Source organism: Myotis daubentonii, chromosome 6 (genome assembly GCF_963259705.1).
Source record: "Myotis daubentonii chromosome 6, mMyoDau2.1, whole genome shotgun sequence".
NCBI lineage: Eukaryota > Metazoa > Chordata > Mammalia > Chiroptera > Vespertilionidae > Myotis > Myotis daubentonii.
This window is the reverse complement of record NC_081845.1, coordinates 48,467,903-48,612,081: the sequence shown is the minus strand read 5'-3', so window position 1 is coordinate 48,612,081 and position 144,179 is coordinate 48,467,903.

Sequence of the window (144,179 nt, the reverse complement as noted above, 5' to 3'; positions counted from 1 at the left end):
TTGACTTCCAAAACCCTTAAGCAATCTACTTAAAACCCAAATCAAAGGTTTATTGAATGTCTTTTGAACCATCTGGGTGAGTTAAGGGTAAAGGAATCTAAAATGTATGTATTCATTTTATTTAAAAAACACATGGGCTTATAAACCAATTGAAAATTACTTGGCATGAATATAGAGGAACTTGGCAGAAAATATTTCCCCAAACCCAACACTTTCGAAAAAGCCCAAATGTAATAAAAACTCACCCAGGTTTTTAGCTATGATTAGGCGAAATAGTCAAATAATAATTAAAAGAAAATAAAACATTAAAATGAATTTGAAATAGAGATTTTTTTTAATGAAATGTAGCTTATAGACAGGCTAATGTGTCTTTTTCTGCAATAATGGACCTTCATCTTTTCAGGGAATAATCTCTTATCATCTGGCTATATCTGGGTTGTTTTTTTCTACTTCTGTGAATCAGACATTTCTTCCTGTGGGCATTCTGGGAGCATGCTATAGGACCTGAAAGTAGTGCATGTGCACACCTACATGTGTACAGACACATCTACACTAGTAAAAGAGAAACATGGTAATTGGCATACAACCGCTACCCTTTTCATTGGCTAATCAGCGAGATATGCAAATTAACTGTCAGCCAAGATGGCGGCCGGCAGCCAGGCAGCTTGAAACTAACATGAGGCTTGCTTGCCTCAGTGACGGAGGACACCAACGTTCCCTGCCTGCGGCTGCAGGCCTCTGAGCTGGCAGTTTCAAACATTATAACAAATACCTTCGGACTTCAGCCAGCGGATTTGCAACATTGTAAGCAAAGGCCAGAAACCTACTTTCAGGAGCTGAGGCCTAAGAGCTGGAGCCAAGCCTCAAGCTAAAGCTGGCCCAGAATAAAAAAAAAAAAAAGGAAAAAAAGAGCGTTTGGGAGTTCAGTCACCCCCAGCCTGAAAACAGCCATCATACCCTCATCAAGGCTGGCCAGGCACCCCAGTGGGGACCCCCACCCTGATCCAGGACACCCTTCAGGGCAAACGAGCTGGCACCCACCCATGCACCAGGCCTCTACCCTATATAGTAAAAGGGTAATGTGCCTCCCGGCACTGGGATCAGCGGAGCCACGAGGCCTCCTGGCACTGGGATCAGCATGACATGGGGCAGCACCCAAACACCCTGATCGGCCCTGCTCTGTGTGTGACGGGGTAGAGCCATAACCTCCCCATCGGCCCTGCCCTGAGTGTGAGAGTGGCAGCGCCCCAACCCCCTGATCTGACCTGCTCTGTGGATGATAGAGGGTGGTGACCCGCCCCCCCCCCACGGGCCCTGCTCTGTGTGTGACGGGGTACAGCCATAACCTCCCCATCGGCCCTGCCCTGAGTGTGAGAGTGGCGGCGCCCCAACCCCCTGATCGGCCCTGCTCTGTGGGTGATAGAGGGCGGCGCCCCAACCCACTGATCCACCCTGCTCTGTGTGTGACAGGGGACGGTGCCCCAACTCCCCTATCAGACCTACTCTGTGAGTGACAGGGGGGAGCTCCTCAACCCCTGATGGGCCCTGCTTTGTGCATGACAGGGTACAGAGCCCCAACCACCCTGATGGGCCCTGCTCTGTGCGTGACAGGGGGTCGTGCCGCAACCTCCCCATCGACCCTGCCTTGAGTGTGACAGGGCGTGGTGCCCCAACCCCCCAATCGGCCCTCCTCTGAGCCCGACCAGGGGCTGCACCTAGGGATTGGGCCTGCCCTCTGCCACCTGGGAGCAGGCCTAAACCAGCAGGTCGTTATCTCCCGAGGGGTCCCAGACTGCGAGAGGGCACAGGCCAGGCTAAGGGACCCCCCCTTCCCCCCGAGTGCACAAATTTTTGTGCACCGGGCCTCTAGTATACATATAAATATACAGAGAAGTGCATACACATTCCAAAATAGAAAAAATACCCTTTCTGTAAAAGATAAAAATTAATCTTAGTATTTATCCTTTTGAAGATTATGACTATGTATATGCACTGTATTTCAAGTCTACTGACAGAAGCAGTTATTAAAAAATTTTCTTTCCAATGAAGATTGCTAGATAAAACACATGATGCATGGCTGAATTTGAATTTAAGATAAACAGCATATAATTTCTTTTAGTGTAAGTATGCCTCGTGTAATATTTGGGACTAGCTTATATGCAAAAAAGAATCATTCTTTATCTGAAAGTCAAATTTAATTGAATGTTGTGATTTTCTTTGTATATATGAAACCTCTACTATGTAGTCACACTCTCTTTGGTACTATAAGAACACAAGGATCTTCTTTCTCTCCAGGTGATTACATTCTATTCAGGGGCATAAGACTGACATGTGAAGAAGACAATATAAGTTGACTGCTAATTTATGTTGACAACTTGTAAATGATTTTTTTTATAAATGAAAAATTTAATTAGACCTATTGAACCTAAGGACAGTTTCATGACTGAAATGCACGTTGAAAATACTGAAGGATTTTTCTGTCTGGAAAAGATCTAAAGGGACCTTCCAGAGAAGAGGAATAAAGTTGAAAGCTTAGAAGAGAATAAATATAGTATGCATGTGCCCTGTTGCAGGTGCTCAAAATGGAAACAATATCAGTCAAAAGTGCTTGAAAATAAATCTGAAATTATATATATATATATATATATATATATATATATATATATATATATATATATTATGTCATATATATTTTTAATATGTCCTTACAATATTTATAGAAGATATTGCTTTACCTCAAAAACACAGAACCACAGACCTCCAAGCCTTGCAATATTTGACTCTCAGCAATCCTTTCCTACAATTGGATTTGAGGTAAGCAAGAGCATGGACTGTGTTTATTCTCATTTTAGCTCAGGTGCTTAGCACAATGCCTGGGCACAATGCTGAATAAATGTTGCAGAGAGAAATAGGACAAAATACTGAGGTGAGAGAAAGGAAGAAAGGGAGAAATAATTAATTCCTCAAGGCCAGGAGATTATTATAGGAGTTCTAAAATTAAATTATTGTTTTAATTAATATTTTTTTATTTTTAAGGAATGAAAAATGAGAATAGAATTTCAAAGATGCCAGTGTCATGCTAGCAGGAATTTGCTACCCCTTTTCATTGGCTTATTTAGGAGAATGCCACCTTAAATACAAAAAAAATAAATTCAGGCATTAAAAAACATTTAATAAGGTTCCAGGAAGGCCATTCTCTTAAAATCATTCTTCAGAAATCACTCTTCCACCAAAAACAAGTAAAATTTAAATAAATGTATTTAGGCATTAGTTATAATGAAGTTTTTAGAAGTGCAGTTTCTAGGCATTTTAAAAGATAAGGATCATTTTTAAATGACTTCTGCATTCACTGAGGATTCTTGAAGTACAGATGGATCTGTGTTTGTTTTCTAACAGACAGCTTGCATGGTGTATTGATGTCAGTATCAAGTCTAAAGGTCACTGCTGTAGCCGACAAGATATAACATCTCACTGTCAGTCCGTGAATTCTTCCATTAGGTTGAAGGAAATTTAAATATTTGCTCTGTTTTGCAGGTTTTCAATCTCAAAATTATATATGTATATATATTATATATATATATTATATATATATATATGTATATATAATATATTATATATATATAATATATTATATATATATTTTTCCAGTCCTCACCAAAGGATATGCTTTTGTTGATTCTAGAGAGGAAGGGGGAGAGAAAGAAAGTGAAACATTGATGAAGAGAAACATAGATTGATGTCCCCCCATATGAGCCATGACTGGTGATCAAGCCCACAACCTATGTACCCTGATTGGGAATCAAACCCAAAACCTTTTGGTGTACGGGATGATGCTCCAACCAGCTGAACCACGTGGCCAGGTTATGATGACCACCTGACGTTTGTAGGCAAATTAGCTATAATTTCCTGCTGAAGTTGCTAGAGGGCCAAATCATTATAAACATCTGAATAGCGCAACATACCTAAGTATCCTTGCTGATCAAGTTCATCCTATCATGTTGATGGCGTATCCCAATGGAGATGGCTTCTTCCAACAAGTCAATGCGCCATGCCACGGTGCTCGTATTGTGCAGGAGTGGTTTCAAGAACATGAGGGAGACTTTACCGTACTTAGGTGGCCCCCACAATTACCAGATCTCAATCCAATGGAGCATTTGTGGGACAAAGTTAAAAGAGCCATCAGGCAGCTGGTTCCACAACAGTCAAATCTCACAGAACTGGACAGTGCTATTCATCAGGCATGGTGTCAGATTCCTCGCATCACCTTTCAACATCTCGTGGAGTCAATGCCGAGAAGAATCGCCGCAGTATTGAAGGCAAAAGGTGGCCCAACTAAGTACTGATGGGGTGGTCATAATAATCTGGCCACTCAATATATGTGTGTGTGTGTGTGTGTGTGTGTGTGTGTGTGTGTGTGTGTGTGTATATATATATATATATATATATATATATATATATATATATCTTCTTTCTTTCCCTCTATTTCTGTATTTCTGTCAGGATATTAATGACTCCCTTCTTCAGTATTGGTACCAGTTAGGTAAAGCCAGGAGATATACCCATGCCACTGATGTACCACGTGGCTTTTTAATATATAGAGAAGAATTAGGAAATGGCATGTGAATACTCTGTAAATCTTGGCAGAGTCGAAAGGGTCCAGGCCATGGCTTCCAAACATAGAGATTGACGCTTGTGCCCTATGTTAAAAATCCAAAAAAAGCGCCTTGCTAGGCATTTCTACCAGTTAAGACTCAGGAAGTACAGGATATCCCACAGAATATCCCACAATATCTGAACTTGAAAATCCTAAGGGGAAAAAAGAGGCTTCACTCTTTTTTCTTACCCAGGCCAATGTCTACCAGTTTCACTATCTGGAGGCACAAACCTAAATCCATGTTACACAAACGTAAGTACAAAACATATAAGAATAATTTTTTTAAAAAATATATTTTATTGATTTTTTACAGAGAGGAAGGGAGAGAGATAGAGAGTTAGAAACATCGATGAGAGAGAAACATCGATCAGCTGCCTCCTGCATACTCCCCACTGGGGATGTGCCCGCAACCCAGGTACATGCCCTTGACCGGAATCGAACCTGGGACCTTTCAATCCGCAAGCCGATGCTCTATCCACTGAGCCAAACCGGTTTCGGCAAGAATAATTTTTTTTTTTTAATCCACTAGAATATTATCATCAAAAAAGAAAATGAGACAGCACCATTTCAGGTTTTTCTTAGCCTGTGAACTAAAAAGTTAATTTATAGAACAATAAAATTGTTTTCTTAAAATGAAGTTATATTCATGCATTTTATTAAAAGTGATTATATTTAATATTTCTTGAATTGTTAGGCTAAAAATAAATTGAAAAGAAAATCAAGTTTCAGGCAAATGCTGTCCATTTTTTTAAAAAGGCCTCATTGTCAAAAATATTCTTTTTAAATTAAGAAGAAAAGATCATGCTATAAAAATAGGGCTTTAGTCATTGTGTTTTATCCTCCAAATTTTATTTTTATAATATCAAAATGACTCCCTACCACATAGGATGAGAAATCAGCACTCACATGTTACTTTTTTTCTCTCTTTCCTTCCACCACTTTCTGCTTTAATATGATGCATTTTTATTTTTGATTAATGAAAGTTTGTAACACTTGCATTCTTTTCTGTAGGCATAGGCCCTCAATTGTAAATGATTGTTTATAGTTATAAGCTGTTTTCTATTTGAATGAGGAATCATTGCTTCATATTAGTTTATTTTTCCATTTCTATACTCTATTCCTGATGCTTAAAATTAAAAAAAAAAAAGTACATTTTATTGATTTCAGAGAGGAAGGGAGAGGGAGAATGAGAAACATCAGTGATGAGAGGGAATCATTGATCGGCAGCCTCCTGCACACCCCCCACTGGGGACTGAGTCCACACCCTGGGCATGTGACCTTGACCGGAATCCAACCCTGACCTTCTGGTTCATAGGTGCCGGGGTCCAACCCCAGCAGGTCCAGGGGTCCCCAAAGGTATGGACGGAGTCGGTGAAGAAGGAATGATACGGAGACAGCATTCAGTTGATCAGCAGCCTAGCCAGGATCTCTAGCCCGGATCTCCAGAGAGGCTCTGCTTCGGATCTCCAGTGAGGTTCTGTAGCCATGTTCCCTCGCTAGGTTCTCCAGCCAGGTTCTGTCCAGGCTCTCCAGTCAGGTTCAGTGTCCAGGTTCCAGTCAGGTTCTCCTGCCAATCTCTGTAGTCAGGTTCAGTCCAGGATCCCTTGCCATGTTCTCCCGCTAGGCTCTGTCTCTAGGCTCCGAGGCCAGTCCCTCTCCAGGATCCTCTGGCATGCTCTCGCCAGCGAAGTTCTTCTGTCTCTAGGCTCCGTGTAGGTTCTGTCTTCTGAATTCTGTCTCCTGAGTTCTGAGTCTTTCTGTCTTGTTACAACTGTATTTATACCAGTTGATTCAATCCTATCAATCTCTATTACAAAGGTTAGGGCGTTTCTTATCTCCATTCCAGGGAGAAAAGATTATGTAGTTTAAGCATGATTGTTCGTAGTTAAAGGGATTAATTACCCGCCTGGCACTTAGTTGAGGGGTTTTATTCCCTCCCTAACTTCAGGGGAAAATCCCTACCTGGGGATTCAACCTTTCTCGGAGAGGTGACTTTGGTTAAAACACAGCGCCAAGAAGGTGAGCAAACATATTAAGAACCGTATGCCAAATATGCCAGGTCCCTTGAAACAGCAAGGATGGACCGGCTCCCGGCAAATTCCCCCTTTTTTATTTTTTAAAAGCAAGCATTAAAAAGAAAAACCTGAAACACTCTCTTGTATCCATTTTAAGAGTAGGATTGGCGCTTTCTGCTATTACCTGAGTCCTGATCTATCACCCCAGGGAGAGCTTGCCAATCCTGCACTTTCCCGGGGTGGAAAGGCTGCAGTGGGGTTAAGGATAAGGCTCCTTGGGCCTACCTTCTCCCATGCCTCTACATTTACCTTTCCGGCACCTTTCCTTCCTCAGAAAAGCATGGACGTATTTCTTGTATAAAATCTTCTGTCTGACTGGGAGTAACCTTAATTCCTCTGCTAATAAGCATATATGTTAAAAGATCAATACGGAGTCTTTTTTCTTTAGACTCAGTATGGCACATCTTCTTAATCTAAAGATCAATACAGAGTCTTCTTTCTTTGGACTCAGTATGGCACATCTTCTCAATCTAAGAATCAATACAGAGTCTTCTTTCTTTGGACTCAGTATGGCACATCTTCTCAATCTAAGTTCTGTACTATCCACCTTCTTACCCTACTTATCCTCTATAGGGGGGTCTGTAGCACCCTGGTGGAGTCCTATCCGTCCCGAGTGTGGGGTTCTCAATGGGGGGGGCTTACCTAAGGGAATCCTGTTCCAGGGGTTCCCAAAGGTGTGGACGGATTCGGCGAAGACTATCCACCCTCTTCCTACGGTGGAGTCTGATCCGTCCCGAGTGTGGGGGTTCACAATGGGGGAGAGGGGCTTACCTAGGGGAATCCTGTTCCAGGGGTTCCCAAAGGTGTGGACGGAGTCGGCGAAGACTATCCACCCTTTTCCTATGGTGGAGTCCTATCCATCCCGAGAGTGGGGCTTACCTAGGGGTCCCTGTTCGGGCGCCATATGCCGGGGTCCATCCCCAGCGGGTCCAGGGGTCCCCAAAGGCGTGGACGGAGTCGGCGAAGAAGGAAGGACACGGAGACAGCGTTCAGTTGATCAGCAGCTTTGCCAGGATCTCTAGCCCGGATCTCCAGCCAAGTTCTGGTCTGGATCTCCAGAGAGGTTCTGCTTCGGATCTCCAGCGAGATTCTGTAGCCATGTTCCTCGCTAGGTTCTCCAGCCAGGTTCTGTCCAGGCTCTCCAGTCAGGTTCAGTGTCCAGGTTCCAGTCAGGTTCTCCTGCCAATCTTTGTAGTCAGATTCAGTCCAGGATCCCTTGCCATGTTCTCCCGCTAGGCTCTGTCTCTAGGCTCCGAGGCCAGTCCCTCTCCAGGATCCTCCGGCATGCTCTCTCCAGCAAAGTTCTTCTGTCTCTAGGCTCCGTGTAGATTCTGTCTTCTTGATTCTGTTCTAAGTTCTGAGTGTTTCTGTCTTGTTACAACTGTATTTATACCAGTTGATTCAATCCTATCAATCTCTATTACAAAGGTTAGGGCGTTTCTTATCTCCATTCCAGGGAGAAAAGATTATGTAGTTTAAGCATGATTGTTTGTAGTTAAAGGGATTAATTACCCGCCTGGCACTTAGTTGAGGGGTTTTATTCCCTCCCTAACTTCAGGGGAAAATCCCTACCTGGGGATTCAACCTTTCTCGGAGAGGTGACCTTGGTTAAAACACAGCACCAAGAAGGTGAGTAAACATATTAAGAACCATATGCCATATATGCCAGGTCCCTTGAAACAGCAAGGATGGACCGGCTCCCGGCACATAGGTTGATGTCCAACCACCAAGCCACATTGGCCCAGTCTGTGCTTAAATTTTGATTCACCTCCTAGTTTACTGGATTGGTACAGTATGTAGTTTTTCAAGAGGAATTTAAGAGTTTTCCCTGGGCTCATTTGTGTCTCATATTAACTGCCTACTGCCTTTATAAATATAAATTACGTTTAAAATTGAATTACAAATTGACTAGATTTTTAAATAACTTTTCCTTGCAATTCAGCAGATATTGCTCCATTTTCTTCTGATATTAGATCACATTGTTGAAACTTTTAGGCAAACTTTATTTTTCCTCTTTTACTAACCTGTTCATTTGCTCTTATGCATGAAAATGTGTTACCTTTGGAGTTAAATAACTAAACTAGAACATTTCTTAGTGTATGACACTTTATACAAATTTTCATAAAACATGGTGTGAACATTTACCTTATCAAAATATATCTGAATATATTTTTACTGTTTTATTTGTAGAACATTTAAGTGCAAAAATAGCATCTATACCTATGATGGAATATACTCTTTCTGTCCTCTCTTTCCAATTGCTTTAATACCTGTCCTCTCCAGCCCCCTACATTCCAAATAATAATCTCATGACTTTGTCCTATGGTAGTTGACATCATCATAAACTTTTTTCCCCCTCCACTTCATTTTTTTTCAGTTAGCAGTGTTGATTTGTTTCACAATTTTGTTTCCATAGCTCAATTCTCATTCTCTATTTTTTAATGTACATTTAAATTATTATCCACTCAAATAACTCATTGATAAAGTCTTCTAAGGTGAGAGGTACTCCCAAGGAGCTATTTTTTTTTCATACTTGAGTTTTCTATAAACCAATATGATTCTGAGTCTTTTGCCTGTTGTATTTCCTCCCTCCCTCCCTCCCTCCCTCCTTCCCTCCCTCCCTTCCTTCCTTCCTTCCTTCCTTCCTTCCTTCCTTCCTTCCTTCTATTTTATTTCATAATATGTTTCCATAGTTGTCACAATTATTAACACAACTAGGGCTGGAAATAATTTATGCTAGAGAATAAAATATTTACTGACTAGTTATATTTTTAAAAATCTACCTCTATTAGGATGTCATTTTATTAGTAGGTGACTGTGTCCTTTCGCCAAGAGGTAGGGTGACATACTCAAATTCCACATCACTTCTGATTTTTCCATGGGTCTATTGAAAATGTGAAACCCAGCCCTATCCGGTTTGGCTTAGTGGATAGAGCGTCGGCCTTTGGATTCAAGGGTTCCAGGTACGATTCCGGTCAAGGGCATGTACCCTGGTTGCGGGCACATCCCCAGTAGGGGGTGTGCAGGAGGCAGCTGATTGATGTTTCTCTCTGATCAGTGTTTCTAACTCTCTATCCCTCTCCCCTCCTCTCTGTAAAAAAATCAAATATATATATATATAAAAGAAAATGTGAAACCCAGTCTGCATTCCCATCAGCAGTACAAGAGAGTTCCTTTTTCTCCGCATCCTCTCCAGCACTTGTTGTTTGTTGATGATCGCCATTCTAAAAGGTGTGAGATGGTACCTCATTGTTCTTTTGCATCTCTCAGATGATTAGGGACTTTGAGCATGTTTTTATATGTCCTCTTTTGAAAGGTGTCTATTAAGTTCCTTTGCCCATTTTTTGATGGGATTGTTTATCTTCCTTTCATTAAATTGTAGGAGTTCCCTATACATTTTGGAGATTAAACCCTTACTAGATTACAGCCACTGTGGAAAACAGTATGACATTGTCTCAAAAATTAAAAATGGAACTCCCATTTGACCCAGTGATCCCACTTCCAGGAATATATCCCAAGAAAACAGAAACACCAATCAGAAAGGATATATGCACCCCAATGTTCATAGCAGCACAATATACAATAGCTAAGATTTGGAAACAGCCTAAGTGCCCATCAGCAGATGAGTGGATTAAAAAACTGTGGTACATCTACACAATGGAATATTATGCTGCTGTAAAAAAGAAGGAATTCTTCCCATTTGCAACAGCATGGATGGAACTGGAGAGCATTATGCTAAGTGAAATAAGTCAGTCAGAGAAAGCTAAGTACCACATGATCTCACTCATTTGTGAAATATAATGAACAACATAAATTGATGAACAAAAACGGAACCAGAGTCATAGAAGCATTGAATAGACTGTCCAACCTATAAGGGAAGGTCGGGGGTGAGGAGATAACAGATCAACCAAAGGACTTGTATGCATGCTTATGAGCATAACCAATGGACACAGATTGTGGGGGAGGGTTGGGGTGGTGAGAGCATGTGCTGGGGGTTGGGGGCAGCCAAGGAGAGGTCAATGGGGGGAAAAGAGACTTATGTAATACATTAAACAGTAGAGAACTTAATTTTTTAAAAAATGTGAAACCCCTGGTGTTTTTATACCATCTCTACTAGGATATTTAGATTCTACTGTATTTTATAGACTTTGATATTCATATTGTCTGTCTCTGTCTCTCCTTCTACCTCCCTCTATCTCTAACTATCTACATCTATCTATCTGTATCTGTGTCTCTATATCTCTATTTCTCTATCTATCTATCTATCTATCTATCTATCTATCTATCTATCATCTATCTATCTAATCTCCATCATTTCACTTTCCCCAGCTGATGCCTATCTACATATTTATTCACCTTAAAAGTTGGCATGTGAGGGATTATTTATGAGATTTTTTTAAAAACTCATTATGTTTTCCTCTACTATTTTGAAGTTGAATGGAAAGGTTAGACACTCTCTAGGCCTTCCAGAATGCTATGAGATTTTCTTTGACTCTCATATTTCTAGAGTTTGTGTTTTGAGTTTGAAGCCTTTTTCTTGTTTGGTTGTTGTCAATGAATTTGTGTGTGTGTGTGTGTACTCTAGTTTTCTCTCTCTCTCTCTGTGTGTGTGTGTGTGTGTGTGTGTGAGTGAGTGTTTACCCTAGTTTCCTGTATGTGTGTGTTTCATTGCTTTTAACAAATTATCTTCATTATCATGTTCCCTAAATAGGATAAAATTAGCACACTAATAATTTCTGTGAGTCTTGAAAATCTATAAATTAAAAATTTTAAATTTACAAATTCAACAAAATTAAAATTAAGAATAACAAAATGCTATGGCCAATGTTTTATTCTGAAATAATATTGTTGGCCAAACATGACTTTTTTTAAAATATATTTTTATTGATTTCAGAGAGGAAAGAAGAGGGAGAGAGAGATAGAAACATCCATGATGAGAGAGAATGATGGATCAGCTGCCTCCTGCAAGTCCTCCATTGGGGATCAAACCCACAATGCTGGCATGTGCCCTTGACCGGAATCGAACCTGGGCCCTTTCAGTTCACAGGCCGACACTCTATCCACTGAGCCAAACTGGCTAGGGCTCAAGTGTGACTATTATGCTGACTCCTCATCATAGGTTTTTGATTTGAATTTTGGTAAACTGATACTGTCTAGGTCCAGAGATGGCTCATTTCTTCTACATTGGTTTTCTATTTAAACTTCCTTTCATATGATTACACTGAGTGGCCAGTGATTGTGACCACCTGACGTTTGTAGGCAAATTAGTTATCATTTCACGCTGAAGTTGCTAGAGGGCCAGACCATTATTAATAGGGAAGCAGGTTGTTTACCACGACAGTAGAACTGATTTTTTTCTGAAGATATGGGTAAACAACACAATTTAACAGCCTTTGAACGTGGGAGATCTCTCTCTCTCTCTCTCTCTCTCTCTCTCTCTATATATATATATATATATATATATATATATATACATATATATATATATATATATATATATATATATATATAAATGTGAAACCCCTGGTGTTTTTATCCCATCTCTAGATGGGATATATCCCTATATCCCATCTCTAGATGGGATATCTCTCTCTCTCTCTCTCTCTCTATATATATATATACATATATATATATATATATATATATAGAGAGAGAGAGAGAGAGAGAGAGAGAGATAATATTATATATGAAGTATCTGGATCCTTATTTATTCATTATTTTAGAAGTTTGCTGTTGCAGCCAATGTGAACATGGAACTCACTTGGCAGTACTTGATTGTAATGCCTTCTAGGGGTAAGAATTTAAGGATCACTTAATTTTCTTGAAGTTGAAACAGCACTCCAAAGTCTGTTTCTCCCATACTACAGGAAATATGTGCATCCATAATTTTTTTAGTCTTTGTACACGTAGAGCTGTGTAAGTAAAGGCTCCAAGGCAGGTTGATCGGCAGACAGTTCATCTGCAGTGGGATGCACGGTTTAGTGCTTCAGTGACTTCATAGTTTCCATTTGCAAGTATGTGCTATATAAGTCACATGCTGATGAGAAAAAGAAAAGAAAATTAGCAATAAATTGAAACTCAGTCCCACATAGGAGTTTAAGAATTTCACATTCTAAAGCGTATTCTAAGGCACTACAATTTATGGCTTGAATACTTTCTTTTTAAACTCCTGGATCAGTTAAATGTGTTATCTAGGTGTTTTCATTTTCAGATCTGAATAATCAGCAACATCTTTGCTCTGTAAGGGGAAAGGAAAATCCCACTGCACTAGTGTCATTTTTGATGTAGTTCTTTAAAAAAAAAGAGAGAGAGAGAGCAAGCAATCAAGGATGAAATCATGCTGTTGTTGAGCCTCTAATTTTTCTGTGAATGATTTGTAAAGTAAGCAAAGGATGAGGGGAAAGTGCCAGATGCTCGTTTTCCAGAGGAGTGTGTCTTAACAGATCAGAAGTCACCTTTCAATGCTGACTACAAAGAAACCTCCAGTTGCTTATTCTGCAGAGGCAATTTTTGTTTATTTTTGCTGAGCTGCCAAAAGGAAAATATCTAAAAATAATTATTTCTGTCAGCTGAGTAATTAATGATGGCCTTACCAAATGACAATTTTATTGAATGGCATCAGACAAGATGAATTTTGTTTAATTAAATGGTATTTCAATGTTCCTAGGACTCCGTGAATACCTCATGAAGAGTGTTCATGCTAAGTTAGGGTAAACAGTTTTTACTTTCCATGTTGACAACAGATGTACGATAAACACCATTATTTTTCTATCAAAATTAACAAGTTAGGATATATTACCTTGCTTTGCTATTACTTATGCAAGCCTAAAATGATTACAGACTGAAAATTAATGGATATTTATTCTTGCTCAGAGACCTGAACCAGTGGGGTTAAACTCTGTGTATTAGTATAACTCTTCTAGGGATCTCTGCCCTTCCCCTTCTCACCACTTCCCTTGCTTTCAGGAGACTTGCACCAAAAACCAAAAACATAAGCGTTTTGTTTCTCAGCCCACTGATCGACCTGGTTCCCTACTTCTACCACTCTTCCCTTTTCACATGAAAAAGAATGAAATGAACACTGGAATCAGTCCATGTCCTTAAAGGGGACTAAGAGAAAGTAGCTAAATATATCCATAGCATTAATAAACTGCTGCTATTTTAGTGAAATGTGCCAAGTTCTAGGAATCAGCCAGCTTCCGCCGTTTTCTCTCTGATCTCACATCAACTCCCCCTAGAACTGGCTCCCCAGCTGGCTCACCTAGTAATCTATTAATGCTGAAGTGCGGCAGGACTACGTGCTGGACACTTGGCTTGTTCCCCTAGCGATCTCACCGAGTTCTGTGTCTTTAAAATACCATCAATATGGTCACACCTCAAGTTGTATAACTACAGTCCAGAGCTCTATCCAAACTCTTCTATTTATATACCCGACAGGCTGCTTAACATCTCCACTTGGATGTCTAATAGACCTGTAAAAACTTTAAATCTCTAAAAATGAACTCCGTGTTTTGTCTGACAAATCTGCACCACTTGCTGATTTTAACATCTCAGTTAATGGCAAATGATAATAATAATTAAAATAATAATAATTAAAAGAAAATTTGAATGCCTTAGTTGGTTCTTTTCTTTCTCTTATACCACACATTTGCTATGTAAGGAAATCATGCCAGTTCTATCTTCATAATATATACATACAACCCAAGGCATCCATTAATACTACGCTGGTTTGGGTCAATGTCATATTTCACCTGGGAAACTGCAATTATTTCACAATTGATTTATTTTTTTCAGCCTATGCCCTCCCTAGTTACTACAATCTCTTCTCAGTACACTGGCCGGAATGATCTATTTGAAATGTAAGCCAGATAATGTCACTCAACTACTTAATATCCTGTGATAGCGCAACATTTTGCTCAGAATGAGTTATTAAAATCCAATTTAATTGACTATTTTCTGTGACCATCTTATATATCAAAATCTCACTCAATCTACATCAGTCACACTGAATTCTTACTTTTTCTTAAACCCAGAAAAGAATAGTTTCATCTTGCTGTGCTTCCTTTACCTGGAATACTGTCTCCCTCCCTGTGACTTTTAAATCCTTTATCATCATGTCCATGAAGCCTACCATGACCTCTCAGTGTAAAACTACACTCTCTTCCCATTTCCGCCCACAGCACCTGTTCTCCTTTATTCTGGTCTACTTTGTGTGTTTTTTAATCCTCCTAATATACATTACAGTTTACTTCTGATACTTGCTATGTATTTTCTACTATACTGCTAGAATGTAAGCTCCTTGATGGCAATGAAATGTGTTTGTTTTGGTTGCTAATATTAGTCATTTTTCATCAATCAGCATATTCTTTATATACAGCATTCTAACGAGCTAGATTTCCTTCTCTCTCCTGAAACTGAATTTTCTTACTAGTGCACATTCAACTGACCCAATTAATAGGACAAATTATCTCATGAGAATCTTGGCTGGACTGGACTTTCTCATAACCCACTGACCCCCAAATGTTCACTCCACTTCTCAACACATCCAAGTGTCATTAAGAGTAGTAAGGAAGTTTGGATATCTAAAGTCATTAATTATATCATTACATTTTTTAATGTGTGAATGCCCCTTTGGTAATGGTGTATGTTTTCAACATGCAGTTGTATTTTATGTTAATTTCATACTTAGAATTTTACAGTGATATTCATTACTCATATAAAAAGGTCTTATTCTTGAAGCTTTTAATTTTAACTGTAATATCGTTATTTTTAATAATATGAGTACGTTTATGTTTTGAAAAAATGTTTAAAAAATTAATGATGAACTCAGGTTGCCTATACAAAGAGGTAGTTAATGAAATGAGTAGCAGCTGAAAATCATATCTGATTCCAGAGTACACTAATGATGAACTTAAAAAAAAAGTGTTCCTTGAAAATGTGGAGTTTCAAAACACAGTTCAGTTTACAATATTGCATAAACCTATCTGGCAGTAGAATTTCCACAGAATTGGAAAATTCAGAATTTCTAAAAAGGCACTAATTTTAGTATTTAAGTGTGAAAATTAATGTTTATGCTTTACTAAGAATTAGAAGCCTTATCTATTTATATAAAAACCCTGGGTGTAACACCCGACACGTCCGAGGCTCGACCAACCAGAAGGAAGTCAGTCCTGCAGGGGTTGCCTTGGCAATGGCTGCACCCTCCCTGAGCTGTTTCCCTGGAGGGCAAGGTTTGAGGCAGGAACCGGCCCTTGGAGCATGGAGGCATGTCTTATAAAGTTTTAATACATTATATTAGAGGTTGTGTTGGTACTGTTTTACCCACAGCCTCTACAGGAATTGCTGCAAATTTACTTCTCGGTGGAAGCATCTTTCATTCCCAATATAAATTACCAATTCCATTAAATGAAACTTCAATTTCTAGACTTGATATAAACAGTGAAGTTGCTAAAACTATTAAAAAGGCCCAACTTCTCATTATTGATGAATGCACCATGGCATCCAGTCATGCTATAAACGCCATAGACAGATTACTAAGAGAAATTATTAATTTGAATGTTGTATTTGGTGGGAAAGTTCTCCTTCTTGGAGGGGATTTTTGACAATGTCTCAGTATTGTACCGCATGCTGTGCGATCGGCCATAGTACAAAGGAGTTTAAAGTACTGCAATGTTTGGGGATGTTTCAGAAAGTTGTCTCTTACAACAAATATGAGATCAGAGGATTCTGCTTATAGTGAATGGTTAGTAAAACATGGAGATGGCAACTTGATAGCAGTTTACATTTAGGAATGGATATTATTGAAATCCCCTGTGAAAGAATTTGTAACGGATCTATTATTGAAGCTACCTTTGGAAATAGTATATCTATAAGTAATATTAAAAAATATCTAAACATGCAATTCTTTGTCCAAAAAATGAGCACATTCAAAAATTAAATGAAGAAATTATGGATATACTTGATGGAGATTTTCACACATATTTGAGTGATTATTTCATTGATTCCACAGATGATACAGAAAAGGAAAATTTTGCCATAGAATTTCTTAATAGTGTTACTCCTTCGGGAATGCCGTGTCATAAATTAAAATTGAAAGTGGGTGCAATCATCATGCTATTGAGAAATCTTAATAGTAAATGGAGTCTTTTTAATGGTACCAGATTTATTATCAAAAGATTACAACCTAACATTATCGAAGCATAAGTATTAACAGGATCTACAGAGGGAGAGGTTGTTCTGATTCCAAGAATTGATTTGTCCCCGTCTGACACTGGCCTCTCATTTAAATTAATTCAAGGACAGTTTCCCGTGATGCCAGCATTTGCAGTGACTATTAATAAATCACAAGGACAAACTCTAGACAGAGTAGGAATGTTCCTACCTGAACCCGTTTTCCCACATGGTCAGCTATATGTTGCTTTCTCTCAAGTTCGGAGAGCATGTGACATTAAAGTTCTAAATACTTCATCACAAGGGAAATTAGTCAAGCACTCTGAAAGTGTTTTCACTCTTAATGTGATGTACAGGGAGATATTAGAATAAATTTAATCACTTTATCAGTTATTGTTTGCATCACTGTTGTTTTCATATCATGTTTTTGTTGTTTTTATATCATGCCTCTGTTGTTGTTATATCATTTTGCTACTGTTTATTTATTAATAAATTTATATATTATTTTCATATACATTTTACTAATTTCCTTTCATCTCTCACCTAGAAAAAAGGCAAATTGCAATATTAAAATATTTCCTCTACTTAATTCCCTTTTAATATGCACGAATTTCATGCACCTGGCCACTAGTCCTAATATATAAAAGTCCAGGGTTTGTAACGACTGATCATGACCTAAGGCTGACCAACCCAGAAGTCCTTCAGTCAGCTCTGGGTTGCCGTGGCGACCCAGCACTGACTGCCCCATTGCAGCCTGGTGATCCAGCACTGACTACCCAAGGAGCTGAGACCCAGAGAGAGAGGCAGGTGGCAGCTATTGATCAGGACTTGCCTATCTCTTTCTCTCCCTCTTTCTTTATGGGATTCACCAGCAGCAGGGACTTTCTTTCTCTCTTAGCCTCCCTGGGGGCTGCTTTTCAGGCTGCCCCTCTGATCAGGCCCAGAGATGCTGACTGGCAAAGGAACTGACCAATTAGAACCAAATCTGGGTCTGTGAAGAACCAATGGCTGCCTAGGAGGCTGAGCTTCTGACGCTGACTGGCATAGAAACTGACCAATCAAAGCCAAATTGGCCAGCAGAGGAAGGCCATTGGAGGCAAGATCAAGCCTGCAGGGGAGGGCAGTTGGGGGCAAGATCAGGCAGGTAGGGGAGGGCTGTTGGGGGCAACCAGGCTGGGAGGGGAGGGCAGTTGGGGAAAATCAGGTTGGCAGGGGAGGGCAGTTAGGTGCGATTAGGCAGGCAGGCGAGCAGTTCGGAGCCAGCAGTCCCAGATTGTGAGAGGGATGTCAGACATCCCCCAAAGGGTCCCCAATTGGAGATGGTGCAGGCTGGGCTGAGGGAACACCCCCACTCCGTGCACAAATTTCATGCACCAGGCCTGTAGTTTCGCTATACAATTGTATCCCTGAACTATAAGAAGTAAATAAGGAATTGTGTTTGAAGTCAATCTGTGGCCCATTTACAAGGAACCTAAAAACATGATAATCAATGTTATGGTGCAACAGGTACCAACTTCTTCCTACTGATATGTCACTGGGTGCCAGTCACACCATAACAAATCGCATTAGCTGGGATAAATGAAAAGATAGGCTGAATGTTTGTTCATATTTTCCTCTTCTGACTGTAACTATACCCCTTCAACTTACGTCAGAATTTGAGTCCTCTGTAACAGCCTAACAGTTGAGAACTAAGGCTGTAGAATTTGGAGGAAGAAAACATAAAAGTGGACTGATGAGAGTAACTTTATATCCCTTACCTACTCTGATGGGAAATATAGCCCAATTAAAAAGGAAGAGAGAAACAGTCCCATTCTACAGGGGAGGGACTATATTTGAAAATAGTACATGGCCCAGGGTTGCTGAACTGGAAATAAGTGGAGCCATGACATGAAACTGACATCCAATTCTCTTGACTTACAATCCAAGGCTCTCTCTACTCTGCCACAAAATTTAAAGGTTAGACTAAATGATTTCTCAAGTCTCCCTGTGCTGAAAAGCCACGTTTCTCTCATTCTCATCATAGAGATATGGAGGAGGCCATTGATGGGTAAATACTGAAACTGGCATAAAGAGGAGGGCATTTTACATGTTTATATGACCCAAATCATGTAGTTTCTACTAAAAGAGAGTTGTTTGGAATTCTATATCTATCACACCTGCCATTTAATCATATATTCTTTGCATCTACAGATACCACTAGATGCAACTAAATAAAAAAACTTTTCATTCATTTCGCTTCTCTTTTGGAAGTACTAAATCTAAAGGACAGATACTTTTTAAGGAATCATAAAAATATGTCAGACAATTTCTGAATGATAGCCCAATTAATTGTTTTAGTAGAATATTCAGTAACGATTGAACTTATCCTGTCCCTTGAGACTGATTTTCTTTCTTCAGTAGGCTAACTGTCATAAATGTGTATCACTAGCTACAGGAGGAATGAGAATAAAACCAAGGTCACACAAAAGAAATTTTGTGCTCATGTTTTTCCAAAATATCCACCTATTTTGAAAAAGAAATCAAGGTGAGGGTAAATCCATTGTCTATGCTCCCAAAATGATACTAATATTTTCTGAGTGGTACATTTGTAGAAGCAATGAAACCTTAAAGCTCAGATAATTGAATTCATCATATTATAAATAAATGACAAAAAAACAACAACAACTGGTCAGTGAGTTTTTGGTTTTCTGGTTCCCAGATGAATTTTCATTATAGATTATCATTGTGATTGCTATTCTTTTGTTTGTTTGTTTGTTTTGTTTTTTTTAAATATATTTTATTGACTTTTTACAGAGAGGAAGGGAGAGAGATAGAGAGTTAGAAACATCGATGAGAGAGAAACATCGATCAGCTGCCTCCTGCACATCTCCTACTGGGGATATGCCCGCAACCCAGGTACATGCCCCCGACCGGAATCGAACCTGGGACCCTTCAGTCCGCAGGCCGACGCTCTATCCACTGAGCCAAACCGGTTTCAGCGTGATTGCTATTCTTAACATGGGAAAATAATACTTAAATATTCAGAGTTATCCATTTGCCAAGTAACTATAATATACTCCTTTTTAAGAAAGCTTATCAACAACATTGGAAATATTATACCCCTTTGAGCTTATTAAGAAATCTACAGCTCAGTCAGTTGGCTTACAACTAAGGGGATACAAAAAGACAACTAAGCACCATGTATTTTTCATTTTTTTCTCTGGAACTTGCTCACTTAATGAAAATATTTAACTTAGTTAAAAAGCTAAACAAAACAAAACAAAATAAAAAAATCTTCATGGCAATAAGTTAAATAAGCATGTACTTTCTTTGAACCCAAGCAGAATGTTGTATTCATTGTATCAGAGGTCTAAGTATGTGCCAACTGCATTAGGGTAGCACTAGACTATTTCATGGCTATTAGCCAAACACTGTACAACTTAATGTACACATGCCTGCTTTATATTTCCAAGATTGAGTTCACACGAGGTTGAGGTTTTATTTGGATTCGATATTTTCAAATCTTTATTTCTAGCAATATTAAGTACTCTTTCCATTTTATATTTTAAATTCTTAATTGCTTTTAGCATCCCCACATGTCAAAAGAAAGTTAATGTGTCCCCACTGTATTTCTAGGATTTTTTAATCTATTAAAACTCAATAAAATTCAAAATGGTTTTGGTTAAATAATCTTGTAATAATATTTATGATAAAAAATTTGATGGAAAGATTATATATATATATATATATATATATATATATATATATATATATATATATATATCACAATTTTGTATACTCCAAAGCATGGTACAGGAAATAGATTGTTTATTTAAAATATACTAGTAATTAAAAAATATCATTATTAGGATGCAGCCTCCCATACAGTAAACACTCAACAAAATATTAACTATTGTAAGTATTTGCATTTCCAAACAGCCAACTTTCCAAACCCATTAGTTTATTAGGAATTATATTCAATAGATTTCAGTTTCATTTTCCTCATTTCCTGTGATTACTGTAAAAGGTAGAGTTAAAGAGACACAAAATTCTTAGGTTCACTAAAAGGTTTAGAAGTTTCATTATGTAGACAATTGACAGATATTGCTTATTCCCAAATAATTTTTGACACTACCCAGTCAGATTAATAGTTTCAGCTTTCAGTTTCTTTCATCTTATGGCTAGTAGTATAGCTAGTGTTTGTTTCCTTAATATTATTTAACCTTCCTGAGATCAATGTGTATATGTTATATCTTTGCCTACCTCAAAATGCAGTACAACTCTGATAGAATTTTTGGCATGCAAAATAATGAGTTTCATTCAATGTTATTTTTTAAGATATGCTTTTTATTGATTTTAGACAGAGAGGAAGGGAGAAGATGAGAGAGATAGAAACATCAATGAGAGAGAAACATTGATTGGCTCCCCAGTGGGGATGGAGCCTGAAACCTAGGATGGGCCCGACCCAGAATCAAACCAGATGCCTCCTGGTGCGTGGGACGATATTCAATCCATTGAGTCACATGGCCAGGCTCACTTAGTGGCTTTTAAATGAAACTATAAAACTAATTGTTTTCTAAATAGAAAATTAGTATAGACTTGTTCAGTTTGTTTTGTTTGTTCTTTCCTTCAGAGTGACAAAATATCCTGCAGCACATACAAATATTAGCTAGCAAAGTGTTAGTTGTTCTGGGCTTTGGGTAGAAATAGGGATCTTATTATCTTTGGGCGTTTTTATTTAATTAGCAATAGCAACTGCCATTTCATAAGTGCCTTCAATATACAGTGTCCTTCCTCAGTGAAGTGGCTAAGCTGGTTATAGTGCACAATTTCAAATCCTACCAGTCATAATACCAAATATAAACACCAGATAAAATAATAAAAAAAATAAGTACTTAACAGAAGTTTAGAAAACAAACACAAGTTCTATTTAGGTCCTTTGCACATGTTTTTATTGAATTGTTTGTCTTCCTTTTGTTAAATTGTATGAGTTCCTTAAATATTTTGCATATTAACCCCTTATCAGATGTATCATTGGCAAATACGCTCTTCCATTTCATTATGTTGGTGGTTTCTTTTGCTGTGCAGAAGCTTTTATTTTGGTGTACTTCTACTTGTTTATTTTCCTCTTTGTTTTCCTTGCCCTAGGAGATGTATTGGCAAACATATCGCTACAAGGGGTGTCTGACATTTGGTGCTTATGTTTTCTTCTAGGATTTTTATGGTTTCACGATTTACATTTAAGTTTTTTATCCATTTTGAGTTTATTCTTATGTATGGTATAAGTTGGTGGTCTAGTTTCATTTTTTTAATTTACCTCTACAATTTTCCCAACACCATTTATTGAAGAGACTGTCTACTACACTATATGCTCTTGCCTCCTTTTGTCAAATATTAATTGAGCATAATGCTTGGGTCAATTTCTGGGGCCTCTTTTCTGTTCCATTGATTATATGTTTGTTGTTGTGCCAGCACCTGGCTGCTTTGAGTACAGTGGCTTTGTAGTATAGCTTGATATCTGGTATTGTGATCCCACCATTTGACCCAGTGATCCCACTTCTAGAATTATATTGTAAGAAACCGAAACCACCAATCAGAAAGAATGTATGAATGCTTATATTCATAATAGCACAGTTTACAATGGCTAAGATCTAGAAACAGCCCAAGTGCTCATCAGTAGATGAGTGGATAAAAAAAGCTGTAGTATATTTACACCATGGAATACTATGCAGCAGTAAGAAAAAAGAAGGATCTCTTAACTTTGAGACAGCATGGAGTGACCTGGAAAGTATTATGCTAATTGAAATAAGCCAGTCAGAGAAAGACAAATATAACATGATCTCACTCATATGTGGAATCTAATGAAAAAAATAAACTGATGACCAAAATGAATCCAGAGATATAGAAGCATGGTACAGACTGACTAATCAGAGGGAAATAGGGGGTGTGAGGGTGGGAGAGTAGAGATCAACCAGGAAATTATATAAATTTTTGCATAGCATATGGTCATACAGATGTATCCCTTTTTCCCCCATCCTCAGACAGTAGTGTGGAGAAGGCCTGAGGCAGGGGGTGAGGTAGGCTAGAAGGAGTCAATGGGGGAAAAAATGGTACATCTGTATAACTTTCAACAATAAAGATAAATTAAAAATAAAATAAACACAAGAAAAAATACTTAAATTACCAACTATCAAAACTGGAGACATCAATTTAGAGCTGGTACCACCCATGAGAAAAGGGACCATGAACAAAGAATGTCAAAAGCAAATTTAGTGGTTGGGAACAGGTCTTTAATTATCAAGGACAAAAGGCAGAGCCTTGAAGGAAATTAGAGTTAGTATACTATAATTGAGCTTCTGTACAAAAAAAACAGATCCTTGAAAAATTTCTCAATAATTAGATGATTAAACAATCTTCATCTTTCAACCTACGGAAGCCACTCAAAACCAATTCTTGCAGGGAAGGCTGGGGTTGAGGATTAAAGACCATAGAACTATATCATGAGCTGAGGTTATGTTTAAATTCATACTCCAAACAAAATATAAGAACCAAATAAAAAAGATAATATTAATTTAGATAATATTTAAATACCTATTATTATTAAATAATACTATTAGAAAGTTATCAGTATGGTCCCATTAAAAGCATACAATCCAAAACCCCCAGATTCTCTCTCTTCCACTGACAGACACACATAAAACAAACTGGGGAAAAGTCCACAATAAAAAAGTATATACCACCTGAGGAAACACCACTTGATTATTCAATTAGATGTTTTATCTTTTGAATGTTCACCACTTATTTTGCTTCTTGTAATCAAAACTCCTCAAGGATTGTCCTTAATGGTGGACAAATTTAAATAAATTAAATGAGGTAAATGTAATCATCCCTCTAGTATTGTTATCATTACCAAAGACTAAAGAATTTAAAAGGATTTTTACAATCAGTACATGACTATATTTGAAACACTGTAGTTTTTAACTAAATAAACAATCCTTTGATATTGATCTTCTCTAGTGAAATGATGTCATTAAGAATATGTGTATTTAGATTAGACATATAAGTGTATTTAGCATAATGCTTTCCAGGTTCATCCATGTTGTTGCAAATGGCAGGATTTCTTTATTTTTTAAAGCTGAGTAATATTTCATTATGTATACATTATATATATTTTTTCTTTATCCATTCATCTATCAATGGATACTTAGGTTATTTCTATACCTTGGCTATTGTGAATAGTGCTTTAATAAATATGGGACTAGAGATATCTCTTTGAGACAATGGTTTCATTTCATTTAGATATATACATAGAAGTGGGATTTTTGGTCATATACTAGTATTTTAAATTTCTTGAGAAACCTCCATAAGTTTTCCATAATGGCTGTACCAGTTTACATTCCCAACAACAGTGGAGAAAGGCTTACTTTTCTCAACATTCTCTGCAGCATTTGTTTATCTCTTTCCTTTGTGATAATAGAGTGCCTAACAGGTATGAAAAGGTGTGAATAGAGATCTCATTGTGGTTTTGATTTGCATTTCCATGATGATTGTGTTGTGGAGCACCTTTTCATATACCTATTGGACATTTGTGTCTTCTTTGGAAAAATGTCTGTCTAGGCCCTTTGCCTATATTTTAATTGTTGTTTTTATTTTGTTTCTTTCAATTGAGTTGTAAGAGTTATATATCTGTATTTATCCTGGCAATGCTACCATTGTTCCACGTATTTTGGAATCCTTTTTTACAATTGACTTCAGAAAATCCACCACCTTACTTTAGAATATCTATTATATAATGACTAGAGGCCCAGTGCACGAAATTCATGCACAGGTAGAGTCCCTAAGCCTGGTTGGTGATCAGGGCCGATCAGGTTCCTGCCTCCCTGCTCCCCACTTCCTCCTTCCTCCACCTCCCCACTTCCCCACCTCCTCCTTCCCTCGCTCCCTCAGCCCCTACCCCCTCTCACTGCCCTTGGTTGCCTGCCATATTCTTCACCGCCCCCTGGTGGTCAGCGCAAACTTCCAGTCACCCCGTCAAACTCTGGAGGGAACACTTTGCATATTAGCCTTTTATAAATATATAAAAGGACAAGATTTATTTTTCAATGCCTTCTTATTTTATTCAGTTTAGGGTTTTTATTGTTGATGTTGTTTACTTGTTTCCCCTCCATATCTGCTTAGCATTATTTGTGTCTATTTTAGAGTTGGTTATTTTTATTAAAGCCACAACATTCAGCATATCAGGAAGATCATGTATTTGCTATGATTTAAATTAAGAATCTCCTTCAAATCAATTGTAAGTCTGTCTCAGTCTCATTTGTATGTTTTCTGCCTACTCAAGGGCAACATGTGAAGCAAGGCAACATCATGCGTGTAATTGACTGATTGCTGTTAATTTGAAATGTGTGAATTTGAGAACTGCCTTTATATATATTCATTAACATACCATCCTTCACTCCCAATGTTCAAGCTGCTGGCACATCACTAATAGGATATTTGCTTTGTGTTGTTTTTAGTGGTCATGATGAATTTGGGATCATCTATTCCACACACTGCTGTCTAGATTTTCCTGTGACTAATGGGCTATCTCTCTCATGACAATTTTAGATGTTATCGTCCATCTTAATGGAAGGAAAAAAACGAAAACAAAATATATAATGTTGCCTTCATTTACTAGAGCCAGATAAACATGGATTTATGATAAACTGTCAGTGGAGGGGAGCCTGCCTCCTCTCCTCCAGCTGCTAGTGGGAGTTGGGTTCCTGTGGTGCTGCTGGAAGAAGCGTTTTTGGAGGCCCCCACAGGAGGATGAGGTATAGTAGAAAGCTTTATTTCCTTGGAATTACACCCCTGGGCTTCCAAAGTCCCATTTCCCTTGGTCCTGTCATAGAAGTGTTGCTGGGATTCAGTGGAGCTAAAGTCAGAGCCAGTGTCCAGAGTTTTCTTTTCATGTTGAGGCCCGGTCCAATTGAAATATCAGGCTAGATTAGCTTGTGTTTCCCACTGCAGTCCATCAGCCCATTGTATGTGGGGTCTGCGCGGCCGTAGGCCATAGGAGTAACACCAGGAATCCAAGAGCCAGCCAGGACCACACTCGCAACAGGAGTCCCAAAAGCACAAGTGAGTGAGCGTCTTTATTTAGGGGACTATGTATTCCAAACCTTTGCACACTTTCAGTGGCCACACCCATTCTGGCTAACCATCGCTGTGTCTAGGTTAGCCAGTTAGCCATACTGATCTGTGTCTAGGAGGGCTCTCCCCTGGATTCTGTCTGTCCCCAGGTGTGATTAACAGGCAAGTATCTTCCCTACATCACCCCAACTTTACTGTGCATGTGTTTATCTTTTCTATGTGGTTCCATCCCCCAGTGTTTTGCAGGGAACATGCCTATAATATCTGGTCTTCCCTTTGCTCTTTCCCATTATTAATAACTAGTTAATTACAATGGTATAAAAACTGTCACCTAATCGAAAAGTTAGTAATTCTCTGCATAACTTTTTAGCAAAGCAAAAAATTAAATTCATATATACTTTACTGGCATTCTATACATACTATCAGTATTACACAAAGTAACATGTAATTCATTATGTCAAATTTAAATGCCAATACAGTGAGGGCTAATGTAGAAAAAATGTTAGCTTCACACAATGTAATTTTTTTTTGTACTGGTTATAAAGCTCTTGTCTCAGCTTCAATACCTTACCTCTCATTCTTCCAAACCTTTTTTGTAAGGTGGGGCTTCAATTTCCTTTTATCAGGAGAAATATATGAGAGAGAATGTATGACAGGAAAAGAGGCCAAGGGACTTTCTCTTGTCCTTGGCTTGTCGGCCTTCCAGCACAGGATTGTTCTTTACCCTGCACCTGTTCACTGCAGTCCCCCGTTCTTTGGGTTCTCCAAAAACCAATTTCAGTCAACTCTCATAGGCAGAGAGAACCTGCTTCCTGAGGACCAGATACTGATCTGTGCCTGCGAGGGCTCTCCCCTGGATTCTAATACCTCCTTTGCTTCTCCAACTGAATGGATAGTTTTTCCTTCTCAATTATTACTACTTTATTCTTTCAATATTTCTCTTTTTTTAAACCCCTAAACATCTTTTAAACCAATCTTCTATAAAATAGTAAATTCTGTCTGTTTACACAGATAATAATGAGTATCTTTCTGATGGACTATCATAAAAGAAAGTTACTTTTCTGGAGATTAGATAATTTCAGTAGAACAAAAAATGGGTAGAGGTTTTCAATTTACAGTCTACCCTTGAAATATGAACCAAAGTTAGCTGTATTGTCTGTTTATACCAGTTACTTTCTTCTTTTGTTACAAGATTTAAAAATATATATATATTTGAGACATATATAAAGTGTGAGAGCTTAAATGACTATGGTGGGCATCTGTTTTTGGTTTTGACATTGTTATTCTTTTTGGTCTGATCTTTGATCTTTGTGCAAATTAAAAATATGGCTTAAACTTCTCTTTATTGATACACAGAGAAATTACTAGTGTCCCACTAACTTTATTCATTTGTTTATACATTCTTTCAACAGATATTTATTGAATTTGTTCCATATGCTAGGCCCTGTGGTATATATTAGGAGAGAAGAGTTAAAAGGAAATCTGTCATCAAGGAGTTTTCATTTTAGTAGGAGAAATGGACAGCTACAACAATGCCATGCAGCATGCTAAAATTTATATCTTTATTGTAATGACAGGCAAGGGATGTTACAGGGATATACATTAATGGCATCTAGTCAGCCTAAGAAGAAAAGATTATATAAGAATATGTACAAAATATGATTAAAATAATAAAAGGCCATCTCGATTTATTTTCCCCATTGTGATGCCAAGTGACTTAGAATAATTCATCCTTTGATTAAAAAATATTCAAGAATTAACAATAATTTACACATTATAAATGCAGTACTAACTAACTTTTCCCCTAAAGTTTTACTAAGCTTATGACCCTTTAATATAATTTTTTTTGGCAACCAGTAGTAATTCTTCATGTATGTAAAACAACTGATAACCAATTGGGGATATATATATGAATAAGATTTTATATTTGAAATGTGGTAAGATGTGGTAAGTAGTCACAACTCAGTTATGTATAATATGGGAGATTTATTTTATCTTGTTCTAATAACAGCTACCAACATTATTTTATTGAGTGTCAAAAGCATGGAGCAGTGGGAAATTTGCTAATAATAAAATCTTGCCAATAATAATATCCCAGTTTAACCCAATAATCATTGAAATATTTCTAGTTTAAAAATAGTTTTAAATGTTAAAGTTTGTAATAATTTTTGTTCTTGTTAAAAGTTGCCTTTACTGTAATCCTTGCTCCTCCCACTAAGCATTCTGAGTGGGCTTAGAGGGTGCCATCTAAACCCATGAATCATCCTAATCAATATTTACTATGTTTGATCTTTGATAACAAGAACTAGTCCTTTTTAGTAATTTTAAAATGCCAATTCTAAGTGCCCCCCCCCCAATATATCTCTATATCTTTTATTGCTCTCTTCGTATCTCTATCTCTTGTATATTTACTTTGCTGGACAAGTGTAGGCTTCATCCAATTGTTAGTTTTTAGCAATAAAGGAGGAAGATGGATCTTTCCTTGTTCTTATCAGGTAAGACTAGGGAATGGTTGCTTATTTTTACCAGAATCCTGGAGAAATGTTTCCCTTGTTTCTTATCAGTCCAAATAGTTTAAAACTTGTCAAATCAGGACTCAATCTCTGGGAAAGATAATGGATTTGTGCTATAACAATGGATTTAGGCTAATCACCTCAGGGAGAATGAATAGTGGGTGTCAATCACAATATTCACTACAAACAAATATTTTAAGTAATTGAAACTCAAGTGCTCAGAATTTGAGTAATCATAACTCTTTGTTTATTTCCCACTGTCATCATTAGTCCATGAATTATTCAGTTCTGTTGTATATATATGGATGTATATATAGATGGATGGATGGATGGATGGATGGAGAGAAGGAGGGAGGGAGGGAGGGAGGGAGAGAGAGAGAGAGAGAGAGAGAGAGAGAGAGAGAGAGAGAGAGAGATGGTGGTGGTAAGGGGAAAAGGGAAAGAGACACAGAGAGAATAGTATTACTCTGAAAATATAAAAGAAATGTTTCAACAACAAGAAAGCCCACTGCATGGAAGAACATATTTGCCAACATTATCACCGATAAGGGTTTAATTTCCAACATTTACATGGAACTCATACAACTTAACAAAAGGAAGATAACCCAATCAAAAAATGGGCAACGGACCTAAATAGATACTTTTCAAAAGAGGACATAAGGAAGGCCAAGAGACATATGAAAACATGCTCAGAGTCACTAATCATCCAAGAGATGCAAACAACAATGAGGTACCATCTCACACCTGTCAGAATGGCTATCATCAACAAATCAACAAATGACAAGTGCTGGTGAGAATGTGGAGAAAAAGGAACCCTCATGCACTGCTGGTGGGAATGCAGACTGGTGTAGCCACTGTGGAGAACAGTATGGAGTTTCCTCAAAAAACTGAAAATGGAACTCCCATTTGACCCCAGTGTTCCCATTTCTAGGAATATATCCCAAGAAAACAGAAACACCAATCAGAAAGGATATATGCACCCCTATGTTCATAGCAGCACAATTTACCATAGCTAAGGTTTGGAAACAGCCTAAGTGCCCATCAGCAGATGAGTGGATTAGAAAACTGGTACATCTACACAATGGAATACTACGCTGCGGTAAAAAAGAAGGAATTCTTACCATTTGCAACAGCATGGATGGAACTGGAGAGCATTATGTTAAGTGAAATAAGCTGGTCAGAGAAAGATAAATATCACATGATCTCACTCATTTGTGCAATATAATGAACAACATAAACTGATGAACAAAAACAGATCCAAAGACAGAGAAGCATCGATCAGACTGTCAAACCTCAGAAGGAAGGTAGAGGAGGGTGGGGGTAAGGAGAAGAGATCAACCAAAGTACTTGTATGCATGCATATAAGCCTAACCAATGGACACAGACACCAGTGGGGTGAGGGCATGGGTGGGGGTGGGAGGGCAATGAGGGGATAAGGACACATATGTAATACCTTAATCAATAAAGAAAAAAAGAGAAAAATTTCATGGATTTAGAATAACTTGGAACTCAAAAGTTGAGGCTTGTAGCTTTGGGACCTAGAGCAAGATACTTACATACTAATGATAGAAGCTAATTCAAAGAATTCTTGTGAGAATTGAATGAGATTATTTATTTAAAACCATAATTCATTATCTCATCAACCAGACATAATCATGGTGTATTATTGTGGTCTTCTGCTTTCTCTCCTCCCAGACATATAGTGAAAAACAAGTTTACTTTTGGTATTATAGTTCTCAGAGCACACTGTCAGAAAAGGATCAAAATGTAATCAGTGATTTGAGGCATATGTGAAAACCCAATGCCCATCTCAGTTCTTGGCTAGTGTACTAGTGCCCTGTGCCTTTCCTTTTGCATCTGTCTTTGTACCCTTCCTGTTATCCTCCTCTTTCAGTCTTCAGCAACTTTCTAACCAAGGCCCCATTTATACAGAGTATTCTACTCACAGAAAGTGCCCTTATCTATTTTACATCATATCTTTACCCTATTTCTATTAGCCTTGGGGGGGTGTGGAGGGGGGGGGGATAGGAGAGAGAGAGAGAGAGAGAGAGAGAGAGAGAGAGAGAGAGAGAGAGAGAGGAATGAATATGAGTGGGAATGATAATAAATGTGTTTGAGTTTTGGGGTGGAAAGCTACATTTCCAAATGTTGGTTAGGGCACAATTGAAAGGGTGCCTTCAAACATTATTGGTGATAGTTAACCAATTCAAAATTGAAGAAAGCTGTTTGCTAATGTGCATCAAAATCTTCACATATTAATTCAATTAATATTTAAAGAACCCTTTTCATGTGCCAAGAACTGTTCTAAATGTGGTGAAACCGGTAATAACCTAAGTAACAAAGTCCTTCCCTCAGCAACTAACATCATATTGAGGGTAGAAAAAATAAAAATAATAAAAGAGTCTCATGGAGTTGTGATAAATGTTATAAAGAAAAATAAAACAAAATGAAAGCGAATGTGAGGGTAGAAAGTTCCATGTTACAAATGGCGGTCGCTCAGAGAAAAATAAATATCACATGATCCCACTCATTTGTGCAATATAAGGAACAATGTAAGACACCACGGATAAGTGTCACCTGAAGGAAATGAGGGAATGAGCCTCATTGCCATGTGGGGGAAGAGCAATCCAGATAGGTGGAGTAGTGTTTAAGAAGTAGCTAAGGAAGGACCATGTTTGACATGTTTGAAGTAAAACAAGTGACCAATGTTGATGGCACGAAGTGGGTCGAGAGAGAAAGGATAAGCAGAGAGGTAGAAAAGCCAGATCAAGGAGGGCTTTAGAACACATGGTAAGGACTTTTATTCAGTGCAATGGACAGTCATTAGTACTGGTATATTGTGAACAGGGGAGATATGACATAACTTTGACATAACAGCATCCTCTGCTTGTGCATAATGTAAGAGGGAAAGGATGAAGTGATCCATGTAAGACATATTGGTGCAATGGAATATGGTTGCTAAGTGCAAGTATTAAGAAGTAGGTGTGTTGGGCACATTTCACAGGAAGATCAGTAGGAAGTGCTAGTGTAATGGATGCACATTTTCAGGGAATATACGAATCCTAAAATGTCTCAAGTTTTATTGTACTCAGCAACTGGAAGAATAGAGGTGCCCCTGATTGAAATGAAGATAAAACTTGGAAGACAAGTAAAATTGTGTATTTTTTCTCTCTTAGACATTTCAAGTTTTAGATACTTACTACTGTTGGAGACATCATTTAGTTAGATTTATAACTTCAAATTTTAAAGGAGCAGATGGATTAAACTTCACAGTCAAGAGTATTCTATGTATAGTATTTAAAGCCATAGAAGGAGGATATTACCTAAGGAGTGAATCTAGAGAGTTCCTGAAAACTATTCATGCTCTTTGAACTAGGAATTGTGCTATTAAGGTATTATTCAAGGGTTATAACCATAAGATTTCCCTACTAGGATATCATGTTTAGTTTACTAAAAGGGTAAGAAATATTTTTTAAAATATATCTTTATTGATTTCAGAGAGGAAGGGAGAGGGGAAGAGAGATAGAAACATCAATGATGAGAGAGAATCATTGATAGCTGCCTCCTGCACACCCCCCAGTATGGATAGAGCCTGCAACCCGGGCATGTGCCCTTGGCTGAAATCGAACCTGGGACCCTTCAGTCCACAGGCTGACGCTCTATCCACTGAGCGAAACCAGCTAGGGCAAGAAACAAATTTTTATGAATCAATTTTGGTGAAGCTGTGAAGTTAAATAAAAAGACTTGTTTACTATTAGTACATAATGACATACGTATATCAGTATGTACATATATGTATTAGAAACACATAATTGCTCTTACATTTCTAAGAAGAAACTGGAAAAGTATTACACAGAATTATTGAGTTTGAAACATTGTTGATTTAAATAGTTTATGTTCATTTTTACATTGGATAATTGCTCTGTTTTATATTAAGCTGATACTCAATATAAATATGCTTAAAGCTGTACTCAAAGGACTTAGGCTTGTGTATATATGTACACATATGAATGGGACATAGTAGGTTCACAGTTGTGAGTACACAAAAAGTTTCTTCTTGTATTATTATTTATTAATTATTGTATTTTTTGCTGAAATGCCATTACCTCACTTCACAGGAGAACTCACATATTTTTATGGTATAAACCACTACATTTTAAACAAAGAAAAGTCACTTTGAAACTGACACTCCTTAAGTATTTACAGAGGTGGACAACTTTTCAAACATTTTATGAGATATTATTAGCAAAAATTGTATTATTGTGAGGACGAGTCTGTTGATAACTTGTAATATGATTATAAAAGTGAAGCATATTATTTTTTTTGATCTTTTAATTGTGCAACTTAAAGCTAGGCATAAAAAAATTATCATAGAAGAGGCACAGTAAGCCTGAAGATTAGCAATGAATATTTGGTAACTAAATGTTACACATACTAATGCAGACTTGATTTTCTCTATTTCTAGTTGATGGGCCAAATTGTGATCTCAAATGTAAGCTAGACATATTTTTTTATGATGATACTGAGCAAAATGGTGACTTTTGGCGATTCATGTAAATAAACTTATCTAATACACATACCATATTAATTCTAAAAGAATTTATAACTCTTGTCAGCAAGTATTTTACTTTGATACTGCACTTCTCCTAGAGAGCTCAGGAAGCCTCCTGTGTATAGTTTAACTTATGAAAGCAATAATACATATTCTTGTGGATAAAAAAGTGAAGACCACATGGATTAAAAGACTAATGCTTTATTATCCTGAATTACACATTTGTTCTACCTTGCTTTACCCTCATACACAAATTTACAGGTAGAGAAGAATATAATTTTGTCTTTAATAAAATCTAGGAGCACTTCAGAATGTAGACTATTACTGGCTAATTACCAGAATCTACTCTGGGACTGAAATTTTATCTTTTATATCTTAGAAAAGTGAAACTTTTGAAAGGCTTATAGTTTATTTCTTACTACCTGTAAAATAAATGTGGAAAAATCCTACTCTACCCACATATAAGTGCTTTCTATAATCTGACAGTTTAGAAAACTGCTTCAAAAAGTGAGATTTTACAATATACTACTTTGATAACTTTTATGCCATTTTCCAAATTTGTTTAGCCTTGCACCTTTATTCTTACAAAGCTGTTGCACAAAGATATCCCTTGTATAAATCTAAATAATGAATATAAATTCATATAGGCAACTTCAAAACAACTTTCTTTTAAAAGTTACAGGATTTCTCTGCATAATCTCCCCAAACCGTCTAGCACTATTGCCAAGTTATTCTGCAAATAAGAAGGAAATAGTTTTTTAAGTCTTCACAATAATGAAACAATCCATGACACACTATAATGATTTAAATTGTTTAAATCTATATGCATGCTCACTCTTCTACTCTTTAGTGAGTATATATTTTTTGTTTCTTCTGCTAATAGCTCATTAGAAAGAAGTACAAAGTTGATTTTTAATTTGAAATTACTTGTCTCTTTTATAATACTTGAAGTGATAACATATATCCACATGCCCACAAGACCAATAAGTAAAATCACTGCAATAGGAAGACTCTAGAATACACCAACTTCTGTCTTTATAAAAGCAGATATCAGGATAAAGAACTGAACAGGTAATGAGCCAACAAAATAAACCATCCTCATAGACCTTGCCTCAACAAGTCAATTCCTTTCACACTCTGATCCATTGAAATTAAAATTAGCAAGTGGAGTATTGAAGAAACTCCCCAGGAAAACGTTGGTATGAAAACATCAAATTGTATACTTTAATTAGACTATAATTTTTCTTTGAGGGGGAATACTGTCATCTTTGCCAAAGAAGAAAGCATTTTGTATGCCAAAGTTAATATGACAATCCTGAAATTTGAACTTCTCCATTTGGTGGAAAGCTTGCAGGAAGTGACAGACTCAAACATCTTGCTGCTTAACTTTGATATGTCTATAATATTTGGGCAAAATTCTCATTATTTCTCTTATGAATTTGAAAAAGCACTTATTTATTTTTATGTTTTGGAAGTTGAAATGTGTTCCTGAATGTGAGAAATCCCTTTTTCTTCACCATATGCCATCTTGTCTTTTTGACACTCTGAGCCTGGAAATATCTCAAGTGTGCAGACTTCTGATTTCCAAAATATCGACTGCCAAGAAGGGAAGTGGGTATCTGAAACTGAGCCATAGACCTTGGCAGATTTTGAATTCAGAATAAAACTTTTGCTTTAAAATTGTGCTCAAAAGTTGAAAGGGATTTTTTAATGTCTAATTTGTGTTCTACTGCTATTATAGGATTGAGTAGAAATGATTACAACCAACTTTAAAAGGCTTCCCCTCCCTTCCCTACTTGGGCAGTTTTAAAGGATTAAGAACTGGATTAAAGTTTCTATCCTTTTTCTTTTAAATTTGACAATTTGAAAAGTGACAAATGCCTGCTAATTGAGTAGAAATATAGCTGAAGAATGCACATCTTTTGCGACTTGTAACAGTGGTTATCACTACATTGTCAGAGATATCTGAACAAATTCCTAATGCATAAAGACTGGCTTGTCTAGCAGAAGATTGTGAAATATTTGTGAAGAGTATTACATATGCACCTCTATACTGAAAAGCAAATGGTAGATTTGCCATGTTGTTTATTAAATTTTTGTTGTGACTGAAAAGTGCTCAAATTAAAACCCAAAGAAATAAAATCATGTAAAGTATTTCTCTGCTAACAAGTCTAGTTTATCAGTTATAAATAACATTGTATCGCAGAATCAGGGAGTTTATAATTGAATGGAAGTAATGTGATGTTCAGATTGCAGATTCTAAAAGCCCCACAAGTTTATCTAGTTGCATTCATTCAAGAGACTATGTGTCATTTATTATATATTGTTTAACTTTAAAAGTTTTTAAAAATAAAAACTAAAAATCTTTGACTTCCAGAAATGACAGGTCATGATCATCTAAATTCCTCTTGTTATAAAACATAGCTGAGCTTATTGAAAAGAAAGAGAAATCTTTATGTGTAAAAACAAAAGCCAGAGTGATAATTCATACCTGTTGGGGTGTGCGAGGGTGCTCTTCTCAGCGATGTGGGGATTGAAAAAATGTAATGTCCACAGGGAGACAAGGAGGGAAGCCTTTGTACAGAATGATGTGAAAGTTGCAATTGAGATCTAGTACATGAAGCTACACCTTGAAACAACTACTATGTCAGTGGAAATATAGAAAAGTCAAGCCTGTCTTTAAGCACCAAATAACAATAAATATGTATGTATATATCAACCTTATTAACAGGAGGTGGAGGATGAAGAGTTCATTGAAATAATTTTAATCTCATAAACATATAGTACCTAGTTTAGGAAATACCTTAAGAAAAAGCTACTCTCCCCCAAAAAATATATGAATATTAATATCACTGGAGTTTTTGGCAAAAACAAGCATGAAACCATTTTGGAAGCACATTCATACATAGGTTGATGCTCAACCACTGAGCCACACAGGTTGGCCCTTTATTATTATTCTAAAAAGAGGGAGATCTCCTAAACATAAACAAAAAATCTCAAAGCCATAAAAATTTACATATAAATTAAAATATAAAAATTGTTAATGATGCCATAAGTAGTTGTAAGAGACTATAAAACAGAAAAATCTATATAGTACAAATTTAATCACTTAGATTTATAAAGTGTTCCTAAAAATCAGCAAAAGAAAAAATATCAGCAAAAGTAAAACAACAAATGTATAAAATGGTATAATTTTTCATTATATTTACTTATATAATAAATATGTAATTATAATATAAATAATATATAATCAGATAAATGAATATAACAACAAGGAATTACTGTTTTATTCCAAGATATTGGGAAATAACTTAAAATAAACATTTTTCCTTATTGGTAAGGTGTAAATAAAGATACTTTCAAATGGTCTATCCCTAGTCAGTTTGGTTCAGTGGATAGAGCATTGGCCTGTGGATTGAAGGATCCTAGGGTTCAATTCTGGTCTAAGGCACACACCTCGGTTGAGACTTGATCCCCAGACCCAGTTGGGGCCATTGGATTGCAGGAGGCAACTAATCAATGTGTCTCTCCCTCTCCTTTCCACTCTCTCAAAAGAAAACAAAATCAATGGAAAGATATCCTTGGTGAGGATTAACAAAAAACAAACAAACAAAAAAAACGCACAAATGGTCTTGGTCAGAGGGTACATTGGAATCCCATTTTGGAGATGATTTCTCAGGACTGTATATATCAAAATGTAATATTCACATCAGTTAACCCCATCTACTTAAATAGTTGACATAGGAAGAACGTCTTCGCTAAAAGTAAAAATGTGCCCAGCTGGTGTGGTTCAGTGCTTGAGCATCGACCTATGAACCAGGAGGTCACAGTTTCATACTTGGTCATGCATGGCACATGCCCTGGTTGTGGGCTTAATCTCTAGTTGGGGGTGGGGGGTGTGCAGGAGGCAGCCAATCAATTATTTTCGCTCATCATTGATGTTTCTCTCTCTTCCTCTCCCTTTGTCTCTGAAATCAATAAAAAAATATTATTTTTAAAAAGTAAAAATGTGAAAGTATCCTAAATATCTATAGGGAACTTGTCAATGCTCTCTGAATGGCACTATTAAAATGTGAGAGGTGCATGTCTCTTATTTAAAAATGTTTATTTACTCCGTGGGAAAGACTCTTCTACAATGTATACATATATGAAATAATTATGTTGTGTACTTTAAATAGCTCACAATTACTATTTTATTTGTCAATTATACCTCAATTAGCTGAAAAAATAGAATAACATAGTAACATAAATAAAATAAAATGTTGAAATTAATCAACTAAAGGTGAAAATAACTTCTGTTTACACATGATAGAAACTAAGTTCAGGGAGATGGAGGAAGGGAGGCTGACGGAGCTGTGACTACAGGAAAAAGTGACAAACAGGTGCCACATTGCCAGCTTTGAAGATGGAGAAAGGAAGCCATGAGCAAAGGAATCTTGGTGATCTCTAGAAGTTGGTAAAGGCAGGGACATCCTTTCTGCCCTGGAGATAGCAGAAAGGAACACAGCTTCCACCTGCTGACACCCTTATGTTGGCCCAATGAGAGCTGTGTCAGACTCAGACCTCCAAAATTGTAATATTAAAATTCATGCTGTTTGAAGCAACTTAGCTTGTGGTAATTAGATATGGCAGCAAATTGGAAACTAATACAATTTATGTCTAAATGGACAGAGATGAAGTATAAACAGTTGCTTTTAAAATAAATGAAAGATGTTTCGAGAGAGAGAGAGAGAGAGAGAGAGAGAGAGAGAGAGAGAGAGAGAGAGAAGTAGAAGTGAATTCTAGCTAGCTTAGACAAATAAAAAGGAATATTTTTAAGAGAACAAGTCAGGAGTCTATTCGAAGAAGTACAACCTAGCTCATCAAGCACATGACCAAAGGCCAAAAACTAGAAAGACATCAAGCACAAAGTTCCTTTTTTATTTCTGTCTCCCTGCTTTCCTATATAGTCCTCCCTTGGTGCTTGGGGAGGATCAATAATTCTCATAATTATGGTAAACAATATAAAACTCAAAATAATAAAATTTCAAGTATCTCTGAAGTCTATTTGAGGGGAAAGAGAAATAGAAGTGCATAGAGCAATATTCAAGAACATCTCTAATAGACCATATCAATTATATTTAAATCTCCAAAAACCACTTAGGCTCCATTTCTACCCATAAACTCTGAAATCTTTGAGTACATATACCAATTCACATATATCTTTTACTTTCACTATGGTCAAATCAAAGGTATTATCTTTAACTTTCATTTATAACTTTATTTTACATAAGGTAAAAATAGCCCCTATAAGTTAAAAAACAAAAACAAAAAACACTTCATTTTGTAAAGCAAGCTTAGCTCTGTGCTTATCTATTAGTGAAAAGAACAGTTATTAGATATGAAACAGTGGAAATGATGATAACAGTTTATGCTCAAAGAGAGGGAAGACATAAAATATTTTCCTGTATAACAGGGTACCTCAGAATGAACCCATGAGGTACGCTGTTGTGCAGGAAAAAATATGTTTTTCTCTGTTTTTAGTTATAACCTCTCTTAAGTAGCCTTAAAAGATTTACCAAACTTCCTAACAACCAGTGTTTTAGTGATAGCTGGTGTATTGAAATATTCTGGTAAACTTTAAGCATCATTTTGGTAACCTTAAAATTCCTGTGAAATAATTTTATGTCCTTTGTCAGTGTAATTCCTTTTCAGTACATATAAACTATAGCTTGCTCTAATATTTTGTCTGTCAGCTTTATTTTTATTATATGATAATGAGACCAGCCTCACTGGTTATACCTCCTCATCTTCATTTAACATATGCCATCATATTGTTGGCCATCTTGATGGAATATTCATTCGGCTTCTTTCCAATCTCAAAAATATCTAACTCTGCACATTAAAATTATATGGTCTAGTTATTCATATGTATTTATTCTCACTTTCTTACCCTATCAGAAACTGCCATTTTATTATACTCAATCTCTTTCTACCTACTCTGGACTATGTTTTGGTTTCTCCTGCCACATATCAAAGAGCCCAAAACAACAAATGGCTTAATATATCAGATCTTTTTAAAATAATTCTATAAGTTAACCTTCAACTCTTTTGCTTCATGCTGTGTTGGCTGGGGCAATGGGATTGCTGGAGGGTCCAAAGTGACTTTACTTACTGGCATTTGCTGGCTGCTAGGTGGGAGTTTAGCCAGGGCTGTTGTCAGAATCCTTAGTTCTCAGATTCAAAAGCTGGAGAAATGCACTTTACTCCTCTGAAGGTAAGATTTTATTGAGAAAGAGCACATGGAATGAGAGATTGCTATGTTGTTCATTGGGAATATAATTGTCCAGGACCTGCTTATTAATTACTGTGGTAGGCAGAATTCTAAGATCACCTTAAAACTCATGCCCCCCCAGTGTGTACATGCTCTGTATGACCCTCGCTCCCAAGTGTTGGTGGGACTTGTGATTAAGATGCTATAGCCCCTTCTTTGCTTAGGCTGCATTAAAAGTCCAAGGGAATATGACAGCTATCCCTGCGATTATGTGGTGCCGTATAGCATTGTGCTGTGGCTGGCTGGAGAGGGATTCTCCCTCGGACTCTGCAGAAGTAAGCTGCTCTATTGGGGGAGGACACACAACTCATGCACACCTCATGGCCGGCTCTAGTAGTGACCTCAGATTGAGACCCAGCAATAAAATGGGGACTCAGTCCTACAACAAAAAGAAACCGAATTCTGCCAACAATCCGGATGACCTTGGAAAAGCACTTCAAGACTCATATGAGATTGTAGGCTGGACCAGTACCTTAATTTCAGCCAGGTAGGACCTAGACCAGATGACCCAGCTCATCCATGGAAATACTTGACCGATTTAAGCTGAGATAGAAAATTTGTGTTGTTTTTATACTTCTGAGTGTATACTATTTTTTTTACACAATAATATAAAAGGTATACAATAAATGCATTAATCTGCTCAGATTTTCTAACAAAATGTCATGGACTAGATATAGCTTAAACAAAAGAAATTCATTTATCTCAGTTCTGGAGGTTACTTGTCATATCAAGGTTATTAAGAAGTTTAGAGATAGCATATAAATTGCCCATTGGCATAGGGAAGACACTAAATAGTGAATACTATTATTAATATTTTATGTCTTCCCTCTCTCTGAGCATAAACTTTTATCATCATTTCCACTGTTTTATATCTAATAATTGTTCTTTTTGCTAAGACCTCTAAAAATACAATCTCAACTTGACTAATACAAAATTATTTACAAAAAAACCCCAAAAAATATAGACTTTTTTTTCTAATATTATGCTCTGGTAAAAAACTGAAGTTGCTTAACTAGTACCACTTGATACCTGGTTTGTTTTCAGTGATACTATGGCAGCTTTCTTCAGTTAAACTACCATTAGATGTCTCTCTCAAACCAAACCCTGCATTTACTTCTGTCTGTATCCCATTCACAATTCTATCAATTGCAAAAGATGACCTCACTTTAGAAAGGGAAATACCCAAGTCAAACATGAATTTCCACATAAATTACAGTATAAAAACAAATGATCAAATAGAATTCTTTCTTCCTCGCCAACTGGAGATGCCATACCTATCCTGAGAAACATGAAGTATTCTGAGGTTTGATCTTATTTAAAGGCATATCTTATTGTGAGAGAAATAAATAGCAGTACCTAATGCCTAAATATGTTTTGCCTCTCATTAACAGGGTCTACCTTTAAGAAAAACTAACCTTTACATTTTAATAAAAATATATTCTGCTATGAAGAAAAGCAAATATATTAAGGTTAGATTCCATAGGATTGTTAATTCCAATATGATTTTTAATAAGAAAAAAAATAATATTACCATTATCACATAAAAATACAAGATAACAGAGTATAACCCAGATTTAAAATATCTGGGAAGTCAACTTTCTTAAATAATAACTTTTATATGATTTAGTCACCTAAGTAACTACACCCAGAATAAAGAGACAAATTGATTTTTAAGGTTAATAATATTTCTTTGTAGCTTTATCTTCCAGATAATAGAAAGCACATAACATTGATAATATTAGCTAATATTTTTTTAAACTCAGGGAAATAAAATATACACATTGTTATTCATCAAATAATAAAAAAAGATTAATCTGAGAAACTTTATTGAAGCTCTGTTTGAGAGAGCAGTTAAGATACACAAAATTTGAAACATAACTTTAATGATTTTTTTTAACTATAAAAAAGACCAGTGAAAATTGAAAACTTTGGAAGAATTTTATCAAGGTTTTGTACTATAAAGTTCAGCGAGTTAAGCAAATTAAAGTCATCTACATTTGAAATTTTACTTCTCTAATAAGTTTATTAGCATGCAGTCCTTTGTGTGTCCTGAAGATTAGTTGGACATCATTCCTCTGATATGGAAATTGAATATCCATGAATATTCTCTCACCTGTTTTCAGACCTTAAGTATAAGTGTTTGGGAAGTGAAGGGTGAGGGAGAAATGGATCAATTTCGTGTATGAATTACTTCTGCTGAGTTAAAGTAATCAAGTTATTAATAAGCATGTGATATTAACAAATATTCTATATCATTTCAACTCCATAGAAGTATGGATACACTGATTTTTATGGCATGTTTCACTATGAATTCTGGTAATCATCTTGCCATAATCTGAACAGAATAATTTAAATGATTAATCTTATTTAGAACATGCAACACCCCCCTCGGATATTAATTAGCCTTTTGAGATCAGAGTTTGAATAACATACTTTCAGTTCTCTTTTATATGTTAGAGAACTGATCTGTTAACTCAATATTAAGAGAAGCAGTTGTTTACCATGCTGCAATTTATTAGGCAAGGATGAAAACACCTGACATAAAAGTGATAGCATTAATTATACCATTGATGACACATTTATTAAGTGATAATTCTATTGATTCATCTCTGCAAGGAAATGTAAAATCCCTTAATGAATACCGATTATGATTGAAACTGATTATGATTATGAATTAAATGATCAAATATCAGATAACTATTTTTAAAAGAATAAATGACTTTTTTCACCTAAATATTATTCATCTTAAGTTTTCATGTTAAGAGTAAAACCAGTTTTTAAAAATTGTTTTTAAAATATCGCCCTTTATTCATGGCCAATTATCAATGATCTGGCCAAATCCACTTGTTTTTGTTTTGTTTATTCTTTTAGTTTTTATCCTTTTTTCTGTAATTGACCCTTTTGACTATTCTCTTTTCTTGCAACTCTTCCACTCCTGGCTTCTGTTACCATGGTTACTTGTTATTCTTCTTGTGCCTCTGGGCTACTTGTTAGGCTCTGGCCAGCCATGCACCTTCTTTTTGCCCATTTCTCAACATTGTCATCAACAATAGACCACCCAGTGTTCTCTTTCTTCTCACCTGACTTACTCTTTCTGGGCAACCTCCATGATTTTTGTCTCATGAAGTCACCCCACATCTGATGATGGGCCCCAAATCTAGTCCTCTAGTTCTGAGATATCTCCTAAACTTCAGAGTCTATTGCCAGTTGTTCATCTTTCTATAAACAAACCTCAAGTATTTAATACTAAATAATTCAACAATTTAGCTAATTTTAACCTTCTTCATCACAGATCTGCTTTTTATACAAATACTAGAGGCCTGGTGCATGAAAATCTGTGCACTCAGGGGTTCCCTCAGCCTGATCTGTGCTCTCTCACAGTCTGGGAACCCTCAGGGGATGTCCAACTGACGGCTTAGGCCTGCCACCACCACTGCGCTTGCCAGACGTGAGCCCAGGTTCTGTGTTGAGCATCTTCCCCCTAGTGGTCAGTGTGCGTCATAGCAATCAGTCATTCCATTGATTGCTCAATTTGCATATTAGGCCTTTTATTATATAGGATATTGCTGTGTCTCTTTTCAACATCATGAATTCGGTGCTGTAGTGATACCAGACAATTCATTCTATCATGAAACTATGGTTTATACATCTTTACAAGCATAGTAATCATGGGGGGTCTGGGGGGTCTTGATGTAAGTATAATTATTTGACTCTGTCCAGAGATACTGTATTAGATGTCTGGGGAGAAACCCAGGAACCAATGCTATCAATATATAGTGTATCACCCAAAAATATATACACACTTTGATGTTTCTTTCTTTTCACATTTTAATAAACACCGCCTTTGTAATTATTCAAAGTATGTATACATTTTTGGGACACCCTGTATATGGCTAATATTGTGCAGGTGATCTATGGATAGTAATTTTAAAAAGTTTGCTTGATGTATTATGCCATGGCATTTTTGCCCTAGCTGGCTCTTTCTGCCTAGAAATTCCTTTCTCATTTTTGTCCTACATTAATGCCTACTCACTCTTCCAGAACCATCTGTGTGAACATTCACTTCTCACTTCAGTTTAGTCAGTTATTCTCAATTCTGGGCTTCTGTAGATTTGTACATATTTTTATTTTTAAATTTGCTATATTTGCAGGCCATGGCATGCATGACTAACCAACTATATTGACAATTCTAATGACATCTCTATTTCCATTCTAGTCTAAAATAGAATTTTAATAGCTGTTTACTCTATTTAACTGAATATACTCTACTCTGTGGATATGATTTCTAAAGGAAAATACTATGCATCAAAGAAAATAAGACTCAAAAACACCAACTACATGCCCTTTGTTACAATAAGATTAGCTATATTATAAGATTTGCAGATGACAATTTATTTAACAGATAAAAGAAGAGGACTCAAATTGATCTCAGCTGGCTGGAGTAACTGAAATAAAATGTATATGGATAAATATATAGTATAATATTTATTTTTAAAAATTAGTTACACAAAAATTAGATGTGGGAGTATTATCAAATAACAGTTCCTATGAAAAATAAGAGGTTATATCTAATGACAAAAGCAATACTCAATAGTGTTATTTTACTAAAGCTAAAGCAATTTTAGCCTGTATTCATTAAAGTTTGTTGGCCCCGTCACAAGGATAAAATGGTCCTTCTCCAGGCTACACTGATGAATACAAATATTAAATGTTATGTTGATTCTGTGCCATCATACAGAGATATTTGTAAACTAGAATTCTGTCTAGAGTATCAGCAAAATAACATGAAAATAGTTTGGGAATGGTCACTTGATAAATTGTTGGAAGGACTGATTAGAAAGAAGAGAAGAATAAGTGGAGAGTGGCATCTGTCCAGAAATGTATGAAACAGTATTATTAAGAGAGAGATGCATTCTGGAATTGCTTCAAATATAACTGGAATCAAAGTCCTATTATTAGGAGGCAAAAGTTATCTAAGGATAAATAATTTTCAGTTGAATTTGTACATTGGAATAAAGCCTGTCCTGAATTTAAAAAATCCCATTCCTGAGATTTTAAGCACACCTGTCATGGAAGGTCACCTGTCCTTGCCTGGGTGAGCCTTGTACTAGATGATCTGTAAACAGCCATTCATAACATTCCTCTTTCAGGAATGTTAATGTGTTTGTTTGCTGTTGTTTGTTGCATCTTTTTCAAAAACTTTTCAAGTTCTTACTCAAATTTTAATGTGTTAATTTTAAATAAAACACCTCATTATAAACTCTGTGTGTATATGTAAAAAAGACTGCTGCTCTCTAGCCAAATGAACTTATATGGAACTACTCCTGTTCCAACCTAATACAAGTTCACATCCCATGTGTGTGCACAAATTATACACACACACGCACACACATTCACATTCACACATTACTGCTATAAATGCTGCTTTTATTGCCATCTACAGATGTGGGATTCTTTCTCCCTGTGATTTATCAGGCTTTCTTTGTTGGTTTGATACACAGTGAGTGAGATACAGAGAATGAATGGCCATGAGGGACACAGGAAGCTTTTTCAATCCACTGACCTAATGATGCCATTGGGTTTAGTCATTTCATAGAGCAGGCCTTCTTTCATTGTAGCCATTATATTAAGGGACTGATAATTATTATTAGATTGGAATATGTATATAATTTTGAGAGACAAGACATTTTTGGAAGGCCAGATATGGGATGCCTGGGACCTCAGAAGAGCAGGGAAGGATGACTTGAGGGACACGATCAATAAACAAGTAACAGTAGTTAAAGATCCTTCTGTTTTCTAGAATATTTTGTGAATATTATGTCACTGAATCTTTATAGCCACCTATAAAGTGATCATTATTAAGCCTTTCTGCAGTGGAAGAAAGAAAGAGCACTTAAAGTGCTACCTCATAACATAGTGAGACTTGAAATCAGAATTCTTGACTCTGAATTATTCATTCATTCTATTTATTGAGCCAATCTATGCCTATGTAATTTTCTCACTAATTTTGTGAATTTTGTTTGAAGGATCAGGAGACTAGGCTCTGAGTAGTAAGAACTTTCCTATGGATAAATAGTTTAAGAAATGGTAGAGGTGGAATTTTAGTCCAGGTTAAATTATCAAAGAGTTTTATATCCCTTCATACTTCCATTGGTAGAGGGTAGCACTCTATATTTTGTCTGTTACATTTAATTTACCTTTCTGTCACTGTTTGAATTTTAAGATAATTCCTAAAATAAGAGGGTAATCAATATTTCTGGCACTGAGGACAACCAAGATGGCAGCATAAGTAAGCACCTGTACTTGCTGACTCTCACAACCACATCAAAACTCCAACTAAAAGACAAAACAAATATCATCCAGAACCACAGGAAAGCTGGTTGAGTTGAAGTTATACAACTAGGAAAGAAAAAAGGAAAGAAAAAAGCGCATTGAAACTGGTAGGTGTGGAAGTGCGGAGGTACGGAGGTGAGCAAAACGGGCTGGCAACTGGGTGCGCTGTGGAGGTAGATACAATTTCCCGATTGCTCTGAACTCCAGTTCCAGGCGAGACGCTGAGGACCCAGACTCATACGGAGAGAAACTGGATTGTCTGGTGTCTGGCCAGAACACAAGGGCGGCTTTCTCCAGAGATGCTCACAGCGATCATTGTTCCTGCACAGGGCGACGGGACACAGAGACCCAGGGACCTCTCCAAGGAAGGGCCAACTAGCAGCCATTGCTATTTGCTCCATCCTGGTGACTCCCTGAGACCCTGCCCCACCCAATTTACAACCCCACCCAAGCTGTGTGCAGCAACTTTTGCATATGAATGGCTTGTCATTTTGCAACCTAAAACCTAAAAAACTCAAGCTGGGTCAGAGAATTCCAAAGCTTCCAAAAGGCCTAAGACCCTGCAACAATAGCCTGCATTGCTTCACAGCTGGGCCTCATCTGGGCACTTCCAAACCCCAAATAAAGAGGAGGAATTTGCAGATCTCTCTGTAGCTTCTGCTGGGTGGTCTCAGGCAGTGGCTGACTTTGCACCTCCTTGGGGATCCAAGAGACAGTGTACCCAGTGGTCAGTGTGAACCATATAGATTACAACTCTTCACATCCATAAGCAATACACTCAAGGGGCAGACTCAGTGAGCACCAAGGCCCCAATGAAGCAAGTCCTGCCCTATAAGGGTGTCTCCAGCACAGCAGTTCTCCCATTGTAGGCACAGCTGGTCCTCACAGCCAGTTGGCCTGGAGGTAAATTCCTCCCAGTGATACCAACAGCAATCAAGCTTAACTACAACAAGACTGTGCACACAGCACACAAAGGGGTGCACCAAGAGTGTCCACCTCAGGTAATTGGGGAAGCTGAGCCACTGGGCCCTATACTACACCTAACACACAAGGCCACTCTATCAACACAGGGAAGCAGCCAAAATGTGGAGACAAAGAAACATGTCACAAATGAAAGAAATGGAGGAACGCAAACTACTGGATATAGATTTCAAAACCACGGTTATAGGGTTACTCAAGAATCTTCTAGAAACCTCTGAGAAATATAATGAGACCCTCAAGGATATGAAAAAGGACCAATCTACACTAATAAAAGACAAAGATGCTAATTGACCTTACCTTTGCTCTGCCCCAAGCCACGCCCACCAGCCAATCAGAGCTACTATATACAAATGAACCGAACCAAGATGGCGGCCGGCAGCCACAGAGCTGAAGCAAGCAGGAGGCTTGGTTGCCCGGGCGATGGAGGAAGCCAAGCTTCCAGCCTGCCCTGAGCCAGCTGTGGCCTCTGCTTATGGCAACAAAGTTTTAATTATAGAAGACAAATAAATCCCAGATACCTGCTTCTAGCCATCCTACAATGGGAGCTTTGGTGGCTGGGGGCTGTGGCCAGCCTGCAAACAGCCATCAGACCCTCACCCAGACTGGCCAGGCACCCCAGCAGGACCCACACCACCCTGAAGGGACTGTGGCCAGCCTGCAAAAGGCCCTCATCCCCTCACCCAGGATGGCCAGGCACCTAGCAGGGACTCCCACCCTAAAGGGGCTGTGGCCAGCCTGCAAATTGCCATCAGCCACTAACCCAGACTGGCCAGGCACTCCTATATAATAAAAGGGTAATATGCAAATTGACCCTCACAGCAGAACAACTGGGAATGACTGGTCACTATGACACACACTGACCACCAGGGGGCAGATGCTCGATGCAGGAGCTGCCCACTGGTAGTCAGTGCGCTCCTACAGGGGGAGCTCTGCTCAGCCACAAGCAAGGCTGCCAGCTGCCAGTACAGCGCTAAGAATGTCCGACTGCAGCTTAGGCCTGCTCCCCGCTGGCAAGTGGACATCCCCCGAGGGCTCCTGGGCTGCCAGGGGGATGTCTGACTGCCAACTTAGGCCCAATTCCCCCGGGGAGCAGTCCTAAGCCAGCAGGTGGTCATCCTCCGAGGGGTCCCAGACTGCGAGAGGGCACAGGCCGTGCTGAGGGACACCCCGAGTGCACAAATTTTTGTGCACCAGGCCTCTAGTTAGAAATTAAGCATACACTGACTGAAATAAAGAATAATATACAGAGATCCAACAGCAGACTAGAGGATTCCAAGAATCAAGTCAAAGATTTGAAATATGAAAAAGCAAAAAACACCCAACTGGAAAAGCAAAAGGGAAAAAGAATCCAAAAATACAAAGATAGTATAAGGAGCCTATGAGACAACTTCAAGCGTACCAACATCCGAATTATGGGGATGCCAGAACAAGAGAGAGAGCAGGATATTGAAAACCTATTTGAAGAAATAATGTCAGAAAACTTCCCCTACCTGGTGAAAGAAATGGACTTACAAGTCCAGGAAGCCCAGAGCACTCCAAACAAGAGGAATCCAAAGAGGACCACACCAAGACACATCATAATTAAAATGCCAAGGGCAAAAGACAAAGAGAGAATCTTACAAGAGCAAGAGAAATTCAGTTAGTTACCTACAAGGGAGTACCCATACGACTATCAGCTGATTTCTCAACAGAAACTATGCAGGCCAGAAGGGAATGACAAGAAATATTCAAAGTGATGAGTGCCAAGAACCTACAACCAAGATTACTCTACCCAGCAAAGCTATCATTTAGAATTGAAGGTCAGATAAAAGCTTCACAGATAAGAAAAAGCTATAAGAGTTCATCACCACCAAACCAGTATTATATGAAATGCTGAAGGGTATCCTTTAAGAAGAGGTAGAAGAAAAAGGTAAAGATAAAAATTATGAACAACAAAGTGACAAGAAATACATATCTATCAACAAGTGAATCTAAAATTCACATGAATAAAATATCTGATGAACAGAATAAACTGGTGAATATAATAGAGTCAGGGGCATAGAAAGGGAGGAGACTGACAATTCTCAGGGGGAAGGGAGTGTGGGGGGTGTGGGAAGAGATTGGACAAAAATATTACACCTATGGATGAGGACAGTGAATGGGGGTAAGGGCATGGGACTGCGGGGAGGGGAGCTATGGGGAGAAAAACAAGGAACAACTGTAATCTGAACAATAAAAATTTATTTAAAAAAAAGATTTCTGGCACTACTTTGGAGAGTTGTAGTTGTCCACTTTAACTTCTTCTACTGTTCTTTATTGTCTGTTCAATCATGTTTTGTTCCCCCCTTGCTACCCGTGAGTTATTTTTTCTTTATATCCAAGCAGTTTTCTTGTTGTGATTTAAAAACTCACTAAAATATTAACATGTACGTAAAGTCAAGACTAATGGGAAAGTAACATATTACATTCAGTAGTTATTGACGGAAGAACTTGGTATCAGCCAGTGTTCGATCTGCCTGCAGTTCTTGTCACTGTGCTCTTAACAAGCTGGGAAACCCAGACTATGCTTCCAAACTCCTAACCCACGTACTCTCACCTGAATACTAAAGATATTAATACCTTCCTTCTAGTAAGGCGGCATGGCAATTAAGTCTGCAAGAAATGATGCATGTAAGAGTGTCGGGCACGTGGTGTCTGTTCAATAAATGTAAAATACAGTAAAATTTCATAGGAGATGCTATTAGATTGTGTGTTATATCAAACGATGTCTGGCAATTTATAGAAAAAGCGATAAAAGAAATATTTTGAACATAATTTTTATTCACTTTAGAAAAGGAAAGTTCAAGAAAGTATGGTGACAGAAATCTCACAATGGCATAATAGCAAATGTGGACATTAAATTCAGAATCTTGAGCCTTTGTTTTGCTTCCAAATGTAGACATCCAAGAGAAACCCAGGAGCAACAGAAATCTAGCCCTGTAACCTAATAATGCACCGCTGAACCCCTCTGGCACTGCTAATATATTTTTAGTTTCAGATGGCTTTGAAACAAATTTTTCAAATGCACTTCAATCTGGTTAGATACACAGCATGACAATAGCTATGTACAAAAATCAGCCTTTATGGTTCATGAGAACTCTATTTTAGTTAAGTGCAGAATGTCTGCTCTACTCACTCATGGCTCTGCTTAAAGGCTTGGCTGTTCGACATTTACACATCCATTAATTAGCAGCTAGGCATGATTTAAAGGATAATGTTCCTGGCGTTCAGTGTATGTGAAGCAGTAAACAGCTTTTGTGGAAGATTAAACGCTATAGCAAATCAGAGACATTTGGTGACCCCAGAAACCATTTGTTGCCAGAAAACTGCAATGCTACAATTATTGTGCTGGGAAAAACATATTCAAACGATCACACAACAAACAGAAGAATACATTTGAATTTGTCTTCTCCACATTTAGAAATACGGCTTCTTTCTTGTTTTCTTTTTTATTTGAATTTCATTTGAAATAAAGTTGAGATGAGTCATTAAATACTATGTAGTATTTTAAAATACCATGGATTGAAGGGAAGTAATAGTTCTAGAGATCAATTTGCAATTGAGAAGGTAGGATTATGTGGCTAACATGAAAAATTATGAAAATTATTTTATTAAAATTGAATTTAAATCTAAAAGCGGTTTACTTATTCCTGTTTATACACTGTCAATTAAAATGTGGATTTTATACTATGATAATTCATGTATTTCTAAATACAGTATCTTTAATAAGACTTTATCAAATATATTTTAACTTGCTATAATAAATTAATTGTAATTATTTTTGGATAAAATCTCAACAGTTTTATTAACATGCTGACTTGGAAATTTATATATATGTGAGTATGTATATATTAATTTTGCAATTTTTGATCCATCTAAATATATTCTAAATGAAATATAATTGAAAATTTAAGACAGTAATAACTAGCAAATATTCAACAAGAATAAAAAAGATGTTTGATAACATGTAGCAGTCAATACATAGAGGAAAGTCCTTTTATTACATGTTTATGTTCCCGGCTTACTGAAAAAAAAATTACATGGTTTAGTAAGCTACTTTAGCTCTCAATAAGCAAAGAATTTCCACCGTAATTGGATTTGTGATGCATTGTAAAAGAAACAGGGCCTTTCACTGAACAGTGTTAGTAACCCATTTCATAATAATACAAAAGGTTTCTCACACCACGTGTTGATCACCATAAATGCTTGTCTGACTCACTTCTCTCTTCCTTACAGAAGCCTTTTTCTCCAGGCCTGTGTGGTTGTGGGTGGGGGTAGGGGTGGTAAAACCTCTTACAGAAATCTGGGATCCTCATTTTCAGTGTTCCTGTTTGATTTTTCTAAAGCACAATTTCTGAAGTGCCATCAAAACTTTTCTAAGTTTCAAAATTGGTTTAACGCTGAGGGTGCATTTTGTGTGAAGAAGGCGGGTGCTGCTGCACCCTGCTCTCTCTCTCTCCCGTGAATGGCTGCTGGGGAAGAGACATTCCAGTGCGAGCACTTCAGTACCTACAGAAAAGGCTGAGGGTGCACCGAGGCATCGCTGGCACTGTGACTAAAATGTTTACTTTAGCAAACACTGCTCTATTAAATTTCAAAGTGGCGCTCTGTATTCTATATTGTAAAGAAAACCTGGCCTCTATTCTTGAAAGCTTTGGTTTAAACATAAAAAGGAGAAAATAGCTTTGAAGTTTGAATGAGATGCATGAATTCTCCTTTTCTTCGTTGAGTTTGAAGAACGTTTAGGGCAAGCATGTGTGCTATTTATTTTTCTAAATTATAACTTGAGTGATATTCTAATTTTTTTTTTTTTTACCCATGACCACTTCTCCTATTAAAAAAAAAAAAAGAGATTTGGATGTTAATTTGAGGTTTCATTTACTATTCTCTAATCAAGGAATGTATCTAACAAGATAATTATTTGCATTTTTTCTAAACAAACCCATTTTATTGCTCTTTAATGGCCATCTAATTTTTCACATTATAGTTAAATTCCAGGGTTTTTATTGCTGCTCTTCATCTATTTCTCTGGAGTTTACCATGAACAGACACAGTAAAAATACAGAAAATTTGTATTTTTGGCATAGATGCTCACCTTAATGAGTATTTATTTGGGCACATGAGTGCTTGCATAATTGAACAATTCATGGACCAGAGATAATTGAGCATTACAATAAGTTATGTCACCAATTTACAAATGGGAGCCATTAACTCCCTACTTTGCTTATTGGAATGAACTTTTTAAACCAAATGATTACAAATGCGCATTCATAAAATAAACCATTTCAGGGTCAGTTCATTTTATCTACTTTGGTAAATAAGAATCCTGATAGTGTTTAGTTTCTATTTAAAAATGAAATAAGCATTTTATCATAAAATCTGTTACAGTATTACTCTTAGAAAGTAAATACTTAAAATAATTATAAGGATCATAGAATATTGAGTAAAAACTATTTAGTTCACTTCATATTTTCTCTCTAGAAATGCCACCAAACATTTATTAAAGTAAAAAAAATCATAGTTATTTTCATACCATATGTTATTCCATTTGTGTATTAAATCAATAATAGCTCCCACCAATAAACTCTTTTATTTTTTAATAAAATATTTTCTAAGCAGAACATATTCTTATTAAATAAAGTCATGGTTAACTTGTTTCTGAATGTGGCAAGAGAGGAAAAGAGCCTTTACCGATCTTTTTTTGTTCCTCCAAATTCCTATATCTCTTTTATTCTCCTTCCTTATTTCTATCTTGTATATTTGTGTTAAGACACCAGGATATTCATACAAAGTTGAAAATATTTAAGAACTAGTAAGGTATGGCAATGCCTTTTTCAAACAGCCAACCAGAATAATCTACTGCCAGTTGACACTGCTGCTGCTGATAGCCTGCACAGCCACCGCCCCAGACATAGCCGTACTGGCCACAATGTGTCTCTAATCTTAGAGGAACAAGAGAGGGGCTCAAGAAACTAAGCAGCCCTATTTTCTGGTATTTCCCAATTGGCTATTTTATAGAGGAAGATCTATTAGCAGTGACTTTTGGCAAGACAAATTATAATAAATGCTGCATGTCATTTTCCTCTTTGGGAGATTTCACTTGCACATTAGAACATTAGGTCCTGCAGTAAAGAAATCAGGGAATTGTCAAAGACCCATACTCTCTACATTGGCCGTTTTGTAATTATTTGATCTGGTGCCTGGAACTTAAGAGTACTAATGTTAAGAAGAAGTAATGTAACTAATTTTTATAGCCAAGTAACCTTTGCATAAAAATGTCTTTGCAATAGTAGTTTAAAATAAAGAGTATCTTATGATATTAGCACTATATAATAATAGAGTGGAATGTCATATGAGGTAGTAAGCGCTCTGTTATTTGGTGGTATTCCAGTCAAGACTGGTTATCTGTTTAGCAGGCCGATGTGTTGAAAAGATCTCTGCACTATTATTTTTATACTAACAAACTCCCAAAGAAAGTTCAAAAGTCTAAGCATATTTTTCTATGCCTTGTTTAAAATTTTGTTTTTCATACTCATCACTTTGCATGTTAAAAAATTAAATAACTTCACAGATGAGGGAGCCATATCAGATACTTAAAATCATAATTATATATGCATGCAAATGACTGTATTACTAATACATATTTAAGCCATTGTACTATTTTTGTTCAAGGGTACTGATTGGAAATGAATTCAAATGATTTAACTTAAATTATGTATAAACTTTATAAACTACAGATTGAACATCTTTTGATATAACTGACATGGATAAATACCAAACCACTAAAAAGACGGTCTTGAGTTAAAGCCAAATAGTTAGAAAACACTAACAGGTTTTTAAATGCTTTTGTTCTACCATGCTTTTTAATAGCATGTCAACTATAATGTTTAAAACAGTAAACACTTGTTTAATATAAATGGAAATCTTCATGTCAATTTCTGCCAGATATTTAGGAAAGACTTTAGATATGAATCGCATGTTGACCTTCTCTGAGGAATCTCAACATATGAATCAAGTTACCTCAAACACGTCTGCTTGTGACCGACCAGATGGCTCTCAATGTTATCAGTATTATTCTTTGGAATATTTAAGAACTATTGTAATGACGTCATATGAATAATGAAGTAGGTTAAAAATCCCTGAACTTCAGAGAAACAGACATGGATGTTTTCAAAAAGGCACCTAAGGGATTCTAATATCTCATTCTAATAAATACAAACTCTTAAATGTACTCACGTTTGTGACATAAAGTGAATAGTAAAGTTTAACATCCACAACGTACAACTTGTAAAGTTTCTGTCAAAACATAGCATTATTTCTAACTACACTAAGAATTTTTAAGTTTCCAGACTTCATTAAAAATATACTAATATTGTCATTGAAACAAAAGGATATATTTGAAACCTGGAAAACACTTTGAATTAATATAATGCAATATCTAATGTGTTATACTTGAAATCATTTTAGATTTTTAGAGGAATGTTTGACTTTGCTTAAGACCAATAATTTCTCTGATTTACATGATTTAAATGAGACAAGATTACTATGTAATGCTATAACTCAATCATTATGCAGTCATCCAGGGCAAAAGTGAAATGTTCAGAAACAGTTTCACATATGTAATTTGTATAAACCATAAGGTAATGATTAAGAAATCTTAGGAATATGTATGACTCTGGCAGAAGCAGTAGTATCAGCCCCTTTATCTTTTTGCTATAGACAGGAATATCCTCAAGGATAGAAGATGGCTTGTTTATTATGTTGTAAGTCAAGAAAGTTAGCATATCTACTTTAAAAGTACTGAATTTTTAAAAATAACTCCCAAAGCATCAGTAAATGTAACATTATGCTACTTTATCCTAAAGTCTCATCAATGAAAGTGTCTAAATCAGGAAGATTTGGTACTGGTTTTAGCATGTTGTTTTGCCCTAAAAGTGCTCAGCATGAGGGTTTCTACTCATTCTAAAATTTTAACGGAATAAACACATCACAGGAATATTTCTATTCGTTGTAGTCTTCACAAATAAAGCTGCCCAACCCTACAAAATGTACCACCTCACGTCACCCACTGCATAAGTGAAATGTAAATTTTCATTCTGGCCTTTAATACGGATTTAAATAAGACTCTTTCATTGATTTTTTTATAACTGTTTAACTTATATCCTCCCCAAACTTCCTTCTGTTTGGATACTTGCTTATTTGCAGAGCTGTAAGAGAAACTAGTAAAGAATGTATTACTAAATTTCTGATAGTGCCTTGATGTTTTGCTGTGTTTGTTTTATCCAAGTTCTCACATTAGTGTTTTTTTCCTTAAAATTTTTTAAAATCATAGGGACATTTTATTAAGTAAACAAATACACATTAAGTGATACAATTGAAAAACAATTTGTCAGATGTTGTGAAAGGCAAAATATAAATCAGTCCTAGTCTTGGTCCCGTACTTCACAGCCTAGGGAAAACATGCATATGCGTCATTCTTAATTCCCAGGGAGGAAGACAAAAATCTCCCTGATGAAAGAATTCTGTGGGGAAAGGAGAGATTATTTCTGGAAGTAGAATTTTAGAGGAAAGCTACTGTTCCCATAGGTGACAAAAACATTCTGGGGGCAAGAAGGCCCAGTATTGCCAAGAAGAATCTCTTCACTGGGATCCCTGGTAACCATGGCCTGTTAAAGTACCCGGTGCAGTTTCTTCAATCACAAATCATGACAACACGTTTATAAGAGCACTGCGTTTATTTTGGAAAACCATTCTCCTCTGATTTTTCAATCTCTTTCTTTGTAAAGAACATCTTTTCTAATCTATATTCATGAGAAGTTCTATAAGTTTGAGCAACAAATGGATTAATGTACAAAAAAGCACTTTGAAAATTACTATTCAAAATAGCAGACTTTTTTGTCAAGCTTCTCATGTATATTTCAGATATTGATATGGAGTGTTGAGTGAAAGTTCTTGAGAAATATAAGATGTAACTGTATTACTGATGCATTGCTACCTTTTATAAGAAGAGAACCCCAATTCCAAGGAGATGCTAGAGAACGGACAGACTATGAAAGTCACAGAGTTACCTTCAGAATTCAGGCCCTAACTAGTTAGAAAGAGGCAAGGGATCCCCTTATATTATTCATTTTTAATTCAGAAAACAGAGTACTACAAAAGCAAATGTAAAAATAAGAAAAGTACTTATAAGGCAAGTTTAATTAATTTCCTCCTCAGTCTGTGGGAGGTAAGGTATAAAGAAATTTTGCCCTTTGATGCCCCCAAAAGTAGTCAACCTATTTTTAACAGCAAAATATGAAGCCTGATGTGAAAGAACATAGACATAAATCAGAGTCCAAGGAGACTCAGGCTTTTTGATGTTCAGTTCATTCTCTTGAACCCTGTGACACTCCATGTTCCATAGTTGACATTTTCCTAGGACTGCTTACCTGTTATAGAACATCTACCTATTCAACATAAAACAATTTAAATTTCTCTTACATTTTCCTGTTAAAACTCTAATTCTTTCCTAAAAATTATGGTCTATATTGCCCAGCCTGCATGGCCCAGGAGGTCATGGTTTGATTCCTGGTCAGGGCACATGACTGGGTTGTGGGTTCGATCTGGCGTGCAAGAGGCAGCCCATCAGTGATTCTCATCATTGATGTTTCTATCTCTCTCTCCTTCTTCCTTCCTCTCTGAAATAAAAAAAGAGAGATAGAAAGAAAATGAATTATGGACTATTTAAATGAGTTACTGAGAGTCACCACCTTGATAATTAAGTAAATGGAATCCAGATAAATTAAAATATTAAATTAATCATATATATATAGCTCATAAGTAGTTTCCTACTATTAAAAATACAATAAAATGAAATCTCTACAAGATAATTAAAATACAATACAAAATCACATTCAAAAGGAAAACATGAAGATTAGAAACTTATTCAAATGAACATCAATCATATTTGTGAACGCCTGAAAAATCTAAATTCCCCGAAATGGTAAAGTGCAGCTGATCCAAGGGAAGCACAGTTGAAGCTTCTCTTTATTCACTCAAAGATGCTCATATGACTTGCACCAGTTTTCAGTTGAAACTATTTCATTAGGCAAACTACTTAAACATTAACATGTTTTCATTAAATATTAACTTCAGACAAATTAGAGAGCATTTAGATCTAAGGAATACAATAACTTAAAATAATACAGTTATGGTAGCATATAATTAGTGGCACTTTCTAATAAGCAATTTCACTCCACATTATATATATATTCTAAAGGGAATACGTGTGAAAAGGAGTGAAAAGAAAAAGTGACAGTTACCTAAAGACTATATATATATATATATATATATATATATATATATATATATACACTGATTGATGATTTGGAACTTTACTCAGACCTCACAGCATATGTTCTCATTCAGGCAACACTAAATGTACTAAAAATTCAAATGCTGCTTTTACAAATTTCAAGAGAGAAAAAAAGGAAAAAATGCAGCAATAATTGTCACTTGCAGTTTAGGTTAAAAGAGTTATACACTTGTCAATGTTGTTTCCATGTAATCCTGAAGGAGACAGATGTGGGCGTATTCACTGAAAATAAGTGAGCAATAATAATTATTTTCACTTATCATTGCCTTCCACTATACAGGATTGTAAAGTTCATTTGCAAGCTGTTTGACAAAATGTGGGACTCTCACATCAACTACTGTCAGAAGAAATACAGCCATATTTCTGTTAACACTTTAGTATACAAATATAGACAACAAGACACCTAAATTCTCAAAGAAATATAACCTCATGTTAACAACATAAAATTTGACCAGGGTTCTTATGTTTTGTATGGACTTACTTTTTTTTTTTTAAATATATTTTATTGTTTTTTTACAGAGAGAAAGGGAGAGGGATAGAGAGCCAGAAACATCGATGAGAGAGAAACATCAACCAGCCGCCTCTTGCACACCTCCCACTGGGGATGTGCCCGCAACCAAGGTACATGCCCTCGACCGGAATCGAACCCGGGACCCTTCAGTCCACAGGCCGACGCTCTATTCACTGAGCCAAACCGGTTTGGCTGGACTTACTTTTATAAAGCTTCATCTTTAGTAATAAAGAACCCCGTCTCATTGCCAGAGCTTTGACTCTGCATTAATTAAATAGTTGTTTCCTTTTTACCCTTAATCTAATTTCTAACCTATAGCGTAAGTTTCATGTATTTCCTTTTGTAAACTTTAAACCAATGCTGCTAATTACAAATGCATACTATATCGACTGAGTTACCCTAAAAATCTAAAATATTTGAGATCCACCTCATCTTGCCTCATTATAGGTAGAATATGGGTCAAAACAAACATTTTATTGTAGGAATACAAATATTTGGTTCTTCACTTTACTGACACTATTTATTTGCAATAGGAATTTTTTCCTCAGAATTGTCTGGGGACGTGTGCATGACTTGTGTTTTATGTTAACATAGTAAGAAGGAATGCTAACATAAAACTCAAGATACCTGCAACGCTAAATCATCATAATATTGCAAGGCTCAGCTTACTTCCACATTTTAAGCATTTTAAATCCAGTAGTTGAATATTAAACATATTTAATGGAAACAACATTACCATGAAGCGAGAAGATTCATAATTAGCAGACATACATTTCCAAGATATGCTTTTACATTCTAAGTTTATTTTCATTAACATTTGAAAATGTATATTAGTCAAAAGAATAAACATGAATTCAAGATCCTGTGGGACTTATAATTTCCATTGATCATGAGTGATCATTGTTTACTGTAATAAATAATGACTGAATCCACATCAGTGAGCAGCCTTGTTCTTCCTTACTGCATCTGCACTTAGGAAGTTTATATTTTCCCATTTATATAACTGAGATGTCTCAATAGCTCCTTCACATTTGTAAATCAATAACGTATCTCAAATAATACTGCACTTTTTTTTCAAAATTTGACTATATCCTTCCTTGGTTGACAGTTATATGTAATACTTATTCTCGGTAAGAAGGTTTTTTAGGTTTATTATATATATGGTACACAACTAATAAAACACATAGACAAGTAACTGTGATCCACTAGAAATATTTACCTTGGCATTTAAGTCATCATTAATTCTGATGCCTATTAACCCTGCCCATAACAACAGCTTCCCTCTCTTCTAACCTGCTAGGTAATATAATTTCGATGCCATACAATTTAAAGTTGCTACTTTGCATGAACACTTCAGTATCCTGTAGACAACAAGGCTGATTTTAAGATTTTTGATAGCATGTTGTGCCTAGTCCTGAGCCCAATTGCTCCCAATCTGTTCTCTCTCTGCCTGTTCCATTCTTTGTGGGAGTTGTTCACCATTTCCGGTGAATTTCCCAGGATCCACCTGTTGGTTGACTTCTGCCGGCATTGGCAGTGCCGACACTCGAGGGATTTTGGAGATCAGCAGGAAGGAAAAAGGCATTCTCCACATCATCTTTGCTGGGAAGTTTATTTAACTTTGACTTTTCTGTTTCAAGCTTGCATCTGTCTGGCATATTGTGGTTCCAGGTTTGAAATGATGACTCTTGTCTTTTAGTAGCACCATCTGAGGGCGGCAGTAGCTTCCTGCTATTGCTAATTTCTGGGTCATTTCACATGCCCTTTATGGATTCCCAAAATCCACATACCTTTTTCAACTAATTCCCAGAATTAAATGTCCTCTATAAATACTTTTTATTTAGTTTCATTGCTTAAAGTATTACAAAGAGTAGTACATATGTCTCCTCTTCCCCGCCCCCCTTGACCTTCCTCCAGCCTCTGCTACCCCCCAGTGTCTTGTGTCCATTGATTATGTTTATAAGCATGCATACAAGTCCTTCGGTTTATCTCTTAACCCTCCCTGGCCTTCTATTTTAAGTGGTTCTTTTTTCTAGGTTAGACTATGATATGCCAATCTTACAAATTATCACAGTCATATAAAATAGTATGGCATTGTTTTGACTGCATTTTATGTAACAGAATATGGATTTTTGAAGAAATTCATGAAATTTCTTAAATCAAGTTGATGACAATAGACGGTGAAAATTGATTTAAAGTCAGATTGGTCTATCTCTTCAGCCCGTGCTTTTAAGTACAGAGTGTGTGTAGTGTGTGGTTATCTGTATATTTATTAGATAAATATCTAAGCTTTTTCTTACCTGAGTAAAGCTTTTACTGATCATAATATAAAGTGAAAAGAGCTAGTATTCATTTACTTTGTGAGAGGGCCTTCTGAGTGACACAATGTAACTTATGTTTTAGAATATAACAGTGCTGTGCACAGAGAAACCCTTAGGGGAAGAGGAGGAGCAGGGAAACAAGATCAGAGGTAATAATCCAGGCAAGTGCTCAAACTGCCCTGGCCTAGGGTGGTGGTATTGGGTGATGATAAGTGGTCAGATTCTTACTATAATTTGAAAGTAAAGCCAACAGAATTTTTGGGCAAATTAAATGTAATATTGGAGAGAAAGACCTTATTGCCATCAGTGAGATGTAGAAGATTGTGGGGAAAAACATTTTTATGGGGTCCCATATAGTAAGTTATGTTTTTACCAAGTACATATGTCATCATGAAAACTAGCTCTCAGGTGGTGCAAACGTGGCTATCATGTACGCACCCAAATGTATAATTGTAATCTGAAGAATTCAAAGACAATTTAACCCAATTTAGCAAACCACTGGAGCCTAAATAATGTCCTTTGAAACAGTCAAATTCATAAAGGGAGCAAAATGCTCAAGGATGCATGACACATCGTGTGTAGTGTCACTGCGAAGGTTTCTGAAGGAAGACCCAGTCCTTCCCCAGAATCAGGCAAGCACAGCATGCCTTGCCTCACAGCCTTCAAAGCTCAAGAAAACCTGCGGTTCGATGCAAATGAAAGATTTACAGAGTTTATAATTAAGCACAACTTATTTTAGATACTCAGCCTAACTTGTGTACCAGTCTATTTTCTGCTCATTGGCTGTTAATCTACAAAGCAGATTTTTGCCATCTTTATACCATTTGCCCCTTTGTTGTTGTAAGCCAAGTTCTCAAATAAACAGGCAATTCCTTAAATACTGAGGTGAGATTGCCAAAAGGTTTAGTGTAAAAATGAGTTCATATACAGTATATGACAGTCTATAAAAATGAAACTGGAGTAAAATAATAAAATGGTGTATAAGGAATCCATTGCACATGGCTATCATAAATCCAAGCTCAAGGCTTGTATTCCAGACAGAGTTGCTGCTCTTTGTATAACTGAGCCTGAAGTTTCATTATTGGTTCTTTCCAGAGACTTTACTTTCTAAATTAACTAAAGATTTTATGTGTTCTGTCAGTCCAAGGGAAATGATTTTTACAAGTTGTCTTCTTTTATTTTGATGATTATGTTTGTAATAGTAATATTTTTAAAATATATTAGTATTTTTATATATAAAACTAAGCTTGTACATAGAAACAAATAATATCAACATTTTTAAGCAAATTTGTTAAGCTTTTTCCCCCCAATTTTATGATACATTATATTTAGAATCAGTAATGCTTCATTCATTTACTAAAATAATGAAGGGCTTTCTTTGCTTTTATAAGTTTAAGAACACAAAGTTATAAGCTAAATGGAATATATTTCCCTTTAAGAGTATGTATCTACATTTCTAGAAAAAAAAAAAAGAATTGCCATGAAAGCTAGAAATTATTTCCAGCTGTTTTTCCAAACATGGGAAATGAACTTCATCTGGAGGGTGTTAATTTCTACTAGAAGACCAGATGATGGGTAGAGAATTTCCTTACACTATCCTTTGGATGAGATACCTCATACTTCATTGCATGGTCAATTAATTTCCTCAAAGAAAACATCAAATAGGGACTTGTATCTGCAAGTTTATGACCATTCCTATATCACTCACTGATTGAGATCCACAGCGATAATTTGACAATTTACTACTCAGACACTATTCTAAATATTTTTTACACTCTAGTGGGAAACAAGTTAATAGTATCAACTCTCATGGTCTATATAAAACAACAAAAACACAGTAAAATAATTACACTAATACTTCTGGTAAAGATCATGGTCTTTTATGAAAACCTAATATGCACTATTTTTTCTCAGTGAATTCCTATATAATGAAAAGGTAATATGCAAATTGACTGTCATGCCCTCACATAAGATGGCCACCCCCATGTGGTCACAAGATGGCCACCATAAGATGGCCGGCAGGGGAGGACAATTAGGGGCGACCAGGCCGGCAGGGGAGAGCAGTTAGGGGTGACCAGGCTGGCAGGGGAGGGCAGTTGGGGGCGATCTTGCTGGCAGGGAGGGCAGTTGGCAGTGACCAGGTATCAGGGAAGGGCAGTTAGGGGTGACCGGGCCAGCAGGGGAGGGAAGTTGGGGGAGGTCAGGCCAGCAGGGGAGGGTAGTTGGGGGTGACCAGGCCTGCAGGGAAGGGCAGCTAGGGGTGACCAGGTATCAGGGGAGGGCAGTTAGGGGTGACTGGGCCAGAAGGGGAAGGCAGTTGGGGGCGGGAATCGGGCCAGCAGGGGAGCAGTTAGGTGTTGATCAGGCTGGCAGTGGAGTGGTTAGGGGGTGATCAGGCTGGCAGGCAGAAGTGGTTAGGGGCAATCGGGCAGGCAGGTAGGCGAGCAGTTGGGAGCCAGCAGTCCCAGATTGTGAGAGGGATGTCCGACTGGTCCCAGATTGGAAAGGGTTCAGGCTGGGCTGAGGGACATCCTCTCCACTCCCCCCCCCCCAGTGCACAAATTCCATGCACCAGGCCTCTAGTATAGACATAATAAAAAATTAAAAATATATTTGTGATGACAAAAGAAGAAATAAGTAAAATGATGACATCATGGTATTTCCTCTAACTTTCTTTCCATACTCCCCTGCTTAAAGGCACAAAGACTTAAAAAATGTAGCTAGGATATAAAATATGTGGTCCACAAAAGTTAGTTCAGAGGAAAATTAAACAGGTCTCAGAAGAAAGTAAATGAGAACCTAAACAAAATATCTCAGTACAAAGAGAAAATCTGGGCAAATTTCTCTCAATATCATCCAAAGAAAATGAAGTGACATGAAATACACAAATATACTGCAGAATAAGAAAATTAAATAATAACTATTCAGTCTAGAAAAAATGTAAATCAAGGAATAGCAGAAGTGATTGAAACTGCTACTTTGGAATATTTGTCTCTCTTGCTTAAGGGAAATTCTATAGCCCGGGGTATTGTATTTTGCCTTTCTGAGAAGGGTGGCATGACTAGAATAAACTTGAAAGCTATGTGATGAGAGTACAGACTCATAATTAGCTCAAATTCTTGAATACCTATATGGAAAGTCACCTGCCAACCTGGGACATACACCCTGAGCTGTTATATAAAGTGAAAAATGAACTTCTCTCTGGTTTGTGCAATTGTAATGCAAGGGGTTGTTCTTTATTTTTGAATGTAGTGATACCCCAACTGCTTTGATGGAATAATTTGAGCTTGGTGTAAAGGAGAATTTGTTGTGTTGGAACAACATGAAATCTATTTTTTTAAAAAGACAAAATATTAGAGATTTAAAAAGACAATGAGATTTTAAAAAATAAACTACATGGTTAAGGGAATAGAAAAAGTGCCCAAAAGTGGGGAGGGAGATGAATAGATTCAGAAACAGAGGAACTTTATGGAAAAAATTGAAATGAAAATTATGATGCAGACATAAGTCCTAAGATAATCACAGTGAAAGCAGATATTAGTTGTAGAATTCAGGTAATCTAGCATCAGGATAGTTTATGTTCCTGAAGTAGAGAACTCAACAAATAGAATGAGAAATTATTCAATAATGCACTACAAGAAAAAAAATATCTCCAATAAAAGAAGAAGGTGTCTGCAGACTAGGTGGTGTGCTATTTTCCAGGAAAAGCTTGATACAGTACAGATAACATTGAGTCATATCCGTATTATATTAATGAATGTCCAGGATAAAGAAATAATTTTTTTCTCATCCTGGAAGATATATAAAGACACTTACAAGAAGAAAAAATTAGGCTTATTTGAAACTTCCCTTCATAACAATCAATATAAGAAAATAATAAAACCATGTGTACAAAGTACTGAGAAAAATAAAAAGGAGCCCAAGACTCCTTAGAACTTGACCAGATATTACTCAATTACAAAAGCAAGAGAGATTTTTTCAAATATGAAATTACTGCAGTAATGCAATACCTAGTCCCTTTGTGAAGAATAAATTTCTGAATGTCAGATGCAGTCAATCAACAAAGGAACAAAATATAAAGTCAGAAGTAAAGATGCAGGCAAGGGGAATGAAAGAAAGTATTGTGTTTACAAAACAAATTAATTCTTTCAACCATAACAAAAAAATATAATAATATAATTTATACAACTTTATGAGAAAGAATGAAGTGTGAACATTCTAATGTATTTCTACTCTATTATTCTGTGTCAAAAATAGGAACAAAATGATGAAAAGACAAGGCACAAAAACCATTAGATAAATCACATAAGGTTTATTTATCTAAAGAATACTGAAGAAAGTCAGCAAAATTGGGATACACAATGAATAAACAGCATGTTCTAGCGCCAATGAAAAGACACTAATGTGCACCCTCAAATCTTCACAATGAGTCGCCAAGAATGATTTCTGATTATGAGTCACTTCAGATATTTTCTGTTTCCCTCTTAGCTCTGCCTTGTGTACATAGTCTTATATAACTGAGCCTGAAATAGTGTTAAAATAGCCAGTTAATTTTTGTCAGGGACCATCTCCTCTGGGCCAAGTGCTCCCATCAATCATAGAGTTTACATCATAGAACATGCAATAACAAGGTGAGGTCGCAAATGGCCAGAATCAGCCCAGATCCCATTTATCACCCTCTCCAGGCTTACACAGCCTAATGTAAGTACATTTTTTGACTCAGGGCTATGTAACAAGAACAAGGATAAGTTACCCAGATGGCTCAGGCATTCATGTTTATAGGCCTATTAATAAGCTTTATCCTGCAGCTAATTACCTCATCATTTACATAGCCAGAGTAAACCAGTACTGTAAAAAACAAAACAAACAAACAAAAACCCTGAAATGTGTAGATTTCAAAAACATAACGATTTAACCTCATAATGTGTTCCATAAATCCTTATCCTTAGCCTGATCTTTTGCAAATAACATGTCCTATGATGAAGAAACATCGATCTAAAGATAGATCCTTTAGGTTTTCATTTTCTTATGTTGAATTTAATAGGACGGAATGTTTACTAATAGAGTTTATATATTATCATCCCATTTTAATTTAAAACATATCATATCTTCAATCTACCCATTATTTCATCCATATACTTCGAGTGGAGGGGTATATAAAATGGCATCACCTAATGTTAATGCTGACTGTTCCATAATTAGTGTTGTGATAATGATGGCCAAGTGCTGTCTCTCATGTTAGAGAAGATATTGGAGTGTGACTAAGATTCATATACTTCTACTTCTATGTAATTAATCATTATGCCTCCTTATGTCTCCTCTCGGCTATGATATTTTATCAAGCTTTCCTTGTTTTTGATGATATTTTGGAGGAGTACTCAGAAATTTATAGACCATCTCTCAGTATTTGTCTGATGTTTATCTTCTGCTGAGACAAGGGTTATGTGTTTTGGGAAGGAGGACCGTAGAGGAGAGGTACCACTTCCTCATATCACATTAAAGACCCATACTATCAAAGGGACCTCACTGTTGATATTGACCTTGATCAACTGGCTAAGGAAGGGTTTGTCAGATTTCTCCACTGTAAAATTCCTCTGACCCCCACCTCCTTTTCCCATACTGTTCTCTTTGGAAGCAATAAATTAGTTTGTAATCATTGTAGAAAAAAAGTATAAAAGTTTACAATTATTTTAAGAATATTTGAAGAGACTTTTAAAAAATTGTGTGTTTGCTGGAAAACAGAAGCTATAATAATTAGCTAATTCTTATAGAATATTTACTATTTCTAGGTAATAAATATGAATTTCATGTAATTATGAAACTAAGTCTAAGGGAAGTAAGTATCATCCCCACTTTATAGATATAAGTTACTGGCTCAGAAAGAGGCTGATTTGTCTAAGACCACATATAGTTGCATCGCTGGTTTCTAAATCTGGCTCCTATGTGATTCAAAGACATAATTTATATCATGCCACAAAGATATTAGATGCTTTTCAAGAGAAGAAATCCCTAATATGTGTGTTATAGTGTCTAGACATGGAGTTTTAGGGAATATCAAAGGTTATGTGATCTCCTTTCAGCAGGATAAGCCTAGTTAGTTACTATGTTTTAAGCATTTTTATTATTAGGTTTTTGTTTTTTTTATTTGTCCTCATTGACTTAAATACTGCTGGCATAAACTTCTTTTCAAGGTTATGTTAATGATATTTCTGTATTCCATAGAATAAATAATACCATGTAATATAATGTTATCAATAAATGAGTCTACTATTTATTCTGTCAGTAAAACTGAGTATAAAGCATTATTTAAATAAGTCTATTTTATGCCAAAATAAGTAAAGAGTGCAGTTCTTTCCTCCCCACTATTTGAAAATACAAGTCAGCTTTTAGTAAAGAAAATGCAAAAGTGTAAAAAGAAAAGTAAATCTACAGTAATGCTGACATTTAAATAATCAGTAAAGGATATAATTACATTTCACAATCCCTCAGCAGTGGTTTTGAGTTCATTTTATTTTTAGTAGCTAAACATCTAATAAGATAAATAGATTGAAGCACAAAGAAATACCTGATAAAATTGTTATTGCTGTCAATAATTTTTGCAAAAAGCTGCTAGGATATTGACTTAAAAACAAACAAAAGTTTTTTAAAAATTATCTACATTTACCAATTTTCAGTAAACAAACATGTCTGGGATTATTAAAAAAACACACAAAACACACCTCCTATCCTGCCTGTGTTGTTCAGTGCTTTAGTGTTGACTTATGAACCAGATCACCATTTAATTCTGGGTAGGGGCACATGCAGGGTTGCTGTCTCAATCCTAGTAGGAGGTGAGCAGGGGACAGCCAATCAATGATTCTCATTATTGATGTTTCTCTCTCTCTCTCCCTCATCCTTCCTCTCTGATATAAAAATATATGTTTAAAAATACCCTCTCAATTTGTTTTACAAACATTACAGACACCTCAAAAACTACTGTTTAAATGTGAGCGTTAAGCATCTTTTAAAATTGAATTAAATATCAGGCATTGCAAAGTTACTTAATTTGACTGATGTCACACACAAAAGCTAACAATAAAATAAGACCCCAAATTCTTCTATATTATCTTTGCAAAATAATAATAAATACAGAGAAAGGTTGGTATGAGGAAAACAAAAGCCTTACTTTTTATACCCTATAAATCCATACTTGGCAATGGTGATTAGCATTTGAATAGCTCGAAGGCAGTGGAACTTTTGGTCTTAGTTAATGTTATAGGTCAATAGACTTGGAATGAGAAGATGAACTTAGATTTTTATTTACAAAACCAGAAAAAAATAGTTGGTTGTCAGTACAGAAAGCCAGTAAGAACTAGAAATAAACTTTACTCACTTTTCATAAAGCACATATTTTTACTCCCTTAAGGCCTGGGCTTTTGCAGCCACTGTAAATATTGCAGGCTACAGAACCCTGTAAACTCTAAAAAATGAACATTTCATCCTTGGTTGAATATTGTTATTGCCTCTGTATTTACATTGTGCAGTGTATATAAATATAACTTATCTATTTTCCAATAAACAAAATCATAACTGGCATGTAGAGGTATAGAATTGGCTTCTCCTGTACTTTTGCTGTTTTTGTAAGATACGATGTCCTCATTCTAGCTTTACTAGCTTTGGGTAACAGCAGGGATTTTTTGTTAAATGAAACAGCACCACCTTGTATCCTGAAGTAAAGCTACAGCTTGTCTAAAATCTGAGAATGTTGAGGTCTGTGTTTTAAATATATATACCGATGATTATTTTATAAAACAGATAAAATTTGGTCATGGGCCAGCTCTGTGTTAGATTCTACTGTATTCTTACCAAACCATTAAATTCATTCTATCATATTCACCCTCCAAAAATTACATTTTCTCTTACTATCAAAATTTGCTCTGATACAAACCAAATGCAGAAAAACATTATATGTTTAACTGTGCAATGTCTGTCAATAACAGGCTATAAAACCTCATAAAATGGTGATTGAACTGAATGTAAGATCCCCTCTAACCTTGTTTTATGACTTCCTCAATCTTGATGTGCATACAAAATAGGACAGGTTTGCAAACCTAGATAGTAGATGCTTTAGGTAACTCTGATGATCATGAGGGGTATGGACAAATGCTTTGGTGTGACATAAACATATAGATAAAAACTACTTTACCTAATTACAATGATTGGAGTTACTGCAGCATAACTGTATAACATTTAATTTTATTGTTGTTGGTTTCTTTTACATTTTATCTGACTTACTGTTTTAACACTAGCGCCCATACCAGTGAATGGTACATAGGAGATACACAATAAATATGTTCTATAAATCCCTTTTCTTAAATAAGAAAAGATAAGCTCTTCATTCTCCCTTTTATTAAGTAGTAGGGGCCCAGTGCACGAATGAAGAGTATGTGATTTTTAAAAAAAGGTTATAAAGATGAAGTTCCAAATTGCACCCCTACTCATGACTAACAGTAATGGTAACATGATATCCTATATAATAAAAGGCTAATATGCAAATAGACCAAACGGTGGAACAGCCAGTCGCTATGACATGTACTGACCACCAAAGGTCATGTGCGGAACATGGCGGGCATTGGCAGCGGGAGGCAGAGCGCAGAACATAGCAGATGGCAGTCGCTTCAGGCTGGTGGAGCAGGTGAGCAGGGGTCCCAGACCAAGTCGGGGCGCCGGTCACTGTCATCTGCGAGCCTCTGTTGGTTACTGAAAATTCTTTGCTCCTGTGCACCACAGTCCCACCTGGTGCACGCTCCTACTGCTGGCGCTGGCCCCAATCACTCTGCGCAGTCAACGGGTGTGAGCAGGGCCGGCGCTGTCAGCGCATGGAACGGGGCCAGCTGTGGGAGGTGGGAGCAGGGATGCCAGCAGACAGGGAACAGGGGGCTGCCATGTGAGGGGCCAAGCAGGGGTGCAGAGGATAGGCCAAGACCCACCCTTGTGCCCACTGCAGCCTCGTGTCCCACAGTTCCTTTCAAGGTGTCCGAATTCGTGCACTGGTCCCCTAGTACTTAATAAAAGGGAGAATGAAGAGCTTATCTTTCCTTATAGGTCTAAGTAGCCAACAGATAAATTACTTCCATTTGCTCCATCTATTATCTATCAATTTTAAGGACAATATGCAAATTGTTTATTTTTATGAGAATTAGAAAGAGTGGGACTAGGATATGGAAAATCCCACTTTCTTCAGTATATAGAGTAATTGTAATGCATTATAAGGTTACATACATTTTGTTTCAAACTCTTGTTTTGATCTCCTGGGTTAATTTAAGTTATGCTTACTTTATCAAAAAGTAGTTCAATAAATATTTGTTTAATAAATCCTCTTCTGGATAATGTATTAAAATAAAATTCACCTGCATATTGGTATTTAAAATAAATACAAACTTAAAGGTATTATATAACTGAAATATTCTTGATATGGGAAAATTTTAAGAAGCTTTCCGTTGTTTACATGTATGAAATTAATAACAGTATTAAGTGGAGAATTCATCCAGGGTTCTCTGGAGGTGTATAAAAAATATACCTGGAAACTAGGAAAACTTTTTAGAATCTATCAGACCTTCAAGTTCCCAGCATATACATACTCTAATGCTAGACAACTTCTCAGTTCCCATTTGCTATAAATCTTATTTTCACCTGATTTGAGCTTTGTTTCCTGGACATTTTGATAGAAATAACCAAAGCATACATTCCACAGCTAATTTCAAAATCTTTTGGAAGTTGGAAAATAGAATAGTGGTGCAATATAAAATTAGAACAAATTTATTTAATCATTTTATTAGAGCATGGCACTAAAATTAGATAATGTATTCAATAAATATGATTCATATGCCATATTTAGAAAAATAATATTTTTAAATATTCCAAACTTATGATTTCTAGGAAATGAAGGAAAGAAAATTGAAGAATGTTTAGGGAATGAGGTTTATTCAAAATTGAGGCTAAATCAAATATGAATAGCATTATCAAATTCTAAAGAGAATAGGGCCGTGGTTGGTAAACTGCGGCTCGCGAGCCACATGTGGCTCTTTGGTCCCTTGAGTGTGGTTCTTCCTAAGCCTTAGGAGTACCCTAATTAAGTTAATAACAATGTACCTACCTATATAGTTTAAGTTCAAAAATTTTGGCTCTCAAAAGAAATTTCAATCGTTGTACTGTTGATATTTGGCTCTGTTGACTAATGAGTTTGCCGACCACTGGAATGGGGGATAGAATGTGCTTGTTCATGACTTTGTAGTTATTAACTGTGAATTAAACTCAATTGCTTTATGTAAGATGCTGGGAAAGAGAGAGGACTGAAAAAGCAGAATTTAATGACTAATTTCATAGTTTCTTTTAATTAGTACTTATAAGGAACTAGTATATCATAACCAAAAAGACAGGAGATTAGGGTGCTATGGAAAGGTATTGAGTATGAAGGCAACCACAGAGCATAAACACAAACAAACCTTCCTGGAAACCATAAATGAAAGGACTAATGAGTTAAGGCAAATTTAGGGTGCCCTTTACCTCCTAGTTGTCTTGTACCTTGAACTTCTTCTTAATATCTTATAGTCTGCATGTCTCCTATTCCTTTGATGATTTCTATACTATATCTGCTGAACCCTTCTACGATCCACTCCGATAGGTGCACCCCTACTCTGAGTTCTTACTTAGTCTAGATTGTGGGAATGCTATTCTGGCCATAACCCATGACACTGTAGAAATTCTACCGTGGTACATCCTGCCAAGTGCTGTGGAAACCTGACCCGGTTAAACCTTTAGAGGTTTTTTAGGTGATAGACAAAACGATTTACCCAATAGATCTGGCTTTAAGAGGACAGATAGATTTTCTAGATACAATAACAAAGAGGCAAGCAAAGAGCACAGGTTGAACAGTCCAGTTGGGCATGCAAGGCATATTAAATCAAATCATAGCAATGGATGGAAGGCTGGATTATATGCTGAGAATGTGAGTGTGGGGAAGTCATGACTGTGCACAGAATTCTTGGGTGGTGGGTCAGAGTGTGCAGCTTGTGCAGGAGGCTCCCAGAGGCCTGATGGTCATCCTCTTTCCTTTTACATGTCTCTCTTTCTCTCATGACTGTCTAAAACAATGGTGAGGACCCCGAGTGCTGGGCAACCAAATTAATATGCACCCCCCCGGGCGGGTCAAAGTTTAATTACAGTTGTATTCTGGAGTCCCTATGAAGCCCTTGTATGTTACGAGGGAGACCCTTCAACGCCAACACAACGACCCTCAGTCACTTGAGAGTGTCTGCTTGTATAGATTGGAGGAAGATGCGTCTCATATCTTCAGTGCCAGTTCATCACCAATGCACTCAGAGTTACTTTAGTTTTTCACTCACAGGCAGTTATCCCCTTTTAAATAGAATTACTACCTCACCCTCCCAATCCAGTCTCATGGCCAGAGTACTCACGGTTTCTAAAATCCAAGTTGCGGCTCCAAAAAGATGCTACCAATTGGAGTTACTGGTTGGGACCTCAGTTCTTCTCATGGACACACAGTAAAAACTTTAAGGTCAACAAAAATGAAAGAAAAGCAAAGTGGTATTTACTGAAGATAAACTCCAGACGAGGAACAGGCTAGCTCAGAGAGACAGTGGCTGGCTAGCTCAGAGAGACAGTGGCTGGGGTGCTTTGGCTCACTAGGAAGTCAGAGAAAAGGGGGCCTTGGAGATAGGTTCAAGAGGTTAGCCCTGGATGAGCTGCTGGGGCCACTGCTCTTCTGTTTGCAAATCTCATGGGGTCCTTAGAGGTTGGTGGATACGTGCTTGTAGGGTAACGGCAGGGGCATGCTCCTTGTAGGGAGAGTGGGTCCTTCATCCTGAGCATATTTATCTCGCTCTTGCAGGTGGGATCTTAGGGGAGGTCTCAGGAGAGGGTCTTAATAGAATATTCATCAGCTTTCTAGGTGTGCTCTTTTGGGGTTATGGTCGCCTGTGATTGGTAGGTGCCAGATTGGTAGGTAGTCAATGTAGATGGTACTGAGGCAGCCACTACATCACTTGTCTGGTTTTGCTGCTATTCTGGGCCTGGAGCTGAAATACAACTGAGGCCTAGATGTTATATTTAGGGAAGAAAAGGTCAGGGGGTCTAAACTGGCTGACCAGCGATATGAGAGATCAGGGTTCCAAAGCCCATGGCCAGTGATATGCTGGGGGAAGATAGGTTACCCTGGAGGCCAGGGTCCTGTTTTCTCAGTTTTGCCCCTTGTTTGACATCCAGAGCTTTGTACCCTAGTGAGTTTCTGTACTTGGCCCATCTTCCTTGCTTTGCTCATGTCTAACCCCATCACTACAACAAGTAAGATTACTTAGTAAAAAGCTAATGGAGGCATTTGTACTTTTATGGCATTTTCCTTTAAAAAAATGCATAAAATTTTAAAATATGTTGGAAATAGCTTTCTTCCGAATTCTTTATCTAAATTTGAAACAAGAAGAAAAACAGCAATTTTAAAATGCCTTAACTCCTCAAGCTGGTTGCTAATCACTTATCCTCCAATTTTCCTTCAGGTCTTTATAAATGTGAGAACTTCATGACAGATAAAATATTTTATCATTTTCCTACTGCCAAATATCAAGTTTATGGAGATATTTGCCTTGGGCATATGTGACTCAGAGATCAATTTATAATAACTAAAACAAACCTTTAGACTCAATAAGGAAAAATAAAAGTGCTTTTGAGATAACCCAAATGTGTGGTTATTTATGTTTTTATTTCGCCAATAGCTATATCAACTCTGTCAATAGCTATAATACAATAGAAGGAAAAAGTGCTTCAGCATTAATGAGCAGGGCATTTAGTTGTGGATGAATCTCAAAACACCAATAGAAAGCAATTAGTAGGCCAAGTAACATTTCTAATTCCTGCTAAATGATTGACATCATTTTACCAATTTATAACCGTATCTGCCAAAAGCAATATTTTTTCTTAGCTAAACATCAAAATCTACAAAAAGAGAGTGAAATTAGAAAAAGACATATCATGCAGATCTTCTAGCTCTCCTGTAATTAGTAGGCATAGCTCTTTAGTACGTAATCTCTTTGTCTCTTGGCCCCCTTTTTAAAAAAAAATATATATTTTATTGATTTTTTACAGAGAGGAAGGGACAGGGATAGAGAGTTAGAAACATCGATAAGAGAGAAGCATCAATCAGCTGCCTCCTGCACACCCCCACGGGGGATGTGCCTGCAACCAAGGCTCCTGCCCTTGACCAAAATCGAACCCAGGACTCTTCAGTCCCTAGGCCGACACTCTATCCAATGAGCCAAACCGGCTAGGGCTTAGCCCCCCTTTTTTTACTTGATAGAGAATAAACTGCATAAACCCAGGAAGGAAAGTGTAAGAAAGATCATGGAAGATAATACCCTTTTAAATTACACATTCCTCTGATACAAGAGGACAAATGCTATTAACAGGATCTTACAGATTCTTAACCTTTAATTTAGTTTCCTAATGTCATGATTTCAAGATAGCTAGCCCTCCAAGTTTTGCCAAATGCCTGAAGTTGCTGTTTAGTAGATGAGTTGTTTTAATAACAAAGAACTAACAGCAACAACAAAAATCTCAAAAAATTTCCCTGCTATCAGGACTCTTGTTATCTACAAAAAAATAAAATAAGGAGTCAAAAGTTCTCTCTTGACCTCTTTGGACAGAGAAATCTAGGTTGATCATTTAAGCTCAAAAACATAGAAAGGTTAAAGTCTGAAGCTCCTACAATTCCTTATGACGTTTAACTTGAGTTCAGGACTTAAATTTATGGCTTCAGTGATCCTTAGAAGAAAAGGCAGAATGGCTTAGTGGGACAAAGTATGTGAATTGGAATCAGATGCCTGTGAAAGCCAACCTTGATCTTGCCACCTTGAAAAATCTTTTTAATCATTTTGTCCTTAGGGAATCTTCACTTATCAAGTAGTGTGCAGCACCTTACACCGATGCCAGGATGAAAATTTTTAACTTGTATTGAGCAGAAGTCACAGTGTCATTAAGCAGATCCTGACTCTATTATAACATCCTGGGGTAGATTGAGAAATGAGAGCAATTGGACCCAACATATTTTTTTAGTATATAATATGCTTATTCCAGCATATAAGTAGAATCAACCAACTATACCTTTATACACAAAGCAAAAGCACATATTGCCATTTAGTCATTTTGCTAAAAATTGAAAATAAATGCCTTTGCAGATGTTAATGTTCTCATTCAAAATGTTCTTTTCTAAAATTGGAATCATTTTTCAGTGATTTCATTTTTCACATTTGTAGCATTATTTTGTAAATGGGTAGCTCCAAGCAATTTATAATGAGGTTACATTAATTTGCTACAACGATTTCAGAATTCTTAAATGTTGTATATTATTTGGCTTTATATCATGCAACACATGTCATAGAAACATCATATGCTATTTTTGGATATTGAAAGAAGGAAATAAAGTATATCTCAGTTGGTTTTTCACTTATTGCATTTATGTATTCAACAATTACTAAATACCTTATATATCCAGATTCTATGACAAATGCTAGGTATTTAATGTTTTTTTTTTTAAATAGGCATAAGCTGTGTCCTTATGAAAGTTGTGCTTTAGTAAGAAAGTACAATTTAAAATAAATAAATGAATAAATATATAAATGAATAATAAGACCACAAAATAATTTTTAAATCATCTATATTAAATAGGCATGCTTTGTAAGTTTAAATAATTGAGGCATGAGTCTGAGGAAGTAGAATTTAAACTGAGATCTAGACTTTGATGAAAAATTAGGTAGAAAAAGGATATTCCAGAGAATTTATGGCATGTGTGAATGCCTGGTATATAAAATCAGTTAGAAAATTAAAAAAAAATACACACACACACAAAAAACAGAAGAACAAAGTTACTGACACAATGAATTAGGGAGAGAATGTCTGGCGATGAAGTTGGGGAGGTATTCAAACCTAGATCTTACAGGGTCGTATTTACTTCCTTGAAAAAAAGTTACGTGAATGGCATTAGTTTTGCTTTCAGCAAGGTGATGGCATGATTAAATGTCCAGTTGTAAAATATCATTTTGAAATTTATGAATAATAACATATTTTAGGGCAAGAATAAAGCAGAGAGACCAACATTGCAGCAGCCCAGAAGAAAATGAGAGTGGCTTGAGCTAGAGTGATGTCAGCAGAAATGGTAACAACTATATCAATCCCAGAAATACTGGGGCTATAATATTGTTCTAAGTATGAAATGGATTATATATAGAGAATGAGTGCCAAATTAGAGAGAATAGAGAATGAGAGAAGTGGCAAGAATAATTAAAAATAATCTATTTTGAGTTTCTGCATGATAGAAGTGTCATTTACTTACATATAAAAAAACAAAGCAAAAATAAGAAGTTAAATCTAATAGAAAAGAGAAAAATTTACTAATTTTAGCATATTTTTATCAATGAGAAAAATTTGATAGTAAATATATCAAATGTATAGGTGAATATTTACATTTGCAGCTTATTAGTAGGTTAATGGCTAGAGATTAAAATGCAGGGTCATTTAAATCCATTAGCCATTAGGAACTGATGAGAGAGTAGTTTAGTAGTTTTCTTGCAGCAATTTGAATAGAAACCAGATTGGAGTACATTTTAGAGTGAAACAATAAGGGAAAACAGTCATTCTAAACAGCTTTTTTTGAGAAAATTCCATGAAGAAAATCAGAATGGCTTTATATGTTAGGAGATGTGAACTTTGTCAAAGCAGAGTTTTTACTTTTTTCTTTTTTAATATGGAAGGATACCAAGGCATATTTGAAGGCTGGAAAAATTCAACTGAAAGGGAAAAGCTGAAAATATAAACAAGTAAATATTGAAAGAAAAAAATTAAAAAAGGAAGATTCATATTTGAAGTAATTGTCAAAGGACTAAGACTGTGGTGGGGGCAGGGGCATAACATATGGGAGGGAAGGAATGGGGATGTTTAAATAAAAAATCACTTAATCTTATATAATAAAAGGCTAAGATGCAAATAGACTGAATGGCGGAACATCCAAACAACCAGTCACTATGACATACGCTGGCCACCAGGTTGCATGTGCGGAACATGGCAGGCGTCAGCCACAGTGGGATGGTGGAGCAGGTGAGCAGGGGCACCAGACCAAGTTGGGCATCGGTCGCTGTCATTGAGGCAAGCCTCTGGGGGTTACTGAAAATTCTTTGCTCCTGCATTCTGTGGTCCCACCTGGCGCTTGCACCCACTGCCAGTGACAGTCCTGCTCACACCTGCAGCTGGCATGGAGCTACCGCTTGCACCCACTGCTGGTGCCTGGTGCCGGTCCCAATCCCTTGGCGCCATCAGCTGGTGCAAGCAGTGGCTCCTGGTCCTGATTACCCCTGAGGGCTTCTCCATCTCCCCCTGCTCCTGAGGGGCAATCAGGGCAGCAACCACTGCTCACATCCACTGAAGGTGCTGACACAACTTGCACCCACTGCTAGCACCTGCCCCAGTCACTCTGCACCATCAGGAGGTGTGAGCAGGGCCAATGCCATCAACGTGTGGGAGCGGGGCTGCCAGCAGACAGAGGAACAGGGTCCGAGGCGGGAGGGGCCAGGTAGGGGCATGGAGAATGGGTCTTGCAGCCCTCAGTTCCTTTCAAGATGCACAAATTCGTGCACTGGACCCCTAGTCTAACTGTAAAATAATCCTGCCTATAGCTACCCTATTTCAGAGTATCTATAATAATAAAAGTGTAATTTGCAAATCAACCAAATTGCCAAACAGTGGAATGACCTTCAGGACTACCATGCTATGACATCCACTGGTGCCAGGCCAGCCAAGGCAGGTGCGATGCAATTGCTAGGGGACCCCGCCATCACCCCATGATCGCCCCACAGAGGGAGGCCCAGGCCACCAGCTGGCAGACAGTCAATCTGGAGGCTCCATGATTGCCCCTGCAGAGGGACGCCCAGGCCACCGACCAGTGGGCTGTGGCGGGTGGGCGGGGCCTCCCTCTGTCGGGGGGCGATCCATTGCGGTACCCCAGCTGGTTGGACAGGGCCTACCTCTTTAGGGCAGTCCATCGCGGAGCCCTGTGATCAATTGCCCTAAAAAGGGAGGCCCAGGCTACCCAGCTGGCGGCACTGCGGCGGGTAGCCTGGGCTTCCCTCTGTGGGGTGATGTATCACAGAGCCCTGGCAGGGTAGGCAGGGCCCTACCTCTTTGGGGCGATCCATGGCAGAGCCCCGGCTGGGTGGGTGGGGCCTGCCTCTGTGAGGTGATCCATTGCTGGGCTCCTGGACTGCAAGAGGGCACAGGCCGGGCTAATGCCCACCCCCCGCCTTCTACCCTGAGTGCACAAATTTCATGCACTGGTCCTCTAGTAGCTATGATAAATCTGCTGCCGCAGGCTTACATCAATTTGTTGATATCCTGTCCTTTAAAGTTTGGAACTAAGTGGTCAGTATTGAATATGTATTTAAGTATGTATTTCCCCACATACATACAAGGCACAATGTTTGGAGCTGCCCACAAAACCATGGAAATCATAAGCATTCAATTTCTTCCATTAAGTATCTGTATAATAACAATTCTGCATAAAACTGCTAGCGATCATAGGGGAAAATGAAAATGTGTGGTGCCGATAGGGGAGGCTAGGGGACTGTCTAGGGCGGGGGGATAAAATGGATACATATGTAATACCCTTTGTAATACTTTAAGCAATAAAAAAAAAAAAAAAAAAAAAGAAAATGTGTGGTGCCCTAACCAGTTTGGCTCAGTGGATAGAGCGTCGGCCTGCAGACTGAAGGGTCCCAGGTTCGATTCTGGTCAAGGGCATATACCTATCCCCAGTAGTCGGTGTTCAGGAGGCAGCTGATCAATGTTTCTAACTCTATCTCTCTCCCTTCCTCTCTGTAAAAAATCAATAAAAAATATATATTTTTTTAAAAAAAAGGAAATGCGTGGTGAGAAAGGAAAAGGAACAATACCTTTTAACTAGTGTGTACAGATACTGTGTGCAGTCTCTGTACAACACTTTGATTCACGCAAAACAATCTCAGTTCTTTACCTGCTTTCTCATAGGTCTTATGCTTCGCATCTTTTCTCATTTCAGGAAAACAGATTGGACTAGATATAATTGAATACAAATAAATGATCAAAGTAAATGGACAGTTGTAGGTAAAATCATGTTTAATTCAACTCATGTTCACAGTATGATTTTTATAAAAGTAGATGAGCATTGGGGTTGAAAATGAACCACTGTTTCAACAGAGGACACTAAAATAGCAATAGCAATTGTCAAACTGATTTTAGGGTGCATCACTTAACTAGTATGTGCTATGCTATAGAGTCTACAGAGAAGAACATATTTTGTATAAAGTCTAGAGCAAGTACATTCTGTGGAATGTGTCTCAAAATTTAGGGCAGATAAGAATCACATGGAGAACTTTCAAAAGCAGATTATGAGGTCCATCCCCAGAGAATTGGATTAAGTAAGCCTGATATGGGTACTGGAAATATTTCAGTTAAGCAAGTTTTACAAGCAATTGGCTTGCACAGTGACCACATATCACCATTTCAAAACAGCAGCTTAAAGAACATAGTCAGAACTGCTCTTTGACACAAAATTTAACTTGTAGCAGTTAAACTAAGTGGAAAAATCTAGGATGGAGAGTTGATTATAGTTGGTTGAACTCACAGGTTATTTTGACCTAGGATAAGTGATCTTACCTCTTTAGAGAGAGAGGATGGGGGAAAATCTTTACAATCTTGCCCATCTAGGATTTTATTAATTAGAACAGATATTTGCAAATTATACCGCGAGAATAATGTATAAAATCAAACTTATGACTTCATGTAATGGAATTTTTCACATTTTTTATTATAATCTCAAATAAAGTAGAGCCAATGAATTTCAAATTGCATCTTAAAATTAAATTTTCAAAAAGTATATCCTACCATTTGTTATAATTTTGTATATATACTAGAGGCTCAGTGCACAAAATGTGTGCACTCGGAGGGGAGAGGGGGGTCCCTCAGCCCGGCCTGTACCCTCTCGCAGTCTGGGACCCCTCGGGAGATAACGACCTGCTGGATTAGGCCTGCTCCTGGGTGGCAGAGGGCAGGCCCAATCCCTAGGTGCAGCCCCTGGTAGGACTCAGAGCAGGGCCGATTGGGGAGTTGGGGCGCCTTCCCCTGTCATGAACAGAGCAGGGCAGATAGGGAGGTTGTGGCCCCGCCCCCTGTCACACACAGAGCCTCAGGGCGATCAGGGGGTTTGGGCGCTGCCCCCTGTCACGCTGATCCCGGTGCTGGGAAGCATATTACCCTTTTACTATGTAGGTTAGAGGCCTGATGCACGGGTGGGGGCCGGCTGGTTGGCCCTGAAGGGTGTCCTGCATCAGGGTGGGGTCCCCACTGGGGTGCCTGGCCAGCCTGGGTGAGGGGATGAGGGCTGTTTTCAGGCCAACTGAAGCTCCCAACCACTCCTTTTTTTCTTTTTGTTTTTTTATTCCGGGCCAGCTTTAGCTCTGAGGCTCCAGCTCTTAGGCCTCTGCTGTTGAAAGAAGGTATCTGGTTTGTTTCAGTTCTATAATCAAAACAATGTATAACTCCAGCTCTGAGATCCCAGGCTCGCTGAGAGCTGGTTTCTGGGGTTTTGTTTAGCTTCTATATTTGTTACAATGTTTCTTAAACTTCAGGCTCAGAGGCCAACAAAGCAGCCAGGGAACGTTGGAGTCCTCCGTCACTGAAGCAAGCAAGCCTCATGTTAGTTTCAAGCTGCCTGGCTGCTGGCCGCCATCTTGGCTGGCAGTTAATTTGCATATCTCGCTGATTAGCCAATGGGAAGGGTAGCGGTCGTATGCCAATTACCATGTTTCTCTTTTATTAGATAGGATCAGCAGAGAAAAACAAATTCAGCAATACTTAAAGACTGGTAGCAAAGTATTATATTGAAATAATCACTTGAATATTTAAAACACTGAAAGAAAATATAAGGTTATAAAATAATATAATCAGTTCTAATATCTAGTGCTATACCCATAGCACTAGACCATGGTGGTCACAAATGCCAAAACAAAGATATTCAAAGAAATAAAATATTTTTACCTTGGTTACAAAAGAAAAATCAGAAAAATTATATTTATCCCTCCAATAATACTACAATGTCTTAATTAGGCTTGCTATATATTAAATGTTAAAATTGGGTAAAGAAATTCCACCCACTTTATCGAATTGTTTTAGCATTCTAGGTCCCATGCCCTTGCATATAAATATCAGAATACGCTTGTTTATGTGTGTCAAAATCCATGGTCTGATCTGGACAGAAGTTGCATTATACCTGTATCAAATTGGGAGAATTGATGCCTTTATGTTGTTGAGTCTTCCAGTCCATGAACTTGGTACATCTTTCCTACTTTTTAGGTATTGGGGCTCAATGTGCACACACTAATGTCCAATTCATTATCAACTTGGTAAAACTACACAGGGCATATTTCATCAAATTGAAATCATTGTGACATTATACAAACTTGTATTTTGTTCATTTTACTCTACAAAAATGATTATTTTATCTTCTGCTCAAAACCACATGGAATAATAGACAATTGAGTTGACCTGAAATGTCCATGTGGGAAATATTATTTGCGATATTAAAAATTTTAAATAATGTGAAGTTTTTCCTGAGAAAGATGATAATATCAGTTTATGGTCATCTTCAATTAGGGCAAACTAGAGAAATTGCCCTATGGTGACCAGGTCTTTGGAGGGGGGCAGAGAAGCTGTTCGCGATACACAATCAATAGCAGGACCATTTACTTCATAAAACTGTAGGGCTCCTCATTTGCCTTCAGCATTACTAGTTCCCTTTTCTCCCCAGCTCTTTTACTAAGTCCTGTGAAGTTAAATACAAACTATGTGTCCTGAGGGTATGTACAGGGCAGGGTGAGAGAGGAAAAGTGACCAAAAGTGACTCATGCCGGGCTGCATACCTCTCTAAATATGGTCTGTTCACTAGTTTCCCAGATGGACCAGGATGCTGATTCATCCTGGTGTGATTCCTTTGTGGTGTGATTCACAAACAAATTTGCCAGCATCCACCCCGCCTACCCATCACTATCCCTTGAAAAACAGAACGAAAAGCTCCTGGCCACGTGCACTCTTTTTTAAAGCTTTGCAGGTGATTTGGAGACAAAGCCTACGTACGGAGCTCTGGTATGGAGACTAAGGTAGGCAATGCCAGTTATTAAAACCAACAGGTGCAGAAGGCTATTGAAAAGCCTTTGTAACTTCCTACTGATCCTCTGCCTTTTCTGTTAGCTTTAGATTTTCATAGGAATTCCTGTTTGTAGCTGAACAGTGAATTTTTCTGGCCACAGGTAGAAACCGGTGGTCTCATGGCCTGATGATTTAGAAAGCAGTAGGAGAGGTAAACATGGCTAAGAAGGGATAAAGGGGAATTTTGTTTTGGCAGAAAACTGTAAACCTTTCTGTGAGGTTAAGCTCTAAACCACATACAGCCAATTAGTGAGAATAACATCGATAGGGCAGTCTTGCACAAATGGTCACGAGCCTCCCAAGCTACACAACGCAACAAAATTCTGAAAATTTATAGGCAAATTATGTAGAGTTAAGGTGCACAGTCAAATGCAGTCAATTAATGCTATCATTGTAAATCAAGATTATAGCTTCCATGTAAATAGCAGTTTATAATAAACATAAATAACAGCACAAGTGACTCAATTTAGCAAATCACACAGGCTGTTGTGCATGGTCAGTGTACTGAACAGTTGATGAGAAAATGAACCAATTTAGTACCGGCAGAGAGACTGCTCGAATGCTAATTCAATATTAAACAGCCTTGAAATAGCTCATAGATCTGAAAGCAAGCTACAGGCGAAGAAATAAAGACAGGTAGCAAACAAACACAGAAGGTTTGGGAAAACAGTGTTAGAAGTTTGAAATTAATAGCCAAAGGAGCCTCATCATACATTAAAACATGTAGCCTGCTCAATAGTGGTTCTGAGACAGAATGAAGCAGAGAGCATAGGATATGCACAGCAGTGAAGGGTCAGATTGCCTGGGTTCAAAGTTTGCCATGGAAACCCACAAGAGGAGTCACTTAACCTCTCATATGTGAAAATGGAAAGACAGCCCTAACCGGTTTGACTCAGTGGATAGAGCGTGGGCCTGTGGACTCAAGGGTCCCAGGTTCGATTCCAGTCAAGGGCACATACCTTGGTTGCGGGCACATCCCCAGTAGGGGGTGTGCAGGAGGCAGCTGATTGATGTTTCTCTCTCATCGATGTATGTAAATCTCTATCCCTCTCCCTTCCTCTCTGTAAAAAATCAATAAAATATATTTTTTTTAAAAAAAAGAAAATGGAAAGTCATAAATGTTCCTTAACTCAGTTGTTTTGACAGGTATGCAAATGTATACCTGCAAAGGTAGTGAATGTAGCATAATATGGGCATCTAGTAAACACTCAATAGATGTCAGCTTTGTAAAAAATAAGTGAAACTCTCATGCCTTGGCTGCTGTTGTTACCCAAGAAGTACTTTGTTGTCTACATTTTTGCTTAAGGGAAAAAATCTGTTTTCAGTTGTAAACGTTGCTTTTAAAGTAGTGCCACAATGGGGTTGTGGAGAAAACAAAAATTTATTGTTTCACAGTTGTTGAGGTAAAAGGTCTGATACCAAAGTGTCCACAGGGCCATGCTGCCTCTAAGTTTCAGGATAGAGCCCTTCCTTGCTTCCTTCTAGCTTCTTCCCTCTTACCCCCAACTCCAGCCACAACTGGCCTACTTGTTGCTCTAGTAACATGCAAGGTGGCTTCTCCATCAGGGATTTGGACATTCTACCCCATTGGCCAGGAGCATTTCTCTCCAGTGATGCTATGTTTACCTCTCATTTCCTCTGAGTCTTTCCACAAATATCACTTTTTCAGAGAGAGGTCTCTTGACCACGCTATATGAAAAGAATTCCAATAAGCCTTTCATCTATGAGGCTTTATTGTTCTCCATTTCATTAATACATTAGACATTTAACTATTTGTTAATGTTCTATTTAGTCAAATAGAATAAAAATGTCACAGTAGACTGTGTTTTGTCTACTCCCCCTCACACACACTGCTTTATATATCTCTACTCAATTATCTTATGTAGAGTCTGAATTCTAATCCAAGACATCTCGTTTCAGATTCCATCTTCTTCAACAACTAGTAATTCTTAGCAAGGCAGATTATAGTAATAATTTTAGAAAATAATATAAAAAGCCCAAAAAACTAATGAAGTATAGTTGAGGTAAATCTTTCAAAAATCCCATACATTTTTTAAACATCTTTTTAATATATACATATATTAAAAAGATGTTTAAAATATATATATATATATATTTCAGAGAACAAGAGAGAGATAGAGATAGAAAGGAAGAGAGATATAGAAACATCAACAATGACAATCATTGACTGGCTGCCTACTGCATGCCCCCTTACTGAGGATTGAGCCCACAATCCAGGCATGTGCCCTTAACAGAAATCAAAACCAGGACCCTTCAGTCCACAGTCTGATGCTCTATCCACTCAGCCAAACCAGCTAGGACAAATCCCATACAATTTTAAAAGTACAAAGGATTTTATTTCATTTGTAAATAAAATCACTTTAAATTTTTTTATTTATTTATTTCAGAGCAGAAATGAAAGGGAGAGAGAGATAGAAATATTAATAATGAGTGGGAATCATTGATCAGCTCTTTCCTGCAAGCCCTCACTGGGTATCAAGCCCATAACCAGGGCGTGTGTCCTGACCTTCTGATTCATAGGTCGACACTCAATCACTGAGCCAGGTCAGCTAGGCTAAATAAAATCATTTTTTAAAGTAAAGTTCATTATTTTGTGATAATAAATATCAGGTAAGCCATTAATTAGACTTTTTATAATAATCTTATTGAAAGTAAGTTTTCAGAGTAAAATCTATATAATAAAAGGCTAATATGCAAATGGTCCCCACAGGTGGGAGTTCAACTAACCAGGAGTTAGATGTGCGCTGACCACCAGGGGGCAGTGCGAAACTAGCAGTGGCCCCCAGTGGAGGCGCTGGCGGCCCTGATGGGCCCCGAATAGAGTGGGACTGTGGTGGGATGGTGGAGCAGGTGAGCGGGTTGTGCCAGGCCAAGGCAGGTGTGAGCGGGTACCTTGATTGCCCTGCTGGTCACCCCACACATTGGCCCTGATCACTGGCTAGGCCCAGGGACCCTACCCATGCACGGATTTCATGCACTGGGCCTCTAGTTAAATATAAACCTAAAGTCTTTGTGATGTTTAACACTTTTAAAAGTTGTAATGGTTCCAAATGTTCCAGCTCAGGCTTTCATGCTTGAGTCCATATGCCCTAAAACTGAGACAGAGACATTCTGACACATGCTGTGTAATTTCCCCCAACGATTGAGGATAGTACAAAGCACCGATGCCTTATACCATCACTATTCTGAACATAGCAACCCAATGGTTGGATTCTAAAGCTGTTCTGGTTTCATTGGCACCTTCTGTGTCTTAGATATAGAGCTTTGTCATTCAACAGGAGTCTATCCTTGGGTCAGAGCACAGGAGTGTTAAAAGATTCTAAATTCTTATTCCCAATAAAACCCAATTATTAAGGACATTTTGAAGGACCCATGAAATTAGAGGGAAAACAGCCTATCCATTTAGTGTTCTTTGAAACGGGAACAAGTCACCCTCATCTACCACTGAGAATTCTGCCAAAAGGCACGGGACTCTGTGGGTGACAGAGGTTAGCCTAATCCAGGGGTGGGTAAACTTTTTGACTCGATGGCCACAGTGGGTTCTTAAACTGGACCGTAGGGCCAGACCAAAAGCATGGATGGAGTGTTTGTGTGAACTAATATAAATTCAAAGTAAACATCATTACATAAAAGGGTACGGTTTTTTTTTGTTGTTGTTGTTTTGGTTTTTTTTAGTTTTATTCATTTCAAATGGGCCGGATCTGGCCCGCGGGCCATAGTTTGCCCATGGCTGGCCCTAATCCCAACTCATGCTCTGGGGGTAAGATCAGAATAAAAGGGTCTCAGAAACATTTGGAATCATGGAATATATTTCCTTGCTAAAGGACATTTCCCTTAAAACTTCTCAGGAGTGAGGCCCCCAACTAGGGCAAAATCTGTGAAAATAATATATAGACACTGTATTTGTGTTGTGTAAAACCAAAGTCTTTATTCCTTTTTTATAGACCCTCTGAATTTTAACTGAAGAAATTGATTTTTAAACTTTCATTAGTAAAAGCAGTTGCGTGTACATCTACAGTTAGTATTTAAAAGTCATATAGCCCTAGCTGGTTTGGCTCAGCGGACAGAGTCGGCCTGTGGACTGAAGGGTCCCAGGTTTGATTCCGGTCCAGGGCATGTACCTGGGTTGCGGGCACATCGCCAGTAGGGGGCGTGCAAGCGGCAGCTGAATCGATGTTTGTAACTATCCCTCTCCCTCTCCCTTCCTCTCTGTAAAAAATCAATAAAATATATAAAAAATAAAAAGTACACTTAAATAACAGTATATATTATTAAATCATGCCACGCAGAGATTTGTGGGTTTTGTACTATCATAATAAAATTGTGTGGTTATGGAGTCAATTTTTCCATATTATTACCATTCGTACATATCTAATATGTCTAATTCTAAACAAAATACCATTTCCATCATTTAATATTTCTTAGATCTATCTTTTACTTTTCTTTTGCCAGATATTCTGGTAACATTCTGGTCAATTTAAAGATGAGCAACTCTATTATAACTTGGTTGCTTCTTTATTTTCCCGTAGTCTCACTTTCGTAAATTCTACAAAATAAAACCATCCTTCTTAGTATCATGCTTATGGTGATCATTTTTAGTATTATCTATTTTGAATATATATTTTTTAGAGAAAGTGTAGTCTAATTTACTTTCCATGTTTCCGTGTATGATGACATATTATGCTTAAATTATTTGCTAATGCTTTTAAAAAAATCTGCATGTGCATTACTTTATATGAATCATTCATCTATGAGTTAAAATAAAACAATTTCATTATTTCATTTGGCCAGGAGCATACCCTTTTGTCCTCCTCCACTAATCTTCTATTTAAATGCTAACTAGCTATATTCTTTCTATGTTTTTAGTTAATATGTTCTAGATTGAATTATAGTCTGATGTCTGTTAAAAGAATGTGCACAAAAAGTAAAATCCCTAAGAGGGTAACTTTAGAGAACTCATCTACTGTTCCAGTGAATTCTGCATATTTTAAATATACTTTTTTAAAAGCCATAAAATAATGTAGTATATGAGTATCAAAATGACCACCAGAAAGGGATGAAGCAATTTCCAAAAGTTAATCTAATAATAAAAGTAACATGATATTATGCTAAAACTAAAGAAAGTTCATAATCTATTGTATAGCAAATAGGATTTCACTCTGCAATAGTAAAACATTAATATATCTATCAGTTATTGATACACCGATTCCCATAGCCTAAAGGGCAAACAGAATAGTCCAAATAGTTGACATTTTAATTTTCTCTGAAAATCAATTAAAATATCCTTATATCTCAGTAAAATAAAAATATGCATCAAAATTTGCATTTTGAGAATCATGGACAAAATAGTGTTTCCGTTCATTCTAGTAATTTCTCTTAGAGCTCTAATTACAAATGTATCAGTCTACTCTCCACTGGAATAGTGAGATTTCAGTCCTGATTGATATTCTAGATACAAATTCTGGATGCTTAAAGAAAGAAAAAAAGGTAGCATTAGTTAAACTTTTATTAAAATTTATGAAATCCCAAACTAACTTCTTAATTAAGTATATGAAAGAATGAGGATCTTTAGAAAAATTGCTGTTGTAGAAAATCATTACCAAATTCAACACCAGCTATATCTCATAGGCAGATCATGCTAATATAAGTCCCTGAGAAAATAAACAAAATGCATTCTCATTAAAGGCAGGGAAATTGATGACCTTAATAACATTTGGATCCTTAACACCTATTATTTTTTTAATATGTTTTTTATTGATTTCAGATAGATGAAGGGAGAGGGAGAGATATAAACATCGAAGAGAGATGTAAGAGAAACATGGATTGACTGCCTCATGCATACCCTCTACTGGGATCCAGCCAGCAAACTTGACATGTGCCCTGACTAGAAATTGAACTGGCAACCTTTTGTTGCATGGGTCGATGCTCAACCACTGAGACACACTGTCCAGGCAACACCTAATATTTTTAACCAAACATAACATTTTCCTTAAAAATGTTGTGGTTAATTTTCTCTCTCAATTTATTGTTATCAACAGTAATTCTTGAGTGGAATTAACTGCTGAATTATAATTTCATAATAGATTTAATAGAAGTGTTTATTTTACCATAGATCAGGAAACATTATTTATGCACACGTGCAATTTTCAATATAAAGAAATGTCATCATCATGAAAACTGGAATGGAATTTACCATGTGACTTATTGATCCCAAGAATAAAATCTTTCAAATATGATATTAAAAATACTAATATTTCAGTTCTACAGTCATTATCTAACAATGCCCTTAAGCATCATGTCAATATTAGATCATTATGTTAAACTCAAGCTACTTATAAGATTAAAGAGCATTCTTACTTTGATATTTGCATGACAACAGCTAACAATTCTCTTCTAATAATATATTTTTCCTTAAAATTTAAATGCTTAGCATATATATGAGGGGATATAAAATTTACCAGTAGAAAATATAACATTTCTTTTTTTGAATAATATCTCTATTTTCTGGAAATTTCATTGGCCATAGTTCAAAAAACCATTTCACTGCTAAGATATTAGTTTCCAGAATTATGAAGGATATGTCTGAATTTGTCTCTAAAATCAGTGAGGTGTCCTGCCAAGTACTGCTGATCATAAAACTTAAAATTATGTTGATATCTCCTCAAATGGGGGGAGGGGTATGAATGTCTTTTTAATAAAAAACAAATGGGTATATTACAGCCATAAAATTCTGTGCAAACAATAATCTAAGTCCTATTAACCTCAATGCTATCATGGTTAAGAACAGTTTTCAAACATCACATAATGCAATAATTACACTAAGACAAGTTTCTGAGTGGAAGAAGAGATGATTAAAACACCGAGAATTTACCAGATCTGCAAAATGAGAAGTGTTGAGTGGGTCAGTAGACATATTTACTGTTATAAAAATCTACATAAGTGAGCCTAGACAGAGAAAGCATCTGTGAATTTGTTAAATTTGAAAACTCTGAGAAGAATAATAAATATAGAGCAGGCAGCATGAAAAAAAAAAGTCAGTGAAGTTTGGCAGTCTACTGAGCTAAAAGTAGTTGCATGTACAAAAACGGAATGTTATACAGCTGGCTTCAGTATAAAGAACCAAAATGTAAAGCCAAAAATTCTAGTGCTTTAAGAGACCTTATAGAATATTCAATAAAACATTTAAGTTTCTAATAATATTAAGGAATGTATTTTGAGCATATATTTTTAAACCAAAGAAAATAAAGGGTTTCAGAAAAATAGAATAGACAAAATGATTGATGTGAAGCTAAGATCAGATTAATATAAACCATATACTGAACTGCTCCTATTTGATCACTATTACTTAATCATCTAGCAATCTTTTAGACACTGTGTTATTATTAGTTTGAAAGTAGATGCTACAGATAACCAAAATAATTATTTTCCTGTTCAACATAGACTATATACCTCATGACCAGTATAAGGGCAATTATGTTTCTAACATTTGTTTTTAGCCTATACATTTAGTGATGTTTATTTGAAAATCATTCATTATTTAATATATATTGAAAGATTACAAACAGCATTTTAATGAGTTATAATGTTTTACATTGTATCAGGTAGACAGGTCAATATTGAAGTATAAATTTTCAAAACTTATCTCAAAATTACTATCATTTTAAATCACTGTCCTAATTCTCTTTTCTGCTGCAAACATTTCAAGAGAAGTTACACTCCTTGAATCTTAACTGTCAGAGACTCACTTTCTACCACTGTGGTAGAAGTTGAGGTAGGTATGATCAGAGATGGTTTATCTCCTGTTTTGACACTATTGTGAAGTCAAGGTATTCATTAGGATCCACTTGTACTCAAGAAGTTCTCTTGAAAGATCTCTGTCCCATGGTAAATTTGGGACAAAATTCTTAGTCACTCATCAACTCATTCACTAATTCAAAAATATTCATTGTCTACTATAGTCCAAGTTTCTACTAGGTGCTGGGGATACAGTGATTACTGGACAACATAGGACTCTCTAATCATTATCTGAATAATTGAAAAGGGAATTCTTATTATGATTTATTAAATGACCAAATTGAATAAATCACTAAATTACAGACACACAATGGCTCACAGATGTTTCTGAGAAAGGATTTCATCATTTATTGGGGTTTTACAATTATTCCCCCTCTCCTGAGGGTTGATAATCATTTGCAAGCCTAAGAGGTCTCATCCTCGTTTTATTCCATTTATTATCTGTCCTCTTGCTCTTGGCCTTCTATCTTCTGAAGTTGGTTAGACCTTGTCGAGACCATGACCATTTCTTCAGAGCACCTTAATCCTCATTTCAAGAGGGACTACCAACTCCCTCAATAAGTGTTTCAGCATGACATTTTCCTCATTTCTAGAGTATGTCACCTTTGTCATAGAGTCTCATAATTATGTTTCTGTGCTTTTATTCTCCTTTTTTTTTCTTTTAATCTCTATGGCCTCATGTACTGTGAGTCTGCAAAGGGACACTTCCATTGCTGCCTTAGTCCCATCCCAGGATGTTGGACTCCCTGCCTTCCCTCCTTGCACTCACCACATAGAGTCTACAGTAGGCTCTTTATTTCTCTATTTGTCAATTTTGTCTTTTTTACTTTTGGCTGGAAAGAGTTTTTAATACACCTCAGTAACTCTGTTATTTCGGGTAAAATATATTGCTATGTATACATTGCTGAAAGAAAGGGCCCCAAGCAGCTATTACTTTTTCTTAACTACTGTCCTTTTCCTTTTACAAAGGTGTGAAGCTGGACAAGCATATGTGAATCTCATTTACCACAAAATGTAAATATAGTAACCCACTTAGCACAGTGACCTTTTCCCCTTCGCATAATGGCTCATCTCTTTGTGCGTGGCCCAATGATTGATGGCAACAGTAACCTATCTCATTAGACCCAGTTGGAAATTTTGATTGTCATTATTTCTTTAGAGTTATCATTTCCCAGAGCAAAGTTGCCCAAACCACTCGTTTCCTTTTTCTCCCAACTTTCCTATGTTTAGCATCACCTATTCAAATAAGCTAGAAAGTTTGAGTCCCTTCCCTTCATCAACACTCATCTGCCCCGAAACACCTAAAAATCTTTACCATTTTTGTTCCACTTACTCAACCATCCCCTTGTTATTCTAAATGCAGCTTTCCTAGAGGATTTTCTTATTAACTTTGCCAGTGTTTTGGTCTCCCATCTCCATTCACTCTTATTTTTACAGCCAAATCAGTAAACATTAGTGTTTTGATATGTGATTCTGTTTCTAAAAGCCTGCAATATCTCCATACTGCCTAGAGAATAAAGTCCATATTGCAATCTTACTCTTTATTTCTCTTTACTTATTTACCCCACTCCCCAGGATATAGGCTCTTTTCTGAATATTTATTTATACTTTTTTTTATCTGTGCCTCTTAATAAAGTATATACCTTTGTCCATAGAATGTTTTCCCACTCTCCCCCACTGCCTCATCTCATTTCTAATCTTTCTGTCCAAATCTTGCCCAATATTAACATCAAAATTTTAAAAATATCACTCTGTCTAAGGCCTACAAGCCAGACCCAATATCTTCCTGACACTCCTTATCATTGATTCTCCTTCCCTGTCTATTTCAGTTTTCTTTTGTTTGTTTGTTTGTCTGTTTGTTTTGCTTAGCTTTTTTCCTTCTTGTTGTATCATATTTAATCCAAAGAATATTGTAAAAAATAACAGTTTTTCTTTCCTGGAATAATTGTACCTTGAGAGAAATGACTACGTAACCTATTTAATAGAAAGATAATTATTTGTAAAGTCAACTAGCCCTAGCCTCCCAAATGATTTCCCCAAATCATTCAGGGACTCTGAATGATTTGGGGAAACATGTGGACTAGACCCTTGCAAGTATATGCAGTCCCAACCTCAGAATAAAGAAGTTGGTTTAATTATCAGTAATAGAAAGATCAAATGCAATCTGTGGCAGGTAAGTATCTTACAATGTCTAGGTGTCTTCTATGAATATGACTCCAGAAACCAAAGAGATTAAATGCCGCTATCCTGGGGCCCTGAGGTTTCTGCGGTGTTTCTGCTGTGTGCCTCATCTTGCTCTATCTCTGTGCCGGTTTTATCACCTATGTCTTGCTGTAACAAAGTTGCATTGATGTATTTTCCAGATCATAGTCTTTTTTCTGCCATTTTTACCTGGACATGTCCATGAGCACCTCTATGGTTTGGCTAAGGAAATGCTGTCCATCAAATGATCCAACCATGACATTTCTCACTTGGTTATTTACATAAGCTTCCCTAACATTTGGGAAAACATCCTATACCCTCCTGTATTTTTTAATTATTCCTGCAGAAGACAGACAAATATTTACAGTGACCCCTTAATTTTACCTATGTTATGGTTTCCTACAATAAGTTCAAAGTACACAAAGGGACAATAGGTTGAGTAATGGGTCTTTATGCATGGCCTCTCTCACCAGAAATTTCCCCATGGGAGATCTTCTCAGGCTGTGGAAATGGCTATCAAACTATCCACAGTGAGGTTCTGCCTTGTAATAGCCAAGAGAGGGGTTTTTAAACCCTTAAAATCCTCTGCTGCACCACCCAGAAGCTCCAGCATAAAAAAACTTGGGTGGTGAGAAATATAACTGAGGAGCTTTTTGGGAATCATGGTATCTAGAAATAACATCCTTGGGATACTTCCTGGAATAGTTCTTTAATAAAACATTAGGCATAGTTTTCTTTGCCATGACTGTGTTTCACAAGGTCATACTCACACTCGGAAGGAATACACAAATGTGTGAACACCAGGAGGCAGGATCACCAGGGCCACCTTATTAATCGCTCGCCAAAATGTTTGGCTTAAAAAGATATAAATGGGTAGAGGAAAAGTATAGAAGTAGAGCAATAGCATAATGTGTGGAAATTAGCCTCATAAGTGATTATTGAAGTAAAACCAGTGGTTCCGTTCAAAAAGAAGCATCGAAAAAGACAGAATGAACATGTTCAAGGGTGTTCTGTAAATGAGGACTAGAAAAAGGATTGGGTGCAGAATGCTTAGGGAAGAGTGTCCAGAGGGTTTAGACAGAAGCTTGGCAGAGAGCAAAGAGGCTTTAGAGAGAGTCCGTCATGAGTCCAATCAGAGCTCCTCCCTTCTACCTAGTACAGTGAGATTTTCAGTCGTTTTCTGATATCAGTTTTGAGCTATCATTCTTTTACAAAAATGGGTAACTATATTTGCCTGGAATAAATGTGGGGAAAATTAAGTGATCATCTGTGTGTGGTGCCTAATACATTGGTCATGCAAGAAAAGTGGTAGTTATTAGGAAGTGAACCCAGATGTAGTATCATGATGACTATAACCCTTAAATATAAAGTAAGGTTGAAATTTAATAGTGGATTAATGGGACTTATTTAGCACAACGCTATTTGAGCCTATCATTTAATGTAGAATCAAAAGAGCAGAATCATTTAACTATACGCTTCCTAACCTCCTATGCCCCAATCTGCTTTTACTAAAAAAAAAAAAAAAAAAGGCTACCATAAACCAATAATATATGTTGAGCTAACTTTGCCTGTGTACTAAGTATGTAGCGCATATTTAAAATAGTCTTGCTTTGCTACCACAAATGTCAAGGAAAGCTTCTGCTTGGATGCATTCAAATACAACAGTCCACTGGTGACATGCCAAGTCAAGGAAGTCACGGCTAACTTGCAGCAGCAGGTTAAATAGGTGTGTTCCTGACATCACTGCAGAAGCTCAAGGTATCCAAAGAACAGTTGTACCCACAGTTAAAATTGATCAGGCCTTGAGCATGCGAACTCCTGTGGGAGACATTCACTACATTGAAAGATCCGGCTTTAGTATTATTTGTTAGCAACTCTTTAAACTGAAGCATAGAAGTACTTTCCCATTGATACATAATACTTTATTTTGAATACACTTTATTTCATTGATTTCTTATGTTATAAAATTTAGAAAGAAAATTTAAAAAGAAAGTAAAATTTCAAACTTGACCTTATTCCAGAAATCCAGAAATAACTCATTTAAATAATTTCATTTATAGATAGCCCTGACATTTTATTGATACATGCATGCTTATATGTGTGTGTGATCATATATAAATACACATATTTAAAATATAAGTTTTAGGCATGGATCATTCTTTACATAATGATGCTTAATATACTTTTCTTGCCTCATTGAATAATATCTCACAGATATGTTATGTGCCATTAAATATTCTTTAAAACATGATTTTAATTATTATATGATAATTTTTATAAATAATTTAACCAAGTTTTAATTATTGGCAATTAAGTCACTATTTTTATATCTTATTTTTACTCTAAAGTAACACTGCAAAGGACATGCATTAAATTTATATGCAGACACACAGAGTTGTGGTTATCACTGATTTTTTAATTTATGATAAATTCCTATATAAAAACTGCCAAGTCTAAGTGTGTGTGTGTATGTGTGTGTGTGTATGTGTGTGTTTGTGTGTGTATGTATGTATCATTAGTTCAAGTACAAATATATCTCTACTCACATGCTAGTTCTTGATTTGTTTCAGGAGATACACTTTGGAGGTAGAAATGTAGAGATTTGTATTTGTTTAAAATTTTATGTTTATTCTTTCTTATTTATTGCTGTCAAAGGCCTTGTTTTCTAGGCCTCTGTGGAATTCTTTCCTATGTTTTACCTTTAATCCCTCTTACTAAAAGACCCTGTCTGTGGTACCATGCTAGTTAATGGAGAGCTCCTTCCTGTGGCCACTCCTAAGCAATTGAGTCCTCCACAACCAGACACAGCACACCTCTCACATCTAATTAGTTTTGAAAGCCTATTGATTATTCCCTGCAACGCTCCTTCACATCTGCTGCCTCATTTCCAGTCCCTGTAGCTCCACACTGATTCTGTCCTTATCATCCCACCGCTGAGCCGCTATAATAATTTCCTGACTCTTTAACTCTCTAACACGGCCCCATCGAATAAATTGCAAAGATGAACTCTCAGTCTCTCTCAACATACTGCCCTCTAAGATCCTTCCTCTCTGGTTGTTCAGGTATAATCAATAACCCTGAAATCACCTTGAGCATTTTGATCTCTAATACTTTTCCCAAGCTACTCCTTCAGCCTGCATTGTGCTCCTCCTCTTCTTTTCTTTTGCCTCCTCAGTCCCCCCTTTCAGAAATGCACCTGCACTTTGAGATCCAGATCAAAGCTGCTTCCACCTCTCCCAGGCTGAAAGGGCTCTCTTCTCTTTGAATTCCTATTACACTTATTTTTGTAGGTTCTGCAATTTCCTTAGTCTTTTTTATCTCTTTTCTCATTGGTTAAATGGGTATAATAACAACAATGTAGTATATGGAATTAATGTGAAGATTAGATAGATGACAGGCTCTGTGCCCAGAAACACTTAGAAGCATTTCTGAATATTATAAGTGCTCAATAAACATCTTTGCTATTATTATAAAGTGGATGATAATTATAATGATGTATTGATTCATATTGTTAATTATACTTTCTGTTGGCTCGTATCACTTCTCCCCATTTAGAAGAAAATTTCCTACAAAATAGGCACTGTGACATTCTATTTTGCTTTTAATAGAATGTCTTGCATAGAGTAGATGCCTAAAATTACTACTGATCGATTGATGCTTTCCTTTGAGTAGCAGTACTGGTGTCAAGATTTCCTTTGTAGGAGCCGCAGCACTTCAAGAATATTAGGCAACTTAGAAAACAATTATTTGAAGTGACTAGATATTAAAGGTAAAATACACATTGTTCTTGTGAAATATATTTTTCTTAAAGTACGTTAGACTACCTAAAGTAAAAAAAAAAATAAATACTTGGTTAACTTCATTTTCTTGTCACAAGTGTATAAATTAAAAAAAACATTTTATAGCATTTATGAATATTTTATATATACACATTCATTCACCAATATGAATATATAAACACACATCTTACATTTATCATAAATTATATATACATGAATAGATGTATAATTTAAGAGTATAGTTAACAATTATCTTCCGTAGGGCATTTGGATATTTGCCTCAAGTTATTAGGTAATGCATCTTCCCAGGTTTTACTGAATACAGAAACCTGAGCCTAGTGAGCAATTTCTGAAGATTTTAGTGCCAAGAGTGGGGAAAAGGTCTGATGCAGCTCTTACCTCTTACTAAACTCTGGCTTAATAAGGTTTGCTTCTCTTTGAGTGTGTTGTACATTTTGTTTTCATGAAACATGGTGGGATCACTCAAAAATATTTTGATTAAAGTTCACACCAGTCTATCGATTGAAAATTGTGCTCCATGAATATACATTGTCACTATCCAATCAGTCAGATTCTACAGATTACTAAATAACTAAATTGTGTTAAAATGCCTAGAACAGTGTGTTTTATCTCATACAGGCCTTTAGCCCATGTTTATTTAATCCAGTTATGATATATAAGGAGGGAAGATTATTTCAAGGATGGTCCTAGACTTTAGTAGTTTTATGCTCTAACATGAATCTTATACATGAAGAAATTGAAATTCAGAAGGCTTGATGACTGTCCAAGTTCACATACTCGGGGTGAGAATTAGAGCCTAGGATACATAAAGTCCAATCTGACAGACTTTCTATATGCCAGTCTACTTCCCTAGGTGCTATAACAGGATTCTACCATATTAATTTGTAGATCTTGATTTGCAATGCAGTAGATACAGACAACTTTTTGGCCCTGAAGTATAACAGAAAGATTGAATAAGCAATCCAAAACATTTCATAAGTTAAAACCCTATACCGACGAATGTGTGTTCTCTCACTGTTTCTTCCAGTGAAAACAGACAGGTGGTATACATAGAGTAGAGAGCCAGGAACTTGGCTTATTTCTGAATGTGAGCTCTGACTTCCAATCCCAATTCTGACAGTAGCTCATTAAAAGATGTTTAGGCAAGTTATTGTTTTCTGTTTGAGAATGTCCTCGTTATGTAAAGAGAATCCTGACACAACCCTGGCTAAGAGCTGCATGACACCTGCAGTGATTGGCACTGGTGACTTCTTCCTGTAGGAAGCTTTCCTCTCAGATGCAACCTTCCTTGATTCTGTGACTCTACCATTTTCATTTATCCTCATCTGCACCTGACTTCTGATTCCTAAAGAAATCTGTTCACGTCTCTAATTTCTTTTCCTGCTCATCTTCCCACTAAGCACTCAAAAACTCTACACACTGCATTCTTCTCTTTCTTTTTACGCCAAAGGCTTCTTTGGTGCATTTGATCTGCTGTATTCATTCAGATCATTCAAAGTCTCTATTTATACTTCAAGTTTCTCTTTATATATGTTATGAGTTCAATTGTCTACCCAAAAAATCATATATTGAAGTCCTAGCCCCTCAGAGCCTCCTTATTTGGGAATAAGATGGTTACAGATATAACAAGTTAAGATGAGGTCATAGTAGAGTGTGCCACTAACTCATTATGATTGTTGTTCTTATATATATATAAAAAAGAAATATGGACACAGACTTAGGGAGGACACCACAGGAAAATGAAGACAGAGATTAGGATAATGGTTCTACAAATCCAGGGATGCCAGAGATGTGCAGGAAACCATTGGAATTTAGACAAGAGGCATGGGACAGCATCTCTCTCACAGGTCCCAGAAAGCACCAACCCTGCTCAGACCTTGACTTGGACTTATAGCCTCAGAGCAGTGAGACCATAAAGTTCTATTATTTAGGCCACTCAGTTTGTGGTACATTGTTATGGCAGCCCTAGAAGACTAATACAGTATCTCAAACACTAGTATGTAGCTGTGAAGTAAACAAGATGTCAGGTTTAACATGACAAGTCCCTGAAATTTAGGGTTTTATTGGGGATAAAAATTAGCATTATTCCTTTTCTCGATTACATTTTTTTGTTTCTTTCCTTGCATTTCCATCCTTTAAATGTTATTTGAATGATCAGAAGAGATTTTAGACCATGTGTCCCAAAGCAAATTCAACAGCTAAGCAGTTACATGATCACATACCTCCCGTATTTATTTTCTTTTTCAATAAAATGTTCTTCCTGAAATTGCTAACCACCTACTTTGAAATTTTAGGATTATCCTCTCTATCTGAATTTCCTTATCCTTACAAATCTCTTACATATGTAACACTCATAGATACTCCCTCCCAAATACTCACATGGATACATTCTTAGATAGGTTATATTTTGGAAAGAATGCAGTTATTTTCTATCTAGCCCTCTTATCTAAAAACACACCTATTCCAATATTTATATAACTATTTCCAGTGGTTTTTAAATTGCTAGTTATAATCCTATTTTGGGCTTACAGTAATGCTAATGATTCATAAACATCATTAAAAAATGAGATAGAACAGGGAAAATACAGAACAGAATATTACAACTAAGGTAAAATAAATCCCTTATGAGTATGGATAAGCAGTTTTATGGACTGTTTTTGTTAGATGTGTATATGTGTATACAGGAAGGTGGTGATGTAAAATATATTTACTGTATTTTTTCAGTCAAATAAAAGTAAGCATGGCTTTATTTGCTACTGATATACTAATATTTTAAAGGTACATATCAAAGTATGTCTGTTCTAGCTTAAAAAGAAATGTAAATGACCTCTGAAGAGCACCGTTACTAATAGGGTGAACTCTGGTATTTTTATTATACACAAGTTCTAGCCTCCAAAATAGTTGGATTGTTTGAAGTTTGATTTACATGTTGTCATATTTTCACCTCCAAACATTCAGTCAGGCTGTTCCTTTGGGTTGAATTCCATTTGTGTAACTCCACTTCTATACCACCATTTAACAAAGCTCTACTGTCATTCAAAAGCCTGTACATGAGACAAAACATTTACGTACTTTTCCCAATGTCCTGAAATTTGTGTCCCTTAACATCATGACAAAATTTTGTGCCCTTAACCTAACATTTCTCACATTCTGTCTAGCATCACTGCCTTCTATGCACTTGTCCTCTCATGTGCACTTTAGTATAAGAGAAAGACTTTAGCCCAACATTAAAAACATTGCCAGAGTGATTTCTCAATAACAGTCTTTATGCATTAATGTCAACGCAGAGTACACTTTTCTAAATATTTCTGCATCAGTAAGGGGAATATATTTCAGGTTTCATAAATGTACTAAGTAAATGTGAACTTGGCCTGATTCAGGATTCACTGAGAAATACATCCTATCTAATAATAGACAAACATTGTAATTGACCATATCTTCACTACGCCTCCCATTGGCTAATCAGCAAGATATGCTAATTAACCGCCAACAAAGATGGCAGTTAATTTGCATACGTAGGTGCAAAGTGGCAGAGCGAAGGCTTGAAGGCGGCTCCGGCTGGAGCAAAGGCCTGGGTCCCAGGTGCCGGAGGAAAACCAGTGTCGGCAGCCAGGGGAAGGGAAGGCCTATTGCACGAATCTTTTTGTGCTACAGGCCTCTAGTTTAAGAATAAAAAACTATACTATGAAAGTCAGAAGATAAAAATTAGCACTTTAATGAGTATTGTTATTTCACAAATTACTTTTAAAAATGTCTGCAGCTAGTACCCAGATCTGACCTAATGAATGTCTGCAAATGGTTGATCCACTCAGGTTCTGAGTGGCTGCTACTTGAGAAGCCTGGACATCCTGGGTCATAACAGAACAATCCTGAATTTCATAGAAGACCCCCTAGAGTAAACCCACTCCCCAAACCACCTCCCTCTCAATAAGAGAGCATATAACATATCTTTAGAAATTTTATTTCTGGGGTTACTGTTCCAGTAAGTGCCTACCATATGACAAATAATCATATTAAAAGAGACTCTGAATATCTTGAGCAAATACCCAGATGAATAAGATAAATTTTCTCAAAGGAAAGTGAAGTACTTTATAGAAAGCAAAATAATGAAATAGATAATTTTCATAAATAGGCAATGAATGTAAATGCAGTTCATAGCCTCTAGTTTTCAAAATTAAACCAAGGATTTTAGTTAAAAGTAGACAGATATGATCATCAGTGAAGAGTATAATAAAGATGGTGATGCATAGAGATGTCCAGACATCAGGTGCCTGAAAAAAAGAGAAGGACTCCTACATCTCAGGCAAACTTTGGTGTACATAATTATTCCACATCTGAAAAATGATGGAATCACTGGTTGAATTTTCGGTGTGACTTTCGCACTATGGAATGTTCTGACCATATTAAATCTCCAGATTCTGGTACGGTTGAATCATGTCCTGGCTTCATTTTTGAGGGCTGAAACAAAACTTGATGTCTTTGAAACATTAGAGTTACTTTTGTTTTAGCAGTACTTTTCTATGCTGTAGTCATGGCTTAGGATAAATTCAGAGCCATTCTGTTACAGAAGTAATTATTTTTGGCACACATTCAGAAACCAAGTGCAAATGCTGTTCCTCATTTCCAGTTCAGGAAGTTCTGTGTTGGTGCTAATTGGATGGTTAAGCACTTAAACAGATATAGGTAATAAAGTCTAAAATGCTCATCCTCATAATCTCCCCAAATTATATTATTAGTAATTCTTTAATATTAAAGGACCTGATAAAATTTAAGGTCTATATTGCACAAAGATTATGCTATAATGACAGAAATTAGACTAGTTTTTAAAAGATATCATTGTGGATCAACCAAAAAAAATAATATTTTAGGAAAATCTAACCAAAATGCACTTTAATATTCAAATATTGTATCCAAATATTTAATATTAAAAATATTGTAAGCACCTAATAGCTTAAAATATAACAAAAACACACTAAAGATATATTTTATATAATATCTAAAAATTAGGTAAGGGAAAACAAAGATTCTAATTATAATAATATTCAAAGTTAAATAAAACTAGTCTATATTATAATCAGACAGAAGACATATAAATGTATATTAAAGAATGGAGATATAACCACTCTTTGTAATTTAAATAAAAATTAAATTACTTTCTGAGAATGATGTTTAAGATATTATTATTGAGACAATAATTAGATGTTCTAAGATACCACCTGTTTTTTAAGATGTATATCACATACACTGTGTTTTCACTGAATACCATACAAGAGGCCAATATTTATAAATATTTGGGATGTGATATTACTATTTGATCATTTTAATCAGAAGAAAGGTCTATATGAAGGTAACTCAGCAGTTTATTGAATTATAAAAACAACTATCATTTTTGAGGATTACTGAGTGCCAAGCTTATTTCCAAGCTCCTTGGAAGCATTCAAATATTTAAATTTTATTATAATTTTAGGAGTATTATTATAATTTTAGGTTGAATATGAGATTGCAAACCCATGTCAATACAATAGTCATCTCCATTCTGATGCCAAAAGAGCTGCTTTTGTTTATTAGCAAAAATTTCAAAGTAGTAGATGAGCCCATTGTTTATTCTCCAGTTATCTGTGAAAGCCAAATGCTTGCATGGTGTGCTTCACAACTAGAGAAACATAATTCATAAATCTGAGTGGGCCCACTGCATTACCAACCTATGGGGGAAAAATATGGGGCCCCTTCCTCTTCATAGAAATTCACATCCCAAGAGATCTCTTTCTAAAAATTCTTCTCAAAATATTTTCTTTTCTCATTACTCTGAACCAGTTTTGTGACTTAGATCTTTTAGGCAGGGCCTACAAATACTTGAACCCATTTTGACATTTCCTTTGTAAATTCTACATGTAAAGATTTTCTCCACACTTTATCAAATAACAATGTATTACATGTTACATAATACAGATATTTTACATGTGTTTTTCAAGTAATGTTTTATTACTAAAGATGAAATTCGAAATAAACTAGGGTAAGAATCATTCTTAAATGGCTGCAATGTAGATTGATTTCTAGCTTGTCTTAGCTCCTTTCTTAGTAAACTAATGTAGCATAAGTCCCTAAAGAGGATCTTGTTTGTTAGAGGATTTTTCTGCTAGAGAACACAACTTAGTTCCTTTTGAGTTTCAAGGTATATTTTTGAATATGTTTCAGTATTTGCTTTTGTGGGGTTTTAAGAGATTTGTCTCATTAGGTTGATTTCATTATTGTTACATAAAAAATGACATGTAGTTCTAGTTATTTTTCTAAATTAATAGATTATATAATTAATATTTATTTAATAATACTAATTATTTTTTCTTTAAAATGAAACGTTTCCAGAATTAATGAACTCATATTGATTGACAATCCCAGGTTTGTGAAAATCAGGTGGGAAATTCCTAACAAAATCAAACAATCAATCATTCAATCAGGGTATCAACTGTTTAGTTTCACTAACCACTGTCATAATCATTAAATAGTTTTAAAGTTGTTGTTTTTTTGTTCTTACTCTTACTTTGGTTTTTTTTATGACTATAGCGGACTACTATTAAAACCAGGAGCCACAAAACACACTGCTGTAGAAATATGACAAGATAATGAGGAACATTGAAAGTGATAATTATGCAAAGGCACTTGATTTCCACCCAATGTATAAAATGCATCTTCTGATAAGATTTCTTTGCTATTACATCAAAATGCCCTAGTAATGGAAAACTAATGTAAAAGTGATAAAATACTTTATAACAATTTACATTTCAGTCACTGAAATCTAAATACTCCCCTTTCACCAAAGCTATATTGAGGCAAATACAAACAGCAACTAGGAACCTTCTTACCTCAGCCATTATTTGGAATAGAAGCTTCATAAACTTTAAAAAAAACTTAATATTTTCAAAGTATGAAGTATAAGAATTCTAAAATCTAAGCCTATCTCTGTTACTTCTGTTTTTTTAGATGAAGAAAGTTCTCATTTTAAGATGCAGTTTGGGTTTGTTTTTCTGCTGCGCCCTCTACAATAGTCTAGTTTAGTTGATTTCAGTACTGGTTTCCCAAAATAATTTAATCAGAGCTAACAACTAGAGGTTATCACTTCCCTTTTTTTATTATTAAGGAGGAATGGCTTGGCCAGATATGCCATATTTCTTAGCCTAATATAATATAATAGCATCCAAAATCTAATACTTATTATTTATGATAACTGTTGCCCTCAAAATTCTAAGATATAGCTATTAAATTATTAAAGAAAAATGTAGATTTATAATATTAAATATCTCAAAGTTATATTTTAAATAATAAAAACTTAAATTAGTGATTAAAAACACTGGAGCAAATTCAGTACATAGATTTCTATATAACTGGGCATGTATTTTGCAAATAGAAAGTTTCCTCTATTCTCTGCCTCAATAAAATAGTACAAATAAATAATTAAAGTTTTATAATTGTACCTTATTTTTCAAAATGAAATTCTATAATTAAATTAAACACCCCCCAAAAAATTATGCTTAGCATCCCTGAGTTAAAAAAAATATTTCCCAATAACTACATATATATCATCAGTGCTTTCTGGTTGCCTGACTTTTGCAAAGTGAAATGTTTCCTTTGATGCTTTTTAATTTCTTTCTGTAAATGTTTGGGCTTTAGAAACTATATATACTCATCTATCAGTTAACCTTTTATAAATGAGCAGCTTAAAAATGGGACTTTAGATCTATTCCATAAACACTGCCCTGCTTCACCACCCAACATTTTTGTATATGTTCAAAAGTACAGAATTCAGTCACCTTGCATATAATTTTGCTTATTATTAATAGCTACACTTCATATGAACAGGTGGCAAAATCTAGAACAATAAAGAATACAAAAGATTATTTTGAAGGAATCTTAGAAAAATTTCATTGATACACACATGAATACAATAACTTTATGCACACAAAAGTGGCACAACCCTTTTAACTTCAAAATACAAGGACCACTTAGGCATACTTTAAAAGAAATACAGATATTGAGTATAGTCATAGTCGTTGCTTTTGACAGGAAGGATACTATTCTGGGAAGGTATGGCCAATGTTTTCACTAAAATGAGGGTGACTAAAATGGGATGCTCTTTACAAAGCTGTTCTATTTCAAGCAATTGCTGTAACTTGAGAGAGTTCTCCAATATACTTGATAGTCTTAGGCTAATTGTGCAAGTAATCATTTAATTTGTAGAAAAATAAGGAAAGAAGAGATAAGAAATGCAAAGAATCTGTTCTAGGCACTTATATTTATTTTTTTACAAATAGTATCTCAAATAATTTATTCAACAACTTTGCAAGACATATATTATAATTCACCATTTTAAGAGAAAATAAATTTTAATCAAAGTTTATATAGCTAGTAGTGATAGAACCTGGATTTGTACTGGAAGCCATATGCTTTTAAAGGCTATCATTTTTTTTTCCATACAGATTGCATTTACCAAATTATGTGGAGCATAATCTAAAGATGCATAAATAATGTATTTAAGCCCTACCCAATTTGTCTTAGTGGATAGAGCATCGGCCTGCAGACTGAAGGGTCATGGGTTCGATTCTGGTCAAGGACACGTACCTTGGTTGCAGGTTCTTCCCTGGCTCAGGCCCTGATCAGGGCAATATTTCCCTCTCTCTTTCACTCTCTCTAAAAATCAATGGGAAAATATCCTCGGGTGAGGATTTTTAAAAAAAATATCTTCCAAATGTAGTTTTTAGGGAAAAAATGGGTATAAATAATTACTGTATACATAAATATCCAATGAGCTATGGATGTTCATGAGAGAGACCTGCTTCTTATGAGGCAGGTCAGATTTCTCCAGATTTGGATTTTACACTGAGAAGAGGACTCGGGGGCTGGGAAATGGAATTCTAGCCAGAGAGGAGACAGGTAAGCAAGGACAAGGAATGGACAGCACAGAATGCTAGGGTGATGAAAAGTGGCCAATTTTGCCCATACAAAGAATCATGCTGAAAAGCATGTTGGGATGAGAGGACAGAGGATAGCGTGGATTTCAGTTTAAGTGGACACTAAAATGGTCAGTTTTGAGCTAGAATCCTAGCACAGGTGCAATGTAGTACATAGGACAGGATCCTAGCACAACCTGTCTGAATGCTTAAAGTGCTTTCTTGCTCCAATTAGAAATCAAGTTTTGAAATCAAGCTTGATTCCTACTTGGCTTTCAGACCACATCTCTGTTTCATAATTATCTAAAGTACCTGCCTCTTTTCTTTGAAGGAAGAGTTGCAGCCCGGATTTGCCCTGTATCCATGGACCTGAGCCAGACCATCCTTGAGAAGTACAGCCCACTGCCCACCAGCCTGCAGTGACATCATCCCGTCAACCTGCAGGACCAGCCCATGTCTCCCATGTGCCAGGTATGTTACAGCCGGCTCTTAGTCTTCCTGTCTTTTGCAAAGGATATGCATGGGTACAATTTGACACTGTGCAGGTGAAAGAAGCTATAATTTCCCTGGGATAAAAATGAAAGGTAAGTGAGGACTCTGAGAATTTCCCACTTAATTCAAATTCTCTAACTTTTGAGCTGTATTTTGAGCACTACCTTCTTTTACCACTTAGCTAATTAAGTGTTTCTTCTTATTTGATTCTCTAGATAATAAGGTAAACTCAGGAAGTAGTCTGAAGAATCTATAACATATTTGAAAAATAAGTGTAGCATTGAACAGAATTTAGTATTATCTACATATGAGGAGCTTCTTGGAAAAACACAATCATCCTATCTAATAAAAGAGAAACATGGTAATTGGGGTACGAACGCTACCCTTCCCATTGGCTAATCAGGGCAATATGCAAATTAATTGTCAGCCAAGATGGCGGCTGGCAGCCAGGCAGCTTGAAACTAACATGAGGCTTGCTTGCTTCAGTGACGGAGGACTCCAATGTTCCCCGCCTGCGCTGCAGGCCTCTGAGCTGCAAGCAACTATGTAACAAACATAGAAGCTAAACAAAACCCCAGAAACCTGCCGGGCTTCAGCCAGCATGATCGCAACATTGTAAGCAAAGGCCAGAAACCTACTTTCAGCAGTGGAGGCCTAAGAGCTGGAGCCAAGCCTCAAAGCTAAAGATGGCCCAGAATAAAAAAAAAAAGAAAGAAAGAAAAAAAGGAGCGGTTGGGAGCTTCAGTCACCCCCAGCCTGAAAACAGCCTTCAGCTCCTCATCCAGACTGGCCAGGCACCCCAGTGGGGACCCCCAACTTGAATGGTGTGTGACCAGCTGCAAACAGCCATCATCCCCTCACCCAGGCTGGCCAGGCACCCCAGTGGGGACCCCCACCCTGAAGGGTGTGTGACCAGCTGCAAACAGCCATCATCCCCTCACCCAGGCTGGCCAGGCATCCCAGTGGGGGCCCCCACCCTGATCCAGGACACCCTTCAGGGCAAACCAGCCAGCACCCACCCATGCACCAGGCCTCTACCATATATAGTAAAAGGGTAATATGCCTCCCAGCACCGGGATCAGCGGAGCCACGAGGCCTCCCGGCACCAGGATCAGTGTGACAGGGGGCAGCGCCCCAACCCCCTGATCGGCCCTGCTCTGTGTGTGACAGGGTGCGGCGCCCCAAACCCCCCCCGCCATGGGCCCTGCTCTGTGTGTGACGGGGTAGAGCCATAACCTCCCCATCAGCCCTGCCCTGAGTGTGAGAGTGTCGGCACCCCAACCCCATGATCGGCCCTGCTCTGTGGGTGATAGAGGGTGGCGCCCCAACTCCCTGATGGGCACTGCTCTGTGCGTGACAGGGGGCTGCGCCTCAACCCTCTGATTGGCCCTGCTCTGTGCCTGACAGAGTACAGAGCCCCAACCCCCCTGATGGGCCCTGCTCTGTGCGTTACAGGGGGAAATGCCCCAACCCCCTGATTGGCCCTGCTCTGTGCATGACAGGGGGCTGTGCCCCAACCCCCCTGATGGGCCCTGCTCTGCGAGTGACAGGGGAAATACCCCAACCCCCTGATTGGCCCTGCTCTGTGCGTGACAGGGGGTGGCGCCACAACCTCCCCATTGACCCTGCCTTGAGTGTCACAGGGGATGGTGCCCCAACCCCCCAATCGGCCCTACCCTGAGCGTGACTGAGAGTGCAATCACAACCTCCCAATCGCCCTGCTCTGTGTATAACAGGGGGCGGCGCCCCAACTCCCCAATAGGCCCTGCTCTGAGCCCGACAAGGGGCTGCACCTAGGGATTGGGCCTGCCCTCTGCCACCGGGGAGCAGGCCTAAGCCAGCAGGTGGTTATCTCCCAAGGGGTCCCAGACTGCAAGAGGGCACAGGCCGGGCTGAGGGGCCCCCCTCCCCCCCCCCGAGTGTACAAATTTTTGTGTACCGGGCCTCTAGTTGATTATAAAGTCTAAAAATGTGACTGTATACCATGACAGCAGAGAAATCATGATTATTACAATGTCATATATGCTAGTTTTAATTTTAAAAGTTTGAACATGGAATATGTGCTTTAGCAAAATTGTACCCTGTTATTAGGTTAAAGATTTCTCTCCTGACCCATGATCCTTTTAGGAGTCATGTGAATTATCAAGAGAAATACAGGTTCATTATCAATGGATTCTAGGGATTTAAATCTAATCCAAGAGTGTTGTTGTTTTTTGTTTTTTTCCAAGAGTGTTTTGATGCTCATGTCAGAAGGAGAATAATTCTAGATTGTTGCCATCAAGAACTGCTTTTGATTTTGTAAAGTTTTACACTGGTTTTGTTCTAAATAGAAGCATGAGCAAAATATTTTTATAGATGTGCAGTGATCCTTTAAGAAGAGGAAGTAAACATGAATAGTTTTCAATGATTATATTCCGGGGAGAAGGAAGCCTGCACGTAATTATTTTGCTTTGTTATTGTGACCCTGGTGCCCCTTAATTTGATAGATAATAGACAGAGGCCACAAACTGTGCAAATGAAAAACTTTATAGCAACACAGATAGGAAGAGATGCAGATTATCATGCAACAAGTCTGAACAAGTGACTATCACAAACTACATTAATTGTAAATGCATATTTCTTAAAACTTTATTTGTATATGTCTATGCATTACATTAAAATTTGCCACTCTGTCATTTTATTGCATGTTCTTTCCATTTGAATATTTATTGATTCTAGAAAGTAAGAGTACCAGGCTTAAATTCTTATGATTCTACCTTTGAAGTTCTTATTTTTAATCCACTTAGGGAAATATTGTGTGTTCACTCTGCCTACAAAGTTCTGTGGCTAGGTCTTATTTTTATAATTCCACTCCTCTGAAACTCTATTACTATACAAAGTTACATAAATATGTAGAGTCTATCTCAACAATGACCATTAAACAATGGATTCCAGCAATTTTGTATCAATATATTTTAATACCCCAAATGCTACTTGTGATATTACTATCCTGAGTGACTAGCTTCCCTTGTGCCAAGCACTAAGTACGTAATAGGAATTAAGTATTTAATCCTTATAACAACCCTGTGAGGTAGAAGCAATGGAATTACCATTTTACAGATGAAGAAGCAGGGGTGCTGCTTGTTTCTGAGCCAGGATTGGAATCTAGACATTCTAGCACTAGTCTCGTCAATTCTTTACCACTACATGATGCCACTATGATTACATTTATTTCTATGGAAGTCAAGCAACTCTTTTAAAAAATTTATTATTGAAATTAAAATGCTAATTGTTAGAATGATCTTTTGAAATGGGGATTTCCCATTTCGATTCCATCTCCTACTGATGCTGGGCTCTCCTCGTGCCTAGGGGCAGCCTGCAGGCCAATTCAGCTGAGACTTGAGTGCTGGTCCCCCATCGTGGTGTGTGAATCAGGCACTATGTTTTTATGTGTCTAAGCCTCAGTTTTTATGTCTGTTATGTGGGTATGACATTCACTGAACCCCGTTTTTGGGTTTGCTATGAGTTCATGAGACAAACCATGTGTCCGTGTGCTGGCATGTTATTAAAGGGGTAGCCACTCTCATGTGTAAATGATTGTAGCCAGCTTTAGAAAACAATGGGTCCACTTTTGGGTACATGTGACTGTGTTCTGACTTACCTATGACATTAGTTTACCCTAATTGCCATAATGAAATAAGCAATCAAGCGCATTTTAAGTTAAGAGAATGGCATTTCCACCTATTTTGGTAAAAATCAGATTCAATTATAGTACTTCCCACATTGATGCTTTCAACTTAACTCTGGTAAACATATTAGTAACTACGTTTAGGAGCGGCCACAGTATAAACAGTAGCAAGGTCATCAAAACATGAACGATGGGTGTTGGTGATGATCCCTGCAGTGACCAGAGCAGGCAGCAGCCCTGTTTAATTAGTTCGTCTCCAATATATTGCAGGAGGATGTTGTGAAATCAAATGTAATTATTATAAATGCATTTATCAATCTGAAATGTTTAGAGAATAATGAATATAAATGTTATGCATAAATGTATCTTACACATAAAAATCATATCTGTAAAGGGAGTGCTTAAGCTCACAAGTATTAAATAAAAGATAAATTTTTTATATAAATAGTCCTCTAGTGATACACGGGTCTTGAAATATGATTTGATTAGTTCTAATAGAGATTTTCCTCATTTTCAAAGTTAATTCAAGAAAAATATCATCCTGCAATCCTGAATCTCTTTGCTTTGCACCGATCAGGTTGCTTTAATCATGAGAGAAGGCCTTTGGAGACTGGTGAATTAATTATTCGTTTTATATTTTTTTTGCCATGCTCCTTAGTTGTAGAGGCATCCTAGATTTTTCCTTATTAGCCATATACTGTAGTTACCTATTTACAATAGTTTTCTGTGATACGCAAATCTCTGGTAAATAGCAACTACAGGCCTATGTTCTTCATTTTCATTCTTCATTCTCTTTAGTTTCATACTCAACATTGGTTTTATAATAAAGTGGATTACTTTCAGAATAATAGTCTAGAGAAAGTCACCACATGACCATATTAAGTTTAATTAGTTTAATTTAGGTTGAAAATAATCCTTATTGAGGTAACATTTTGTTATAATTGCCTCTTTCTAAGTCTGCTTATCCTAAAATCAGAATATTGACTTCTATTTGAATATACCCAGGCAAGATATCATTACATACATAGCAATACCTAGAAGGGTGCTCTAATCTGAGACTTCATTTTTAAAAAATATTTGTTTTTATTGATTTTAGAGAGGAAGGGAGAGAGGCAGAAAGATAGGAATAATGATGAGATAGACACATCCACTGCATCCTTCACACCCTGCACTGAGCAGGCAACCCAGGCATGTGCCCTGACAGGGAATCAAACTGGGGACTCTTGGTTCATGGGTCAATGCTCAACCATTGAGCCACACTGGCCAAGCCTGAGACTTTGTTAAGATAGCAACAACATCACTTTAAAATTATTGAACTCACATTATGCAATAAGAATTATTTATACTTTATAACATATTAGCTTAGTCACAGTATATTAAACAAAACACACCCCATTAATGTTTCTTCACTGACAAATGGTGGAAACCTTAAACTAAGGAGGCACAGCTTAGTGAAGGTTAAAGCATAGCATAGCTGAGTTCTTTAGTATATGAGTTAAGAACAGAAACTTGGAAGTAAAAGAGTAACAGATTTGTCCTCTCCCTCTGATAGGAATTATGAGTGAACCTATTGGGTATGTTACCATCTCAAACTCTGTTTCCTCATTTTTAAGGTGTAGATGAAAGCAATCTACTTATAGAAATGCAGTGAGAAACCGATCAGATAATATAAAAATAGAAATTAGTAGAGGGTTTGGATTAATCAGCATTCAATATACCACAAATGTTTTTACTTGGGATCTTGTCTCTGCAGGTCTGTTATAAATTTATTGTCTTCCAGGTTTTTGTTGATTTTTGTCTGACTCCCACAGTGATGTATTAATTGTACGCTGATATCCATTCCACCTCCACTATTAATTTCACTGGATTCCAAATCTCTATCTGTAATTGCTAAAAGTCCAGCTTTGCAGCAATCATCAGCTGATGTTTAAGAGTTTTTCTTTTTTCTAAAGTGCCCTGAAAAATTTCTGCCTCTGGTTTTACTTATAAAGTTAGTTTGGAGCCCTCTAACGTGAGGGCCCTGAGGTCCTGCCAACTCTGTCAATCTCCATCAAAAATCCTATGTCAGCCTTGCTCTTAGCAGTCTCTCCTGTATGGTGGTGACAGTTATGAGGAATGATGTTTTCTGTTGCTTATTGTTGTTGTTTTCTTTTATTTCATGCAAATATGAATTTAAAAAAGAAAAATCTTCATAGATGCATGGATTCCATATATTTCTTGTGAAATGTTATAGGACTTTTTTTTTTCTGGCTACAACCACTAATGTGGCTTTACCATTTTATAAAACCAAGAATGTCTTTAAGAAGGACAATAATGGAACTTGGTGTTTTGAATACTTGTCAATACCAAGTTTTTCCAATACAGTGACCATTAAAATGTACTTATTTTATCCAGCATTCTTTTTCTCATAATAATCTAATAGACTCTATTTGAACAAAAATGTTTTCTTCATTTTTAAACATTAATGGTGACAATACTACATTCTGTATCTTAATGACATTTTAGTTGCCATACTAAAATCACCTCTATTGAAAATGACCTCTGTTAAATTAAATGCAAAAATTGTTTGACAAAAAGCAATGCCCCATCAAATAAGAAAAGAGGAAAATAGACTTTATTAACCATAGTATGAAGTTAAAATTCTTACTGAAACTTTTAGAGACTGAGAACAATACTAAAACCATTTAAATAAAGAATTGAAAATATAATGATTTTGTAATGTATTTGTAAACATATAGTTAAATCTAAGAATCTATATATATAAAAGCCTAAATGACTGTTTTGACCAGTCAACTGAATGACCAGTCAACCAGTTGCTATGACGTGCACTGACCATCAGGGGACAGACGCTCAACACACAGGATCGGGCTCCCTCCTGTCTGGATCGGGGCTGTGGGGATCGGGCTGAAACTGGCTATCTGACATCCCCTGAGTGGTCCCAGATTGCAAGAGGGCACAGGCCAGGCAAAGGGACCCCACTGGTGCATGAATCCATGCATCGGGCCTCTAGTAAAATATAAAAATGGGAGAAATTTGATACAATATTCATGTAATTTAAATTTCAGAATAATTTGTAAGTGGAAATTTGATTCTACACATGTACATTAAAATGTATATCTATATTATGAATTTCCAATAATCATGCTAATAACTGACATATGTAATTTTAGCATGTGTCCATTATTCTTTCAATGGACTTTTGGGGAAAGTGCCGGGGTCCTGCCCCAGCGGGTCCAGGGGTTCCCCAAAGGTGTGGACGGAGTCGGCGAAGAAGGAATGACACGGAGACAGCGTTCAGTTGATCAGCAGCCTAGCCAGGATCTCTAGCCAGGATCTCCAGCCAAGTTCTGGTCTGGATCTCCAGAGAGGTTCTGCTCAGGTTCTCCAGTCAGGTTCAGTCACTAGGTTCTAGTCAGGCTCTCCTGCCAATCTCCACAGTCAGGTTCAGTCCAGGATCCCCTGCCATGCTCTCTCGCCAGGCTCCGCCTCCAGGCTCCGAGGCCAGTCCAGGTCCAGGGTCCTCCGGCATGCTCTCGCCAGCGAAGTTCTTCTGTCTCTAGAGAACGTTCTGTGTAGGTTCTGTGCCTAGGCTCTGTCTCTCTTGGTCCTGTCTTCCAAGCCCTGTGTTCTTAGTTCTGTGTTCTGAGTTCTGTCTGTTTTTGTCTTGTTGCATCTGTATTTATACCAGTTGATTCTAATCCTGTCAATTTCTATTACAAAGGTTAGGGCGTTTCTTATCTCCATTCCAGGGAGTAAAGATTATGTAGCTTAAGCATGATTGTTTGTAGTTAAATTGATTAACTACCCGCCTGGCACTTAGTTAAGGGGTTTCATCCCCTCCCTAACTTCAGGGGAAAATCCCTACCTGGGGATTCAACCTTTCTCAGAGAGGTGACCTTGGTTAAAACACAGCGCCAAGAAGGTGAGCAAACATATTAAGAACAGTATGCCATATATGCCAGGTCCCTTGAAACAGCAAGGATGGACCGGCTCCCGGCAGGAAAGTACACATTAAACTGTTCTGTGACTTAAACTTTGGTAAATATTTCTTATCAGTTTTAAGTGAATAATAAAATAAAACTATAAGGATTGAATCTTCATGCAATGCTAATGTAAAAACTTTTCTGGAGAAAAATGTGTAATTTAAAAATATTATATTAACTTGTCTACTTTAGTAAACACAACACAATTTGACCAAGGGACATCATGATAAATATCTATTTTGTTCTGTGGTACTGGCTATTATTTTGTTGAACTTATGGCTTACTAAGTATTTGCTCCAGGAGACAGGCAGAGCTTACTTTACTGAGAAAGTTTCTGATATCAAGTTTTTGTTTCCATTTACCTCTTTCTTACTGAGCTAAAATGGAATGTTCAGCTGTATGACCTCCTGGGCTCTGTGACACTTCTGTCTTTTACAAAAATTAATTAGTGTATCAGAGGCTGAATCAGCCTTCTTACAAGTAATTTTCTTGCTCTTCAGAAAGTTAACTTCTTTACTCTCTACTCTCATTATCAATGTCCTTTGCTTTGTCAGCAGGATGTAAAACATTATCCACTATTTCTGCATCACCAGCACAATGTCAGTGGGAGGTGGTGAGACCCTTTTTGTGGAGCTAGCCCAAGGGTAGGGTTAGTCGGAGTAGCAGAATCAGCCCAGCTGGTGTGGCTCAGTGGTTGAGTGTCAACCTATGAGCCCGGAGGTCACGGTTCAATTCCCCGTCAGAGCACATGTCTGGGTTGTGGGCTCGATCCCCAGACTATGCAGGAGGCAACCAATTGATGATCTTTCTCATCATTGATGTTTCTCTCTCTCTATCCCACTTCCTTCCTCTCTGAAATCAATAAAAATATATTTTTTAAAAAATGAATCAAAATGGCAGAATCAGGGTGTCAAACGATCCAAAAAGGAGTCAATCAGAAATGTGGGCTGAGTTATTAGGTGCTGATGGTAACAAAGAGATGGACAGTTGTCTGTAGAGCTGCACCATAGAGTGAATGACACCATGATACAGGATATCAAAACTGGGCTTCAAAAATTGTATCGTGATGAAACAATGAATATGTAGTAAGTTTGTTAAGATCCAAACAATTAGAAGCCTGTTTTAAGATCAAGATTAGGATCAGAACTTCAGTTCGGATTCACAGAAATGGACAAGGTGGCTCATGGGGACAGATGATGAAGTCGTGTTAGTCAGCCTATCCGTACTAGAGTTCCCCAGACATAACATCTGACTTACCCAGCCTCCTTGCCTTGTAATTGACGCACACCTGTTCTGTGCCACATCACACTGCATTGACTCACAGTGGAGTATTTGTTACTACTCTATACTCTTTCTCTACACCTCACATTTTAAAACTATTTTATTTCAAGTTGTTTTAAAGATGAAAGTTTTTTCTTAGCATTTTTTCCCAGGTAAATCTAGAAACTTAGTAGTAAGTGACAATTCTTAACTTTAACTTTTAAAAAGAATTAACACAAAAATATATAAAACTATATAAAATGATATTTTATTTATTGAACACATAAACATTGTGAATTCCAAGAATCTATACAACAAAATCTGGACTGTGATTGCCTTAAGGGGAGGGGAGGTATAAGATTTGAGAGAAAAACAGTGGCCATTGCAATATTTTAAAGAAGAAAATATATGAGACAAACATGAAAAATATTTTGCCTTCTTTGCATGTTTTCTGAGCTTTAAATTTAATAAGAATGTGTGTGAGAAAGAATGAGAGAAAAACAGAGTGTGAGAGGAAAATAGCCACTCTCTCCCCTGATATATATATATATATATTTTGTTAAATTAATCAAACACTGTATTGTGTCCCTGAAAATTTGGTTTTGGTTTTCCATCTGTCTTGGCTCTTGCCATCTGCTCACTACTGATTTGGGCTTCATTCTGCCACACTCTTTGAGGCTTGTCTCAACCTAGTCCCATAAATTATAGGTAAGAAAGTGACCTAGAACTAGAAGACACACAAAACCATGTGCCCAAGCATGGGACCTCTCAGGAAAGAAGGGCAGATGCAGGATTAGGTTAGATGACAGTTACCTTGCTCTTCCATGCTAACTATCTGAGAGATGGAGGGTAAGGATTGCTAAAGAGCCCACTGATTGCTTGGGATAGTGATATTCTTCTTGATGAAGAGTGGAGTCAGGAAAGAGTGAGGTATATTGGGGGGAAATGCAGACAGGAGATTTGGAGAGGAATTAGATGCACCTGTTTCAACTGGTACCTAGTTTGGGAAAGAGTAATTGAGACACACAGGAAGATAGATAGATGATAGATGATGGATGATGATGATAGATAGATAGATAGATAGATAGATAGACAGACAGATAATAGATAGATAGATAGATAGATAGATAGATAGATAGATGTATTTTGTATATAGAGATGTTATTTAAATGAGTGAATAGTGAGTTAATAAATTTACATGAACACATTCTCAAATAGATAAATCAAGTAAAAATTTAGCAGATCAAGGTAAATCATACTTTAAGTTGGTGCGTATTATTAAATAAGGAAGGTTTAAATCACTCTATGTACTACTCTCCCCACCATCCCCAACACACACACACACACACACACACACACACACACACACACACACACCCATGGTGGGGGAGATATCTGAATCTGGGCAGGGGCAGGGAAAGGAAATGTGAATTATAAATACACTCCCAAGGTGGTTCTAGGGGCCTGTCATTCGGCCTTCACCTTTTAGAATGGCTCCTCTTAAGATTATTTGCATGTGCAAAACTCAAAATTTTGTCTAAGGGACTGTTGCATGTAAGAGTAGTTAAACTGAACTTCCTTAAAAATTAGGAAGACAATCATGAAACAATACTAAGTCAGAACATGGTCGGTATCATAAGTAAACCAATCTTACTGGCATTGTAAAACTACTCAGGGTCTAGATTGTATTCAGAATTGAGTTTTCTGAAAAGGGCACAAAATTATTTTGCAGCTTCATGGTTTATTTATTCTTTTTGATAGCTTTTAGGTAACTTTCTAATGTCATGTCTCTTTTGAATGTAACACAATTGTACTTGGGGAAAATCATGGTTTGCTTATTCAATTGCATTTGCTCATAAAATTATTTGAAAATTCCAATTAAGATTGAGGCAGAGATGTGATAGTTTCTAAGCTCCTTCTTAAGTTTTATGCTTATGGAAAAATCAATATGATAATGCTTAATAATCTTATTTTCACAAATTTCAATCCATGTGTGATTATCTTTAATTATGTAGTAAAGCCTATATATTTCCTCCTCTGCTCCTCCCCAAATATCTCTTGGCTCATGGTGAGCAGATGTTTTAATATACATGTGTGGTAGATGTTGTTGTTTATCTCCCAAGTGCTAGTCTCATCTTCTACACTAGTACACTTCTTAGCTGGGAATGTGGACACCTTGAAAATAATGCTGTGATGTGCCATTGTCATTGAAGGTAGGGGAATATGTAAAAACTAAGGTTTTTCTAATTGTTCTGAAAACAAATGGCATGTGCAATGTCTAGGAAACATCTCTGAAAGCAGTGAGTGTATCTCATTCTTTCTCTTTCCTGCTACTTGCATTACAGACATGTTGACTGAAACTGAAAAAAAAAAAAGCACTTAAAAACCTAAGTTCTGAGTATGGTGAAGAAAAAGGTACAAGATGCTTGGATTTCTGAGAATAATGCAGATCATACCAGTCTTGGAATGCTGGTGTGGGCCTCTATGTGAGAAGGAAATAACTTTTAATCTTGATTAAACGAGAGTTTCTTTCACTTGCAGTTATATCTAATCCTAAACATATGTCTTAGAATACATTATATGCCATAGCTCACTCTATCCACCATTTCTGTTTAAGAGGTGGACCATAAAATTAAAGTAGTGGATAAATACTTCCTGTTTAGTCATTGGCGACATTATATGAAAAGCTGAATAGTTTAAAGCTATATAGACTGCTAGGGTATTTCATTTGATGAAATGTGATATCTCTAAAGTCCCTTTCACTCCCTCCAGATTTAGACTTCTCAATCTCCTCGCACTGCCTTTGTTTTCTGTAGATGCTTCTCTATTTTATGCTCCTTTTATTTCTAATCAAGTTATTTAAGTCATATCACATGTCAATGTTTTTCTTTCTTATTTCTTTACTTTTATTTTATTTATTTACTAGGGGCCCGGTGCACGAAATTCATGCACTGGGTGTGTGTGGGGAGGAGTGTCCCTCAGCCCAGCCTGCCCCCTCTCACATACTGGGAGCCCTCAGGCGTTGACCCCCATCACCCTCCAATCGCAGGCTCCACCCCTGCCCAGGCCTAATGCCTCTGGCCTAGGCATCCGGCCCGGGTAGTGGGGACCCACAGTTGCAGCGGCCCCGCGATCGTGGGCTTCACTTTAGGCCCAGGCAAGGGACCCCTAGCTCCTGGGACTGCCAGCTTCAATCGTGCCCAGCTCCCATCGCTGGCTCCACCCCTACTTCCTGCTATCACTGGCCAGGTCGGAAAAGGCACCTAATTCTCCAATCATGGCTGGGGGGCAGGGCAAAGGCGGCCCCAGGGCCGCCTTTGCCCTGCCCCCCAGCTCTTAGCTCCCCCCTGGGTTTCCGATCACTGTCAGTGGCAGGGGGCTTCTTCCTGCTTTCCCTTCCGCCTCCCTGCATTGTGCCTACATATGCAAATTAACCGCCATCTTGTTGGCAGTTAACTGCCAATCTTAGTTGGCAGTTAATTTGCATATAGCCCTGATTAGCCAATGAAAAGGGTAGCTCATACGCCAATTACCATTTTTCTCTTTTATTAGTGTTGATTTCTACTTTTCCATGATTTTTTTTTTGGGGGGGAGGGCATTATTCCTTTACAGTGAGAGTGGTTTTTATTTTTTGTTAAACAAAACCACCAATAACATCTTAATATCTCAACAGCTTCAATTAGTTATTCCTAATTCATTCCCAACAGTGACAGTGAGGCTCTCTCTTGGGGAGCAGTTAGGGGCATCAGGCTGACAGGGGAGCAGTTAGGGGCATCAGGCAGGCAGGCAGGTAAGCAGTTAGGAGCCAGTGGCTCCAGATTGCGAGAGGGATCCCAGATTGGAGAGGGTGCAGGCCGTGCTGAGGGACCTCCCCCCCACCCACCCTCACACACACACACACACATGCACGAATTCATGCACCGGGCCTCTAGTACAAGAATAAAGTATGTTTTTCATACTCACAACTGTAAACCTACTTTTGCCTCGCCCTGTATAGCTAAAAATATTTTATGAAAAATAAGAATGTCAGTAAAATTATCAATTATTTTAAATTCAACATGTTCTATAGCCTCGATATGAAGCATGCCTGAAATAAAATATAGTTCTCCAATAATACCCATGATCAACCCGAAATCAAAATAGGGGAAATACTGCTGCCAGCAATGGTTTTAACACATGATGCTGTTTTCTTATTTTATGTATTTTCCTGAAAATTCTTCTAAGTTATTTCTCTTGAGGAAAATTGAGTTAAGTCATCCCCAGAAAAGTGAGTCATAGTATCTAAACACACAGGAGTATCATTCCATGGATGAATAAATGAGAGTCGTTTTATTTCAAACATGCCAGATGCTATACATATTCTGGAAAGGATCAGGATTTCGGGTCTTTAGTGAGACTTCCCGCTAAGCTGAACATCTGTTCATAATATATTGTGCACTTGCTAGTAAGCTTAAGAACGCTAAGGCGATTAAAACATCTTGATTGTGTTTTCCAATAGTGTACAGACAAAAGGAGATGTCGAATTGGAGCATTGAGCAAGCAAGAAATCAACACGCAGCCACCATCCAAACATGTGCCGCCTTGACTCCCACTACTTTCATTTGTCAATTGTTAGAAATGTTCACAAAAGTATTATTGACCCTTTACCTCAAGAAAAGTATACAGCTTCATTCTTGAAATGAACAAATAGCTAATGATGAGGATGTTTGGACTGAAAGTAATTTTCACATAAGTAGTAACGAATCTACTCCTTTATGTATTTTAACTTTCCTTGGCCATTTTGTCTGGATAGTTTTTCTATACTACTGAAATTGTGAAGCAATAAATATAATTAGCATAATCTTATAGGACATATGGAATTAATTGCTTTGCGCAATTGATTTTCCATTTAAACATTTATCTTCATCCATTAGCTTATATTTGGTTATTTACCAAATTCTTTCTGACTTTTCCCTAACCAGTGACCTTGAATCTGTTACATTAAAAATTCATATATTCTATTGAGAATCTCCAAACAAGTATTGTAATGAGCATGAAAAGCAATCAAGACAATGTACATTATTTGCAATTTTTTTTAAAAAGCAAGTTTTTAACTACTGAATCATAGCCTCCTATTAAGCCCTCTAATTTACCAGGGATACGGATTCAGAATAATAAGAATGCAATTCTTCCCGTAGGCAGTACCCGATTAAGCAAATTTGACTCAATTAATTGAGGTGTATGTGAGGAAAATCTGTAAAAACCTGAATCTCCAGAAACATTTATAACATACTTGCATTTTGTAAGGAAACGATGGCTAAAATTATAGGTGGAGAAGAGACAACAAGAGCATTTTTCCAAGTACCATAATCATACCTAGGTCATTATTGTTTGGTTTTTCAGATTATCTCTGAAAATATGTTTCATATATTCATTTTGAGTTTCATTCAGAAAAATGGCATGATACTTCGCTAAAAGGTAGTGTTGGAAATGAGTTTTCAAGGTTTTTTTTTTAATATAATGAAGATCACATACTTAGGGTTCAAAATCAATACAACGCACAACTGGGAAATAAGTTTGCCAAAAACATGTTGCACTTTAGCTTCTCAGACTCAGAAAACTGAACGTTCTTTTAATAGTTCTCCCCGTATTCGATGTGTGAAACTTTTGTTGTAGCATTTATAAAATTGCAGGGACCCAGTGCTCAAGGGAAGAAGTGATTTGGTTGTGCAAATTCAGTCCTACATCTCAACATTCAGGGAGTTTAGTAAATTATTCCAGCCTATAGATGATATGAAAAGAAACAAAAATATAACTGTAAAAATATTATGTTATGGGGTATCTTATTTAAACTGATGAGTATCCTGAAATAAATTTAAGAAGCCATAGCAACTATACCAAATTACATGAGTGTATTGCATACATTTCCCCAAATGGCTCAATTCAGAAGAGAATATCTCAGAAATTAGCAGTAACCAAGAAGGAAATGTCCAAAGTGAATTACTGAGTTTAATGTAATATATTCACCAGGTTGTTTTGTAACAGGATTGTAACAGGTATGTCCTACAACACCAAGTACTGTTAACAAGATTCCTAATATAAGATCCAAGTCTATTTACACACCTAGGATTTGTATAAAATGTAAATTCAATTTGGTTATTTTTCAAAGCTGACCTAGATTTTTCCTGGCATTCTCATTTATTCCTGTGAAATAAATTATTGACAGTTTCCTTAAACATATGACTACAAAACCCTTCTGCACTTTTTAGTTCACTTTTAATGTTTTCTTTAGGATTTCTCTATTATACTTCAGTGAATATTTAAGTTACATGTAGTATTAAAAGGTGTGTATTTTTAGAGTATGGATTTAATTTTAGAAAAGAAGTAAATTCAGGTATTTGTTAGTGCTGAGGTGATCGAAAGGAAATTTAGCTCCTATAAATGAACTGATATCTCTTTTCCTGAGTAATTCATGTAAGAGAGAGACTTAAAGCTAATTCTGTTGACCTATGCCTCTGTTGAGTGCACATTAAGAATGGGAAAGAAGCTAGACTGCTGGAAACAGAGATATGTCCCAATGAAAAAAAAGAGAGCTCTGGGTGACTCAGTTGGTTGAGAGTCATCCCAGGCAAAAAAGGTCACCAATTATTAGGTTGTGAGATGTCATTCACAGGTATTTCAAGGATTTGTTGCAAAGCATTGTCAAAGCCTCTCATAATAAACTTGTGAAAACAAAATGGAGAATGTGACTTAGAAGACAATACTTGTAAGTGGAGTAAAAATGGAAAGCCCAGGCGTCTGAATGTGTCAGTGTCATTTTGGATAGAAATCTTAGCACTATCCTCTTCAAAAATTTTACCACTGGCGGCATTCTTAAATATGTTCAGATTCATACAGAGCTGAAGGGACTGCTGATATTCAAAGAGTAGAAGTGTCAGAAAAAAATTTTTTACAGGTTAGAGTATTAGGCCATCTCTAACAAAAGAAGTTTAGTAAAGATAAATGTCAATTCCTACTTAGGTTTCAAAATCTTCTAAAAAACTGTAGGAAAGGGAAAGTATAATTCCAACAGTGTGAGACCATCAGAGAGGGTATATAAAGCTTTGGATGGAGAATGAAATAAATTATTTTTCAGGTTTCTTCCACTTCTGAAGTTAAATATTTACATTGTACAGTGGGGCCTTGACTTACGAGTGTCCCAACTAACAAGTTTTTCGAGATATGAGCCGTCTCTCGGCAGATTTTTTGCTTTGAGTTGCGAGCAAAAATTTGGGTTACAAGCCAGCTTCAGATACCCCACCGCTAGTTGGCGCAGCGAACATCACAGTGAACGCCACAACATCAACCCAGCATCACGTGTCATTGTAGTGGTGAAAATTGATTTGACATACGAGTAATTTGAGTTACGAGCTCCGTCATGGAACAAATTAAACTCGTAAGTCAAGGCCCCACTGTATATTTATTCTACCATAGAAATTTGAGGATTCTTTTCTTAAACTATTTTAGTCCATCTCTGCAATTGTATTTTTTAATTTTTAATTACAGTTTACATTCAATATTATTTTGCATTAGTTTCAGGTGTATAGTGCAGTGGTTGGACCATCATATACTTTACAAAGTGTTTCCCTCAATATTTTCAGTACTCATCTGGCACCATACATACTTATTACAATATTATTGACTGTATTCCCTATGCAGTACTTTACAACCCCATACTATTTTGTACTAGTAACTTGTACTTCTTTTGTATTTTTTATTGATTTGAGAAAGAGAGAGAGACAGAGAGAATGAGAGAGAGAGAGAGAGAGAGAGAGAGAGAGAGAGAGAGAGAGAAAGGAAGAAAGAAAGAAAGAAAGAAAGAAAGAAAGAAAGAAAGAAAGAAAGAAAGAAAGAAAGAAAGAAAGAAAATAAAGAAACATCAATGGGTTGCTTCCCACATGCTCCCCAACCGGGGATTGAACCCACAACCTGGATATGTGCCCTGAAAGGGAATCTAACCAGCAACCCCTTGGTGCACAGGACAATGCTCCAACCAACTAAGCCATACTGTCCAGGGATCAATTTTTATTTCTTAGTCCTTCACCTTTTTGACCTAGTCCTCCAACCCTTCTCCCCTTTGGCATCAGTCTGTTGTCTGTATTTGAGTCTGTTCTGTTTTATTTGTTCATTTTTATTGTTCTTTAGATCCCACCTATAAATAAAATCATATGGTATTTGTCTTTCTCTTCCTGACTCATTTCACTGAGCATAATATCCTCTTAGTCCTTCCATGTGGTCACAAATAGTAAGATTTTTTATTCTTTTTTATGGCCAAGTAACATTCCATTGTGTATATGTACCACCACTTCTTTATCCACTGGTCTATTGATGGGCACTTGAGTTGCTTTGATGTATTTGCTATTGTAAATAATGTTGCAGTGAACATAGGATGATTATATTTTTTCAAATTAGTGTTTTCAGTTTCTTTGGATATACAGTATACCCAGAAGTGAAATCACTGGGACATAAGGCAAGATTATTTTAAAAGTATTTATGAGTAAAGCTCTTTATTTTTTTTTCCTTTTCAAGAGTTATTTTGTTTGTTTGTTTGATTAAAGTATTACAAATAGTAGTACATATGCCTCCTTTTTTCCCCCATTGACTTCCCCCCAGCCTCCCCTACCCCCTGGCACATGCCCCTCACACCCTCCCCAGTGTCTGTGTCCATGGGTTTTATATATAAAAGCTCTTTATAACTCTCTGAGGACCTGGGCAGATACAAATGTGTTTATCACAAAAAGATTACCTTTTGGTTTCTGATTCTCTTCAAAATGATCATGATATGTTTAACTTCCGTTGGGGGAAAGTTGTTCAAATTCTCCTGAAACTATTGTAAGCAGTTCATTCATTTTAGTGTTGGAGAAAGAATATGTCTGCTTTTACTTTTGTAGCAACTGGTTCTACTGCTGACATTATAAGAGATACATTGTTCTCCTTTTACTCAAATAGACAGAATAATTGAAATAATAATTTTAAATGCATACTAAATATAAGGGTACATTTTGGTACTAGAGGCCATTTTCAATTATTTTTAAAAATCTAATTTTTAATAAAGTAAGTTTCATGTTGGCAGTAAGGTCAGTTGGAAAAGAATTTATTACAAATGATGTTTTTCAAATAAAATTAGTGGTTACCTTTGGTGTAAAAAATCAAAATAATTATGACATGGCAATCATATTAATCTTAAAAGCACATTCCTCCCACAGAGAAACTAAGTTTAAACTTCTTAAATAACCCAATTAGGGACCGTTGTGAAAGAGAAGGGAAAAAAAATGTGGCCAAATGATGACTAATTAGAATGACAGGCATTCTCTGACTCATGGGGGAGTCACAGTACCTAAGCAGTAAAAATAGTGTCTCATTAGTCTTTTAAACATTATTCCCAGGTTTCCGTGAAATTGATATTTAATCACTTTCCCAGTGTACAGCAGGCACTTATTACACAGGGAAGACATGGGGAGTGAAAAGTTTATAAAATTTCTGTCAATCTCTTCTCAATTTGAAGAATGATTCATTATAATGGCCCACCAGTGGCAGAGGGACGCTGAATGGGAGCCTGTAATTAACTGCACTTCCTGCTTTATTGATGGCATTTGCTGGGTTCTGAGATTAGATGGTGTATCTGGGAGGATGTACCCTATGGATCATGCTGTACGATATTCTAAACTACATCGAAATCATACCTGCACACTTACCAGTCACAATTCTAAATACTGGTTTTCTAAAATTTGGGGCTACTTAAAAGTATTTGGGTATTAAGTTTGCTATTCAAAACAGACCATGTAGATAGAATTAGTATCTAAAGGATGAAAATTCATATCTAAAGTTGGGGGCAACTCTATACAGAATGCTAATTGACCTTAAATTGATATAGCAATTTAAATTGTCAATGCATTTAATCTCTGGTTTGTTCTTATGAAGTATGACTATTCTTTTAGAAGTGTTCAATACTATTTTACTCTTACTAGTTGATGAAGATAAAAGAATAGCTGTAAGAGCTACTTTATCTTTTATTAAATCCAAAATTTGGCTTTATGTGCATATATAAAACTCTAAGAAATAGCAATCCAGCAACTGTCCCATCTCCCATCAAAAGGAAAAAAAGGGGGGGGGAACCAAAGAATTTTTTTCCATTTAACTAAAGACAATAGAAAAGGATGAACACCCTAAGTTCCTTCATTCAATTACTCATTTAACAAACAGATTCTGTTTCATGAATGTAGAATGACACATTTCGTGGAAGGTCAGTCCATAAGATGATGGGATGATCACTCTCTGCTTTTATTTTCTAGCCTAATTTTTTAAAAAAATCTATATTTTATACTTTCAAAAGAGAAACATAATTTTGACTTATTTACCATACTTTATACTGCTGAGTTCATCTATTTTTGGTTTCCCATTCCTAGGCCACTTCTGGGAACACAGATTGATTCATTGGGATTGAAGGTTGGCAGGGAGCCCCGGGCATTTCCTGCTAAACTAGTACAAGGTTGTTGTCCTAACGGAGCTCATATTCTCATGGGGGTAAGGACACGGAAACTCTTATAAAACAATGCAGTGCATTGCACACTCTTCCATCAAGTGCAACAACTTCACTAGCAAGTGCTAGAAAGAGCATTCTGAGCAACTCTTCATCAGAAATGAGCAGTATTGATAAATATGTTAGAGTAATTCAATTTTCAGATAACTGTGTTAGTGTTGTTCAGCAGAATGCATTATTCTGGAAGTTAGGAAACAGGTTCTACCATAGTCACACTAAGCAAAATTGGGTAAATAATGACAAGAGGACTTAATTTTATAAAGTGGATAATAGAAAGGGATTTTTGCTTTGATTAAAAAATAAGAATTTATAAAATGTCCTTCTGAAAATTGCGGTTATCTTAAATACCCTCAAAAAACTTACAAAGGTTTTCTTACACAGTTAAAACATATATATATATACATATATATATATGTATATATATAATCATTTCAACATCTGTGGCTGAAACATAACATTATCAAAACCTTCTTTATGTCATATAGCCTTTACAAATCACATGCTAAAAGCAAGACCTAAATTTCACAATGTGCACTCCAATTTTCTATTAAGTAAGAACCCTCTAAAGACCACAAAAGGGCCAAATTATCTAAAATATTAAGGGCTTATTATATTTCTACTAAATTATCAATTTTGTAAAACAATTAAACAGGGAAAGCCAATTAGTATAAAAGTGGTCTTCAGAGTATAATCATTAGTTAGAAGCTCATTTGATAAGGTTAGGTCCAAATCTAATAAGTTAAAGCCCCAGCAGAACCATAATAGAGCCTTGGTGGCAGTTTTTTACAGCATCAGGCTCTAAATAGAAACCACGAGAAATTAAGGATATTGAAAAAAAAAAAAAAGGTTATTTTTGCCACAATCAACAAAATCTCTGTAGGGCTATGTCAATTACGAATCACATTTCTTAATTATGAACACTAGAATGTATTTGTACTATGTATCAAAATTATTATTAGCTCCAGTTGCTTCCAATAGAGTTCTAAGGGCTACAGGTTAAGAATTATGAGCAGAAGATGCAAAATATAAAATAAAGCAAACACTTTGTAACTTTGGGAAAAAATGAAACAACATTAATAGAGTGAGAGCACACAAATTTCATAAACATGATCATCATCACACTGCAACATTTTCAGCCTCTGTTAGCTACACCTCATTTATGTTCAGAAAATATGCTTCAAGTAAAAATTAAACAAATTAAAGAAGTCATTTGACTTATATAAATGTAAACTCACCTAGATATTAGAACAAAACTTCTGGATTACAAAAGCAGTTGTTTTTCATAAAGAATGGGACTATTTTCAGAAAAAGAGGATGTAGCCTAATAAATGCTAACTTATTGATCTATTTGAATAAAGGAAAACTTAATATATATGAAAATAATATAATAATGAATAAATAATAATACAAGAATAAAGTCTGTGTTTCATGTATTCACAACGATAAACCTACTTTTACCCATATATACATATAGTAGAGGCCCGGTGCACAAAATTCGTGCGCTGGAGGGAGGGAGGGTCCCTTCAGCCCAGCCTGCACCCTCTCCAATCCGGGACCCCTCGGGGGATGTCTGAGTGCCAGTTTAGGACATCCCTCTCACAATACAGGACCACTGGCTCCTAACTGCTCACCTGCCTGCCTGCCTGATTGCCCCTAACTGTCCCCCTGTCAGCCTGATCATCCCTAACTGCCTCTGCCTACCAACCTGATTGCCCCAACTGCCCCCCCTGCTGGCCTGGTCACCCCCTACTGTCCCTCCTGCCAATCTGGATGCCCCCCAACTTCCCCCCCTGCTGGCCTAGTCGCCCCTAACTGCCCCCTCCCCACCAGCATGGTCACCCCTTACTGCCACCCCCCCCCCCCGCCGGCCTAGTTGTCCCCAACTGCCCCTCTCTGCCGGCCTGTTCGCCCCTAACTGCCCCCCCTGCCAGCCTGGTTGCCCCAAACTTCCCCCCCTGCTGGCCCGGTTGCCCCACACAGCCTACTGTTCAGTCGTTTGGTCATCCCTCACTAATCCCCCTGCCGACCTGGTCACCCCACTCAGCCTGTTCAGTCGTCTGTTCAGTTGTTTCAGATGTGATGGCCCCTGGCTCTTTATACATATATAGATATGTTAAAATAAGGTCACCTTAATTATGTTTTTGCCTCAGATACATACATTTCACTTAACTATACCATGAATAGAAATAAATAAAAAATGATATATTAGAAAAATTAGAAAAAATAATGTTCTGTGTTTACCATTTCCTTTTATCTTTGTAAATTCTGTCTTTTGAATTCTAAAGGAAGTAGATAATTGACATGATTCTGGTCACCTACTCATCTCAGTACATCTACACTCAAAAAAGGACAGATTGGTCATTAGGGAACATTGGCAATGACAATGTCTCCTACACCACCCTGCACAAATATGTTCTGCAATTATGTAAGGGTTATAAACAAGTATCTGCCTCTTTCTTTCACGTCTCTATTTTGTCATGTGCATATATTTCATGATTCACTTTTAAATACTGCTATTATTTAATAACCTATTTTGACATTTATTTTGAAGTATCTAGCTTTGTTATGTTAAAGTATTTTGAGTGGCTATTTTGTCCTTTTCTGTAACAATATTCTGAGGCTACATCTTATCAATATAGTTGCATAAATAACCATGCCAGGTCCTTCAGGTAATTAAAAGTAAAGTAAAATGAGCATATGTTCATACAAATTTATACTGTGAGTGATAATATGAAGGTTAAAGGTTAACTTAGAAAAAATTGGACATGGTGCATGAACACAAAATGAATTATTACATGGCTATGTAATTTTATTGCTACCACTTAGTTAATTATGCTGTATATCAAACTAATGGTTAAATAGGCAAGCTCCTACTTCAGTGTCCTATTCATAAAACTATAAATTATTCCATGTATATAAAATCGTAAGTAGTCATAAATCTCATAGCAAGATATAATAACAAAATATAATTTGTCTCACTATTTGAAAACTTCACAAATGTACTTTTAAAATATATTTCAAAAGAAATTACATTAACTCTAGCAGTCACAGCTTAATAAATTGAAATTCCCCAGTATATAACGAAAAAATGTTTCCGTTATCTCTGGCTGTATAATAAATTTCCTCAAAACCTAGTGGCTAAAGTGACAACCTTTAACTTATTGGCTTGCAGTTCTGCAGTTCGGGTGGCAACAGCCCATCTGTTTTCCACATGGTGTCAGCAGGGCGGCTTTGCTGGGTTTGGACAATCCACTTCTCAGATGGCCTCTCTCACGTTTCTGGAAAGTTAGTGCAGGCCGCCAACTGGGAACTCGGCTGAGGCTGCTGTCCAGGGTCTTTGGTCTTTATGTGGTTTCTCCGTTTGGGTAAGTCGGACTCCTCGCAGCATGGGCAAGGAGGGCTCACAATAGTCAGACTTCTTCCAGGTTGGCTGGTTTGCCCCAGAGCGCAAAAGCATAATATGCCAGGCCTTCTTAAGGCTTTGATCCTCGACAGCGTGCCTTCAAGTCTTCTGCATTTGGTTAGTTCTGTTAAAGCAGGTCACCAGCCAACTCAGATTTAATTGGGTGAGGACTGCACCGGTATGAATACCGGGGCCTTAAAAGAGTCTACCTCAACAAACACTTTCCTATACAGTTTCCAAAAGTACAAACCAGTATGTTTCCAGTCAGTATCAATTTCATTTCAACTTATAAATACAAATATGTGCCCACATTTTCCAAAAAGTTAATGTCAAGATAGGTAAACGTAAATGCATTTTGTTAAAGAGCAATGAAAAGTCTTGTGGCAGAATTTTATGTATTTCATCCATATCCCCCATCTCATTTGGTTTTTAAGTCTACTCATTATTCTGTGGAATTAGCACAGTTGACAATAGAAGAAAGCTGATATACCCACTGAGTACTTGAGGAGATGTAATAATGCCGGTGTCTTCTCTAATATTCTTTGCCTAAAGTATACAATACTCTCTATATCCATCAAAAGCAATAGAAATGTTGAGATAAGTTATTCATTTTAAAGGTAAGTCCTTAGAATTTTATCCTCTAAAAATTGGTAACATGTATGTATAAACATTTATTTAATGACAACTTACTGGATGAAGTTAAAATGTTCCAACCACTTTTCAAAATGTAGAAACTTGGACAATTGTGGTACCTGTCATTTACTAGACCAAACAACACAGCTCGCACTTAGGCAAAGTCAGTGGCAAAATTAAACATTACCCTGGATGGGAGGTGTTAGAAAACAGAAGGAACATCTAAAATATGAGAACACTGAAGTTGGGGGAGGTGAAGTGAGATTTAGTACATATGAGAAAAGCTATAAAGAAGTCCATAACATCTAACATTTATTAAGTACATTGGATTAAGAAACAATGAGTTTGGGGTAACAGAGTAGCTAGTTCAAATATATGGCATAGGAACTAGTATAGAAACTGGGATCTAAAACTAGACAAGAGATGTTTGATTAGAGAAACACAGCATCAAAGACAAAACAAATCTCAAAGACAAAATCCTCTCACAAGGGAAGAAAGAAGGAAAGAACAAAACTACAAAGAGTCAGCATTGAGGAAAACAATTTTCAAGAGGAGGAGGAAAGAGGAATTACTAAACAATTGGAAAGAAACAAAACTATGAAAACATTCTTAAAAATAAGAAAATAACAAATGCTGTATAGTGTCATAAATAACACCAAGAAAATACAGAAATGTCACCGACAATATCAAACACAATTAGGACTGAGGGACAACAAACATTGCCTGTTTAATTTTCATTTTGTCATAATATCTTCTGAGCGATTCACTTAGATGTGTTTTTCCAATACATCTTTATGACAACAGCTCAGTTTGGTATTATCTGAATCCGTTATACTTCTCAGGGGATGGTTTCCATGATGTACTCTCTAATCGTAGCACTGTCCAATATACCATGGATGACTTAGCAAATTTCGTTTTAGTTTAATTGCACAATTAAAACACTCTCTGACAGTAATATAGTGACTACATATAATAATCTGTATTTGTTTACACTATATAAATAATCACCTGGATAGTAGTATTACATAATTAAAAACAAAGGGATGCAATTAAAAATGTTTCATTATTTTCTCTTAAAAGTTAGTTTTATGATTTTGATTTATGATATTTATTGGAACAAATTTGTATCAGAGATTAACTGCCATAAGAGAACTTTCATTGATAATCTACTATTTACATTCAAAAACAACTCTGTATTGGTATTGTCCTATACCAGTGGTTGACAAACTCATTAGTCAACAGAGCCAAATATCAACAGTACAACGATTGAAATTTCTTTTGAGAGCCAAATTTTTTAAACTTAAACTATATAGGTAGGTACATTGTTATTAACTTAATTAGGGTACTCCTAAGGCTTAGGAAGAGCGACACTCAAGGGGCCAAAGAGCCGCGTGTGGCTCGCGAGCCACAGTTTGCCGACTACGGTCCTATACTATTTAAAAATATTTGAAATATACATTTTTAAATAAATACTTTGGGTTTTCTTTAGGTTCTCAGAAAATCTAAGACAGTGACCATTTTATTGAACACATACTACATACCAGTTCTAAGATTTCTACATGTATTACCTTATTTTAATTATAAAAAAATCTCCAGTAAGATTATCTGCATTGTTTAGAATAAGAAACTGAGGCTCAGAAAAGTGAAGATTTGATTTTCTCAAGGATTCAGAACTAGAAATTTGTAGAATCAATATGCATATTCAGGCTATCTGTTAAGAATTGTATTCTTTACCACTCCTGGGTGATAAAAGACCAGGTAACAAAGTGAACTGGTTTCCTAATTGTCCTGTCAGAAAGTTTAGGGGAAAGTATAGCCCTGAGTTAAGTCATGTGATATGTAGTTACAAAAATACCTTGCTAGATCCCATGACAATTTTCTTGAATACATCGGGAAAGGTTCTTTAATACTCTTCAGAGAAACCATTAAGGAATTGGTTGTAATCTAGAAACCGAAGACTTCATCAGAACAGCTGCTCTCCAGGGAACTAACCACAGAGCTGAACTTCCTCTGCCTTTCCCTCTCCCTTGTCTGGTAGATCAGAACCTCAAAACCCTTTAAATGGCCTATGCCTTCAATCTATTGAATATTGACTTTATTAAGTACTCAGTAAACCTAAAGGCTTCACAAAAGACCAAAGAATAAATCAATAAAAGGAGTTATCAGAAAATATTTGTAGGAAACAATAAGCCTATGGTTGCCCTTTTTAAACACAACTAATCTTTACAAATCTCTAGTGCACAATGACCTCACTGAAACCCTCGTCCAATACTTTATCATTATCAGTTAATCCTGTAACTTACTCTGATCTGGCCTCAAACTGGCAAGGAAATTGTATTAAAATTATGAATAAATTAAATGGATCAACGCATAATATCTAACAATATTAAATGACTTTTATTCCCATAATTTTTATAAAATGGAAGCTCATTTCTTTTTACTTCTAATAAAACTAATATCCTTTTATTAATTGAAAATAAGTTTAGAAACTTTGAAACCTCTCATAAGCCTAATCTATAATTTGTCTCTAACTGCTAGAAAAAATTAATTTTGGCACATATTTTTGGACTTATAAACATACACACAATGCACACAAATTTAAGTGCTTATTTAACTAATGCCTACATTTAAAATATTTAGAATGGCTAAATAGTTTATTGTTGCCTTCATTTATTATATTTTTTTAAAAAATTAATGTATATTTAAAGCATAGATTATTTAAGCAACCTTGATGAGAATTTTTTTCTGCATATATATACTATTGTAAGTGATTATATATTAACATGTTTTGGTATACATATTTGCACATTTCTATTATCCTATTACTTAATATTTTACACATATTATTAAATTTTTCTTTTAAATTGACATAATTTACATTTCCACTAACATTTTTTTAAAGGAGCATATACTAATGCCTTTACAAACAATAGACATTATCTTTTCAAATGTTTTAGTATTTCATTGTTAACTTCAGTGGGATTTTGAAAGTCCTGGGAAGTAAAGAAATGGAACACTGCCATTGCCAAACTAGAACTCACAATAATTCGTTACAGTAATTTGAAATGCATTTTATAATTCTCATTCATTTTTTATTTAAATATATCACATTAAAAATTTTGTTAATATATAAAAAAATCAGTGAACTTCATTAAAGGACACACATTTCCTAAATATTTTCTCAATGTATAAAAAACACAAGATTTTTGTGTATACCTTTTTTACAACTTTTTTCAGGTTCCTGGTCCATGTTGCTCAGCGGTTGAGCATTGAACCAGGAACCACAGTTTCAAATTCTGGTCAGGGCATATGCCCAGGTTGTAGGCTGGATCACCTGTGGATGGCATGCAGGAGGCAGCGTATTAATGATGTTTCTCTCTCCTTGATGTTTCTATCTCTCTATCCCTTTCCCTTCCTCTCTCTCTAAAAAAAAAAATCAATAAAAAATATTTTTTAAAAGTTTTTCAGGCTTTTACAAATATTTTTAATAGGTAGATGATCAAAACCCTAGACATAAAAAGGAGAATTACATTCTAAACCTACATCTTTATTCATAAACAAAGCTTAGTATCTAGGGTCTGTAAACGTTAAATTAAGATGAAGTTGTTACATTGCATTGGTGGTGATGTAGTAATGCTGAGAGTTCGATTCTGTTAATTGAAGGCTAAAATACAAACATGCTCCAATTTCAGCAAAAGTCATTACAGCAACTTCTTGCCTAATATCTATATCACAAAAGGCCAGTGGTCGTGATGCGTGACGACCAACTACTGGACTCACCAGGAGGTGCATTGATGGGTCCCACAGTGGCCTTGGCGAGCAGGATTTCTGGAGCATCGTGGGGTGCCAGCAGTGTCCTCGGAGCATGCGAGGCTTCGCAGGGCGCCGGACAGGGCCCTGATGGCAGGTTAGGCCTAGGGGACCCTACACGCGCATGATTTAATTGTGCGCTAGGCCTCTAGTATAATATAAATGAATGAATATATATATATCCTATCTAATAAAAGAGAAACATGGTAATTGGCATACGAGCGCTACCCTTCCCATTGGCTAATCAGGGTGATATGCAAATTAACTGCCAGCCAAGACGGCGGCCTGCAGCCAGGCAGCTTAAACTGAACATGAGGATTGCTTGCTTCAGTGACGGAGGACTCCAACATTCCCCGCCTGCCTTGCAGGCCTCTGAGCTTGCAGTTTAAGAAACATTGTAACAAATATAGAAGCTAAACAAAACCCCAGAAACCAGCTTTCAGCCGCTGGGGTCTCAGAGCTGGAGTTGATTCAGAGTTTAAATTATAGAACCGAAACAAACCAGATACCTGCTTTCAGGAGCGGAGGCCTAAGAGCTGGAGCCTCAGAGCTAAAGGTGGCCCAGGATAAAAAAAAAAAAAAGAAAAAGAAAAAAAGGAGCAGTTGGGAGCTTCAGTCCCAGCCTGAAAACAGCCCTCAGCCCCTCACCCAGACTGGCCAGGCACCCCAGTGGGGACCCCCACCCTGAAGGGTGTGTGACCAGCTGCAAACAGCCATCATCCCCTCATCCAGGCTGGCAAGACACCCCAGTGGGGACCCCCACCCTGATCCAGGACACCCTTCAGGGCAAATCAGCCAGCCCCCACCCATGCACTAGGCCTCTATTCTATATAGTAACAGGGTAATATGCCTCCCAGCGCCGGGATCAGTGTGACGGGGCAGCGCTCAAACCCCCTGATCGCCCTGTGGCTCTGTGTGTGTGACAGGGGGCGGGGCCACAACCTCCCTATCCTCCCTGCTCTGTTCATGACAGGGAAAGGCGCCCCAACCCCCTGATCGGCCCTGCTTATGCCTGATAGGGGGGAGCTCCCCAACCCCCTGATCGCCCTGCGGCTCTGTATGTGACAGGGTGCGGCGCCCCAGCCCCCCCCACCCCACGGGCCCTGCTCTGTTTATGACGGGGTAGAGCCATAACCTCCCCATCGGCCCTGCCCTGAGTGTGACAGTGGCGGCGCCCCAACCCCCTGACCCAACCTGCTCTGTGTGTGATGGGGCAGTGCCCCAACTCCCCTATCAGCCCTACTCTGTGAGTGACAGGAAGGAGCTCCCCAACCCCCTGATTGGCCCTGCTCTGTGGGTGACAGGGTATGGAGCCCCAACCCCCCGATGGGCCCTGCTCTGTGCGTGACAGGGGGCAGCACCCCAACCCCCTGATTGGCCCTGCTCTGTGCGTGACAGGGGATGGCGCTCCAACCTCCCCATGGACCCTGCCTTGAGTGTGACAGGGGCCAGTGCCCCAACCCCCCCCAGTCAGCCCTACCCTGAGCGTGACTGAGGGTGGCATCGCAACCTCCCAATCCGCCCTGCTCTGTGCATGACGGGGCGGTGCCCCAACTCCCCAATCGGCCCTGCTCTGAGCCCAACCAGGGGCTGCACCTAGGGATTAGGCCTGCCCTCTGCCACTCGGGAGCAGGCCTAAGCCAGCAGGTCATTATCTCCTGAGGGGTCCCAGACTGCGAGAGGGCACAGGCCAGGCTGAGGGACCCCCCCCCCCCCCGAGTGCACAAATTTTTGTGCACTGGGCCTCTAGTATATATGAATAAATACATTATGTGTATATATTGATTGATTTATATGTGTATATATTTCAATTTTAGTGAGGTATAAGTGACAAATATAATTATATTTAAAGTGTACAATGGTGATTTTATATAAATATGGATAATTACCTATATTGAGATAATTAACACATCCAACTCACTTCTCTTGATTAACTTGTTTTCTGTAATGAGAATATTTAAGATCTACCTTCAGCAAATTTCAATATACAAAACTCTATTATTAACTATCATCACAATACTGGAAGTTTTACCCTTTGACCTATATCTCTCTATTTTCTCCTCCACCCACCTAATGGTAGCCATCATTCTATAATTTGATTCTATTAAATTAGCCCTTTTTAGACTTTACATATAAATGATACCATAAAATATGTGTCTCTATCTAGTTCATTTCACTTAGTATAATAATCTTCAGGTTCACCCATGTTGTTGCAAATAGCTGGATTTCTTTCTTTTTATGGCTAAGTAATATTCCATTGTGTGTATGAATATAGTTTCTTTATCCATTCATCCTTATAAGGACATACAGGTTTTTTCCATATCCTGGCTATTGTGAATAATGCTGCAATGAACATAGGAGAGTAGATAGATATCTCTTCAACCTACTGATTTTGTTTCTTTTTAATATATATCCAGGAGTAAGGTTGCTGGATGATATGGTAGTTCAAGTTTTAATTTTGAGGAAACTGCCATACTGTTTCTTATTATTGTTGTGTCAACTTACATTTCCACCAACAGGGTGCAAGGGTATCCCTTTTCTCCACATCCTCACCAATACTTACTTATTGCCTTTTTGATAATAGCCATCATAACAGGTGTGAGGTTATAGGTCACTGTGGTTTTGATTTGTATTTTTCTGATGACTGATAATGTTGAGCACCTTTTCAGGTACCTATTGGCCATTTGTATGTCTTCTTTGGAAAAAAATGTCTGTTCATTTTCTTTTACCATTTTTAATTGGATTATTTGCTTTTTTTGCTAGTAAGTTGCAGATGATATGAATAGAAAATCCTAAACACTGCCAGAAAAAAAACTGTTAGGACAAATGAATTCAGTAAAGTTGCAGGATAAAAAAACACAATATACAAAATCAGCTGCATTTCTGTATAGTAACAAACTATCAAAACAAATTAGGAAAGAAATATCCTTTTCAATAATATCAAAAACAATAAAGTGCTTAAGAACAAATTTAACCAAGTTGGCGAAAGATCTGTGTGCTAAAGACCACAAGACATTGATGAAATTGAAAACACAATTAAATGGAAAGATATTAAGTGTTCCTTGATCAGAAGAATGAACATTGTTTGAATATATATACTACCCAAAGCACTCTACACATTAAATGTAGTCTCTGTCAAAATTCAAATGGCATTTTTTACTAAAATAGAAAAAAAAAAATTCTAAAATTTGTATGGAATGACAAAGGGCCTCAAATACCCAAAGTAATCTTAAGAATAAACAAAACTGGAGGAATCACCAATCCTGACATTAAAGTATGTTACAAAATTATAGTAATTATTTTAGTTTAAAATCTGGCACATAGATCTAAAGAGAGCCCAAAACTAAATCCATGCACATATTGTTAAGTAATCTTTGGCAAGGGTGCCAAGAATACATAAAGCACAATGAGGAAAGGATAGTTTTCAGTAAGTGGTGTTGGGGAAAAATTATAAGAATGACACTACCTTAAATCACTACCTTAAACCACTCAAAAAATTAACTTGAAATTGATTAAAGACTGAAATATAAGGTCTAAAATAGTAAAACTCCTAGAAGAAAACATAAAGGAAAAGCTCCTTAACAATGTTGTTCCAGTGTTTTTTTGGATAAGACAGCAAGGCACAGACAATACAAAATAAACTAAAATAAACATGTGGGATTACATCAAACTAAAAATAGTCTACTAGTACACAGAAAAAGAAACAATCAGTTAACTGAAAAGGTAACTTTAAAAATGGGAGAAAATATTTGCAAATAACATATCTGATAAGGTGTTAATATAAAAATATAGGTATATATTTTGTGTTTATATATATATATATATATCTGTGTTTATGTATATATGTGTAATATATACATATATATACATACAGCATATATGATCAAAACTTTTACCTGTAAGTCTATATCACTGAAGAAATTTCTTCAAAATATGAATAGATCTGTAATTTTGTCTAAAATGTGATGATTATTGTATTATTTTTTTAAATGAAACTTTATTCTTGAAGAACAGAAAATAGAATGAGCACTGCTTTTGTCTCTTAGTATCAGATAGCTACCATCTGATAGCTCACACCCACTTAGCCAATCCTCCAAATAACTGCAGATTGCTTCAGTCAGACTAAAAAGAAAACCAGACCATAAACTATGCAATTTTAAATTTCAAAATGTTTATTTTGATTACATCATATAGACACACTAAATTTAATTAAACTATAATTGCATAGATAAGTATATTAAACTTTAGTTTTTGAAAGAACCACTATATCTTAGTACTAATGCATTTAACTGCTAACCGTATGCCCTTTCAAACCATTTTTGATTTAACTATTTGTTTTTATTGTCATGCACTCTGCTTTCAAAAATAATAAGAGCAAATCTTCCATTGGACCATCCTGATTTTTCTGCTTCAGCCCCGAAAAAGCAAGAAGATGAGACATATTTCCGTTTCCTTATTTATGGACATAGTATTAAGTAACCAGCCAGACGCATTGCTGTTAGAGATGGTATTGTTAGTTTTAGGAAGCCAGAAAACAAAACAAAAAACCAACCTCAATTAATGAAAAGCACTACTGGAAAAAGAGGAGAAAAGCTGTTCTCTGCAATTAGATATTGTAAACATAATAGCATCTTTCATAATTCCTTACCTAGATCACTAAAGAAATAAGTAATTTTCAGAAAATACATTAGAGTTTACGAAAATTTTAATAAATCTTAAGATGGTTTCAATATGGTTATTGCTCATAATAAACATTTTTACGAAGGTTCAAAAATTGGGGGTGCCTACTATCTTCAAATTAGTAAATTTTCTTCCTGACCATTCTTGTAAGCTATTCACCTTATTACCACCAAGTGTCCTGATCTAGGTCAGTGATGATGTAGCAGAATTGCTGTGGTCAGTGGACAGTAAACAAAAAGTAAGCAGGATGCTTGTCATACAAAGCTATAAATACCTTACGCGTTTCTTGTATATTAATGAAGAGCTATCCTCGTAGAACAGATTGGTCACAACTCTGCCTCCACACACAATGCACGTGTTCTGAAAGGACTGGGAACACTGGATTTGGAACACGCCAGAAAATACAATTACTTTAAAGTAGTGACCTGAGGGATTGGGTATGAATCAGAACACAGTATGAGAACTTATTTCTCTGTAGTAATGGTTTCAATAATACATTATACTCATTTCACCACTCACAACACCGAAGGAAACATGTATTCGTAAATAGTAACAAAGCAGCAACATGGTTAATATGTTTCCCTATTAACTTTATGTTGCATAATACTTACATAATGCTGTGAAAATGCTTACTTACAATGAAGGGTAATGACTACAGTAACACCTCATTCAATGCTCTAATTTTTCTCGTGAATCACCCGACCAATATAATTGCATTGTTAAGATGACACCATTGAATAAACAGGTCATGCACAAATGGAGTGAGTCGCCTTAACTGGGCCATGCTATGCTCTTCTATGAAAGGATCTTCTGAATAGTTTTATCTGAATATATCTTATTATCAGCTCTCTGAGGGAATGTACAATGAGTTTTGTGAACTCATATGTTATACTAAAAACTGTAAGACTGATTGTCCTATAAACCTAGAAGGGAATTGAGAGAGGGTTGCTGGTTTTAAAAGTACTACATTAATTGCTAGAAAATATTGATTCATATTGCATTAATATTTTAGGTTAAGACTAGAGGCCCAGTGCATGAATTCATGCACAGGTGGGGTCCCTCTGGGTGGCCTGCAGTCCAACACCACCGGCAGCTCCTACTGCCGTTCTCGCTCATCCCGGTCCCACTGTTCCTGCCGTGGGCTTGCGCTCAATCAGTCCTGATCAGGAGAGGCTCCTGTTGCCACAGCAGAGCTCATCAGCCATGAGCCATGCACCTGGCACCCTCCCAAGGGGAGTGGCCTGAGGCATTGGGCTGAAACCAGATCTCCAACATCCCCCAAGGGGTCCTGGATTTCAAGAGGGTGCAGGCCAGGCTGAGGGACCCCACTGGTGCACGATCAGGCTGGAGAGGGACCACTGGAGGGCTCCAGGATGTGTCTGGCCCATCTTGTTCAGTCCCTATCAGTCAGACCCCAGCAGCAAGCTAACCTACCAATCGGAGCACCTGCCCCCTAGTGGTCAGTGCACGTCATAGCAACTGGTTGACCAGTTGACTGTCTGCCCCCAGGTGGTCAGGGCATGTCATAGTGAGCAGTTGAGCAGCCTTAGCATATCATTAGCATATTACACTTTGATTAGTTGTTCAGTTCTGCTGTTCGGTCTATTTGCATATTATCCTTTTATCATATAGGATATGAGACAATTACATAGTAAGAGTGAGCTACATTTAGTCATATAAGAAGTTAATAAAAGACTCCATGTAAATTAATGTCTACATAGAAAGTTTTTTAAAGATCACTGGGGATTGTAATGATTATGCTATATATTTCACCAGTCATGCAATGAGACAATGTCCATTTGCACTACAGAGAAAGTGTAAGCAATTATCAATAATAATATAAAAACCTTTTTAAAATATCTAAAAGGGGAGCACCAAAGCCCCATTGAAGCAAGTTTTGCCCCGGAGGGGTGTCTCCAGCACAGATGTTCTCCCACTGCAGACACAGCTGATTCTCACAGCCAATTGGCCTGGAGGTCAATCCCTCTCAGAGTTGCCTACAACAATCAAGGCTTATCTACAACAAGACTGTGCACAAAGCCCACAAGGGGGTGCACCAAGAGTGTCTACCTCAGGTAATTGGGGAGGCTGAGCCACTGGGCCCTAAAGGACACCTAGCACAGAAAGCCACTCTATCAACACAGCGAAGCATAAAAAAATGCGGAGACAAAGAAACAAGACACAAATGACAGAAATGGAGGAAAGCAAACTACTGGACATAGAGTTCAAAACTACACTTTTAAGGTGTTTCAAGAATTTTCTAGAAACTGCCAATAAACTTAATGAGATGTACAAGAAATCTAATGAGACCCTCGAGGTTGTGACAAAGGGCCAACTAGAAATTAAGCATACACTGACTGAAATAAAGAATATTATACAGACACCCAACAGCAGACTAGAGGATCTCAAGAATCAAGTCAAAGATTTGAAATACGAAGAAGCAAAAAACACCCAACCGGAAAAGCAAAATGAAAAAAGAATCCAAAAATACGAAGATAGTGTAAGGAGCCTCTGGGACAGCTTCAAGCGTACCAACATCTGAATTATAGGGATTCCAGAAGAAGAGAGAGATAAAGATATTGAAAACTTATTTGAAGAAATAATGACAGAAAATTTCCCCTACCTGGTGAAAGAAATAGACTTACAAGTCCAGGAAGCACAGAGAGCCCCAAACAAAAGGAATCCAAAGAGGACCACACCAAGACACATCATAATTAAAATGCCAAGAGCAAAAGACAAAGAGAGAATCTTAAAAGCAGCAAGAGAAAGGCAGTCAGTTACCTACAAGGGAGTACCCATACGACTGTCAGCTGATTTCTCAACAGAAACTTTGCAGGCCAGAAGGGAGTGGCAAGAAATATTCAAAGTGATGAATGCCAAGAACCTACAACCAAGATTACTTTATCCAGCAAGGCTATCATTCAGAATTGAAGGTCAGAGAAAGAGCTTCACAGATAAGAAAAAGCTAAAGGAGTTCATCACCACTAAACCAGTATTATATTAAATGCTGAAAGGTATCCTTTAAGAAGAGGAAGAAGAAGAAAATGGTAAAGATACAAACTATGAACAACAAATACACATCTATCAACAAGTGAATCTAAGAATCAAGTAAATAAATAATCTGATGAACAGAATGAACTGGTGATTATAATAGAATCAGGGGCATAGAAAGGGAGTGGACTGACTATTCTTGGGGGGGGCGGGGGAAAGGGGTGTGGGGGATGCAGGAAGACACTGACCAAAAATCGTGAACCTATGGATGAGGACAGTGGGGGGGGGGGGGTGAGGGCAAAGGGTGGGGTGGGAACCGGGTGGAGGGGAGCTATGGGGGGGAAAAGAGGAACAACTGTAATAATCTGAACAATAAAGATTTAATTCAAAAAAAATAAAATATGTAAAAGGGATTTATTATGTTTAAAATGCAATCTAAACACAAGATAAAATATGCCCTACCTAAATTCCTGACAAAAATTTAGAAAACTTTCAAAAATCTACATTAAGAAAGCAACATAAGTGGAACTTTTATAGACTATGGCAAGAAATTTAAAAGTAGATTATCCAATAGGCAGAAAGTAAAAATAAACATATCCCCCCCCCCCCTAAATACCTGAGCCTTTCAGATTACAAAAATTTCACTGGTAGGATGATAACCCTAAGACTAGAATTAAGATGTCTGAGGACCTAGAATCGCTCCAGGGAAACTGCGAACCAAAGGGTATGAGGGAATAAAGTGTAGCATGTACATTTTGTGTGGTAATATGCAGCCATTAAAAATGAAGATGCTGTACAGCTGGTGTGGCTCAGTGATTGAGCATGGACCTCTGAACCAGGAGGTCATGGTTTGAATCCCTGTCAGGACACATGCCTGGGTTGCAAGCTTAATCCCAAGTGGAGGGTGTACAGGAGGAGCCAAACAATGATTCTCTCTCATCCTGGATGTTTCTGTCTCTCCCTCCCTCTCCCTTCCTCTCTCTAAAAGTCAATAAAAATATATTAAGATAAAACCAATCATCACATAAAATCAGACACCAAAGGATGACTAGAACAGAAGTAGTGGAAGGAGAAACTAAAATGTTAACAATGAATGGCTTTGGGTCATGAGAGAACTTGGGAATTTTTTTCTCTATTAGTAAATTTTGTTCTGTTTAGAAATGTATTTAATAATTATTAACTAGTTACATAATATAATACCATTATAATATCTTATAATTATATATTATCCTATATAATAAAAGGGTAAGATACAAATTGACCCTAACGGGGGAACTACCAGGAACAACCGGTGGCTATGACGTGCACTGACCACCAGGGGGTAGATGCTCAATGCAGGAGCTGCCTCCTAGTGATCAGTGCGCTCCCACAGGGGGAGCTCTGCTCAGCTAGAAGCCGGGCTGATGGCTGCGAGTGCAGTGGCAGTGGTGGGAGCCTCTCCTGCCTCTTCGGCAGCGCTAAGGCTGTTCAACTGACAGCTCTCGGGCTGCCAGAAGAAAGTCTGACTGCCACCTTAGGCCCGATCCCCTGGGAAGCAGGCCTAAGCCAGCAGGTGGACATCCCCCAAGGGGTCTTGGACTGCGAAAGGGCATAGGCCGGGTTGAGGGACCCCCCCCCCCCCGCTAGTGCATAAATTTTCATGTGCTGGGCCTCTAGTATATGATAAGGTATAACTTCATATATTATAATTATATTAGTAATTATTAAATACTATTAGATAGTACATACTTTATAGCTAAAAATTCTTAGTGTGGCTTCTGAAAATACAACAGGCTGCTCAGTTAGTCATAAAAAGGGAAAGAAATCAGCAATGACATTAGAAGAACATGTTAAAGTTTGAATCACGTGCCCTAGCCAGAAGCTGATGGACTGAAGGGTCCTGGGTTCTATTCCAGTCAAGGGCACATGCCCTGGTTTCTGGCCAGATCCCCAGTAGTGGACTTCCAGGAGACATCCAAGAAATGGTTCTCTCTCATCATTGATGTTTCTATCTCTCTCTCCCTCTCCCTTCCTCTATGATATCAATAAAGTTATATATATATATATATATATATATATATATATATATATATATATATATATATGTATAAACATATATATATTAATTTGAAATCACATGAAATTAGGTGGAGAACTTATTAGAGATCTAAGGCCCAGCCTGGAAAATAGGCATTCCATTAATCTGTTCAAGTAGCATAATTATTATTCTGAAAGGTGCAGTATTTAACACAAATCACACTTTTCTGGAAATTGAAGTCTTACAGTGGTATGGGAAAAAGGGGGTGGGGAATAGAACCAGGAGATGGGAACAGAGACAGGAGAGTAGGGGCACAGCTGTAGATAGATTTGTCTAGACCTCAATGGGATGATGAGTTTTAAACAAAGCTTTGAGAGAAGTGAGGGAGTTAGTCAAGTGGCTATTTGGCCGAAAGTATTTTAAATAAACTGACACATTGCTCACTTTTTGAAAGCTTCTGGAATTGGGGTAACATTAATGCAAACAACTGCTTGACTTCTTTGGAACATTTACACAAATGACCTCACAGCACTCATATTAAAATTTAGTTTCTATTCTGGGTTGCTAGCTGAAATTATTATTCTATTAGGATTTCATTCTATGTTATTATGTTATTAGCACTTTGGGAGTTACCCAGAGAAACTGCTCAATGATAACAGCCTCATTAATGCCTTTAGTGAAACACTTAAAAAGTTCTTTATTGAACTTGGTTCCAAATACATCAAAATGCTGTATTACAGTTTTGTTGAACTATTCACCCTACTGGCATTTTCAGGTGAATAAGCTCATTCCCAGTTCAAAAGTCATTGCTCTTGAGCTCCATGATGAATGAAGAAATAGCAAATGTGACCTACTTAGAAGATATAGGTTTACTTTATTCAAGTTTCTTATTCACTTTTTAATGTTTATTGAATTTATTGGGGTGACACTGGTTAATCACATTATATAAGTTTCAGGTGTACAATTTTATAATCCATCATCTGTATATTACATTGTGTGTTTACCTCCCAAAGTCAAGCCTCTTTCCATCATCATGTAAGTCCCCTTTAGGCTCTTCTACCTCTGCCCACCCCACTTTCTCTCTGGTAATAATCATACTGTTGTTGTTATTTTTTCTTAATCCCTTCACCTTTTTCACCCAGCTCCCCAACCCGTCTCTCTTCTAACAGCTATCAGTCTGTCTTCTGTATCAATGAGTTTGTTTCCATTTTGTTCATTAAATTCCTTATGTAATTGACATCATATGGTATTTGTCTTTCTCTGACTGGCTTATTTCACTTAGCATAATACTACCCAGGTATACAGTTTTTTGTTTTGTTTTTTAGAAATATATTTTATTGATTTTTTACAGAGAGGAAGGGAGAGGGATAGAGAGTTAGAAACATTGATGAGAGAGAAACATCAATCAGCCGCCTCCTGCACACCCCCTACTGGGGATGTGCCCGCAACCAAGGTATATGCCCCTGATTGGAATCGAACTCGGGACCCTTCACTACACAGGCCAACGCTCTATCCACTGAGCCAAACCGGTTATGGCTACACAGTTTTTTATCCACTCATCTACTGATGGACACTTGGGCTGCTTCAATGCCTTGGCTATTGTAAATAATGCTGCTATGAACATAGGGACATATTATTCTTTCAAATTGGCATTACAGGTTTCTATGGATATATTCTCAGAAGTGGAATCACTGGGTCATTAGGCAGTACCATTTTTTTATTTTTTTAGGAAACCCCATATTGTTTTCACAGTGGCTGCACCAATCTCCATTCCCAGGAGGGTTCTCTTTTCTCTACATCCTCTCCAAGAATTGTTTGTTGATTTATTGATGAAAGCCATTCTGACATGTGTGAGATCATATCTCATTTAATTTGCTTTTCTCTGATGATTAGTGAAGTTGAGCAGCTTTTCATATGTTGCCACCTGTAGTATATCCTCTATAAATATCTTATTGCTATCCATATAATTTTCTGGCTTCAGGAAGAGTAAGATAATCAACAGAAAATGAACTGAAGGTAGATACCATTAAATAATTTACAATGGTGTGCATAAATGAAGAATATATACCATGATAATGTTTTCATGATATGTGGTTAGGACAGTCACAGTGCCTAGGATTGTACTATATTAAGGCAAAAATATATTTACTTAAATATTTTGAATAATTTATAATTCAGCAAATTGGTTAAAATATATTCATACACATATTAACTGAATGTTGCTTTTTCTTTTCTAACGGAAATGTAAGCTCATACTTCTATGTGTTGTTCTCTTTCCTGTGACTGGAGAGTAAGCAGTTTGAATGGAGTGAGAACAGTTAACTTTGAGCCTGTGACCAAGGTTATTCCCTCATTCCTACTTCAATATGAAATAACCTATGTGAGTAAAATAAGACTTAAGTAACTAAAAATACTATGTTACATTAGGTTGGCAGAATGATAGAGAACTTCCATTCTTCAACATTTGTGGTTCCAAACTTTATCACTATCGAAATCAGGAAAGCACATTATATCCCAATTTTTTTTAAAAAAATGCTGTTTTCTTATTACCTACGCTGTTAGATCTGCCATGTGTTGAACAGATTTTTACACTTTTTACCTCAATTTTTTTTTATTTCTTACGCTTTAAAGATTGTTCCATTGACCTGTCCAAATTTTTGAGATGAAAATAGACTCATATTTTCAAAAGCTAGTTTAATTAGCCTGTCTCAATATTGTTTGCCAATATTTATTTTGGCAAAAGTAAA